This window comes from Prionailurus viverrinus, chromosome A3 (assembly GCF_022837055.1).
Source record: "Prionailurus viverrinus isolate Anna chromosome A3, UM_Priviv_1.0, whole genome shotgun sequence".
Lineage (NCBI taxonomy): Eukaryota > Metazoa > Chordata > Mammalia > Carnivora > Felidae > Prionailurus > Prionailurus viverrinus.
The window spans coordinates 94,587,475-94,731,653 of record NC_062563.1 but is presented as its reverse complement, the minus strand read 5'-3'; positions in this window follow the sequence as shown (position 1 = coordinate 94,731,653).

The window sequence follows — 144,179 nt, the reverse complement described above, 5'->3', positions numbered from 1 at the left end:
AGTCGCATGATAAATAGTTCTCTATCCCCTCACTCTCAATCTAAAGGTGTCCTCAGGTCTAAAATGAGTCTCTTGTAGACAGCAAATAGATGGGTCTTGTTTTTTTATCCATTCTGATACCCTATGTCTTTTGGTTGGCGCATTTAATCCATTTACATTCAGTGTTATTATAGAAAGATACGGGTTTAGAGTCATTGTGATGTCTGTATGTTTTATGCTTATAGTGATGTCTCTGGGACTTTGTCTCACAGGGTCCCCCTTAGGATCTCTTGTAGGGCTGGTTTAGTGGTGACAAATTCCTTCAGTTTTTGTTTGTTTGGGAAGACCTTTATCTCTCCTTCTATTCTAAATGACAGACTTGCTGGATAAAGGATTCTTGGCTGCATATTTTTTCTGTCTAGCACCCTGAAAATCTCGTGCCAATTCTTTCTGGCCTGCCAAGTTTCAAAAGAGAGATCAGTCACGAGTCTTATAGGTCTCCCTTTATATGTGAGGGCACGTTTACCCCTTGCTGCTTTCAGAATTTTCTCTTTATCCTTGTATTTTGCCAGTTTCACTATGATGTGTCGTGCAGAAGATCGATTCAAGTTACGTCTGAAGGGAGTTCTCTGTGCCTCTTGGATTTCAATGCCTTTTTCCTTCCCCAGTTCAGGGAAGTTCTCAGCTATGATTTCTTCAAGTACCCCTTCAGCACCTTTCCCTCTCTCTTCCTCCTCTGGGATACCAATTATGCGTATATTATTTCTTTTTAGTGTATCACTTAATTCTCTAATTTTCCCCTCATACTCCTGGATTTTTTTATCTCTCTTTTTCTCAGCTTCCTCTTTTTCCATAACTTTATCTTCTAGTTCACCTATTCTCTCCTCTGCCTCTTCAAGCCGAGCTGTGGTGGTTTCCATTTTGTTATGCATTTCGTTTAAAGCGTTTTTCAGCTCCTCGTGACTGTTCCTTAGTCCCTTGATCTCTGTAGCAAGAGATTCTCTGCTGTCCTGTATACTGTTTTCAAGCCCAGCGATTAATTTTATGACTATTATTCTAAATTCACTTTCTGTTATGTTATTTAAATCCTTTTTGATCAGCTCATTAGCTGTTGTTATTTCCTGGAGATTCTTCTGAGGGGAGTTCTTCCGCTTGGTCATTTTGGATAGTCCCTGGCGTGGTGAGGACCTGCAGGGCACTTCCCCTGTGCTGTGGTGTATAACTGGAGTTGGTGGGCGGGGCCGCAGTCAGACCTGATGTCTGCCCCCAGCCCACCGCTGGGGCCACAGTCAGACTGGTGTGTGCCTTCTCTTCCCCTCTCCTAGGGGTGGGATTCACTCTGGGGTGGTGTGGCTCGTCTGGGCTACTTGCACCCTGCCAGGCTTGTGATGCTGGGGATCTGGCGTATTAGCTGGGGTGGGTAGGCAAGGTGCTCGGGGGCAGGAGGGGCAGGCTTAGATCGCTTCTCCTTAGGTGATCCACTTCAGGAGGGGCCCTGTGGCAGCGGGAGGGAGTCAGATCCGCTGCCAGAGGTTTGGCTCCGCAGAAGCGCAGAGTTGGGTGTTTGCGCGGAGCAAGTTCCCTGGCAGGAACCGGTTCCCTTTGGGATTTCGGCTGGGGGATGGGCGGGGGAAATGGCGCTGGCGAGCACCTTTGTTCCCCACCAAACTGAGCTCTGTTGTTCAGGGGGCTCAGCAGCTCTCCCTCCCTTTGTCCTCCAGCCTTCCCGCTTTCTGAGCAGAGCTGTTAATTTATGACCTCCCAGACGCTAAGTCGCGCTTGCTGTCGGAACACAGTCCGCCCGGCCCCTCTGCTTTTGCAAGCCAGACTCGGGGGCTCTGCTTGGCCGGCGAGCCGCCCCTCCGCCCCGGCTCCCTCCCGCCAGTCCGTGGAGCGCGCACCGCCTCGTCGCCCTTCCTACCCTCTTCCGTGGGCCTCTCGTCTGCGTTTGGCTCTGGCGACTCCGTTCTGCTAATCCTCTGGCGGTTTTCTGGGTTATTTAGGCAGGTGTAGATGGAATCTAAGTGATCAGCAGGATGTGCGGTGAGCCCAGCGTCCTCCTAAGCCGCCATCTTGCCGCAACTCAATGTTTATTTATTTTTGAGAGAGAGAGCATGCGAGCGAGAGAGAGCACGAACAGGGGAGGGGCAGAGAGAGAGAGAGAGGAGGACACAGAATCCGAAGCAGCTCCAGGCTCTGAGCTGTCAGCACAGAGCCCAACGCGTGTCTCCAACTCATGAGCCATGAGATCATGACCTAAGCTGAAGTTGGATGCTTAACTTACTGAGCCATCCAGGTGCCCCAATGTTGGTATTCCTAAATGTTTGTTCCTTTCCTATCTCCACTCAAAGGTGTCTAACACCCACCAACACAACAAGATTGTGGTGGCCTGACATCTCCTCAGGCTGTTTTGCTGATTGAGGATGAGGTATGCATATTTGTCCTTGCACACATTAATTCTTCAATATTCTTCAGTTTTGTCTATATATTTAACTCATTTTCTGAATTGAATGTCTATTATATACCTGATTCTTTGTTAGACTGTGGGGTTGGAAAAGAGGACAAGCACGATTCCTGCCATGTTACAGTGGTAAATGTAGGGAGAAAAGAAGTACGCAAAGTGATATGAACACATAAAGGGGAAATTCAAAAAATTATGACTCTCTAGACCAGACATCTAGTTGGCATACTGAGAACATATGCCCAAGTATGATGAAAGAAACCTTATTATTGCTGGAAAACAGGAAAATATGCCATCTTACAAAGAAGGTTAAAAATTGAATAATTACTGAACAACAGAAAATAGGATAAAATTAGTAGATGCATCAAAGCAAAGCAAACACAAGCTCAAGAGGGTTGATAGAAGTAGCTGTTGGGTACCAAGTAAAAGGCCATTTATATGAATTAAGTTATTAAATCCTCAGTGAGGTAGATAAAAATTTTTTCATTCTAGTCTTACAGATGATGAAACTGGATCCCAGAGAGTTGATGTAACTTGCCTAAATTCAGACAGCTAAAAGTGGAGAAGATGCGCTCTGGCACTCAGGGGTTCGGCTCACAGCCCATGTCCCTAACCATGGCATTTTACGGAGTCCTGAGGTAAAATTTAAGCAGAAATCTAACCAATTATCTTGCATGGAAAAGCACAAATATGAAAATCAACGGATATAAAGAGCTGGAATATTTCCCCAACTTCTGCTTTGCCAATTGAGTAGGTATTCATGCTAGTCAGAAGATAAAATTCTGGAAGAGATGGATGGCTATTTTTCTTTTCTTTTTTCTTTTTCCAGATTAAGAAGAGGCTTGATTGTTTTAGCCCATATCATTTAGTTTTAAGTCCACAAAATTGAAATAATAGCAATAATAATATTTTAATGTTTGTAAACATTTTAGTGTAGTCAATTTATAGCTTTTATTACAATAAATGCCAATATCACCCAGAAATTAATTATAATAATTATTGTTACAGTGTTAATTAAAATGTTACAGGTATGAAAAAAGGTAGAGGAGGCCATTTAAGGAAGGGCCAATCATCACCATTTCCAGACTAGTTCATAGGAAGAGGAGATGCCACTCTCAAAGGATGAATTGTTCTATGATACCTTTAGTGAGTAGTCACAATGTTTTTGTGTCTCAAGTAAAGTATGCTCTATTCCATTGTACCACCTTTGTGTCCTATGTTGTGCTGGGGATACTGTAACTGTATTAAAAATGTGAAAAATGAATAAATTAATTATAGTGTATATTTACTTAAACTAAAAATAAGGAGAGACTAGAAAGCAGACTTCATGGTTTCTATTTTGATGTCTCTCTTTAGTTTCTTAAATAAAAGATGAAATATAGTACTTTTTTTTCTTTTTTATTATCAAAAAATATTTTTTAACATTTATTTATTATTGAGAGACAGAGGGAGACAGAGCATAAGCATGGGAGGGGCAGAGACAGAGAGGGAGACACAGAATCAAAAGCAGGCTCCAGGCTCAGAGCTGTCAACACAGAGCCCAATGCGGGGCTGGAACCCACAAACCATGAGATCGTGACCTGAGCGGAGGTTGGATGCCCAAGTGACTGAGCGACCCAGGTGTCCATTCTTTTTTTCTTTTTCAAGTCACCTTTACCATCACTAAATGAGTGAGGCTTTTAAATTATTAGTGAAACTTCTGTGCTACTTATTTAAACTTCTTTCAAGTTGTTGAAATTTACTAGTAATAATCATTAAAGACATTGAATCTTTTGAGGAGCTCAAAGATTCAAGGCTTTGATATCTATATGTATGTGTAGGTACACACACACTCAAACTTGTTTCTTCTTGACATTTTCAAATGTCTTTTGATATATTAAATACTATTATGCAAGTATAAGCAACCTTTTTCTTTTTCTAGAAATATACTTTAGAGAGCCTGAATGAAATTTTTGGTTGAAAATGCTTGGAATGAGGCAACTGTAATTAAGGTAGTTTGATACGAGCAGGAAGTATGCCAGATATTTCTTTTCTATTATTCTAATGCTCTATTTTTAAAATTTAAAAATTTGTTTCCTTTGCCAAAGAGATGGGAAACATACATTTTAAGAAGAAAACATGCAGACTATTACCAGTGAATTAATTTTGTTTCCTCAAACATTGTGAAGACAGTGTGATCCAATTTAAGCAACCTGAAGGAAAAACAGGTGGTATTCAGTTTTTTCAAATCCTTGAGGATTGCATATATAGACTGAAATTTTTGAAATACTATCTGAATAGTGATTAAATCATTGCTCTGTTTATACCTGGAGTTTTTATCTTTAATAGATATTCTACCATATTAAGATATTTCAGAAATCCTTTTTATTTCCAGAGCTTCTATAGAGACTATCACTTTTCTGTGACATATTAAAAGCAAATCAAAGACATATTATTTTAATATCATTTACCTTTGATTGAGGGAGTAAATATATTAAGCTCACTATTTTATGATCAGGAACTAAAGTATTTATGCAAATAGCTAACAAATATGACTCTTCATCTTAGGATTTATCGCAAAGGCTGTCAGTCCAAAGTCCCTTTCCCCCACTTAGTGATGGCCCATTACCTACTAGTAGAGCTGCCTGTAAAATGGAGGAGGGTGATACTCGTTAGGGGTCTATATTCTTTAAAACAGTCCATGTACAGCGAACAAGTGTACTTCTGTTAGGATAGAAACCCGTACAGGCATCTGGAGTAAGCCAAGGGAACAAGATTAATTGTAGAAAAACAATGATCACTTAGCACTTTTTGGAAAATAAAAAGCTGTGTTTAGTGCCAGTTTTTTTTTTTTTTAAGAAAATAATCTATATTTTAGACTTGGAGTCTCCTTGTAGTCTTAGCTCATAAAGCGTCAGGTATCATGAGTGGTCTTCTGGTCTACTCAATTCAGATTTGGTGTATGTTGAATTCTTTGCCACCCACAGCCTAGCTCTCCAACAGGCACAATCACAGAAGGACTCTTCCTACTTATTCCTCAATGCACCACTTGATTGGGTCGAAATGACCACCGTTACCAATTTAAACATGCTGACCTCATTCCTCCTCCTCCCCACCAAACATTTTGGTACAAAGACTGTGAACAGAATCCTATCGTTTATCTGCTACCTGCAATAAGTGGGAGGTATTTCTCCTTGGCAGAGTCTGTGGGTGGAGCCTTGCCTTAATTCTGACTGTAATAATGAGGTAGTGTCCCTCCCACTCCTCATCTCACAGTGGCCATGGAGACTGCATGATGAATCCCTAACAACCATCCCTACCCTGCACAAACAAGAGCAGAGATCTCCTCCCCTGCCACCTACTTTTTTCAGAGACCGTATGGGTGGAGCCCTGTCCTCTGGGTAGCAGACAAGTAGGGTGGACTAGATTAGCACTACAAAAGTTTTGTTCAAACTGACAATGGAACCATGGCATACAAAAACTGGCCAGGAAATGCAGTTTGATCATAAATAGGTTGGCTACCGTCTAAAGTAGAATATACAAATAGGAACAAAATTTCAAAATATAATTGCCAAAGCACGTAAGATAAAATTATTTGTCAAACCCCAAACCAGGAAAATCTTAAGTTGAATGAGAAAAGTTAATTAACAGACACCAACACTGAGAATAGCACATATGTTGAAACTTGGAACATGAAGAGTGAGGAGGAGGAGTAAAAAGGGTAAATGTATTGGTAAATAGAAGACTTTTCTTCTCCTCCCAAGTTTTTAAAATTATGCTTGACAGTTAAGAACAATAATCATAAAGCTGTCTGATGTGGTTCTCAATGTAGGTAGACAACCATGTTTTAAAAAACATAGTAAAGGGAGGTGGTTAAGTGACCTAAATTCTAAGACCTAAGCTACATCTTACTGGAGGCACAAAATACTCAAACTTCTAGGTGCTTTCCTTTTGTTGTCATCACTCACCATGTTTGTTCCCTATAGGTTTTTTTTTTTTTTCAGCAAAGTTTCTTTAACTACTCATTGGTCAATATTTCTTAATTGTCTTTAATTGATTCTAAAGTTTGTTTTTATGGGAAGATTTCTTATAAAGCCACCATTAACCTGAGTACTGCTTCTTTTTTCTTTATATGCATATTATTTCTACAGAAAAGTAAACAAACATTATTTTGGTGATTCAGAAATCTGAATTACTTTGATAAAATTTAAGCATATATCCATATCTTAAATTTCAGGATTTTTTTATAGTACCCTTTAACTAGAAGTCTTCTATAGTAATTGTATAATGGATTAAATCCAATCCTTCTAAAATTAATTGAGAATCACTACTTTAGAGATTTAAATTGAAAAATATGTTCTAACTTTCTAAATTTTTTTTCAACGTTTTTATTTATTTATTTTTGGGACAGAGAGAGACAGAGCATGAACGGGGGAGGGGCAGAGAGAGAGGGAGACACAGAATCGGAAACAGGCTCCAGGCTCTGAGCCATCAGCCCAGAGCCTGACGCGGGGCTTGAACTCACGGACTGCGAGATCGTGACCTGGCTGAAGTCGGACGCTTAACCGACTGTGCCACCCAGGCGCCCCTGTTCTAACTTTCTTAAAAAAAGGTGTTGGCAGCTAATGTGTATGTGCATCTCCCCTTAAAACTGCTTTCTTGATATTTGCATACTTTTCCTAGAGGAGAAGTAGCTGTGAAGAAACCACAAATTCTCCATATAAGCTAAGGAAGGTTCTGGTTTGGAAATGGCTCAGTATTATTCTGTTAAGAGAACACTTTCATAGTACATATCAGCAAATTATAGAATTCAATAACAACCTGATAACCACAATAGTGGGAAAAGACACCCAAAGACTTGGATTAGAATTAGAATGTCTAGATGAACATAAAAACCATCTGTAAATTAGAGATATATTTGGGGCAAATGAATCAAATATGCTATTGCTAAAGATAAATTACAGTTCATATCCTACCAAAACAAAATTGATTTAATTCAAAATTAGAAAAGAAAAACATAATAGTTTTGAGCAAACAAACCATTAAAACTTAAATAACACATGTGTGTAATTATTTTAAGTCTTTGGTAGCCATGCCCAAAGAACTCCTGAATTTCATTTTAGTTGGTAAGTGTGAGAATTCACACAGGTAAGGAAATTGCCAATTACCAACTGTCTGATTCACTTTCTGTAAAAGAGAAACCTTTGTATATTATGCAAACCCAATCATAGAGCAGTTTCCTAATAAATCCACAGTGGACAAGTAAAAACATAACTGAATCAATAAATACATGAATAAAAGTCCTGAAGCCTTCAATTCAACGGAGCAGAGCACCCTTGCAAGACAGAACCTCAGTATCCATGTTCTTTTACTATTTTCTTTATGAAAACAAGCCAATAAAAGAAAAAGAAATGTATTTAATTTTTATTAAAACAACAAAAACCAAATGCACACCAAACAAAAAGAACAAAACCACCAACAAGAAGCCACCTTGTGATATGAAGCAGTTTAGAAAAACATAGTTAGTAATAACTTTTATTTATTTCTTTACTTTCCACAGGGTAGCTGGTCAAATAAGGAATTAATTAAACTCAACTGGTTCATACTCCATTAAAACATTCCACTAATTTAAAAGTAACACCTATAAGTTGTGGATTATACATTTGAATTTGCTTTGTGCTTTTTTAGTCATTTTTCCCCATTTGGAGTATGCAGCTGGATTATATATGAAGACCATTTCCCTAATACTTAAATGTTTCTATTTACTTTGTATATATTTTTGCAAATATGAGTTTTAGTGATCACAGAATAAAGGTTTACACAAAAAATAAAAATATCCTTGTTGGGCATTCGTGATATTTAAAACTGACACTTTCAGAAAATTTCTGTGAATATCCTTTATATAAGTGTTTCAGAATTTTTGCCAAGTGTATACACCTGTGTCACCATCCCCCAAATGAAGAAACACATGCTACCAGTATCACAAGTAACCACTGTTCTCCCTTATTACTACATCCTTCTTTGTCAATAGGAAGCACTGTTCCAATTTCTGCCACCACAGAATAATTTTGCCTATTTTTGTATTTATTTAAATGGAATTACTTTGTGTCTAGATCCTTGGGTTCGATCCTATGTTTGGGATTCAGCCATATCGTCGTCGCCTATAGCAACAATTTTGTTTCTGCTGCTTGTAAAGTGTTACATATACAACATAGGAGCATACTTACTATCGGAGGAGGTCGTGGAGAGGACCCGACCGCCGGCTGACCCTGTGAATCAGACTCTGGCCGAGGGAGGCTCCTCACCTCCTGCCCTGTCCTTGGACTGTACCCTTCCGGCTACCGTTCCCGCCCCGGAGCCCTTTCACAGACCAAGCCTTAAAATAGTAATGTGTTGTTGAGACCGACCACCTGGACCCCCGGCTGACCGGAAGCTGGACCTCGGCAACTTAGAGGTTCCTCATTCTCTTCCCTCAGCTTGGAAAATACGTTCCGCCCTCGGTTCCCACCGCCGGAGCCGTTTTTAAGAACACAGGCGTGAGGGAGCAATGTGACTTTGAGACTATCTGCACTACTTAAACCCATCTTAAGGCCTTTAGATAAACTTCTGGGATTCTGGTGGGCGAATGTGAAGCCCTCCTCGACTTGCGGCCACCCAAGACAAACCCCACTGTAAGTTCCTTTCCTTATGAAGCCCGCCACCTCCCCGTCTGGAGGGGCCTGCTTCCTTCTTCAGCTTGTCCTTGCCCTCTGTGTACACAGCCAGTTTTGAATTTTACCCGGGAAGCTCCTGGGACTGTGAAACATCCCATACATATATAATGTATTTTTCTATTTTGTTAGCGTACGTTTTGGTTGTTTAGGAACAGAATTGCTTGGCCGTAAGACCAAAGCATACAAGGCTTTAATATAAATTCCCAAGGATTTTGCAAAGTGGTGAAATGGATTTATATTGCCACCCACAGTGCTTATTTCGTTTGGGTCATTTCCTTGCCAGTACTTTGTGTTATCTTTTTCTTTGTTTGATTTTTATTTATTTTTTAAAGTTTATTTATTTATTTTGAGAGAGAGAGGAGAGAGAGAGCACTAGCAGGGGAGGGGCAGAGAGAGAGAGAGAGAGGATCCCAAGCAAGCTTTGCCCTATCAGCGGGGAGCCAGTCATGGGGCTCATATCACTGAAAGGCAAGATCAAGACCTGAGCCTAAACCAAGAGTCTTAACCGAGCATCCAGGCACCCCTGTATTTTATTTAAATCATAGCCATTATATTGCATGTATAGTGTTATATCATGGTGGTTTTAATTTAAAATTCCTTGTGATTTGATGTTGAACATTTTTAATGTATATATTTAATATAGAATATATTATTTAACATATTTGAATATGTGATTTTGTAAAATGACTGTCCCAGTCTTTGCATATTTTCGTACTGGATTTTTTAATTTTTTAATTTATTGAAGTTTTAAATATAACATGCTTATGAATGCCTTGTCAGATACATATATTGTCCATATCTTCTTGCAATCTCTCTTACCCTTTCATTCATTCAATGTTATCTTCATTTTAATGAAGTCCAAAGCACCATTGAAAAAAAAACCTATATTTTGAAAGAACTGTAGAGTGAAGAGAGCCAGCAGATGCCAGATGATACAGATTAATGTCAGTAATAAGGCATATTAGCATCAGGTACCCCTAATGTGACTCACTGAATGGGAAACATCCTCCTTTGGTGTTTTTGAGAAAAATGTATTATACAAGTTCATTAGGAGAAAACATCAAATGAACTCAAATTGAGGGGCATTATGCAAAGTAATTTATCAATATTCTTCCAAAGTGTCAAAATCATGAAAGAAAAAGAAAGTGAAAAGCTGTTTAGGCTCACTTCATGATATAATTAGTACTTTTCCATTTGTATTTAATAACTATTTTGGAGGAGATATTTTAAGATGATACAAACATGCTGTGCTTTCACTCATCATTTTAGCATCTGTTACTAGATCTTGCCTGTAAAAATTGTTATCGTGGTCGTCTAAGGAGATTTTCTATTTCCCTGATTTCTTCTACATTTGTCATTTATTTGTGATTACTTCCATTTGAGACTCTGGTTAAAAATTATATGTCCTTCTTAAGCTCATGAATAGATTGCCCTTTGTTATCCTCAATAAACTCGATTGATCTTTCATATTTAGACTACCAGTGAAATGTTTACCTTTTTTGTATAGTGTGAGGTATGAGTCAGAATCATTTTTTTTTCCATATGGAAATTCAATGACCCAAGACTATTTATTTGGAAGCATTTCCCCCTTATATGGCAGTGCTAACTTTGTCATAAATTCAGTATAAATGTATGTGCAGGCTTATTTCCGTTCTCTGTTTTCTATTTATATATTGGTATTGAGGTTTTTCACATCTTTCATTATATTTATTGTTTTCTCTGTAATGATTTTTGATGCTATTGAAAATGGTATCACTGTTATGATTCTTCATTCTAATTATTTGTTGCTGGTATGCAGTAACAAATTTTTATTTTTATTTTATTTTTATTTTTTTTCATGGTGTGCTTTCTTTTTTTTAATTTTTTTAATTTTTTTTAATTTTTTCAATATATGAAATTTATTGTCAAATTGGTTTCCATACAACACCCAGTGCTCATCCCAAAAGGTGCCCTCCTCAATAGCCACCACCCATCCCCCATCAACCCTCAGTTTGTTCTCCGTTTTTAAGAGTCTCTTATGCTTTGGCTCTCTCCCACTCTAACTGCAGTCACAAATTTTTAAACTATACTGACCTTAAATCTAGCAATCTTCCTAATTCAATTTTAATAGGTTTCCTGTAGATTCTTCTACATTTTCTTCTTTTGTTTCCTTTGTATAATTATTATACATTTTATTTTTTCTTTCAGTATTGTTGTGTTAGAAATTCTAGTAATATATGACTAGAACTAGTGATATGAAATTTTCCTCATTCCAATTTTGAGAGGAAAGTTTTCGTTCACTGCTAAGTATGTTGTTTGCTGCAAAAATTTGGTTTTTGTAATTATATAACTTCTATAGCTTAAGTAATATGTCTTCTTTCCTTGTTTGCTAAGAGTTTTTTTTCCATAAATGAGCATTAAATTGTATAAAATCTGATTAGTGTTCATACATTGAAGTGTATCTTTTTTTCCCTTTTTTGAAAATTTGGAAAATTACATTGATTTTTAAAAATAGCTTATTTATTTTTGAGAGAGAGAGAGAGAGAGAAAGAGAGAGAGAGAGAGAGAGACAGAGAGAGAGAGAGAGAGAGAGAGAAAACAAGCGGGGAGGGGTAGGGAGATGAGGGGACAGAGGATCTGAAGTGGAGTCTGCACTGAGAGTAGTGAGCCCAAAGCAGGGCTCAAACCCATTAATCATGAGATCATGACCTGAGCTGAAGTCAGACGCTTAACGGACTGAGCCACCCAAGCACCCCTATGTTGATATTTTTTAAAATTTAAATTACTTTTATACTCTGGGATTAAATTTAATTTTGTTATCATGTATGTAATGCTTTATTATATTTTTTTAGTTGCTAACTTTTGTTACATATTTTGCATCTATGTTCATGAGTAAGATTGCTTATATAGTTGTTTTTTTTTTTCTTTTGGTGTTCTTTAAAGCTTTTGATAGTATACTTATATCATGTAGTTGGGAAATGTTTCCTATTTTTTCCACTCTCTAAAAAATATGTATAAGATTGGTATTATTTCATCCTTAAATGTTCAGAAAGATTCACCAGTTAAGCACATTTGATGTAAAGATTTTTCTTGTGGAAAATGTTTAGTTATAGATTTAATTTTTTAAGTTAAATATAAGACTAATGAGATTGTCTATTTCATTTTGAATCAATTGGGATAGGTTTAACTATAATGTCCCTAAAGTCCATCGTGGTCTTGTTTCTGTCATTCTTAATATCAATGTTACATATTCTTTATTTTAAATTAGACTGTATAAGGCTCTACATATTAGTCTTTCCTTAAAAAATGTTTGATTATTATATATGTGATTTCTACTGCAGTGTTTCATTGTTTTTTGTTCTTTTCTTTTGAAAAGTCAGGTGTCATCCTTATTGTTGCACAATTGAAGATACTATCTTTTTTTTTCCTGTAGCTTCACTAAGATTTTCTTCGTCCTATGTTTTTTAGTAGTGTTTCTATGATGTGCTTTGTGAGTTTTTAAAACTTATTTGTACTAGTTGGAGCTTATATTTGATGTCTTCATCAACTTCAAGAAAATCTTAGTCTTTTTCTTTTCAAATATGGCTCTGTTCAATTCTCTTTTCTCCTCCTGCATCTCCAATTTTACATAAGAACATAATTATATATAAAAGTGAAATGTGTATAATTTTATATGTAAAACTGATATATGTATAACATATATACATACCACTTGTGCTCTCTTGTTTCACTTTGCTTTCATCTATATTTTTCCTCATGCTTTAATTAGGATGTATCCTACAACATTATTTTTCAATTTGCTGAAACTTTTCTCAACAATGTCCGGTTGGCTGATGAACACACATGTTGAGTTCTTAAACTCAGTATTGTATTTTTAATTTATTTATTAAAAATGTTTTTAGTGTTTTATTTATTTTTGAGAGAGAGAGAGAGAGAGACAGAGCGAGTGAGGGTGTGAGTGGAGGAGGTGCAGAGAGAGAAGGAGAATGCGAAGTAGGCTCCAAGCTCTAAGCTGTCAGCGCAGAGCCCAAGGCGGGGCTCAAAATCATGACCTGAGCCGCAGTCAGACGCTTAACTGACTGAGCCACCCAGGTGCCCCTTTATTTAATTTTTTTTTTCATGTTTTATTTATTTTGCATTTTTTTCTTCCTAGAATTTCTTATTTCTTATCTTATTCAAAATTAATTCTAGGTCTTTAGTGAAATGTTCAATCTCATCATCTATTTTCTAGAATTTATAAACCATTTCATTCCAAAGCAATCCAGGGTATTAATGTATACAACTGACCATTATTACTCTGGTTGTCCATTGATATACTAGTAAATCATGCATAGCCATCACTCTGATTATGTGATTAAAAGCATTAAGCATTATTGTTGGTCATTTCCTAGGGCTAAACACATTTTGTACTTGACCTTTTGAGTAATTATAAAGTTTTAAAGAGAGGTGAAATGATTTAATGGGTTACTAAGTATATGAAAGTTGGGGTTCACCTACTTATTTTCCACTTTATGAAATCATAATTTGTTAAAATGAAGATAGAACTAGTGAAAAAATATTATAGTAGTAATAGCTATAAATTGCTTTTATGGGTTTTGTATCTTACTCAAGTGATTAAAGCATGTTAATTTCAGATTTTGTAGTTCTCCAAGTCATTTGGAACTGAGTGTATTATTGAGTGGAAATAAATATGACTTAGTCATTAAAATTAGACCAGCAGCATTGACCTCAGACCTGACAGAGAAATAAAATTATGTATAATTTTAGTGAAACCAGTCACAGATCTATTGTTCATTAAAAAAAAAATCTGCTTCTCTTCCCTGCTGCTACAAATGGTAGGGTTGAGCAGTTTGACTATAATTCATTTAGAAGAAGACAGAACTTTTTATTACATGATTAGAAACAAGAAGCACAGTCCTAGGAGATATGAAAGTGACTTTAAATTCATGCTGAAATAACTGATACCATTCCCATCTTCTCAATGCAGAGTGCTAACCACTCTATTATCATAAGACCCAATTCAAAAGCAGGTTTGAATCTACGTTATGTTACTGAGGAGAGTTTCATAGACTTCTCTTCATAATTTTTCTCTGATAGTTTCTCTACTTTAGTCTTAAATTCATTTTAGGGGTGCTTGGGTGGCTCAGTCAGTTAAGCTTTTGATTTTGGCTCAGGTCATGATCTCACAGTTTGTGAGATCGAGCCCTGCATCAGGCTCTGCATTGTCAGCACAAAGCCTACTTGGGAATTTCTCCCTCTCTCTCTCTCTCTCTGCCCCTCTCCCACATGTCCTCTCTCTCTCTCTCTCTCTCAAAATAAATAAATAAACTTAAGAAGAATCAGTTTAGATGTGTGTGCTCTGTTCTTGTGAAACAATATAAAGAAAATTAAAAATTGCTGTCTGAATGTTAGCTAAACACACAGGCAGTTTGAGATGAAGAAGATATTAGTCTTGACCTGGCTATATCAATTGTATTTATGTATTTATCACAGCTTGGCTTTAACCAAGAAAACAGTTTCATATCCTCTGTCCCTGTTGTTTGTACATATTTGTCTTAATGTTTAAGCAGCTATGATCATCTTTTTTCTAGTATATTCTGTTTTCCTGTGCTATACTTGCTGTTTATCTACATAAGTCTGCTGCATTTCCAGTTTGTCAAATAAGATTACCCAGTTAGATGGGGTGCCTAGGTGGCTCAGTAGGTTGGGCATCTGACTTCAGCTCAGGTCATGATCTCACAGTCTGAGTTTGAGCCCCGCATTGGGCTCTGTGCTGACAGCTCAGAGCCTGGAGCCTGCTTCAGATTCTGTGTCTCCCTCTCTCTCTGCCCCTACCCTGCTTATGCTCTGTCGCTCTCTGTCTCAAAAATAAATTAAAAAAAAAACATTAAAAAAAAAGATTACCCAGTTAGCTTGGAAGGACATACTCCAACAGCTAGGACTCTTTTAGTCATCAGTATGGAAATTGGTTGATTTTCAGGAATCCATCTGATGATCCTTGTTAATGATAAAATAAATGTAGGTGAGATGAATAATGTATATTTCATCATTTCATAGAAAATGTGACTATATTAAGTTGATGTAATTCTTTCAAATCTCATTTATTTGGTGCCTCCTAAATGCTTTTTACATATTTCAATACTTATGTGACATTTTCCTTAGGTTATTTCATAGGAAAAAATGAAGAGAAAATAGAATTTAAAAGCATTTTCTCATCTGCTTGAAAGATAACTTTAGCACATTATCAGGGAACTTTAAGGGTTTGGCTTTTTTTTTTTCTCTGAGAGGAATAAAAGAAAGATGTGGGCTGGAGGAAAAACAACTTTATCTTTTTTCATATTCTATTAGTAAAAAATATGAATCTTCCTTGTTACCATGTACTCTGAAACACCAATTTTAAGTGTCAGTTCTCTACTTGGACACACACATTTTTGGTAATTTTTCACATAGTATTCAATATATTTGCCATATTTTGGCTACTTAATTATTCCTTTCCTCCACCTGAAATAGATATTTATTCTTTCTCAGTTTATTAAATGTCTAGTTTCTGCTTAGGTTATGATCTCCTGGTTCAGGAGTTTGATCCCCACATGAGGCTCTCTGCTGTTAGCACAGATCCTGGTTCAGATCCTCTGTCTCCCCTTCCATGTCCTTCCACTGCTTGCTTGCTCTCTCTCTCTCTCTCAAAAATAAACATTTAAAAAATATAGTGCAAGATGTCCATATTTATATTTCTGTATATAGTGCAATAGTGTAGCCTCTTTTCCAGTAACTCATTTTTGTTTGTTGAATGGGCGTAAATGTAAATATATAATTTGAAATTGAAAAATGAAATATATAATTTGAAATTGGTTGTGTGGTGGATGCTGTGATGCTCCATCCAAACCACCCTTTGGAAATGAAATACTATATTTTTCAAGCTCCTGGACTCTTTAGCAGCAGCAAACCCTCATCTGTCAGATACCTACAAGAGTTGAGTTGAAGAGAGTTGCCTTATCCATGGTCAAGTCTACTTCCTGGGTAGCCAGCATCCAGAGAGGAGGGAGTATAAAGACCTGGCCCCATTTATCCAACTCAAGAAAATGTTGAAGGGATTTTCCTGCTTCACATCTCCTATTGGGTAGGATTGGCTAAGGAGGATTTCACTGAGGGAGCATTGCAGCTTAATTTCTCCCATGGCCTAATTTTGCTTCCTTCCGTACGCTTCCCTTCCACAGGTGTTGATCCCAGAACATTCTCTAATAAGCCTCCTGCTGGCTAATTTCTCTCTGAGTCGGCTTCCTGGGGAGCCCATCATGGTAAGTTGCCATTAACAGAATAAATACTAAGAACATTTCCAAATCTGTGTCTGAGCTACAACTCAGGTCATTAATTCAACAACACCTATTTAGTAAGAATACACTGCCTTTCATAAATGTAAGCTTTCCCTGTGTCTTTGTAGAATGGTTTCATTAGTTGATTTGATGGAGCTTGTTTTCTGATGTAAGTTAACAATGCAATTACTGGAGTTTATTCCTTCAGAATGTGAATTCTAGGATGCTGCAAATTGTTGAATATATCTCTACTCCTTATACTGACAAACGGGGAAGTTGTCCTGGCCCCTTTTAACTACCATGTTGCTAACAACACAGTGATTAATGAAAACTGAGAACAGATAATGGTGATGGTGGGAAAAAGAGTTCAGTGACATCCCACTGCCCATCCGCATGCAATTTCTCCTTTATATCTTCTCTTTGTCTTTCCTATTTTAAGTTGTAAGCATACACAGAGGGGGAAAAAAAGATTATTAGCCTAAATTCTATTTAGATTATGGTTTTGCTTAGATATTAATGATTATTGCATTCAATTTAACTGAAAATTGAAGGGTTTCACCTACTGAAATATGCAATAGAAAGGGGAAAGCTGCTTGGGAGAAAAAACACAGGTTATAATTTTTATTTCTGCTATCTTCTGACACTTTTAGTGGCTTATGCCAACTGGATGGTTTTACAAAGTAAAACTAAACAAATAAAAGTGAATGGGGATATATAGAGAAATACTTAAGTAGCCCTGTCAACAACAGACTGACAAAGTAATATAAATATTTGTCACGTTCTATAAGTATGTGGCACTCAATCAAAAGCCATTTAAACCTTGAAAGGACTAGAAACATAATATAATTGAACGGGACTATTTCAGTTTTACCTGTTTTCTTAGAATTTATTGTGTTGTAATTTTTTATTGCTTTTTTTTCTAGATGTGGATTTTTAACTTCTAAATTCACATTTAAGTATTAGCTTTTAAATGTTTCGTCAGAATTTGTGCCACTGGAATATACACAAAAAGGTTTAATAGTGTTTATATTTCTGTCCTGACTCATGTAATTTACACTGGAAGCTTCTTGGTAAATCGCTACTCTTTCATACCCTGATAAATAAATAGAAATTTGTCTACAATTTATTGACTGAAGTTAAATTATGTCTTTTAAGTATATATGCAATAATCTTAGAAAACTAACACTCGTATGAAATGCACAGGCAGATGGTGTCATCAAAGCTTCAGGTCTGTGGTACCATTTGTTAAGTTCTTTAAAAGTTTTAATGAAATGTGTTTACTCAAAATCAAAAAGGTAAACTCAGAAAATGCTGAGATTTTGTTGAGACAAAAGTAGTCTTATTTGAAGATTGATATTTTAGCTGGCCAGGTTGTGATAGTCCTATTTAATTTTATTTCTTTTTTTAATGCATGAAGTTTCAGGAAATATCTCAGAAAGAATTCTCTTGATAACTGCTACCAGATGATTAGACCAACATTATGCGATTGGGCCAAATGATTTCAGGCACATATGACTGAGAAATGGAAAATATCCCATTTAATATGCTTACACAATTTATTTAAGAACATCATCTATTTAGGGGCACCCAGGTGTCTCAGTTGGTTGAGCATCTGACTTTTGATTTCATCTCAGCTTAGGTCATGATTCCAGGGTTGTGGGATCAAGCCCCACATTGGGCTCTGTGCTGAGTGTGGAGCCTGCTTACGATTCTCCCTCTCTCTCTCTCTCCCTTCCTCCCTCCCTCTGCCTCTTCCCCCCACTCACTTACTCTCTCTTTCTCTGAAATAAAATAAAATAAATAAGTAAATAAATAAACCATCATGTATTTATTTATTAGGCCAATGACAGGCCACTATAAGACCCTTAGCCAGATTTGTATTCTAGCAGTCAGTTTATTTTCAAATACAAGTGTTTAGCTTCTCTAAAGCAAATAAGTGAGGGAAAGAAAAAGGCTTCTAGGACATTTCTCAGTGTGGTTTGTGTGGAATATCTGTATCAATGCTTCTGCTTCTGTGTAGCTGCTAAAAATGTTGGCTGTATAATATGCTGTGGTTTCTTTTTTTTTTTTTAATGTTTATTTATTTTTGAGACAGAGACAGAGCATGAACGGGGGAGGGTCAGAGAGAGGGAGACACAGAATCTGAAATAGGCTCCAGGCTCTGAGCTGTCAGCACAGAGCCTGACGCGGGGCTTGAACTCACGGACCGTGAGATCATGACCTGAGCTGAAGTTGGCCACTTAACCGACTGAGCCACCCAGGCGCCCCTGCTGTGGTTTCTAAATACCAACATGTAGCCTCCAAATGTAGTAGGAATAGTGGATGGGCAGAGAGTGCTGGGCATGGTGCCCCAGTGCCCAAATACTTATCACTGATGCCCCTATAGGGTGCAGATGATGATACCTTTCCCAATCCTAACATACAGGAAGCTACAACACCTGGAACAGGATAATTGGATGCTTTTTAATCCTATTTGTAACCATCAGATATTTGCAGTTTATCTGGTTTAGGTAGATTCTTAATAAGTTTTGCATTGAATGAATGGAATTCATTCTAGTCTCTGCTGGCCACTGACTCACTTAACAAGATACTTCTTCATTTCTCTGCACTTCATTTTCCTCATTTCTAGACTGAGATTGATAACAATACTTTTCCTTAGCGGTTTTTCTAAGGTGAGGTAAGATGATATATGAACTCCCTCTGGAAATGAACAACCTCCAAACAATTGTAAGAGTGAAAGATTAGAAATGTGTATGTATAAGTCTTCTTTTCTCATAAGTTCAGATATTAATATTTTAGAAATAAAAAGCAGTGCCAACTTTTTCATTGACATAGTATTAATCAATAAAGTAGGTAGTCTTGGAGAAATATTTTTATGGGACTCAATCTCCCTTTTTTTAAGTGTAGCTTATGAATACTAAATATTTTAACATCTTTTTCTCATGAAAAAAGGCATGTAAGCTGTGAAGTGGTCAGATGTCCTTTTACATATTGGATCTTGCTTGCATATCCACATTCAACTGCATTTATTTATGTGGTATTCATTCAAAGACTGTCAAATTCTAATCTCTTCACTGAGCTCAAAACTTACAGATATAATTTCCTACTTGAATCCTCACTAGAGTATCTTGTATAAATCCCAAACTAATGATGAAAACAAATATGCATATATATAAGTAAATAATAAATTATAATATTTTAATTTTGGTGTTCCTCCCTCATATACAAATGCCTTTACCTCCCTCATTCTATTTACTGAGTAGTTTTCTACTACTACCTCCATAGGGAGGTACCAGAGTTTGTTTTTCTATTTATCAGATAAAGGTCATTGGAGTTGCTTCTAGTTTTTAGTATATTGAAAAAAATACTGTAAGCATTTGCATGAACATTTTTGTGTGAACAATAGCCACCCTACCTCAAAGAAAAGAAGAGAAACAAAGGTGTTGAATGTCTTTTCTGGAGAGAGATTTGGAAAAGTTCATCAGTACCATGTACTGCACTGTCTGAATTTGGACCATGTGGTAACTTTTTATTTAAAAACAAAAAAACAAACAACCAAAAACTTATTCAATGGCCAATAACTTAGGTCAATACATGCCCTATGAAGTCTTTGTCTTCCTCTCCAATCTGATCACATTTCTCCCCTTATTTTCCATTCTCATCCCTCTATCTGTTCTTTAAATGTTAAAAAGACCTTTCAGACAAGGTTTTCATACTTTGGAAATATATTCTCCACTTCTTCTTCCCTTTAACGTGGCTCATTCTTAGACCCTTTCACATCTTGGCTTAGATATTACTACTCATAGCTAACTTTCCTTCCTTGACTCTTCAGGCCAGGTTAAGGTCTTTGGTCACATTGTCTTGGCAGCTGTGGCATTTCCTTTGCAACAGTGATGTGCTATTTAGGATACTTCCTGTTGTAAGTGGGAAAACCATCTCAATAAGAAAAAAAGATACTTTAGTGTCTCCTGTAATAGGCAAGTTCAAGTTTAGGGCCTGATTCGGGTATGGCTGCATTGAGAAACAAGTTTCCAGTATGACTCTCTTGAGTTTTGTTGTCTTTCTTGGATTTCACAGAGAAATCTCTAGCAGTCATCCTTCCAACTTCAAATCTAGTGGTAATAGAGAATACCTTTCTTCACGTGTGAACTAGTCTCCTTATGACTCATTCAGTCTAGTTATGCCATATTCTCACTTCAAAAGTAATTAGTGAAATTGGGGGGATGCAATGCTTTTGGAAGGCCCATCTAAAGGTATTGTTTGCATGAAGGTTCCCCAGCTCTTATTGGAACTGTCTCATGACAATGGACAGAAATTCCATCATTTGAGTTTGGCACATGGGTGTTTTTATAGCTGCTCTAGGGAGAGTAAGAGTAGGCTTAGAATACAAATATTGTTTAGAGACTGTCCTCACTAAGTTTAGTAGAAAATTTTCAATAATTGTGGTAGGAAAATGGTTGAAAAAAACAAATATAAAAATATGAATGCTTTATATCTTGGCAAGTATTTTTGAAGAATGAATCCACAATGGTAAATTGAAGGAAGCATATTGAGCCTACACCAGGGCTCCTATGTACCCACAAAGTCTGGAACACTAAAAGAAAACTTTTGTTAAAAATAAAATCAGGGGTGCCTGGGTGGCTCAGTTGGTTAAGCATCTGACTCTTGATTTCAGCTCAGGTCATGATCTCATGGTTTGTGAGTTGAGCTCCATGTTAGACTCTGCACTGTTAGTGTAGAGCCTGCTTGAGATTCCCTCTCTTCCTGTCTCTTTACTCCTTCCCTGCTGTCTCCCTCTCAAAATAAATAAGTAAACTTTAAAAAGAAAATCAAAATTTACATAACATATTCATTCCAGTGTGACTGAGTACACTCTTTTTTCTTTTAATGTTTATTTATTTATTTTGAGAAAGAGAGCTTTGAATGGTCAGAGAGAGAGGGAGAGAAAGGGAGATTCCCAAGTAGGCTCTGCATTATCAGCACAGAGCCCGATGAGGGGCTTGAACTCACGAACTGTAAGATCATGACCTGAGCCAAAACCAAGAGTCCGTTGCTTAACCAATTGAGACACTGGCACCCCTAACTGAATACATTCTTAATGCAGTTCAGTTATTCATTCCATTGTAAATAGCAAGTAGAAAAATCAATATTTCCAGAAAAAAATGACAAAGTCCAATGGTTGAATTCTTGAGAAAGTAATTTATAGATGTCCACCACAAAATTCAGTGTTGAGAAGTAAGATTTTTAGAAAAGCTTTCCCTTAAAACCTTTATGTACTTTATTAAATTCAAAATTGGTGACTGAAATGATGGTTTCACAGAAATTCTATGATAACTTTAAAAGAATTAAGTAAAAGCTCAACAATACATACAATTCTTAAAGCTGTAAGTATTTGTTACCTATCAATATCACAATTACAGATTAATAAAAGATAGTTTTCTTATGACTGCTAATTATGTACACATCATTGCCTGAGTAGCTACATGAAGACAACTGGCTTTGAGGAAGCATATTGAAGTGTTTCACATACCAAAACATATAGGAATTTATTAATTGGTCTGATAATGGTCTCAAAGAAATTTCAGTCTGGTTCCCTTATCCCTATCTTACTTGAAGTGGGTATATGATTTCCACTGTATGCTTGGGTACTTTAATGAGAAAAGTCAAGATGCCCAAAGAATTTGGTATGTCTTAAGCCATCACTGTGCATCAAATTGTTGCACAGTTGAGTTGCTGGTATGTGAGAAGTGAACATGTATGAAGGAGACTAGGAATTTGTGCCTAGAGATTTCTGTGGGTTTAGAATGGTTCATTTTTCTGGAGTCTCACTTCTTCCAAAATGTTGAGTTTGTCTGGCACAACTATGTATTTGGAGGAGTGAGTCTGTCTTGGTTATTAGTATGTATAGAGTGGTACCTTTGTTTGGACTTGTTTTGGTGTTGGCTGTACTACTGAAATTACCAGCACTTCCCATATCCTCCAAATTTCAAGCAAGGCCTGTTCTTCTAGCTGGTAATGAGACTCAAGGGAAATGTGGTGGTGGGTCTTGCTGGGACTTGGATTCTCAGTGCTCCAGCATGGTCCTTGGTGTAAATATTCAGCCCATTAGAAGCATCCCAGTCCCATGAATGGCAAGTGCAATGGCATCTGTCATAACTATACCCTCCCTGCCACAATTCTGTTGTACACATTCAATATTCCCTAAAGGAACACTGAGACCACTGTTAATTCTGCCCTAGACTCATCCTCTTATAGTACCTCTAATTGAGTCTGAAGGCTTCTAAACAGCTGTGATTTCAATAGCTGCCGTCCTGTCTTTATATCTTCAAAGAGTGAGGGCTTTTAGGAGGTTGAAAAACTGGCTTATCCAACCGGAGGCAGGCCCCAGCATTAGAGAGTTTGGGCTTCTACCCAGGCTTACCAATCAAAGCCTACCTAACCTCAAAACAGTTAACCTCTTTAAACTTTAAGGATAATTAATAATAGTAATAGTAATAATAACAATACCTAAGCAACAGGGTTATTGTAAAAATTCAATTAGTCCCAAATTCAGTTAGTTACAAAGCAGTTTCTGAAATACAGTAAGAATTAAAAAAAATGGTAGGGGCGCCTGGGTGGCCTAGTCAGTTAAGTGCCCGACTATTGGTTTCAGCTCAGGTCATGATCTCCTGGTTTCTTGAGTTTGACTCTGTGCTGGTAGCATGGAGACTGCTTGGGATTCTCTCTCCCTCTCTCTGCCCCTCCCCCACTTGTGCTATCTCTGTCTCTCTCAAATAAATAAATAAAACAAAAAACGGAATAAAAAATGGTAGTTCTTTCTCCTTAGTCATATTTCTCTAAGTTTCAGTTGTGTGTGATTTTCATGTCATCATTGGAAGCTTATGTGGTGATTGATTGGCTAAACTTTTGTGGTAGGCAGAATTCTAAGACGAGCCCCAAGATTCCTGCCTCTGGAATGAACATGCCTTAAATGTTATAAAAATATTTAATATTATATATAATAATGAATTATTATAAAATAATATATAATTTTTCAAGGCTAAGTGAACATGCTTGAGTAACCCTCTCTCCTTGTATGTGAGTGGGGTTTGTGAATATGACAGGATTTTACTTCTATGATGATGTTATCTTGTATGGATGGCGAAAGAGATTCTGCAGAAGTAATTAAACTCTAATCAGTTGACTTTGATTTAAGCAAAAAGGAGACTATCCTGAATGGGCATGATAACCAATAAACCAGGTAAAATCTTTAAAATGACCTCACAGAAGTCGAAGAGATTAGAGACACTCTCCTGATGTCTTAAAGGGAAGCAAAAAAGGAAGGCAAGGAAGGCAATGTCAGACAGCCTGTAGTTGCTGAATGCCTCAGTCCTATAGACACAGGGAACTAAACTCTCCCCAAAACTAGTGAGCTTAAAATAAACTCTGAGACTTAGATGAGATACCCTAATTTCAGCCTGTTTAGACCCAGGGTAGAGGATCCAGCTAATCTGTACCCAGATAGTTGGACCATAGAAACTGTGAGCTAATGATAAATATTGCTTTAAACCAGTAAGTTTGTGGTACTTTGTTAGGCAGCAGTAGAAAACTAATACAAGGGATTATATGAAAACCATGCTGAGACAAATTTTATGTGTATGTCCTGATAAAATTATTTTAATACAAATAATACCCAAACCCATTGATTTTAATTGGAAAAGCAAGTAAAAAGAAAGAAATTGTCCCATATATAATAAGAAAGTCCCAATATTGACTGCATTTCCTAAAAATATTAGGATTCAATTAACCACTGCAGTATTTGTAAAGTTGTTATTTCAGGAAGAGAAATTGCTTTGTTATGCAATATCAACATCGTAAGATAGTTCCTACTGCTTTTCCAGAGTCAAATATATGTTAAGAACTGATTTGCAGCTGTTATAAAGAAGGGAATTTACAAGCTTTTAGCTATTTTGCTATTACTTTATTGTTTAGGATATCATGGGGAAAAGGATATAAAATGGGAGTATTTTCATTCTGTTTATGATCCCCTTCTTATATGGAGAGAGAAGTCATCAGTGTGTCTGTTCTTATAGTTAAATCTTACAGGCTTTACTGAAAATCGAAGAGCAATAAAAGCAGATGGTAGTTTTACTTGAGAAATGTTTATCTTAGCTCCACTTCTCAGGTTGTGTAGACATATATGGACATAAAATAACCTAGGGCAGTACTGACTTGTCTCACTTCATTTAAATGGTGGCACTCCTGGGAACAAAGATGGTTGTGTATACTCTCAACATCATGATTTGCACCCATTTATTTAATTCCCATTCTGGTCAGATTTTTATTTAAATATCAAATAAGTATAAGTCTTCAGGAAACATTTGTATCATCACTAGAGGACAGTAAAATCAGCGTCCACAGAAGAAAAGAAAATCCTTCAGGATATAATAGCACAGAAGAAAGTGAGGGTTAGAGGGAAAGGTTGATTTTATTCTTAACTTGTTAAAAAAAATAAACATTACAAGGTATATGCAGATGGGATTTCCAAAATTTTATTATTTTAATGTAATCTTATGATTTTCCCCAAATTTTTATTATCAGTGAATCTAAGACTACAGAGATGATATTGCATAGGCTGGTCAGGCTGGTGAAAATCTCAATGCTGAGAATACTTTTAAGAAATAAAATGAAAGCCTGTTTGTGGAAATACAATTACCCTTGCTTGAGACAAATTTCTTTCTTTCTTTTTTTAGTTTATTCCTTTATTTTGAGAGAGAGAGAGAACACATGCACACACATGAGCAAGGGAAGGGCAGAGAGAGAATCCCAAGAAGGAATCCGTGCTGTCAGCACGGAGCCTGTTGTGGGGCTGGAAACCACCAACCATGAGATCATGGCCTGAGCCAAATGATGCTTAAATGCCTGAGCCACCCAGGTGCCTGAGACAGATTCCTAAATAAAGTGGCCTCACCATAACACGGTTATGGTGCGGGCATGGTGCCTGCTACAGAAACGAATTAAGTCCTGGATACATTCAGGTTATCCCAACACAGAAACATAATTAAAACAAAAAATAATATGTAAATAAAATATTAACAAATATATTCCAGCAGCCTAGTAGAAGATTAATTGAAAATGACCAGTTAAAGTATGTTCTCAGAATGCATGAATATTTATTTCCAAAGTACAGGTTTTCAACACAATATATTTCACTAGTGGCAAAATAGAAGCTAGTAAAACTGAGATACCTACCCATAGCGTTGTTACACTTTGTTTAAAGTCTTCACCTACAAAATAAACCAGGTATTGAGGAGAAATCTAACTGGACACATTGCCAGGGCTCTGAATTTTTGCCTTAGCTTTGGCATGGTAACCAAGTGGACAATGAAAATACACATGAAAAGTTCATTTTGGATGTTCATGTGAAAAATGTTAAGCTTTGGTGTAATTGTTTCAATTCCCTTTGAAAGATAAACACATAGTATCTGTTTATGAGTATTTAAAAAGACTTTTATGGAAAGCCTTGGTCCATACGATCCTGGTCTTTGTGACAAATCTCATAACATGTACTCCCATGGAAGAGTTGGCGTCTCCCAGAAGGCTGATAGGTCCTTGAGAAGCATGGCCTATATAATTTTTTTAATGTTTATTTTATTTTCTAGAGAGAGAGAGTTAGAGTGTGGGGGAAGGGCCAAGAGAGGGTGACAGAGGATCTCAGGTAGGCTCTGTGCTGACAGCCGAAAGCTCAATGTGGGGCTGAAACTCATGAACTGTGAGATCCTGACCAGAGCCGAAGTCAGATGCTTAACTGACTGAGCCACCCAGACAACCCTGACCTATTTCATTTTTAATTAAAAACAGCATAGTTGCAAAATTATGAACACTGTCATGAAAAGAAGGGAACAGGGATGTGATTCATGCCAGAGGCAATCAACAAATGTCCACCAAAAAATTATATTGGAGTTCTTACTTAATTTGATTTGCTGCAAATCTACAATCTACTTTCTTTACCTTGGTAATATTGACAAAAAATTCATCAATCATATTTTACAAGAAATCCTATTTTAATAACATAAAATGTATATTGAAAAAAGGTGAGGAAAATAAATTAACTAACTATTCAACTCAAGAATTTAAAATTAAAAAACATTCTAAGCCAGCTAAGGAAAACTAATGGGAAGGAAAAAGTTACGTTGAGACAAAACTTAAATAGCTTTAATAAGAACAGTGCAATACCAAATTGGCTCAACTACCAAAATTGAATAAAATTTATGAAAATAACTGGAAATTTTAAAATTATCAAACAATTTTAATTAAAAAGAGATAGCCAACACAGTTTTACAGGTTGGATCATTCAAACATTCAAGTAGTAGATAATTTCAAAATTATGTTTCCATTTTGGAAGAGAAAACATGATTGTCGATGTAAAATCCTACAACCAAACACAACTCCAAAATCTAGTGTCACAGTACCCAAAATTTATTGGCACTTGGTGTATAGGCACCTCTCTCCATGGGTATTGGTCTCAGATGGTGGTGGCTGGGACATCTGTGTTTTATTTCCATTATGATCAGCCTCCATCAGTCAGGGAATGTAAGCAGTGTCTTCCTATGAAGACTAAGTCACTTTTGGATAAAATGCTGTGTTTTCAGTTTCTGTTCTCCTCCCCTTCTTCTCCAACTTGTGTCTGCAAGGTTTTGAGGAGGGATCTTAGAGAAGTCTTGTGACCTTGAATCCACAAAGGAAGACTGGAGGTATTTGTATTAACCAGGTGTCCTCTGCAGACTTGCTGGACTCTGCTCTGGAATGTCTAATCTAGACTCCTCCTGGACTGGTCACTCCTGGAGGAAGACATAATAATATCTGGCTTAGGGGGAGCATGATGTGCTCTGGCAGCCCCTGGTGGCATCCCTAATCCTGGCCATTTACCTGTGTACTCGAAGTCTCCACACCTTATACATACCCTTCTTTTTAAGCTCACGACTCTTTTGGTCCAAGGGCTTTCTCAACACTTCTCCGCCGTCATTCTGGTTACTTGGACAATGCTGGGTTCCTTTCTCATGATTGCCAGTGCATGGGAATGCAGACTGGCTTCTGACTTCCCCATCTAGCTGCTTTTTACCGATGCTGCTGCATCGTTAACCTGGACCTTTGTGAAAAGTAAGGTCTGTGGTGCCTCCTCTAGAGGCCTGGAAAGGTGCCAGTAACCCTCAATGCTCTCAAGTTCCCCTAGATAGCTAATTATTTCTACCTCTGCCCCCATGTTTATTCTTCTGGGCAAGTTTAGAATGCAACTTATGTGCATCTGACCCTCTAATCTACCTAAATCTCCCTTCTTGAACTGTCTAGTGGAACCAGAAGTCTTAGGCTTTCCCCAAATCCTCTCAGTTTGGGGGAGGACCCACCTGATGCAATATTCCCCACTTATGTAATATTCTATGCTCATATAATCCAGAGATCTCACTTTTTATGCTTAAAGATATAATAATGGATTTCAGAAAATCCTTTTTCTCTGGACTGCTCTCTGCTTTTACAAATATGGTCTTGCTAAAGAGGTCATGCAAGTCAGCTTTATGATTCAAAGCTGATCAATGGCCTCTTTCTTTTAGGAAATAAGTAAAGATATCAGAACATATAGATTTTCTGTGAAGATTAAATGATAAAAAGCAGGCCAAGTCCTCAGCATAGTGCTCATCATATAGTGATCATTCAGTGCATGTTGGCTGCTATTATTGTTGTGGTAATTCCCCTGTCATCGAGGGGAAATTCCCAATCGTTTCTTAAAAATGAATTTCTCTGCTCAGACAATGCCTCTGAGCATTGTTTTGGATATGGGCTTCCTCAGCAAGGCTTTGCACAAACTTTTCTCTCATACCTTCCCTTTTTTCTTCTTTGTAAAATCTCTCTGGATTCCAGTGAATCTCTGTGCATGTTTCCTCTGCACACTCCCAATGGGGACTGACTCTCCTTTCATACCTTCCCTGCATTTCCCCCTGTGCTGATCTTTCCTGTATATTCTCTGCATAGTCTCACTGCATATTCCTCTCGCGTACTTTCCCTCCTGTCCAGCATTCTCCTAAACTGAACCAACAGAAGCAGTTAAATCCCTCTGTATTCTTTTGGATTTTTTTTTTCTCCTTCACTTGGTTTCAGCTTCACCTACAAGAGTTAAACCTTACTTCTAATATATGTTTCTAATTCTTTACCTCCTTTTGTGATCCTAGTATGCTTTCTGCCACATTTAAAGCTAAAAACATTTTTTTTTGGCTTAAGTTATCACATGGTCCCTCCATCTGCTTTCTCAGTGGTTTCCGTTACCAATGTGATTCCCCCACACAAAGAATTCTAGGTGACAGATTTCTTCTAATGTTCTTTGCCTTTGCATTTGAAACTATTCCCCTTGGAGATGACGAAAACTGGGAGGCACATGACCAACCTGAAGTTAAGCACCATAGGTTACCACTGAATCTTTTCTTTTGCATTTTAGACAATTCCAATAGGCTTACCCTCAGAAGTCATTGTTGATTAAAGTCACAAACTATGAAAAATGAAAATAATATTTTCTTCAAAAAGATCCAGGGAATCCAAATGAATCATTCCTATCAAATGAACCTACTCTCCAGTGTGAGGATGTGTACCTTTAACACAAAACTGAAATAACGATCATCAGGAGAGAGTTGCGTATTATGAGATGAGATTTTCCTCATGTAGGAAATAAGTGTTCATCATGATGATGATTTTGCTGAAGGACACTGGCTACTTTGCTTCTAATACAGAAGTGGCAGTACTCCTCAGGTGTATACAGCATGTGTACCTGAGCTAAGTGAAAACAGGAAAAACAAGGTATATTGTCTCAGAGCATCAGTTTGTTCTATGGTAAGTAATTTGAAATACCTTTTAAAAATTGATCAAACAAACCACATTATTATAAATTGAATAAAAATTAGACCATAAGGCAAAATATAAACAACTAAAGGGATTTTTTTCTTCCTTTTGGGGGACATTGGACTCCACTCTAACATCACTCAGAGGCTTGTATTCTCTTGCCCATCCTGCAAATTAAAGTGCTAAGTTTATGTAGCTGAGAATTTTTAGGACTCAGTGGATTTAAGCATATTAATAAGATAGAATTCAGAGACCTGATGCTGGACTTGTCTCCCATTAGTTAAAAGAAGGCTTAATATTTAGTAGATTTAGAGTAAATACACTTCATCAGCCAGAGAAAATTTAAACATCTTTTCTCTACTAGTTATTTGACATTATTTCTTTAAGTGGACTACTTCTGCAAAGGCCATATGTTTATTAAATACATTTTATATAATTTTCAATACTAAACTAATAACTTGATATTGCCATTCAATTCTGGGAGAATGTTTGTCTTTGGTCAGCAATAGCCATCAGGTGGACAAGGTTATATAGCTTACCACACAAAAAGAATGTTGCCTTTCCTGTTAAGTACAATCTAGTTAAGATATTTGAAATTATACATGGCTTATTTGGAATTTCAAAGGATGAGAAAAGGTTCCTAGATGATAACATCAAAGACCTTCCCTGGTGTCCTTTTATAGGTTGCCATGGTAATTTGCGGCAGGGCCCTAAACATAGAGGAATAGACCATATTTCTCATCTATCTTCTTAAAGAGATGCAAGTGAGACAATGTGTGGTTTCCATGTCATAGTTACTGTCTGATCAATAGAATCCTTCTAAATTCTGAGGATCGATTATACTGTCTTCTTTTATAATATTCAAGACCCTAAGGCTTATGATTAGTATGGCTGGGAGTAGGCAATGGGTCAAGTTGTTACTTATAATTTGCTGTAATATGGCATGACTAGACAAAAATATAATTGGAATAAAATTTGATGAAAAATAAATCTGTGGATATTAATAACATTAGATTTTGCTGTGGCTTAAAAATATGTATATGGTATCTGGTCCCAGTGAGTTTGGAAATTATTGGAGAAGAAATGGCTTCACCTAATGAAGTTGTTGGTGGTAGACAGGGTTCAAGAAATTCAAGTTAGATTTATGAGGAGTCAAGAAACTTCTAATTCTGTATTCTCTGACACTGTCACATATGCTCTTGATGCAAATATCTTAGTCTTGGTGAGGTGGGGAAACAGAGCATGAATGTTGGGAAGGTATAGTATGATAAAGTGCATATTTGGGTTTGTCTCTGGTTCTCTGTGCAGAGCTGCAAAAACACCAGGAATTTCCCGAGTGAAAAGTTTCCTTCTAATGCCAATGTGGTGACTCATGCTAGGTTCCTGAATAGTTTCTGGATGGGAGCTAGTTATCAGAAAGATCAAGCATGTGATTAGAATTGAGACTTTCAGCTTCCAGACCTCTGGGAGAGGGAGGAGACTAGAGATTTAGTTTATTCATGTGATTGATGATTTAATCAGCATTGACTACATAATGAAGCTTCGGTAAGAACTCTGGACACTGAAACGGATTGGAGCTTCCTAGTTTGTGAACATATTCATCTGGTTGATAAAGCCTGATTTGCCAAGGGGGTGACAGGTCCTAAATCCACAGGCAAATGCTACAGAAGCTCTGCGTTTGGAATGCTCTCAGATCTTGCCTTACGTATGCTATTTATTGTAAAACTATAATCTTAAGTATAGTACTTTCAGTGAGTTCTGTGAGTTGTTCTAGTTAATTATTAAGCTATGGGGATAGTAAGAACATTGAAATTTGTAGCTAGCTAGTCAGACACTAATTCCAGGTGGGTAGTTAGCATTGGAATTGTATTTTAGCATCCCCATTTGATGTTATATCAGTTGGAAACAGAATAGAAGAGAAGGGGTCCTGGTACTTTGATAAATGTCTTTTGAGTAAGGATACACAGAGATTATGTATTTGAATATAAATAAATATTTTCTACCCTTATTTTCTGGCAAAGCCACTTCCCAGTATAGTTAAGAAGGATATTTTAGAAGTCTTTCTTAATGCAAGGTAAGGACAACCTAGTAACTGATGTTTTCCTGAAAGCTGACAAATAAAGTCTACAGTAAAGAAGGCTGTGTTGCTGGGATGGAATTTGAAAGGGATCACTTGTGAATAGAAATAAAGCCTGAAAGATTAAATAAGACTTTTACTCTGAGATCAGTGAGACACCACCGTGTGACTTGAACAGGAAGCAAACATGTTTTAAAGGATTCCTTCAGGTGCTGTGTTGAAGCAAGGAAAAGAGGGAAGTGACAGCAGTGAGTATCAGTGACCAGTGAAGAAGCTGTTGCAATAATCTGGGTGGGAGATGACTGGACCAGGGGGTGGCCGTTGCTAAAGTTGCCAAAGGAAAAGGAAAAGGTCAAATGTCATACACAGGACTTTAATTGAATTGTTCATGTAACTGGAACCGATAATAAACTATGCAAATTACTATAGGAAAACATATAGACACACACATGAAAATCCCCATGCATTTGTAAGAGAATGCAACCTCATGTTTTAAAACACAAAGGACACAGTATTTGGAAAGAAAATGTTAGTTAATAGAATTAGACCAAACCTATTTCTCATTAATCAATGTAAACAGGACACATTGAAGATTAAAAGAAATTTAATCACCAAGTTCTAACACAGAGTCCAACATTGAGTTTATTAGAAAAGATATAAAATGAAAATGATGCAGAAATGTCACTCAGATTCTTAGAGTATATAAAAAAAATATATACCAGACAGTTGCTAACAAAAGGATAAAGGAATCTGTTATTATTAATATCCAGTATTTTGAAATCAAGTTAAAAAGAATCAATAAGGGGAAAAGATCAGCATTAAATTATAGGGAGTAAATATACAGTGAAGTTATAACCATTATATATGTATTTATATATCAAATAACACACAGGAAGGAAGAAAGCAAGAGAGTGAGGGAAGAAGAGAAGGAGGAGGAATGAGGGAAATACGAGAGGGAGGGAGGAAGGGCAGGGGCGAAACGTATACATATAAAAGTATGCAAAGTACAAATACAGGATGAGCAAAGAGAATTGTCATAAAATACAACAGACATAAAGAAATTAATCTCGGGGTGCCTGGGTGGCTCAGTCGGTTAAGTGTCAGACTTCGGCTCAGGTCACGATCTTGTGGTTCGTGAGTTCAAGCCCTGTGTTGTGCTCTATGCTGACAGCTCAGAGCCTGGAGCCTGTTTTCAGATTCTGTGTCTCCCTTTCTCTCTGCCCCTCCCCTGCTCATGCTGTGTCTCTGTCTCTCTCTCTCTGAAGAATAAACATTAACAAAAAAAGAGAAATTAATCTCACATCTTCCAGCTCTTCCTAATGAAATATCCCACATAATAATAAAATAGGGAATGTGATCATGTCATTTATACATTTGAACAAATGGACATATGAAAGTCTTTGCTTTCTTTTTGAGAAATAACACATACACTCTATAATCCTTCTATCTTCACAAATGATTACTCAATTAATTTGAATAATTTTTTAATTCAATTAGCCTTTAATTATAACTTTTTAAAATTATTGATTTAATGATAACTTTCTTTGAATAATATTAGATACTGATACCAACAGAGAGAAAGAGACAGAAGGAAAGAAAACTGAAAATCAAATATCTCTCATAAATGACTCCTGAATAAAAGGAAAAATAAGAAAGGGCCATTGTAAATCTCTAGACTATAATGTTAGGGAAAACACAACATATCAAAATTAATATATGACTAAAATGATGCTGGGAATAATTAATAGTCTTAAATGCTCGCACAAATAAGCACATCATGATCAGTCTCAAAAATTATTATACTAATTCTCACTTTTTACAATCAGCTCTAGTGAAAAAAAAATGGGGACAGAGTTCTTAACAATATTTCCAAAGTTGGTATCTGCCTTTATTTCTTTTAATTATTATTCTGTATTATGGGGCTGCATTATGTATTATTCTGTACGTATGGGGCTTTGGTTTGAGATGCTCCAAGCTTTACACTTTCTATTTTTCTACTGTTGCCCCAGGGAAGTTGTCCTACCTTTCTTCCCCCTCCTTTCCTTCTTTTCTTACAGATGGTAGAAGGGTGGGTTTTGTGTAGCTTCTTGGACACTTAGGTACTGTGAACTGCAGAATTCTCAAAGCCCAGCATAGGCCAGTGGGATAGCTAGAACTGGCTAAAAGGTAGAAAAGAGAGCTTTTATGATAAAAAAAATAAAGCTTATTTGGGAAATCATTAATTAGTTAGGATATAGAGATTTAAAGTTACGGGGTCTTATTATAAGTCATAAGCAGCCCTAATATGTAAAAACATTTAATAACCCCATCTGGGAATTAAATTTTGAATCTTCTCTCCTCTGAGTTCAGCTAGTTATAATAGCTACATTGATGAATAATGAACATTCTGTCCTCTTTTCTTTCCAGAATTACTTTTTGTGTATGTGTGTAGAGATTTTGAAATGTATTTGTATGAGGCCAAGTAGGAGCTCCTATGTGTGTGGTTATGGATGAAGAGAGGTGAAGAATAAATATTTTTTTTTCCTATCTAGGATGTAAAATTTAGGTAGTTATGGATTTTTGATATATGCTAGTGAGCATTAAGACATATGTGCTTGGTTTATTGGGGCTATAAAGGAATAAGACCAGGTCACAGAAAAGAGAGAATTACAAGCCTCTCACTTTGTCCCATTTCTTATGAGGATGACTTGAAACATGTTTTAATATAGAAGCCATAGCATCTTTGAGCAAATGACTCTCTTGGTATCAAGCATTAACCGGGTCATTGACTGACTCAGAATGTATGAACAATGCCAAAAATCAATATAATCTCCCACATGTCTGTAACTAACTGAGGATTCTGTTTTTTCCTGATATCCTGGAATCCTTTCCACCACAGCAAGATGAAAATTGGATACATTGCATTCTTCGTCTCATTCTCAAAGTGTTCTTTGATGAATATCTATTTCCAAGTGTATTATATGTTGTTTTGTAAGTAGAGATGCATATGTGGACATGATATCTTGATACATAATTCTGACTATGCTTTGGTGCCATTAACAAAAGGCAGGTGAATGAGAGCTAAGCACAGATTTGAGAGCTTGCCTCCACATAGGCCAACGTATGTTCTTCCTATGTAAATCTCCGTAAGACAATGTGATTTTGCTTCTGAGCATTCTTTAATAACAGAATGCTGTTAGGGTTTATTGGGAATAAGAACAAATACTTGAGATACTTATATTTGGGTCATTATTTATTGTACATTTTGCTGGAGGGTTTTTTTCCCTTTAAATAAATACATAAATTTTTACCTGTATATTTCTATCTGGATTTTTTTGTTGTTGAGATTAGAAAAATCTAGTTGCCTAGATATTATAAAAATATTCTAAATATTTAAACAAGGACAAACTGTTCTATTTGAGAGGAAAATAAATACCAGCTAATTTCCAATGCAAAATTTCCCTAAAGGTGAATAAGAGAAAGACTAACACCCAAAGAGTAAACTAGTCAAAGCATGTATGGTCAGAAGTATTTTTCCAGATGCCATCTCAAAGTATGTTTCAGTTTTTAATACACTATTCTATTGAATAATTGTAAAATTATCCACCAACAGAGCATGGTTAAATGAGTGTCGGGCATGGCTAAACGAGTATTAAAAATGTAATGTTATGGAGTTAATAAGTCAAGGATTTAGATCTCTTGTTCTCTCACTTTCTTGCTCTTAAATGCTCATAAAAATGATAGGTCATGTTCTAATGGTTGGGTTGGAGAATATTCATTTTTCACTAATACTTTTTTGTTTACTGACGTGTGTTATAAAGTTATTTTAATTTGCTAAAAAAACAATCTTTGAAATGAGCTTTATTAATCTCATTGCAAAAATTTCCAATTTCTATATTTATGCTTTTCATACCCTATCTGAGTTCAATAAAAATATTATAGCATTTACATTCAGTGTATTATTTTGTGTTTGTAAAAATTTGAGGTTCTCATTTACCTTACTCTTATTTACATAACTTAAGGTCACAAATGAAGGTTACCTTCATTTGGAATATAGATTACCAAAATAATTTTATAAATTGATTTGCTAATAAAGATTCTTTTAAGTAGAATACAAAAACATTATCTTTTTTTTTTTAATTTTTTAACATTTATTTATTATTAAGAGACAGAGAGACACAGAGTGTGAGCAGGGGAGGGGTAGAGAGAGGGGGAGACAAAGAATCTGAAGTAGGCTCTAGGCTCTGAGCTGTCTGCACAGAGCCCGACACAGGGTTTGAACTCACAGACTGAGAGATCATGACCTGAGCCGAAGTCAGTCGCCCAACCGAGAGCCACCCAGGTGCCCCCAAAAACATTTTCAATGGGCTGCATATTAAAACAAATACTGCTCTTAAACCTACAATGTTGAATTCTCCAAAAAAAAGCAACCCTCTGCCCCTCTCAAAACATTGCTTTTCTTTGTAACACAAAATTAACCAGAATCCAGTGACAGTGTTTAAGAGTAATTTTGTTGTTGTTGTTGCAGTTAACAGATATAGACACATTTTATATATGAATTCAAATGTTGATTTTTATACTCATACCAGAGATTGAACTCCCTGTTTTATAGCTCTCTCTGTAGGTCAGGAGTTTTCAATTTATTCATATTTCTAGTCCATGTTTATGACTTTCTGTATATGAGTAGAAATGATTTTTTTTCCAGAGGCTAGACATATTTACCATGATGACTTTCTGGGGATAAGAATCTTAAACCTCATTTTCTGCTGGGGATCATTTCAACTACACAGAGATCACCACAAGCCAAATTGTAGCATGTATATTATGAGAGAGCAGTCATTTTTGAACATTTGCAGCAGTTTGGAAGCTTTCATTTTCCAACGGCATGTACTTTTTAGAGTTTCATTTTAGCTATTAATTTTCTAAACCTTTGCCAATCTCTTTATTGTATTATTAGGAATACTTAAGTTGTTTGTTAGGTAGAAATTCGTTTTTTTGTGAATTTGTTTTGTATTTTCTTTGAAGATTCAAATCTTTAGATTTAGAGCCTATAATTTGTCTATTAAGAGACAATGGACACATGCATAGAGTAATGATCAATTGCCATGGAGATGAGCATATCACCATAGCAACTTGTATCCTGTATATGTATTGTGAAAAATGCTGAGGGGTAGGGAAGGAAGATATGTGCATGTGCGTATGTATTTTGAATTTTTAAAGGCTGAAAAAGAGTAATTTATCTTCCCCTAATTAACAAGTATCTTACCAATTCATTGAAGAAATAGATTCACAGTCATTTTGCCAATTCCGATGTTTTGCTCCATGTCTAACACATACTGATTCTGTGTATATGGTAAATTAGTTCAACTCTTGCTGATCCACTTATAATATACTGATATTTCTGTGATGCCTTGGTGGCTCAGTTGGTTAAGACTCTGACTCTTGATTTCGGCTCAGGTCATGATCTCAAGGTCATGAAATCCAGCCTGGTGTTGGGCTCTGTGCTGGGTGTGGAGCCTGCTTGACATTCTCTCTCTTTTCTCTCCCTCTGCTCTTCCCCTGTTTGTGTGCCATGCACACACACTCTCTCAATTAAAAAGAAAAAAAAATATATTTATATGTATATAGCTGTATATATATAGTTATATGTTTATATATATTTATATATATAGTTATGTGTATATACGTATATATATAGTTAAGTGTATATAGTTCTATATATAGTTATATATGGTTATATATATAGTTATATATAGTTTAGTTTTATATATATAGTTATATATAGTTAATACATATAGTCATATATAGTTATATATGTAGTTATATATATAGTTATATATAGTTGTGTATGGTTATATATAGTTATAAATATAGTTATATAGTTATATATAGATATATTTTTATATTTGTATATAGTTATATATATGTAGTATACATACATATATACATGTGTGTGTATATATATATATATATATATACACACACACACACACATACAGTCATACTGGTATTTCTGAATTCATAAATAGCATTTCAGTTGTTTGAAAAATAGGTTAGTTTAGTAATAAAAAATACTGTAGGGCATTCAGAACACTGTAGGACACAGAGAAGATGGTAGAGATTAAGCAATTAAGTTACTGACCTAAAACAGAGACAGTGATATAGATACAAGCCAAAAAAATCAAACTTTTCATTATATTTAATGTTTGTAGTTTATTGGTCAAAGAATTTTTTATATTAAGAAATATGAAAAGGGTAGGTTTATTATTGTTCACAATTAATGAGTGTCTCCCCTTCCCTGTCAGAGGGTTAATTATACATTCCTACCCACTTCTGTGTGACGTCATTGCAGAGAAATATACATTCCACCACTCTGACTTTGGGTTAGGTCCTTGAGCCTGTTTTAACTAATGAACTGTGAAGCATTCATCCACACTATGTGTGAGCAGGAGCTTTAAGAGGCATTGTCAATCTCTGCAAGTTCTTTTGCTCCTTTCCCCTTTACATAAAAATGACATGTCTCCAATGGAGGTTCCTTCTCAGCCTGAATTTTGGAAAGAGGAAAAATGGATCACACCAGCTGCACCTGATGCTTAGTTACATTGTGAAACATTGATGTAAGCTGCAGGCTTGTCTCTAACCTTTGCAGACTAGACAAATATATCAATTAAAATGCACTTTCATTTTTGGTTTTGGTCATTTATTCATCTTTCATCTCTTATCCATCCCCTGTTCTTTCTATTATTACTAATTTTTTTATTGTAGTAAGAATACAACAAGAGATCTATCCTCTTAATTTTTTTTAACGTTTATTTCTGAGGGAGTGGAGGAGCAGAGGAGGGGGAGAGAAAGAATCTCAAACAGGTTCCACACTGTCAGCGCAGAGCCTGACACGGGGCTTGAACTCACAAACTGTGAGATCATGACCTGAGCCAAAATCAAGAGTTGGACACTCAACCGACTGAGCCGCTCAGGCACACTATCCTCTTAAATTTTTAACTGTGCAGAATAGTAATGTTAATCATAGGCTGTACAGTTCTGTACAGAACATCTTTAAAATTTATTCAGCTGGATTAACTGGAGCTTTATATCCACTGAAGAGCAACTTCCTACTTCCCCCTTTCCCAACCCTTGGTAACCACTATTCTACAATCTGTTTCAGTGAATTTGTGTTTTTTAGGTTTCACATAAAAGTGGAGCCATGCAGTATTTCTTCTTCTATGACTGGCTAATTGTACTTTGCAAAAATATTGTCAAGGTTCATCCACACTGTTGCATATGGCAGGATTCCTTTTTTTTTTTTTTTAAGGCTGAATATTCCATTTCATGGACATACCACATTTTCTTTATCCATTTATCTTTCAGTAGATTCTTAGATTATTTCATTATCTTGGCTATTGTGAATAATACTGCAATGAACATGGGGCAGATGTATCTCTTTGAGATCCTGATTTGAATTCCTTTGAATATATACTAAAATTGGGATTGTTGGATCATTAAAAAAATTTTTTTTAACATTTATTCATTTTTGAGAGATAGAAACAGAGCGTGAGTGGGGGAAAGGCAGAGAGAGGGAGACATAGAATCCGAAGCAGGCTTCAGGCTCTGAGCTGTCAGCACAGAGCCTGATATGGGGCTTGAATTCACGAACCATGACATCATGACCTGAGCCGAAGTCGGATGCTTAACTGACTGGGCCACCCAGGTGCCTGCCTCTATTTTATTTTTGTTTAGAGTTATTGAGTTCTATTTTGTTTGTTGTGGTCACTGTTGCTCTTATTATCTCCATTTCATTATTTTTTATCTCATCTTTAATATCTTAATTTTTTTCTTTAATTTTAGATGAGTTTCAAAAAAACAGTAAAGATTTGAGTTTTGTTTTTGATCAAAATATATTTATCTTACTAATATTTTTTTTATTTATTAAAATACAGTATTTTGGGGGGCTCTTGGGTGGCCCAGTTGGTTAGGCTTCAGACTTTGAATTAGGTCATGATCTCACAGCTCGTGGGTTCGAGCCCCGTGTCAGTCTCTGTGCTGATAGCTCAGGGCCTGGAGCCTGCTTTGGATTCTGTGTCTCCTTCTCTCTGCCCTTCCCCAACTTGCACACGCACGCATGCTTGCTCTCTCTGTCTTGTAAAAATAAGTAAACATTAAAAAAATAAATAAAATACAGCATTTTTGTTTCATTTTTATTTAAATTCCAGTTACTTGACATATGGTGTACTATTAATTTCACTTACATATAACATCCAGTGCACATCAAATTTACTAAGAACTCTTAAAAGTGATTGTGTGTTGTGAGGTTTTATCTTTTTCTTTTTGGTTTCATTTATATGACTCTTTGCTGTTTCTTAAATTATACTGTGTTCATGGTTCTTTGCAATATATTTTGCCCTTTGAATAATATAAATTATCTAGTTTTATTTTTCAGTTAATTTTCTTGTCATTCTATGTAAGCTCCCAACACTCAAAGTATTATTCTCCATAGTACTTTTTGGTTTTAGAAAATAAGGTGATTGTTCTTTTATATTGATAACTTCAGAGCAATATCCACATAATCATATTCATAGTTTCCTGGTAATCTGTCGTTAATCATTTTTTTACATATGCCATTTTTCCATTGATTTATTTTATTTTATTTTATTTTATTTTATTTTATTTTTAAACATTTATTTATTTTTGAGACAGAGAGAGACAGAGCATGAACGGGGGAGGGTCAGAGAGAGAGGGAGACACAGAATCTGAAACAGGCTCCAGGCTCTGAGCTGTCAGCACAGAGCCCGACATGGGGCTCAAACTCACAGACCGCAAGATCATGACCTGAGCCGAAGTCGGTCTCTTAACCGACTGAGCCACCCAGGTGCCCCTCCATTGATTTATTTTAAAAGCAATGCTTCGATGAATATTTTTGGCATGGATATTTTTGTGAACTAATCTGAATATTTTTTTAATGAAAATCCCTGTAATTTTATGGGTTAAGCAGTATGAGCTATTTAAAGTCTTTGATACATATTGGTAGCTCACCCTCTGGAATGATTACATCAATATGTATATTGCCACCATTAGTCATGCACAAGCCTTTCTCCTCACATACCATTGCCCATCTGATGGGTACAAATTGTCTTAATGCTTAAACAGTGTTAACACTAATAGTTCTTTTGTCTGTATTGATAAAGACTTTCCACATAAAATTTCATTTGTACTGTCTAGAAAAAAAGGTATAAATCCAGTGATCTAGTCTAATCCTTTTATGTTAGAGATGAGGAAACCATATCCTTTAAAGTTAATGGTCATATACAAGGTCTCAAGGCACAGTGAGACAGTCAGAATCAGAGCAGTGGTGCCCTGATGTCTGAGATCAATTTTTAGGTGTTCCATTTGTCAGAATGTGGCTGGGAATACATGCTTGCTAGTTTCTGATAGAAAGGGATTTAGAGTGTTGTCAGTGTGGGAAAAGTATGACATGTGTTTAATTTTGGCCTTCCTTTTTTATTCTATAGAGGATAAAACATAGCCACTAAACAAATGGAAAGAAGTCAAGAAATTGGTGATTTCTCTATCAGTCTTGAGACTCTGTGCCCAGGGACTTGATGTTTAGGGAAACCATCTGCTCTGTATCTTTATTATTGCCTTAGTTAGATTGTCTATGTCTATGACTGTCTACTCTGTCCTGGAATTTGTATAGCTGCCATATTTAGCATATATACTTTTTAAAGATCCAAGGTTTTCACTTTTTTTCCTGTTGCCTTTTACTCATATTATTATGTATAAAGTGGTTCAACTGATTTTATCATGGTCATCTTTTACTTCTTTTGTTCAGACTCTTCAAATGTAACTCATATAGTATCTATTTTAATGTTATTTTACCTATGCTTTATCTCATCTAAATGATATTCTTACTTATGTTTATTTTATCCTGGTTTCTTATCATTTTTACAATATTACTTTTAATTCACATTATTACTTTAGTTTTATTCTGCCTCTTTTATACATGAATTATTTTATTTCAGTTTTATTTCATATTTTGTTACTCAGTATATTTTTAGCTTTCCATCTATTTTGTTTACTTGTAGGCTTTATCAATGGACAAGAGGAGGCAGAGATCTAGAGAGAACTTATATGAGAATAAGTTGGTTTCCATCAATCTTCATCCAGATACTATAAAATGACTCCACATTCTCCCTGCCTCTAATCCATATAGGCAACCCGCTATTTAATATTGTTGTTTCTGTAGATTGCCTGTTCTGTATATTTCGTATAAATGAAACCATATAACATGTGATTCTTTGTAACCAGCTTCTTTTACTTAGCACTGTGAGCTGTTTGCAAAGTGAATCCATATTATACTTCATTTTCTTTATTGTCAAATAATATTCCACTGCATAGATATATTACATTTTATTTATCCATTCAACAATTGATGGACAGTTGGATTGTTTTCACTTTTTAAATAATGCTGCTATGAACCTTCATGTACAAGATTTTATATGGATATATATTTTCATTTTTCTTAGACATTTACCTAGGGTTAAAATTGCCAGGTCATATGGTAACTCTATGTTCAAGTATTCAATGACTCCCAGAATGTTTTTCAAAGTATCTGCATTATTTTACATTTCCACCAGCAGTGTATGAGTGTTCTGATTTCTTTATGTCTTTGCTAACAATTGTTATTATTTGTCTACTTTTATTATAGCCTTCCTGATGGATGTAGAGTGGTATCTCATTGTGGTTTTGATATACATACTCTTTTTTTAAAAAAATGTTTATTTATTTTGAGAGAGAGAAAGAGAGAGAGAGCTAGCAGGAGAGGGTCAGAAGGAGAGAGAAAGAGAATCCTAAGCAGGCTCCACATTCAGTGCAGAGCCAGATGTGGGGTTCTGTCTAACGGCCATGAGATCATGACCTGAGCCAAAATCAAGAGTCAAATGCTTAACCACCTGAGCCACCCAGGTGCCTTGATTTACATAGTCTTGATGGCTAATGATTTTGAGCATCTTTTTAAGTTCTAGTTGGCTATCTCCATATCTTCCTTGGAGAACTGTGTGTCCAAATACTTTGCTCATTATTTAATTGGATTGTCTTTTATTATTGAACTTCTTTATATATTATGTATATGTGAGAGTGCAAAACATAATCCCTTATCAGATATATGGTTTGCGAATATTTTTCTGCTCTAAATGCTTTTATAATTACCTGTACTGGAACTCTTTGTGTTTGCAAGTAAGTTTACTTGCTTTTGGCCTCAAGAATATCCTTTAGTATTTCTTATAACATGGCTCTGCTAATATCAGATTCTCTCAGTTTTTCTTTATCTGGGAAAAATTTCTTTTGCCTTTATATTTGAAACAGTTTTATCCATGGCCTCCATTGTGTCTGATGAGAAGTCAACTGTTGGTCTATATGGGTTTCTTTGCATGTAGCAGTTCTTATCACTGCTTATTTTAAGCTATTCTCTTTGCCTTTGCCTTTCAATCTTTTTATCATGATGTGTATAGATGTGGACCCTTTTCCTTTTATCTTAGTTGGAGTTCATTGAGCTTGGATTTGTAGATTAACATTTTGTTTTTCCTCAAATTAAGGAAGTTTTTAGCCATTAACTCTTTGAATTTCCTGTGTATGTTTCTTTCTCTACCCTCTGTATAATACTTTCATATGCTCATGTTGGTATGTCCCTCATGGTGACATATGGCAACCCTTGTTTGGAAACTGAGGGGAGAAGGAATCCTTTATTTCTCATTACACCCACTCAGATTTGAACTTCTGTCAACCTGAGCTGGGGGGATTGGAGGAAATAAGTGGGTTGTAACTCAAATGTCACAGGTTCTGGCTATTATTACGGAGTTTTGGTAGATTTTCTTGAGTATATGTTTATTTGCTGTATGCCCTAATAAGGATCTCTAGAGACGCTAAATGATTATATTTTTTATAGCTTGTAACAGTTTCACTTGTTTTGCTGGTATTGAGTCTATGGAGCTCTTCATGGTACCACCCCAGAAGCTTGTTTCACATTCTAACACTTTGAGTAATGATGAGTTTACATTTAGTGATGAATTTGCATCAGTGGATCAGGACTGTTGAATCATATGCCCATGAACCAAAACTTTATCCATGCCCTCACCAAGGGCTCATGAACAACTACTATATGCCAGGTACTCTTTTAAGGGATGTAGTAGACCAAAAGACCAAAAAACTTGCTTCCATGTAGTTTATATTCTAGGTAATTTTTGTGATATATATATTTATTCTGTTTTTCATGCTATCGTAAAACACTTTCATCATTTCAGTGAGCTCCATAAAGATTGCCATTGTTTCGTCATTATTTGTATAATGGAATTCAAAATTACCTTCCATCTCGAGGCTCTCTGCACTCAAATCCCAAGTTGCCTTTCTAGATAAACTTCCCACTTCTCCCTTTATGAAGCCTTCCTAATAATCTCTTTTTTAAATTTAATTTACCTTTCTTAATCATAACCTGGGTAATCTCATTTGGTCATGTTCATATGCACACACTCTTTTCAGGAACACAGTTATCCACATTTATCTTAATTCTTGATTCTTTTTATCTTGCAAAAAGCAGCTTACATAATTTACCTGTAGTCCTCAGGAACTACATCCGCCTCCAGAGAGATTATCTCTGTCTTGTATTTTCATCAAGAACTTCACAGAATCACTCCTTTGATACTTCTCTAGAGCTTTCTCATATTATTAGTCATTCCATTTTCATATCCATATGTCAACAACTAAATTTAAGATTCTTGAAGACAGCATTCTTATTTATTTTTTATCCTCCAATACAAAAAGGTGAGTGTTTTGGAGGTACAGTGTACATGATAATGAAAAGTGGTGATACAAATGTGTAAGACATAAATTAATTACTTTCAAATTTTTAATTTTTATTTATTTTGATATTTTCACTTGCTAGTTTATAATCAATAGGTAACTGAGTTTTTGTTTAATATTTAAGTCAGAGAAGAAATTAAATTCATAGATTATTTAAAATCACTTTTTGTGGTATTGATTTGTGTGATCATTTTAAAAGTTTGTTGTCTAATTCCCAAGATATCACTGGTATCTGAAATTCCTCCAATCTTGATATTTACCCAAATATTTACATACTTTTTCTTACCTTCTACTCAGGAAATAGGGAGGAAAAATACATTGCCAAAAACAAATCTCCATGGGTTACAGTTTTGCATAAGTTCTAAACAAGGCAACAATATTCTCTGATTCTGAAATGAGGATGTAAAAAATTAGAAACAATTTTGATTTGAACCAGAAGGCAAAAAATCATTTTGGAGATATATTTTTGGAAAGAACCATGTTGGAGTTTTGGTAACTCAGGCATTTATGGAGACAATAAAAATATAGAGTATCTAAGAAAACTGAGGATAGATGTTAAATAGATCCTTCCCACTTTCCCCCTTCCCCTAAAATAATCTGATATTAGTATTTGGATTGATGTTTATAAAGTCAGTTTTATTTAAAGTAACTTTTTGCTGAATTAAATCTTTGTTAATCTATTTTATATATGCTCTACCAATATTAAATGACATTTTGAAATATCAGTAAGATGCAGGCTTCAGGCAAATTTAATTTTAATCTTTAATTCAGAAAAAATATTTTTTAACACACTAAGTCATGATTGTTTTTTATTTTGATTTTCTTGAGCCATTAATAAAAAGACATAGGTAGATACAGATAGAGGTATACAGATACAGATAGATATTTTTGGAAGTAACAGGGTCCTTTGGAAAATACTCTCCACCTCTTGACCTTGAAGAGACATTTACTGCAACTCAACTCTGTCAGAACATTGAACTGTTGACAGAACTATTTCAGAACAAGAGTCTTCAGGACATAGTCCGTGCCCCAACAGGCTAAGGTCACATGTATAGGAAAGAAGAGACATTAACATTACCAATTCTAAAAAGGATGGCATCCAAGTATGAGAAGAGCAGCCTAGCTCACCTGCAGATGTCACATTTCTTACAGAGAAATAGACCTCTAGGCTGACAATGATATTCTCAACATCATTAGTGCATGGAATGGAAGAAAGAACCAGCTGTGCCATGATCAGTGCTTGTGGAGGTGAGGGTCAAACTGAAACTCCTTAAGTGAATTTACATTGTCAACCAATGAAATGACAAACTTTGACACTCATTCACGCATATCTGTAGCATGTACAACAGGCTAGCTAAGGTAGTGTACTTCCAAATTTGTTCTAGATATTTGGCATTTCCTCAGATAACTTCAGGCTTAAACAAGGTAAAAGAGAAACCTTGCATCGGATGTAGATTCCTTTCTACCCTTCAAAATTAATAAAATACACAATGTAATAATAGATAAAAATAGGATATATGTATGTATGCATGTATTTCTAGCTAAAATGTCTGAAAATTAACTCTCCAAGTTTTAATCTCTTTTAGTTCCCAATGACAGGCAAACTGTAATCTTCTAAAATTAGGGCAAACAAAAATGTTAATAGAAATAAAAAAGATGGAGTTCTTAAAAGTGGAGAAACCAACATGGTCATTTAAATAATTTTCCATATAACAGACTTAAGATATATAAGAATGTGTTAGATATTATCTTATTGTTTTAACTGATGTTTATATCTCAGTCTTGCATTACCACAAATTTACCATAACACCCGTTTATTATTTCACAGTTCTGTAGGTCAGAAATCCAGGCAGGCTTTACTGGGTTCCCTGCTTGTAATCTCACAAAGCCTAAAGTCAAGATCTTGGCTGACTGCGCTGCTGTCTGGAGCCTCTGGGGAATAATTAGCTTCCAAGGTCATTTGGGTATTGTAAGAATTCAGGTCTTTAATGTTGGTTTGAGTTTCAAGTTTCTTTTTTTTTTCTTTTTTTTTTTTAACATTTATTTATTTTTGAGACAGAGACAGAGCATGAATGGGGGAGGGTCAGAGAGAGGGAGACACAGAATTCGAAACAAGCTCCAGGCTCTGAGCAGTCAGCACAGAGCCCGACACGGGGCTCAAACTCACAGACAGTGAGATCATGACCTGAGCCGAAGTCGGATGCCTAACCAACTGAGCACCCAGGCGCCCCTGAGTTTCAAGTTTCTTTGATGGCTGTCACCTGGGACTGCTCTTTGTTCTTAGTACTGCTCATATTCCTTCTCATGTACTTCCTCCATTTTGAAAGAAGGCAATAGCCCATAGAACCCTTCTCATGCTTTGAATCTCTCTCCCTTGAGAAAATTCTCTGCCCTTAAAGGGCTCTTGTGATTAGATTGGGCCCACCTGATAATCTTTCTCTGCTCACAAATATGCTACATGGTCCCATAGGACTTCACTTATAAACACAAGTTGTAAGGTAAAATTATTGAATTTAATTTTTTTTATTGTTTGTTTATTTTTGAGAGAGAGAGGGACAGAGCACAAGTGGGGTAGGGGCAGAGAGAGAGGGAGACATGGAATCTGTAGCAGGCTCCGGGCTCTGAGCTGTCAGCAGAGCCTGATGCCAGGACTCAAACTCACAAATCGTGAGATCATGACCTGAGCTGAGGTCAGATGCTTAACCCACTGTGCCACCCACATACCCCTAAAGTTTTGAACTTAAAAAGGTGAAAGCATAACATTAAATCAAGCACAAAGCCCTTTTGACCGTGGGGCTCTGTGGAACTGCACACGTATACAGACCCATGAAACTGGCTTGGATAGAAGAAACAGAATAATGCTCTCTAAATTTATGTAAGAATATAGAAACTGTGTATTTGGGGTGACCAAAAAATTATAGAATACTGAATTATAAATTTCAAACCATCCAACAAAAGAAGGGTAAATGAAACTGTTTCAAAATAATTATAAAGCACTATGGACTGAAATGATTTATTCCATGTTCATGGTATTATCTCTAGAGAGGTTCAAGGTCAGAGTTGTGACTCAGGCAGTAAAAGGTGAATTTAAAATTTGTCATATTTTATTTCTTTAATAGAAAAATCTGAACAAAAATGAGAAATAAAGTAATTATTAATGTAAATTAGTACTTGCATAGAAATAGTAGTCTTTGTAACTGTGTATAGATGCATGTGTATAAAAAATCAAAACTAATTCTCATCTCTAGTGATGCCCATTGAAAAAGAAACAAGAAAGATCTCAAATATGGACTGCTATACCAAAATTAAAATGAACATTATAATTGATTATTCTTTAATACATAAATTCATGTTATTGAGATCTAGAAATACTGCAACTGTGGCAAATTAATCCTAAAAGTATTTGCATAATGCAAAAAATGTAATATTAATTGAACCCCCATTTTCAGCATTTTTATTTTAATAGCCCCAATATGGTATATGATATCCTTCATGATTATGGGAAATTAAAAAAAAATTTAGTGTTTATTTATTTTTGAGAGACAGAGAGAGACACAGAGTGTGAGGAGGGGAGTGGCAGGGAGAGAGGGAGACACTGAATATGAAGCAGGCTCCAGGCTCTGAGTTGTCAGCACAGAGCCCGATGTGGGTCTCGAACTCACAAAGTGCCCAGATCATGACTTGAGCTGAAATCTGACGCTTAACTGACTGAGCAACCCAGGTGCCCTGATTGTAGCAAAGTTTTGATAACATTTAGCAATTATATAGGGCTGAAATGAAAATCCTGGCAGGATAGAAAAAGCTTTTCTCAGCTTTACTGAGATATAGTTAACATATAACACTGTAAGTTCAAGATGTACCGTGTAATGATTTGATGCAGATATATTGCAAAATAATTACTACAGTAGGGTTAGTTAACCTCAATTACTTCATATAATTATCATTTCATTTTTTATGGTGGGAACATTTCAGATTTACTCTATTAGCCACTTTTAAGTATATAATACAGTTTTATCAGCTATAACCACCAAACTGTGTGTTAGATCCCCAGAACTTATTTATCTTTTACTGCAGGTTTTACCCTTTGAACAATATCTCCCTATTTTCCCCACTCCACCTCTCCTGGAAACTACCATTCTACTGTTGGTTTCTATGATTTTGGCTTTTTAGATTCCATATATCAGTGAGTTCATACTATTTGTCTTTCTCTGTATGACTTATTTCACTTAGCACAGTGCCCACCCACAAGGTCCATTCAAGATACCACAAATAGCAAGATTTTCTTATTTCTCATGGCTTTATAGTATCCCATTGTGTGGATATACTAGATTTTATTTACCCATTCATTCATAGACAACACTTAGGTTAACTATATTTTGGCTATTTGAATAATGCTGCAGTGGGACATGAGAGTGCAGATAGCTCTTCAGGATACTGATTTCATTTCCTTTGGATATACTTTCAGAAGTTGGATTGCTGGATCATATAGTAGTTCTATTTTTACTTTTTTGAGAAACCTTCATACTGTTTCCCATAGTGGCTGCACCAATTAACATTATTGGTAAATAGTGCACAGAAGTTACCTTTTCTCTACATCCTTGCCTACACTTGTTATTTCTTTTTGATAACCAACCGTTCTAACAGGTGTGAAGTGATTATCTCATTGTGGCTTTGATGTGCATTTCCTTGAAGTTTATTGATTCTAAACATCTTTTCAGGCACCTGTTGCCTATTTGTATTCTTTGAGGGGGAGAAAGGTCATTCCTCTGCCCATTTTTTAATTGCACTGGTTTGTTTTTTTGCTGTTGAGTAGTGTGAGTTCTTTATATGTTTTGGATATTAGCCTCTTATCAAATATATGGTTTGCATATATCTTCTCCTATACTATAGGTTGCATTTTCATTGTGGTGATGATTTCTTTTGATGTGCAGAAACATTTAAGTTTGAGGTACTCTCAGTTATTAATTTTTGCTTTTGGTGCCATACCCAAGAAATCATTGCCAAGACCATTGTCAATGTCAATATATATATATATTTTTTTTTTCTAGGAATTTTACAACTTCAGTTCTTAATGTTTGTCTTTAATCCATTTTGAGTTATTTTTTTGTGAGTGGTATAAGATAGGGATCCAGTTTCATTCTTTTGCATGTGATTGTACATTTTCCCCAGTGTTACTTACTAAAGAGATCATCCTTTTTATATCGGAGAAATACATCATTGGAACTTTTATAGGGATAGCATTGAATCTGTAGATGGCTTTTTATAGTACAGACATTTTCATAATATTGATTTTTTTGGTCTTTGCACACTGGATATCTTTCCCCTTATTTGTGTCTTCAATTTCTTCGTCAAAGTCGTAGAGATCTTTTTAAGTATAGAGATCTTTCACCTACTCAGTTAAATTTCTTTCTAACTATTTTCTTGGGGTTGATGATATTGTGGATGGGATTGTTTTCTTTTTCAGATTGTTCACTGTTACTATGCAGGAATGCAACTGATTTCTATATTTGATTTTGGAAATCTAAGATTTTCTTTTTTTCTTTTATTTTTTTATAAGTGTCTTATGTAAGAATATGCCATCTGCAAACAAAGAGAATTTTCCTTTCTCCTTTTTAAAAAAAAGTTTTAACATTATTATTGAGAGACAGAGACAGAACATGAGCAGGAGAGGGGCAGAGAGAGGGGGAGACACAGAATCTGAAGCAGGCTCCAGGCTCTGAGCTGTCAGCACAGAACCTGACACGGGGCGCAAACTCACTGCAAGATCATGATCTGAGCTGAAGTCGGATGCTTAACCAACTAAGCCAACCAGGAACCCCTCCTTTCTCCTTTTTAATTTGGATGCTTTTTTTTCTTTCTTTTTCTTGTCTGATTGCTCTGCCTAGGTCTTCCAATACTTATGTTGAAGAGGAGTGGTAAGGGTGAGCATTCTTATTTTGTTTTTGATCCTAGAGTAAAAGCTTCAAACTTGTAGCCAATGGATATCATGCTAGTTGTGGGCTTGTCATATATGGCCTTTATTATGTTGAAGTACAGTGCTTCTATATTGTTGAGAGTTTTTATCCTGAAAGGATGTTTATTTTTTTTTTTCAAATTCTTTTTCTGCATCTATTGAGATGATCACAAGAATTTTGTCTTTCATTCTGTGGATGTGCATATCACATGTTGAACCATGCTTACATCCCACGGATGAATTTTACTTGATCATGGTGTATGTATCTTCCAATGTGCAGTTGTGTTAGGTTTGCTAATATTCTTTTGAGAACTTTTACATCTGTATTCATTAGGATATTGGCCTATAATTTCGTAGTATAGTCCTTGTCTGGTCCTGGTATCAAAGTAATGCTGACCTCATAAATCGAGTTTGGAAGTGTGCCCTCCTCTTCAGTATTTTGGAAGAGTTTGAGAAGAATTTGTGTTACTTCTTTAAATGTTTGATAGAATTAGCCAGGGAAATCATGTGTTCCTGGACTTTTATTTTTGGGAAGTTTTTGATTATGGATTCAATTTCTGTTCTGATTTTCTATTTTTTCATGATTTGGTCTTGCTAGGCTGCCTGTTTCTAGAATTCATCCATTTCTTCTGTGTTATCCAATTTATTGGCTTATACTTTTTCAAAGTAGTCTCATGGTCATTTGTATTTCTGTCGTATTAGTTGTAATGTCTCCTCTTTCATTGCTGATGTTATTTGATTTCTCTTTTTTATTTGTTAGTATAGCTAATGGTTTGTTAATTTTGTTTCTCTTTTAAAAAAACAGCTCATCTTTTGTTGACATTTTTTATTATTTTTATTTCACTTATTTCTTCCGTGATCTTTGTTATTTTCCTTCTGCTACCTTTGAGCTTAGTTTATTCTTTTTCTAGTCCTTTGGGTTGTAATGTTAGATTCCTTATTTATTTACCATTTTCATTTGTTTTAATATCTTTTTTGATTTCCCTTTTGATATTTTCTTTGATCCATTGTTTTTTCAAGAATGTTGTTTAATTTTCACTATTTGTGAATTTTCCTAATTTTTCTCCTGTTCAAATTCTAGTTTCATATCACTGTGTTCAGAAAAGATAATTGGTATGATTTCAACTTCCTTGAATTTGTTGAGACTTGTATTGTGACCCATCACTGTCAGGAGTATGCACAGAGAGGGCTGGCCACAGAGAGGGCATGTAAGTGGGTGAGACACACGGGGCACTGGGGGTATCCATATGCTAGTTGGGGGTCCACAGGTGAGGCATCCCTAGAGGCTCCTGAGTGGGTTTCTTGATGGAGTCCACAACATAGTTACTAGGATCCACATCCCTTTAATGCTTCCAAGAGTCCATGTGGGGCTCTCCCAGATTCTTTCCATTTCCCAGTCATGAAGCTCATGACTCAGCGTTCTGGGTGGGGTAAAGAGAAATACTCCTCTTTGGAATATCCCACACAGCTGGGGAGGTCAGGCACTCACATTCTCTCACTTTCCTCTGTGGGAGAAATCTCAGGCGAAGGTCTCACTTGGCACTGAACTGTGCTGCCTTGGGTAAAGCATGATGTGGATAAAGTTAAACTTCCTCTTACCCTCTTCAGTGTATCCAAACTCATATATATTTTTTTCTTTTTTTTTTTTTTTCTTTTTTCCTCTCATGGTGTGCTGGAATTTCTCTGCTGGAAACCTGTACTTCCACAAAAGCTGTCTTGTCCGTGGGTGATTGTTTAAGACAGTGTTTTCCAGGGGCTCACAGACTGCAGCTGGGAGGACCTGGAGCTGGTTAATGAGATGCTGAGGGCTCATAGTGGGGACCAAGTTCCTTATGCTTATTACCTGGTACGCAGGTGGGCAAGACTCCTCCTTGGTGTATGTTCCTGGATACCACAGCTCCCACAAAGACACTTTTGTCTGTGGATGGGTGCCAAATTATTTTTGGAGAGGTATGATGAGGGACATCTTCTTCAGCCATGTTGCTGATGTACTTCCAGGGAGATTTTCTTAATTTGCAACTGCTGTTTACTTAAATAATATTGTGTATGAGGGCAGACTTTAGGAATAGAAGATAATGGTGCCTACTATCACCGCTGTGACTTAACATATGTTCAGTTCTGTCTAATTCTGGAAAAAAAGAAAAGGAAATAAGAAATGTCAGAATTGAAAAAGAAAGAAAAACTGCCATTTTTGTCTTTAATATGCTCATCTCCTAGAAAAAGTAATAGAACCAGTAAATCATTAGCACTTATAAAAGTATTTAGTGAAGTTTCAGTTAAAATATTTTTACATAAATTGATTACTATAACAACAATAAAAAACAGAATTAAAAATAAAGATTTTTTTTGTAATAGCAACAAAACCTATAAAGCCTATTACACTTTGGCTTATAATGGATCAGAAAGGAAAGAGAGAGAGAGGGAGGGAGGGAAAAAGGAAGGGAGGGAGGAACAGAGGACATCAGTGGAGAAAGGTGAATAATTCAGTAGATCATTTTCCAAAAATGGCCTCAACTATATCTTCTATCCCATGTGTTCTTCTGCGTTGTGACCTGTGACTATGTAATTAAAAGAGAGAAAACCTAAAGCTCTTTCAAGCATATGAAGAGATGTTCAAACTCAGTAATTAAAGACAAATTAAAGTAATAATGAAGTATCACACTGTACCTGTCCAATTGGCATTGAGTGCAAAGTTGCATAGCTCCATTTGGTGGGGGAGAGGGCACGGAGAAGCTCTCTGTTCATGGTGGGAGGCAGGCATATCCAGTGAATATGGCAGCCCAGAGTCAGATTAACCATATGGAAACTCTTTTTTATTGGATAATTCTACCCCCACACAAGGATTGAAAAGGAAACAAGTATAAAGATGTTTGTTGCAGTTTTGTTTGTGGAAGTGGGCATTTGGAGGCAATGGGTAGAATATCATTAGGGCTTGCTTAAGCAGAATGTGGAGGACATACTCTATAGAACATTAAACAGCAGTTGGGTGCATGGCAATGTAAACAGACCTAAAAACAGTGAATTTTTTTTAAGAAACTGAATAGGATGTTAGGCAAATATCATTCATGTAGAATAAAAATACATGCCTGCAAAGCTCTAATGTACATTTTACAGAAGGCAATTTTATTTTATTTTATTATTTTTTTTTTTAATTCTATGAAATTTATTGACAAATTGGTTTCCATACGACACCCAGTGCTCATCCCAAAAGGTCAGAAGGCAATTTTAAAATTAATTATATTAAATATATTAGAATGTTTGCACGGGGAAATTGAAGTAGAAAATGGGGATATTGATCAGAAATAAACAAAACAAGACTGAACCATGATAAAATTTAGATATAAGGTGAGAGGGTGAATTAACAATCTATTGCTTATGAGATTAACAACAAATTTATGTATTTCTCTCAAGGCTAAGCAAATATTAATTAGCAAAGAAGATAAACACTCAATTCTTTCTGACTATAAAATTTATTTATTTAACTGCTAAGTTGTGCCTCATTTTCTTGTTGTGATCACTAACTCAGGGGGATAATAGATTTGTGCTTTGAGATTGCAGGCCTGAAGTGACCCAGCACTGTTTCAAGATATTGGCCAAGGTAAAGCTTCACAGACTTCCCAAAGCTACCCAGACCAGGCCCTGTTTCTTAGGTGTTTTTGTCCTCTACATCTAGCAATTGCATTTGGCCCAGCACTAGAGCAGAGTGGAACCCATTGTTCTTGTTCACTCATTTATATCATCTCTCACACCATTTTTGAGGATGAGGACATCCCTAGCATACTAGGAAAATGGATTCTAGTCACCTTCATAGAATGCTAAAATTGGAAGAAACATCAATGAATACCAAAAAAGAGCCAAAGCTTTTCAAATTGTAGCTCTGCAGATAGAGGATTCAGTAACCCTCCAGCCCCACCTTTACAGAGATCAGTTTCTTATATTATACCTACTGGATTACATATACAGTTTTGCTAAAAGATGTCTGTTTCTACAAATATATTAGGGCATTTACTTTGTGCTAGAAACTGTGTAAGTAGACATAACCCTTTCTATTTTGAGAGAACATTTAAAAAATTATGTACTATCCCTCTTCCTCTCTTCTTTTACCTATCATTCACTGAGTGTCTTATAATGTACATGGCTCTTTATTAAGTGGTAGCAACACATTTTTTAATACTATGCAGATGCTTGGCCATCAAGACTGAGAAAAACACACAAATTACTATGATTAATCTTTTGAGCATGTCTGGTTACAGAGGTGCAAATATGGAGTCAGGGGCTGTGGATTTTCACGTCAGGGTCCTGACACCATTCAATTCTTTGTAATAATAAACATACCAACGTTCTCATAAGTTCTCTAACAAAATGATCAGAACTTTAAGCAATAAAAGAATAAAAAAATAGAGATTAGATAGGTAGGTAGGTAGGTGAATAGGAAGAGAGGTGTCAGGGGAGACAGAGAAAAAAATCATTGTTAAATGCCTATTTCATTTCAGTTACCATGTCAAAGTTCATGCTGTTATCTTTTTTTTTCTTTCATACATGAGCAAATCTTTAAGACTCTAGGGGGCTCCATAATTTGGCTATTGTTGATAGCGCTGCTGTAAACATTGGGCATTAAGGAGGGCACTTGTTGAGGTGAGCCCTGGGTGTTATCTGTAAGTGATGAATCACTAAATTCTATGCCTGAAATCAGTACCATAATATATGTTAACTGTCTTGAATTTAAATAAAAAAAAAGACTCTAGGGGGTTCAGCAACATTCTGAGAGTTAAAAACACATGAGTGGAAGAGCAGTGTTCTCCACAGCTACTTACAGCATTTCTCATGGGCCAGCAGCAATAGCAGCATCTGGGAGATTGTTACAAATGAGAATTTCAGGCCTTACTCCTAACCTCCTGCATCAGAATCTGTGGGATTGGGTCCAGAAAACTGCGTTTTAACAAAATTTCCGTATGATGTTTATGCACACAAAATTTTGAAATTCTCTTCTCTAAAACTATACTGATTTTCTTCTTATGTGGTCTCTCCAGTATGTTAAAAAAACATTCTACAAGCCGCCTTTGTGTTCTTTCTAGAATAATTTAAACATTTCTGACCTGTAAAGCGTTATGAGGACACGACAGACCAACGAAGACTAGAAATATCTCATATGATATTATTTTTTCATTGATTTTTCTAAAGATGAAAAAAGTACTGCTTGAATAACTTACTTTATTATGCAGGGAAGTCCAATGCATGTTTGTATTAGAAAGCATAGGAAATTATATCTTTTAAATGATTGTCATTTAAGGAGAAATATCCTGAATCCACTTAAGCCAAAGTTGGGATTGAAAATTCAGTATGTTTCTTATATGAACTGATGTGGTTGCCCACCTCTCATTAGTCCATTAGTTCCAGGATTAATTGTGCCTTCAAGTTCTCTGTTAAGTAGTGAATGTTTAATGTTCAGCTGCATGTGAAGTACAATTCCATCTGCAGCAGTTGCCAGTGTAATATTAGTCTTCTTGTTCATGAATTTCTCTTTAGCTATGGTCATATTTTTAGTGTGATACATTGGATTTTCATATGCTCATGTAAGATACTGAAATCTTTAACAGCTGATTATTGAGAATTTGCTATAAGTAATTGCTGGTCACATCACACATTGGCTTTAACATAGTGAGGCTGAGCTACTAGCAAATTTGGGAGGCTAAGATTTTTAAAGACCTTCTCAAAGTAAATATAGAGAAACAAAAGCATTGTAATTTGAATGGACACTAGTCCACTATGAACACTAATCTACTGACTTATACTCCATTCAAGTTGACCCAGTACACAAATCATTACTATGTTTTAATTATGCTGAGATGTTATAGTCATTGAAGTTTTAATGAGTGATGGTCTATATAACATCCTTCACAATTTCAAGATTGTAATGCCAAAAATTTATTTTATACTTCCAGATATCAAAGTCAAGTTCCTTGAAAAAATATAGTCACAGAGTCCATTTAATAGCCTATGAATATTCTATAATAATATATCTGATCCCATTTTGTCAAAACTTCTGCTTGATTGATATTGTGTATGTATATCTATCATCTATCTATTTACCTACCTACCTGTCAGATTTCTGTCATAATCCCAATATATATATATATGTCACAAAATATACACGTATATGTTGTTTTCCTATCTTGTTTTATTTTTCTTTAAACAGAAAAAAATTGTATTTAAAGTTTTTGAACTTGACTTCTTACGTAATAATAAATATTAAAATGTTTCCAGCTTAATGAAGTATGATTGACAAATAAAAGTAGTGTATTTGTTGTTCTGTACCATGATTGTTTTATGTGCACAATGTGATGATTTAATATATGTATACATTGTGAAATAATTACCACAATCAAACTAATTAACACATCCATCACCTCACATAGTTACCATTTTTTTAATGGCAGTAACACTTAAGGTCTCCTCTCTAAGCAAATTTCTAGCATACAATGCAGTATTATTAAGTTAGGCACCATGGTATACATTCGATTCCCAGAATTTATTCATGTTATTACTGAAAGTTTGTATCCTTTGAATAGCATCTCCCCATTCGCCTCCTTTCTCAATCTCCCAACTATAGTTTTATTGTCTGGTACTATGGGTTCAACTTTTTAGATTCTGCATGTAAATTGAGATTGTGCATTATTTGTCTTTCTGAGTTAGGCCTTATTTAATTTGGCACAATGAAGAATCTTCTATATCAATACATTTAGGTTGTCTTATGGGATAAAGCAGGAATTATGTTTTAATTTTTATTTCTGATTAATTATAGAGATTAGAATTTAAAAAGTAGAATTGGTAATAGTCTGTCCACTTTCTTTTCTTTTTTTTTTTTTAATTTTTTTTTTCTTTTCAACGTTTATTTATTTTTGGGACAGAGAGAGACAGAGCATGAACGGGGGAGGGGCAGAGAGAGAGGGAGACACAGAATCGGAAACAGGCTCTGGGCTCCGAGGCATCAGCCCAGAGCCTGATGCGGGGCTCGAACTCACGGACCGTGAGATCGTGACCTGGCTGAAGTCGGACGCTTAACCGACTGCGCCACCCAGGCGCCCCTCTTTTCTTTTTTTTAAAAATTAAATGCAGTTAAGTTTTTCTCCCCTTTAAAAATGTTTAGGATTAACTTATGTTTAGGGTTTACATAGTGTATAGAATTTCATTCAAAGATATAGTGATTTGAAAGATACTATTTAAATAGTGAATATGACTTAAGTAGAAGATGTTATGACATTATAATTCTCTCTCTGTGGTATAGTAGGTGAGTACATTGTAATTAAAGCTCTCCCTTTGCCATTGTATTAGTAGGTGAAATATAAACCTCTACTTCTGATCACTAAAAAAGAAAAAGACTAATGGGAAATTGTTTATTTGTGTGAAATGGGTAACATTTGGAAATAAGTCACTTTCTGTATTCTGATAAGCTTATGTAGCACATTTGACATTAACATTATCATAAACTCTTTAACTTGTTATATCCTGAACCCCATACCTGTTTCTTCAGCTTTCCCCACAGTCCTGAGTGTAAAACCCCCAGATCCATGCTAGGGTTCAGAGGGAGCCATTGACAAGTATCTGGTATCAGTCTATTTAATTGAAGAGGAAAGTGGCCAGATCTGGGAAAATATTTTGTGTTAGGACCAACTATGCATGTAGAGAGGAGGACTAAGGAAGATTGATTTGTGCCATATCTGTATTTTCCCTTTTGTGCACATCGATAAATGGGCCTCTTGTGGTGCTCAGTGTAAGTATTTAATTTGATGGAGCAATGTGGATCATCTAGGATAGTGGTCAGCAAACTTTCCATTAAAGTCTGGAGAGTAGACATTTTAGGCCTGCCAGGCAGTCTCTTTGGCAACTACTCAGCTCTGCATTGTGGCATGAAAACAGCTACAGACAGTACATAAATGAATGGGCACGGCTGCATTCCAATGCAACTTTGCTTATGGACACAGAGATTTTAATTTCATATAATTTTCGATTGCCATGAAATATTATTCTCTTTTGATATTTTTTATTATTTAAAAATGTAGAAACTATTCTCAGCTCATGGACCATACAAAAGTTTAAATGTATGAAGTTTAAGTATATAAATTTAAATATATAAACTTTAGTTTCAGTAAGTTTAAATATATAAAATGTTTGGCTTTAGTCCAAGGACTATATTCTGAAAGAAACACATTCTTTAAAAGAGTTTATGGCTTAGGAATACCTGGGTGGCTCAGTTGGTTAAGCGTCCGACTCTTGATTCCTGCTCAGGTCATGATCTCACAGTTGTGAGTTCGAGCCTCACAACTTGGGATTCTCTCTTCCCCCCCACCCCTCTACCCCTCCCGCACTTGTACTGTCTCTCTTTCTGAAAATAAATAAATTAAAAAAAAGAATTTATGGCTTAGATTGAAAGAAAGTGACACATATCTGATAGGTACCTTAGGTAAGATATAGGTAGGTATATTATGTCACACACAAAACAATATTTTTTCGTGAAACATTTACTGATATGGACTTTGGAGGAAAAATGCAAGATAAAATCACAAGCCCTCAAGTATTTCACAATTTGATCTGAATATCAGAAATAAATAGGAATGTCAGAGCAAATGTGATGATACATATGGTAAAAGATGCACAAATTATTTTCAAATATAAGAAAGACAGATTATGGGTTAATTTTGACTGATTGTAAGGCAATGCTTTATAGAGATGGTAGCATATGAATTTTAACAAATGCATAGAACTTCAAAATTTAAAAAAGTATTTTAGTCAGATCAAATAAGAGAAACAAAAGCATTGAAATTTTTGAAATGTATAGATACTACAACTGGAATAAGGAGATTGTTGTTTTCAGTCTTGAGAATTGAAGATGATGCAGTATAAAATAATCTGAAATGAGTCATTGACATTTGTGAATGAAAAATTAAATATAGACATAAGTCATTAGTGGGTGCATCAAAAATAAATTAGAAGGATTGTGATATTTAAGAAAGACCTAAATAGAAAAATATTAAATCAGTCTTGGCAAGAGATAGGTGCTTATAGTAGGACAATGTCAGGAGAAATGGATAGGTTAGCTTAAAGAAATGTTTTGGAGATATTGTTTATTCCATAGACAGAGGCAAATAAATGGCAACTAAATCAGCTTTCAGCCTTAGTGACAGGAGGTATTAACACCGTTAATGGCAGGTGTTTCAACTTTGCAGGTCAATGCACTTTACGATGCTATCTCATTTAAAATCTAATGGATGCAGCAGACTAAGCAAATTAAGTGTCAATATTTCCTTTATCTTGTAAGAAAATTTAAGTTCAGTTAAATAAAATATTGGATGCAAGGTACAATATTGGCAGATAAATACAAATAGTGTGTATGAATCTAACTCCACTATCTTTTTCCATCATTTGAATGTTCCCTAACAATATAAGCTTTAGGTCCATTCAGCCTAGCAGGTTAAAGAGAGTTCCTGAAAGTTAAAAATGTGAAAAATCTGAGATATAGATTTTAATGCATGCTATCACAGAAGTAGTAGCAGAAGTAGGGAGAATGAATGAAATTTCCCCTGGGCAGAAAGTCTAAAGTTATAAGAATACTAAAAACTTGAATAGTTTTTTTCAGTGTTTGTGGTGTGAAGTAAAAATGAAGTGAAAATGTAGAGTGATGAGTGCCAAGGCAGTTGCCTGGTTATTGGCTTGGGGCACGGCATGATAAAATCCCTGATGAACACTGTATTATCCAAGTAGCATTTATGTGATCAGGTGAGATAGGCACAAGCCAAGCGGGAGACTAAGAAGAAACAACCACAAGCAAAAACAACTTAAAGTAATTTTCTGTAGCTGTAGGGAACTGGAGAGGGCAGAAGCAGACCAGTTAGCCTTACATGCTACCATCAGCAATAGGGGAAGCTCTCAAAGACAGCTGTATGTCTCAGATAATACTACAAATATCTTTATTTTATCATATCTAATATAGCAGTTTTTGTAAACTAGTAAGACAAAAACAGCTGCTAATTAAATGCTAACAATATTTTTTTCCCATGGAATTTTATTTTATACTTAATGAAAGAGGTCTTTTGATAAACCTTGATTTATATATCTTTTGCATGCACATATAAGTAGAAAGCATAAACACAGTAAATGTAAGATATCATTAAAATGATTTCCCATTCATAGTCTGATCTGCTGAATCACTTTGTAACTTAGAATCATCTGTGGAAATAGCATCCTGTATGCTATTAAGAAAGTTCATGATGCAGCATTTCATTGAAAAAAAATTGAGAGTATGTGACACACTCTCAAATGGTGCAGGAATAGATAGATTATGATAGATGGACGATTAATAGATAATAGAATGACAAAACAATTGTGGCATAGAGTTAACAATAAATGAATCTGGGTGCAGGGGTTTGCGAGTTCTTTGACATTACTAACCCCTTTTGTATATATTTGAAACTACACATTTTGAATAATGCAATGAACTCAGATTTAGTAGGATTTGGGAGGTAGTATGGATCCTGAATTTCATCAGATCCTCTAAACAATGTAGAAAGTAATGAGGAAAGATAACAAAAGAACACATGGATCTCATCTCCAACACAATAATTAGCAAGATATGTCTACAATCAAAATATGTGTGGTTGTTGCCAAGCCAGCAACGACTGAACAGTTGTGAATTACCACTATATGGACTGAGTGGGAGGATTAAAAATGGGGGGAAGGAAGAACTGATCTGGGCTATGAGAAGTAGAGCCCAGAAATCACCAACAAATACTCAGTTCCCAAAGGTGAGAAAATAAATAAATAAATAAAATGGAGGAGACGATGTGTGGATCTGAGAACACTGGTAAAGTTGAAAGGAAATTTTTATTGTTTCTAACTGTAGATGACCAATGAAGCACAATTACTCATAATTCACAAAGGTATAAAAAGAGTTGTATGATTTTAATTACTTGGGGATCCATAAATATCTAAAAAAATATACTTCCTTCTAGAAATTCAAGATCTCATACTGAGGAGTCACTTCAGGAAGACTTAATCTCTGTTGGTCAGGGCAAGAAATCTGAGGTCAACGGAGAGTGTAAAGGACAGGAAAGAGGAATGTGTTAAATGATAACAACAAGAAATAGATATGTAATGAATATATATCAGTTAATGAGTATGTTTGAAATATGTCATATTAAAATTTTTTTAAATAAGGAAGTAAAGTCCTCCATTCTCTGGAAATTCAGCATCCAATACCTTTTCAAGACAGATTAGATTTAGATGCTATGAAAAATTGTTGGAAGAATGGGAGAATGAATTAAAAAGTTGAAGACAAAAAAAGATGCTATGACAAAAGTTCATGCAGCTTTGTAGAAGAATGAAGAAATGAAAATTGTGGTAATTTAAATATTCAGTAGTTTTAAAAGATCCTAAGGAGACGCTTAGTGAATGGATGAGAAAACTGAAGAATTTTGGTATTGAATGCAAGCAAACAGAAAGAAAATATGAAAGAGAAGCAAATGATATAAAGGGTAAAAGGAAAATGTTTAAAATCAATTTAATATAAATTCTAGAAGAGACAAGATGGGGGTTACTCAAACAATGTCTAGAAATTTTCAAAATTGGCGAAAGATATGCATCTTCAGATTCAAGTAGCATTATTATGCATAATTAGGATAAATTCATAGCTAGTCACAGTATCATGAAACAAACACCAAAGACAAGGGAAGCCAAGAAATACAATTTGCTTTTAAAGAAATAGCAACTATTCTGACAACTGTATACTCACTGCAACTTAAGAACAAGATACTGAACAGTATCTTCAAGGGAATGGCAAAAATTACTCCAAAACTAAAATTATGCAATTACCCAAGGAATCCATTAAGAATTAAGAAAATTAAGAGGCACCTGGGTGGCTCAATCAGTTAAGGTCATGATTTCATGGATGGTGGGTTCAAGCCCCACATTGGGCTCTGCGCTGATGGTCCAGAGCCTGCTTGGGATTCTCTCTCCCTCTCTTCCCCTCCCCCACTCACTCTGTCTCTCTCTCTCTCTCTCAAAATAAATGAACTTAAAAAAATTAAGAAAAAAATAATAACAGATAAGAATAAAACAAACATTAGAGTTTAGTATCAATTCTTTAGTATCAGATTCTTAATAAAGGAACAATGTTTCATTCAACTTAAGATTTAATTAATTTCAATATTGTATTTTATGTTCATTATGAAGGAGAAAAGCTGCCTATTAAACTGTGACATATAAACATTTTCAAAATTAATTATGATTTAAATATTAAACAGGTGTATCTGGGCTAAATAAAATACAGTATTCTAAGTAAAAGAAAAAATCTCTCTGAAGGATGATTTGAGATATAAGAAAGAATGGTGCCTATTTGTTTCCTTTTTTTTTTATGTTTATTTTTGAGAGAGAGAGAGAGAGAGTGTGTGCGAGAGAGAGCACGAATGGGGACAGGGAAGAGAGAAGAGACACAGATCCAAAGCAGGCTCTAGGCTCTGAGCTGTCAGCATAGAACCTGATGCAGGGGCTCAAACTCACACACCTTGAGATCATGACCTGAACCCAAGTCGGACGTTTAACTGACTGAGCCACTCAGGGACCCCAGACTGGTGCTTATTTCAAAAATAAAATGTCAGTTATGTATAACCTATTATTCCATATTTGATTTTATATATGCATGTAAATACATATATAAACATCTGCACACTTAAAGAGGGCATATAAAAACATATACATGTATATACAGTTACATGGGGAGATAGATAAGTGAATATATGAAACAGGACAAAAATATCATATGTCTCTACATAACATTCAAAAAATTTTTCATATTTAAAATTTTAGAATAGATTCAGACTTACAGAAATATTGGGAAGATAGAGTTTTCATGTATCTCACACCCAGTAGTCCCTACTGTCATTATCTTACATCAGTATAGTATGTTTGTTATAAATAAGAATATAAATAAAACCAATATTGATACATGATTATTAACCCAACTCTGATTTTAATCCATATTTTCTAAGATTTTACCTAATGTTCTCTCCCTCCCTCCCTCCCTCCCTCCCTTCCTCCCTCCCTTTCTTTTTATTTATTTATTTATTTATTTATTTATTTATTTATTAATTATATGAAATTTATTGTCAAATTAGTTTCCATTTTTTTTAAGTTTATGTATATATTTATTTTTAGAGAGAGAGAGAGAGCCAGGGAGTGCTGGTGGAGGAAGGGTCAGAGAGAGTGCTAGAGAGAGAGAATCCCAAGCAGGGAGTGCAGAGCCTTATGCGGGGCTCAAACCCTGAGCCAATGTTAAGAGTCAAGACACTTAATCCACTGAGCCACCCAGGCACCCCTCTTCTGTCTTTTGTTGTTGTTGTTCCAGGATCCTATCAAGTAATACACATTATATTTAGTTTTTAGTCTTTAGTCCTTTTTGTTTTTCTTAGACTTTCCTTGATTTGGTAATCTGGACATGTTGGGGTTATTACTGAGGATGACAATATTATACACAATGCTTGGCTAGCTAAAATGTAACATGGAGATTTTGGGTGGGCTGCAGTTAAGCTTGGGAAGGGCATGGGTCTCTTGGAATGCTGTAGGCCCATTTAACCACCCTCACTGTGGAATGAGGGGCCAGGCACCCCTCCCAGGTGTTTCTGCAGTCCTTGGGGTACTCCATTGGAGTACTCCATTGGGTACTCCATACTCTATACATTGTATGCAAAGTTTAGCAAAATAATAGGACACAGAGACCCTTGTTGTATATCTCTGATTTGATTAATCTCTTGTGATTGTTCACCCTTAAGTCATGTGCCCTTTGTTTTTGCATGACTGAAATGTTATAGCCCTCTGTACACAACAAGGCAACTGAGATTTGTGATTGGTCTGAACTGCAATAAATAAGAATACACGTGAGGCAAATGAAGTCTTTGTCAGTGAACTTTGACCCCCATGTCTTCTTGTCTCTTTCTTACCCAAGTGTGGAGTAATTTTTCATCTGTTGGCCCAGGGTTTGAGGAATACTGGTCAGGTAGTTTTGTACAGTATCCCCTAATATGAGTTTGTCTGTTTTTTTTTTTTTAAGAGAAAACCACAGAAGTGAAATGCAATTCTTATATCATATCCTGAGTACATACTGTCAACATGACTCATCACTGTTGATGTTGATCTTGATTACCTAATTTAGTTATTCTTTGTCAGATTTATCTGTAACATTATGAAATTCTTCCTGCTCCCCTTCATACTGTACTCTTTGGAAGGAAGTCACTGTGTGAAGCTCAAACTCCTTAAGTGGGAGGTTTGTCTGTCTCCTCCAGGGCAGATTATCTTCATAAATTGCACAGAGATCTTTGGGATGAAATTGTGCTTATTCTCTCCTATCTGTTTATTTATGCAGTCATTTATGTTATCAGTATGGATTCCTGGGTGTTAATTTTATAATCTAGATTATAATAAACTTACTATTTATTATTATTTGTTGCCAAAATTTTCCAGCTTTGGACTTTGAGAACTCTTTCAGTTGACTCTTGTTTCTTCGACACAGCCCCTTTTGTTTGTTTTGCACTTCCTTTTTTTTGTTGGCAATATAAGATGCTCCAGCCTCATCTTGTATATTTTCTTTACCAACCTTAGAAGCATTTGTTTCTCTGAGGTATCCTACTTCTCTTTAACGGAAAATAGCATTAGAAACTAAGATCTAGGCAATGGGTATGCTCATTGTTTGGGGGAATCTATTATAATGTATATATACATTTATCCAATATAATATTTTCTTTTTTTTACTCTTAAATGCTTTCTCTTAATTAACTTCAAAATTCAGTTCATAATCAGACTTCTTTTTCTTCTACCTCGTGGTACATAGGCTGAATAAAAAGTGTATATTTATATTGATCGTATTGAATGTTTGTCCATTTGTGAGTATGGAGTTTTTTTCTCTACTTGAAAGTTGCTTTCAATGTACGTATGCTGAATGCTCCATCAGAATCAAAGTCTAGAGGAAAATTATTTCTTTACTTGGATATTCCTACAGTGTAGTATAAATTTGGACTCACCACCTGCATGTGGTAAGTAAGGATATGGCTTTTTTAAGAACATGTTTATTTATTTATTTATTTTTGAGAGGAAGGAGAAAGAGAGCATGAGCAGGGAAGGGGTAGAGAGACAGGGAGAGAAAGAATCCCAAGCCGACTCTGTGCTGTCAGCACAGAACCCTACATGAAGCTCCACCTTACCAACTGTGAGATCATGAACCAGAACCAAGAGTCAGATGCTTAACTAACTGAGCCACCTAGGTGCCCCACCCCAGTTTTTGTTTTTTTTATAGCAGATCTAGCCACCATTTTTTTCTTACTCTCATCTCTGAACCACTGAATTGGCTCTGCATATCTACTTCCTTGACTTTAATTTTCCCTCTCATTATTTCGTCTCTAAATTTACCTTTGTTTGGTTTAAGAACAAATATATTCTTTTTAATATTTCTCCCCAACCCCTGCACAATGTATAATTTGTAATAAGGAGAGTTTAAGTTACTTTGCTTGCTCTGTTTTTAGAACCAGAAATCTCTATTCTAATAATTTATAGATTCTCATTGTAATTCAGTAAACTGATATTGCAGCTAATGAGAATGATAGAGAATAAGGGGAAAATTCCATTTGAATTTAAAAAATATGGAAATGTAAAGTACTTTGTGAATTACTTAAAAATTCTAAAAATCAGACTGAATAATATGCACTTTTTTTCTCCACAATAAACTATCCAAGGTATCTAATTGTTATTTTATGGATTTGTTGAGGATGTCTTTAGTTCTTTATCTAGATACACACACAAAAAAGTAGTGAAATGCACATCTCACAGAATGCAATTCCGTTATCAATTATAAATAAGATTAGCAAATAATTTTCAAATCCAGTTTTTTTAAAGTGAAAGGACAATATAAATGATTAAAATTTTAGATATATATGATGTTTTAAAATGTTTTATATGTGTGTATGTATGAATATAATGTGTATGTCCAAATATGTATATACATGTATATTTGGTTATTGACTGAAAATATTTTATTATATTTGTAGACCAATAAAATATTTCTTACAAAATATTTTCAATATTTTATTTTAATTTTTCCCCAAAATATGCATGATGAGGTTGAAATGAAATAGCTTTTACTATTATTTCCACCATACTTGGTAACTTGAAGAAATTATATCACCTTACCAACTGTGTCGTCACTCTGTTTTCCTAAGTACCGTGTAGACTGGCCTTGAAAAAGAGGTCTTAGAGACACACAGAAAGTATTTGAAAATAAATAAAAAGCTATTCTTTTTAATTTAACTATGCATTGAAGTATGCTTTCTTACCATTTTAAGAACAGTTATATTTTATCAAAGAAGAGAACTTTAGAATGAAATGTATGTTGGCTTTTACTTTTAACTTTATGGCTTAACCCTTATATATGGGAAATAATTTATTTTTAATAGTATTTGACTTTTTGTAAAAGGGATATTCATTTTTAATGGTGAATGTTTATAATTAAAAAAAATCCCCATTCAGTCTGATGACATCTTCAGGTTGGTGCAGTTTTAATAGTACTTTCCTTAAGAATCACTCAGTAACCGGATCTACCTCATGATGGAGAGATAATTGCCTTGGTTCCATAGTGGAAGCAAATCACATCTATTTTTTTTAACATATGATGTTTCAATTCATTTGAAATAAAAAAAGTATCCCGTATGGCCTTTAAGAAACTTTAACTTTTTGTGAGATATTATTGTCAATATCCAAAATGCTAACCAGAAGCCAATAAATCATATGATGGGTTTTAGGGGTAAATCAGTTAATCTTTCATTCCAAGTGAAAATGTTTTTCACATATATAATTTTTTTTATTTTACTTTTTGGAATTATTTTGTTTTAAATATATTTTTAGCAAGAAATATTATACACATAAACACACAAAAATATTTTTTTCTTAACCCAATATCTGAATTTAATAAGTTTAGGGTATTTTAATCCATTTATAAAATTGTGATAAATTATATTTTGAATTTTACACCTCTCCTTTCATAGATTAATTAAAATGTCTTGCTATATATTTGTTATACATTTTAACATAATATTACTTTCATATTATTTCTTATGTTAATGGGTTAAAACAATACACTTATCTTAATTGATGCCAACAGTATTTGATCAATTTAAATGGACGTTTCTGCCCAAACAAATGGGAATTGAATTAATCAGCATCTAAATAATAGATATCATTAGGAGTCAAAACCAGCAAATATTTATTGAAAGACTTTTAAAAGGAAAACTTTTACACTAAATTGAAGAAAACAAAGGAATTATACTTTAAAATATTACTATATATATACATATATACGTGTGTGTGTGTGTGTGTGTATATATATATATATATATATATATATATATATATATATATGAATCATTTGGAAAGATCTACCTAAAACTAGAAAATAATTAAAAAACAAATAGATTATTGTTAAAGAGCAAGTGATTACAAATGTGCAGGAGGATGGACAAACATTCCCTGTCTGGAGAGACCAGGGCAGCCAGTAGTGGAGAGAATGTTGAAGCATTCCCTCATAAGCCCTCTTTGGAGGCCAGTGAGCTGGAGATCCAGCTGGACCAGACCAAAAATGAGCTCTATCTCTACTTCCTAGAGTAGGTTTAAGAAATATTTACCTATAACAGAGTTTTTTAGAAGTGCATCAATATTCATAAACATTTAATAAAAAATTTTAAATCATATATAATTATTTTAAACTGTGTTTGAAAAATTAAACACACTCAAATATTTTTAATACCAAGTTATGTAGCAAAGACTTCAAATTTATTATAAAATTTCCTGACTTGTTAACTTGGGTTGCCTTGAATTTGTTATAATTTGTCTGCCACTATCATGACATTTGTTCTGATTCTTATTCATTAGATATTTATTATAAATGTTGTAGATCTCTACAGAAATTTTTCTAAAAATAATTTCTATTTATCTTCATTCATAGAAAATAATGCAAGTATGATAAACATATAGCCCATATATGCAAAACTCAAATCAAAGCATTCTGGGGTTTGGGGGATATTTGTTTGTTAATTGTGCTTTCCAGGTTCCAGAATACTATTCTGTAAATATTTGTGCTGAAGAAATAATTGTTAAAAAAAAAGAATGAAAATTTGGGCAAGGCTCAGTTTCTCCAGCTATTACGATATCTTCTTCTTCTAGTATAATAGGGGTACGATAAATGGATTTATAATGTATTGAAGTATGATACTACCAAAATATACATGTCTTAAGGGCTTGTCATAACATTTGGTGCTTCTGGCATAACTTTTATATTTCTAAATGGTGTGATTTTCCTGGTGTACTAAATTATTAGATAGAAATTTGGAGAGGGATGACTTAGTATAAAATTTAAAAAGAAATTGAAAAATGGAAACTGGATGTTTGAAGTACAGCTTAATCAAGCTCAAGATAAAATGACAAGTCATTTTATTTCTTCATCTAGTTTAGATCTCTCTGATAATGCCATTCAAAATTAAAAACAACATTATCAAAACTTCTCACACAAAAAGATAAGAAAGTAAAGATTATTAGAGCATAATAATAGCTAATTGGTCTTCATTTTTATGAATATGTTTCCAATTTATTACAGTGCTTCAATTAAATTTAGAATTTAAGCTTAGAGTCAGAAGTGGAAAAGAGGAATAAATGCAGAAACAAAACTTCAATAGGAGTTAGAGAATTTATGAGATTTTTAGATTTTGAGTTTTTCCATTTCTTTTTTTTTTTATTTTTTTTTTTCAACGTTTATTTATTTTTGGGACAGAGAGAGACAGAGCATGAACGGGGGAAGGGCAGAGAGAGAGGGAGACACAGAATCGGAAACAGGCTCCAGGCTCTGAGCCATCAGCCCAGAGCCCGACGCGGGGCTCGAACTCACGGACCACGAGATCGTGACCTGGCTGAAGTCGGACGCTTAACCGACTGTGCCACCCAGGCGCCCCGAGTTTTTCCATTTCTGTTATGTTGGTCTTTTTCCCAGAAGTGGTGTGATGGGTCTGTAGGAGTAGCACTTGAGGGGTGATCATAGGCAAATGCAATCAACTCTGTGCCTGGGCTTAGTGAGTATTGGAGCTTCATTGGTAGAGGGGTTCATTGCAATTTCCCATGGATAGAGGAAGCTTAGCTTGCTTTATAGGTATACACCAGGGAATATAGAAGAACATGGGAAGGCAGACTGACCCAAGTAAAGTGCATTATTTGTTTAAATTTTATTTTATATTGGTTTTGATTTGAGAGAGAGAGAGAGAGAGAGCACGCGAGCATGAATGGGGAAGAGGGGTAGAAAGAGAGAGAGAGAGAGAGGGAGAAAGAATCCTAAACAGGCTCCACTCTCAGTGTGGAGCCTGATGGGGGGGGCTTGATCCCACGATTGGGATCATGACCAGAGCTGAAATCAAGAGTTCAGCTCTCAACCAACTGAGTCACCCAGGCACCCCCAGGGTAAAGTGAATTCTATTGAGTTATGGTGTTGTGAGAGAAGATTTAAAAAAAAAATTAATGTTTATTTTATTTTTGACAGAGAGAGACAGAGCATGAGTGGGGGAGGGCAGAGAGAGAGGGAGACACAGAATCCAAAGCAGGTTCCAGGCTCCAGGCTCTGAGCTGTCAGCACAGAGCCCAAGGCAGGGCTCCTCGAACTCACAGGCCGCGAGATCATGACCTGAGCCGAAGTCGGAGGCTCAACCCACTGATCCACCCAGGCGCCCTGAAGATTTTTTTTTAATTAAAATAATTTTACTCAAGGAAATTCAATATGTTTTTTTAAAAGAAATACTATATTCATCATATGGTAATCGGAAATTTCCAAGTATAAAAGGAAAAAATTTAATTGTTCTAAAAGTGCTCTACATAGTTTAAATGTATTTCAACTTACCTACACAGAGAATGTGCTCTCTTTCAGACAACTTTATATGATATCAGAGACAAACCTGACACACCCAATTAAAATATTGATTTTTAAATCAACTGTATTAGTAAGCACTTTTCTCGGTTTATAATTGGTGCCTCGAGAACTTGTTGTATTTTTATATGACTTATAATGGCAGTCTTGTATTCCATGGCGGCAATTATGTTTCTTAATACCAAGTTTCCCCTTTTAAATTTTTAACAAAATCACCATCAAAGACACTAATGGATTATTATCTTCTCTTTTCAGACTAGTTCTAGGACTTTAATAGCTTCCACTCCTTTGACTATTATTATTTTTTTCTCACTGACAAGGAAGATAATCAAACAATTATTTGTGAAGACATCTCTCTCTCTCTCTCTCCCTCTCTCTCTCTCTTTTAGCTTCCTATTTAGAATGTCCTCTAAATTTAGATAAAGGAGAGTCTCCCAATTTGAATTGGTTCTCAATATTAATTTATTTCTCTCTTCCCCTCCTTTTATTATTGCTCCCATTCCCTAACTTCAAGAATTCTTTATAAATATTTTCATTCTAAATGCTTTAAAAATTCAAGTGTAAAGAGTGGTACTTCTGGGACAAGACATTTGGCTCCCTTGGATTGCTAAATTTTACTTTGAAATAACTCAGTCAATATAAAAAGGAGTCTATATCATCACTGGAAACTAGAAAAGTTTCTTCTAGCTGTTTGAAATTTAAAGGAGTATTTTCCAAAAGAAAAGACACAGGGTGAATTGGGAAAAATGGAGCATAAACCAAATATATTTCAGTGGATACCTAAGGGAATTCCACTAGGATAATAAGTGAAATCCTCCCATCTTCTCTCACAGTGCTCTCTAGAATGCTACCCACTTGCATTCTATCAGAGCAGAAACCAGAGAGGACAGGGTACAGTGAGCTCAGTGGGGAGAAGTAAATTTTACTACCGTCAGAACTTCCAACCTACTTCGCAGACTGTGGCAAGTGGTGACCCTGGAATCTGCACACAGTTTGTTATCCACGCCCACCCCCACTCCCATGGGACTTTCCTTTTAATCTGTCATTGTCCTCTGTCCCCTTTGTCATACAAAACAGGGCTTCTTCTTCTGCTTCAGCTCACACTTAGTATGGATCAAGTCCTCTGTCCTGTGGTCTAAGAGCATATTGCATCTCCCCTTGGCAACATTGTTGAGAGTTATTCTGTTTGTTGGCATAATTATTTGGTAAATGTCTGTCTCTTGCACTAGAATGAAGTTCATGAAGGTAGGGTTTTCATGTGCTTTTGCTCACCGTTTTGTAGCCAACATAGGCTGAGTATTTAATAGACGATCAATAAATATATGCTGAAGGAAGAAAAGATAGAGATAGACTTTGAGATAACAGAGGATAAGTACACTGTAACAAACAACTTGGAACTGAGAATTATTGACCACTGTAATTCCTTGCCACAGGCAATTTTTTCATTGTGTTATTCTTAGACTGCGGATTTTTGCAAGCTCATTCATCCTTTCTTCCCACAGCTACCTTAGGTTTTAGTCTGCCAAATCTTCTTCCTTGTGGAGTAAATAATCGGTATTTATTTTGCTTTTTGTTTGTTTATTTTTTGCTTTTGGATCTTCTTATTGTGACATGGCTGTTAGGTGAGAAGTGTTTCTCATTTACACTCATGATTATCACAAACCTATTTCCTAAATTTAGTTCTCTATTACCCTGATATAAATAATGTTGACAAAATGTAAAATCAGAGCAATAAATAGTTTTTGTAAACAGAATATATATACATTTAAAACCACTTATATATGTATAGATATAAATATATTTAAAATATATTTTATAGGGCTGCCTGGGTGTCTCACCTAGTTAGGCGTCTGACTCTTGATTTTGGCTCAGGTCATGATCTCGAGGTTCATGGTTTTGAGCCCCACCTTGGGCTCTGTGCTGATAGCGCATAGATCCTGCTTGAGATTCTCTCTCCCTTTCTCTCTGTCATGCCCCTATGCTCTCTCAAAATAAATAAAAAACATTAAAAATAAAATAAAATATATATGTATGAAATTAAGAGCAGTTATCTCTGAATGGTGAATATTTTATTGTTATGGATACCTACAGTGTTTTTTTTAACTTTTTTAAAAATGTTTTTTTTTAGTTTTGAGAGACAGAAAGAGACAGAGTGTGAGTGGGGGAGAGGCAGAGAGATAGGGAAGCACAGAATCTGAAACAAGCTCCAGGCTCTGAGCTGTCAGCACAGAGCCAGACGTGGGGCTCAAACTCATGGACCACAAGATCATGACCTGAGCCAAGGTCAGATGCTTAACCGACTGAGCCACCCAGGCGTCCCCTGGATATCTACAGTTTTTTAAAATTCCTATGATGTGATACTTAGGTAATAAAGTTACATTAAAAAAAGGTTTTTAGAAAACTAAATTTTGATAATGATCTCTTTTTCCTCTTATTTTTTGATTTTTTTTTTTCGCCAAAGTGATCCAAGTATATCTAGTTTGGTACAGATTTTTTTTTTTTCAATGTTTATTTATTTTTGGGACAGAGAGAGACAGAACATGAACGGGGGAGGGTCAGAGAGAGAGGGAGACACAGAATCCGAAACAGGCTCCAGGCTCCAAGCCATCAGCCCAGAGCCCGACGCGGGGCTCGAACTCACGGACCGCGAGATCGTGACCTGGCTGAAGTCGGACGCTCAACCGACTGCGCCACCCAGGCGCCCCAGGTACAGATTTTTAAACATGACCTCACATTATGTGAATTTTGAGTTGTTAATAGATAAATCAAACATTAAAGGAGATAAGACAGGATGTTTTTCCATCCTTAGATTAGTCTATTTACTAATGAAACTATTCTATAAGCTCATACTAACTGGAACCTCCATACGTCTGTCTTATCTAAAATAGGGAGGTCTTTTTCCACATAGATCCTCTATGGGGCAGTGGATTGTTCATGCTTTACTGTGTCATTCATTGAATCTGCGCTAGATCTTCTTTCTATAGCCCTGGTATTGACTAGATATTTCTAACTTAATGCCTAACTAGATTTTTCTAACCTTCTACGAGGGATGGGGGTGGTGAGAGGGGGTTTGCCTGTCTGCTTCAAAGATAGATTGCAATGAATAAAAATACCATGAGGTGAAAGCCAATGTCTAAAGTAGGGGTTATAAGTAACTAATTTTTTCCAACCTAGTAAAATAAAATTTTATTAAATGAATTTTTGTTAATGAATTTTTATAAAAACAAAACGTCAAACACCAAATTCAGAAGTGTACCTTTGGCTGCATTTGTGCGAGGAATATGCAATTGGTAACATATTGGTAATATTTTATTTCTTAATCCATGTAGAATGGCCATATTGTGCTTTGTTAGATTATTCTTTCAATCTTTTTATATACCTGGAGTGTCTTTAATAATTTAAATTTTAAATAAAAATCTAACTAGTTAAGCACTTTGGTGACACTCTAAATGCATCAAAAGACATAATGAGAAAAACTAGTATTTTCCATAAGAATTTAAAATAATTGTTTATATTTTAACTAAAAAATAAATGAGAATCAGAATAATATTTGTGCCATATAAGGAAAAATGATTAATATTCATGATTTTATTTTGATTTTATTTAAAATTTTATTTGTATTTAAATTATGCTCACCTGTTTTTTAAATTGGTGATACATTCATGTGGTACAAAACTCAAAAAGTACAAAAGGAATAGTTATCTTAAAAAATTATATAGTACATAACTGATTTATGGAACTTGCTGATAATGAATGGAGAAAAAAATGAATAAACAATTTGCAAAAGAAGGTATAATGGTTGATATGCTCATGAAACTGACATGCATATTAGGTTTAAATAGGTCAACCTTTTGTCCTCTCTGGTGAGTTTAGAAATATGACATAATGAATTACAAAAATTAGAATAAATGCTTGTTATTCAGTTTAGTATTTAATGTTCAGCATTATGAATTCAGGAAGTGCCTGAAGTTTTATTTAGCCTGGAGCAAAGACTCATAGTTGTGTCCCTATCTAGTCCTCTTTGACTCTTGTTACATCTTCTGCCCCAAAAGAGAAATACTCATATCTTACATTGCTTCTTTGCTTTTCATTATTTGTTTGCAAGGTCTTTCAAGGTTTCTGGTCCTTTCCATTTTAATATTCCTAGAATTTGAAAACTTATGTGAACATTCCTCTGTTACTGCAGAAGCTATTCTGGTTATTGCTTGAGGTTTTTTCCTTGTCCTTCAGATTCTTGAATATTAGTGCACTGTATCTTTCTTTGTTGAAGTTGGTTTCTTCATTCTTCCTTTTTCAAAATGTTCTCCTTTGCTCATATTTCTCTCGGTGCACTAAGAGACTCCTTCCCCTACTGCACGAGCAGACAGAGGCATGAGGAGAGCACAGTGGGTAAAAATGTGAATGCTGGGGCCATTTTGCTGCGATGAGCTCCATCTATGTTTCCATTTCTTCATACATAAAAAGCATATAAATTGACACATATCTCATCATATGGTTTTGAGGATTAAATTGGTTTGCCCATTTAAGAGTTAACTAGTAATAAGAATAGTAATAGAAATTATAATGGTATTTCATACTGGTGTAATAAGCTCTTTAGCCCTCGATTCTAATTCTCCTCCCGGTCACCTTGTATAAACTGGTTATATGCTGCAAGGATTAACTACTCACTGAACAGATCTCAGAGGCAGAATGGGGCTTCCATTGATTTCAAATCATTTCTATTCACATTGCAGTCAAAGGAAATATTGTTTCCTTATTTTAAAAACGAAAACAAATGGCCTTTGCTAAAAACAAAACTTAGGAATTATACAGTTATATTTTATTGTGGTTGATGATTTTTTTTGGAATGTTAATAACTTAAGAGATGTTTGCACACATAATATGGTGAAGATTTTGATTCATACAGGATATCTCAAAGTTTTATAAAGTTTGGGAGGATCAACTATTAACATTTTTCATAACTACTATTTTATGGAACATTTTTTGGCACATGTTTCTTCAGCTCACATACTATTAAGCCTATTTCTTAATTTTGTAAAAAGTTCAGAAAATATATTGAGGGAATAGGAACATACATGCAGCTAGTGCATTTAAAGTCAAATGAAACAATAAGATTTAGAATATAGGAAAGTTAAATATACACACACATGCACACACATGATTTTATTCTCTATTATGAACAACAAATATATTCTTATATTTTGTATGTTAGTATATAAAAAATAATCAAACTTAGTATTTGTATTACGACTACCTTTATAAGTCCTAATATTTAGCATGTGGAACAACATTGCTTATGTTTTGAAAAAAAAAAAAAAAAGATAAACTATGTCTGCCTTTTTCCTTAAGGCATCTTATAAGATCAAGATGTTTTATTTCCATTTCCCCCCATTTTCTAATTCTTTGTGCTCAAATTACTTTTCTCATTAAAAGCAAATTAAATCATAATTCCTTCCAGGCAAAAACACATATACACATAAAAAAGCATGATTTGCATTACAATTAGAATTCTTCCCACATTAGTCAAAGAAAATGAGAGTAAAAGGATTTGCACACTGGATAATATTTGAAATCATAATTCAAAATATAAATCAATGTACCCAGAGAGTATTAAACATTCATTTTAAATATCAGCCCAAACTGTCAGGTAATTAAGCTACCGTTTTATTATATGGCATGATGATAGAGACCTTTGCATTCTTTGCTTTTCTGAATGTCTTGACAACATGTTTACTGGAAGTAACTGCCAGCAGAAGAAAAGTTTAAAAAAAAAAGTCTGTTAAAAAACTCTTTCAACTTCATCAATAATGTTTCAAACAATAATTTTCAAAGTAGTTTAATATTAAATTTATTGTATATGCGATGCTGTATAGTTTTGAAAATATTTTTATGAGCATTAATTGAATTGATCATCCCAGGGCCCATGCTCATAGCAATGTGACCATAGTTATTTGTAGGAAGATGAGTAAACAGATAACAATCAAATATTAACAGATATAATAAGTTAGATAAGTGATAAACTATTTAATGACAAAAATGCAAAAAAAAAGTGTAGTGAAAATGAAGCTCAATAATTCTGAGACCAAACTGTTTACCATGAGTCATTTTTAAATGCATCATCTGAAGTTCATTTCATTTTAGTCTTAATGTACTGGTAGATAGGAAAGGAATAGGGAGTTTTGAATGTGAAGCTAATTTAATTTTTTTACTGGGCTAACATGTAGAGGATACTTACACATTCTGAGCCCATTTTTAATGTGTATTTCAGATTAAATTTTTTTAATGTTTATTTATTTTTGAGAGAGAGAGAGACAGCACATGAGCAGGGAGGGTGAGAGAGGGAGACACAGAAACTGAAGCATGTTCCAGGCTCTGAGCTGTTGGCACAGAGCCTGACACAGGGTTTGAACTCACAAACACTGAGATCATGACCTGAGTTGAAGTCAGATGCTTAACCAACTGAGCCACCCAGGCACCCCATGTTTCAGATTTTAAATGATAAAAATCTAACTTGAATCAGTTTTCAAATACATTTAAAAACATATTTAAAATTTTAAATAGAGAGTGAATAGGGGAGAGGGGCTGAGGGGGGAGAGAGACAGAGAGAGATAGAGCAAGAGAGACAGAGAGAGAGAGAGAGACAGAGACAGAGGGGCAGAGAGGCAGAGAGGCAGAGAGACAGAGAGAGAATCTCAAGCAGCCTCCAGGCTCAGTGTGGGGCTCAATACCTTGACACTGGGATCATGGCCTGATCCAAAATCAAGAGTTGGATGCTCAATTGACTGAGTCACGCAGGGACCCCTCAAATACATTATTTAGAAGGAGGTAAGATTTATTGGATTTTGACATTTGGAAGGACATGGAATGCTAATTTAAAATATGGCTGGATTTGGACTTTGAGGACTCATCTACCCCCGGGTCTTTCTCTCTGCTCTTGATTTGTTCTTCCATAGAAAATCAACTTCATTCCTAGAAGGGCTCTTCTATATAAGAAATATAATCATAACTAGTACTTTATCTCTTATAATAAAAAATAATTTAAAAAAATGGGATACTCAAGCTCTGCCAGTGATCCATGGAAGATCACAAGAACACTCTGCTTGCCCCTGCTTTGCTTTGACTATCTTTGAAGTAATCATTAGGCGTGGCTGCAGGTATTCTGATTGGCCAGCTTGAGCCAAATCTCTTCTTCATGTGGTTGAGCAGCAGCATCTCTGTATGATTACTGGCTCCTTAAATTATGATAGTGGAAGAGGATGAATCACATCAGACCCATTGCTTGACAAATATTACACTAATACCACATTCTCCTCCTGACTGGGAGCATCTATCTACACACTTTTTTTTTCCTACGTATACATATATATACAAAAACTCTGCCTCCTGTATCCTGTTATACTATGTATTCTCATCAAAAGAAGCTATTTTCATCAAAAGAAAATATCTTCAAGATTTTCAAGTTCCTCAGCTCAGTTTCAAATATAGGCTGTCTTGGGGATGTCAGTTCTTGTCAATCTTTCTTGGCAAGTAACTGGTAAGAGATAAATATCATCAACCCTGATATACCCAGTGCAATGAACAAAGTAAAACAAAAGAAAACAAAACAAAAACAAAAACAAAACCCCTATTTAAATATTAGATATAAAACACATATTTAGTAGAGATAGGAAGAAAAACTTTGGTGGGCATGTATTTTGATTTGCAAACTTGGGTTTTCAAGATATATCACATTCTTTATTTTCTATGAATCAAATGAATTTTTATTTCAAGCCTCCATCACCCCAGATGGTAAGAAATCTTCCTATAGTCAGAGTTATGCCTCTTACTTATAGGTATGGGATGCATAGAGTGCCAAGATAGTGGAGGTGAGATGGGGAAGAACTGGTTGTAGGGGTAGAGACTCCCATTGATGATTATGGAGACGTACAATGTTCTTTGCCTTTCCCCCAAAATATTACAAATTTGTGTTCTAACCACTCTTTACCCCCCAAATGGAGATTCTGCTAATGTCTTTTTACATGCAGTGCAAACTCAGATTTTGATGGTAATTCTCCCAGGATACCAAAATCATAGGTAGCTGGATCTGTACACAGATTACTTTGTAAAACAAAAGGTGAGAAATTTCTCATTTTTGGAGAAACTTTCTCTACCTTTTTTTTTGTGACACATATGTCTGAGAACTTTACTTTGTTATTGTATTTTTAAAGGACTATTTTGAGATTATAGGCTAATTTTCAAAGTAATACCAGAGGAATATGCAAACCACACTGTTTCCTATAATTATTTTGACAAAGAAAAAATTAGTAATTACTCAGCTAAGATACTTATGGATTTTGGAACATTTACCTTAGCTTTACATTTCTTTCATTACTGCCCAATAATTCTGAACCCAGTCTAATCTTAGAATTTTGCAACATTAAAACCATAAACTATCTTCATTAGGACAGAGGTCAGACTCTACAGTGTAGCCAGAAGAGGAGTTAAGTCAGCAAGCAGAAGTATTAGTTTAATATGAATGTGTTGCAAACCCTAGATCTTTCTTTAGAGTACTCTTTGATTCAGACATTGTAGAAGGTCATATGAATTATAAGGTGATACTGCTTCTGAAAACAACCAACTAGAAATTAGATTCTATATTCTTACATTTGTTATCCAAATTTTTTATAGGCAGAAACTTAATAATGTTAGTGGGAAGGGTTGTGTTTAACCCAATATGAACAGTCAAATAGTTATGTCTGTCAAAAGCATCCTTTGTCATACCTTTATTCATCATTTTTTTTATGTTGAAGTCCTTGATGAACACCTGCTGTTTGGAGAAATAAAGTGACTTTCTTCTCCATTCCTCTAAAACATGTGCTGCTTTATTATGACAATTGAAGGGAATTTTTCAACTGTCAAGGGAATTTGTGTAGGTATTTAATAAAAATACATGTTAGCTTTTTGGCAGAATCAAGGAATGGGAAATACCTGGGGAGGATTTGTCATGTGTGATTTATGGTTTCTTGAGTGTGTTTTGTTGATGATAATGGGAATTACACATAATTAAATTAGTCTTGGGAAATGAGAAATTAAAGGAAGACAGATTCACTTCTGTCATACTTTTCAAAAATTTTCATAGCTAGGGTACAACTTGAGTCTCCAAGAGGAGCAGATGGAATTTCTGTGTATCTCAGACTATTTGATAATAAGCCATTTAAAAAATGTCTTTTAATGCTTTTATTTATTTTTGAGAGAGACAGAGACAGAGACAGAGGCAGAGCATGAGTTGGGCAGGGGCAGAGAGAGAAAGAGAGAGGGAGACACAGAATCCAAAGCAGGCTCCAGGCTCTTAGCTGTCAGCACAGAGCCCCATGCAGGGCTCGAACTGGCTAGCCATGAGATCATGATCTGAGCTAATGTCAGACACTTAACCAACTGAGCCACCCAGGAGCCCCATATAATGAGCCATTTTTGATTGCATACTCCATTGAACAATCTTGGGAAATTTCAGTATAGATTTGCATTATATTGCAGTTGTAAGTATTCTTGCAAATTATCTGACTGACCACATTTGTTTTATAGATGAGGAAACTGAGGCCCAGAAAGAGCTCCAAACTTTCCTAAATTCTACTTAATGGTAGATAGAATAAAGAACTCATATTCATATTCCAGGTCAGAGATTTTTTTCCTAATACATTATGCTCAGTTTTAGAAATTGACTTCAGTGCCTTAAAATATTCAATTATTGGCTGAGAGTGAATTTAATAAATATTAGCTTTAGTATCCAAGTAAGGATAACAAATGAAGCAAAATATCGAAGATTCTATTGTCAATCATTACAGCCTGTCTATAGACTAGAGAAAGGTGACCTTTACATTCTCAAACCTTGGAATAATTTCAGCAAGACTTGTAACAGGTGAGAAAAGCCTAGAGTACACTTCCTATAATGGTCATGCTCACTTGAGAAATAAAGAATGGAACTTTAGCAGAACTCCAATAACAACATCAAGCAGCAGAGAAAAGGTGCTAAGAGGTACACAAAGAAGCAATTTAAAGGGAGCTGATTTCCCTAGACTGTGAATGATGTATCATCAACTAAAGCATTCATTGTTGTGAAGCAGGGAGAATTCCTGCTGTAGCTAATTCTTAATGAGGGTTGACTTACCAATTTGTAGTTTCTGTACTGGGTAAATAAACTCTTTATAATTTATGTCTTTGTCCTGGAAAGAATTTGCAAGAAATTTGGAATACAGAACCCTAAATCCTATGCCCCTGTGGCCACTGATCTATGTGATGTCACCAAGAAATAGCACTGAAGAAAGGTTAGACATTTCAGTATTTTTATGAAGGTGAACAAAGACAAGAGAAAGAACGTGAATTGATTTTCTTTTCTTCTCTAATGCAATGTGTGGTCAGGCCCAGAGTCTACCAGAGATATTTCTGTAATCTCTTGCTTCTGCCGATGATTTCATGGTACATCTTCCAATAAATCCACCTGGTGTCAATTCAATGGGAAATTGAGTCTCTCAAGGACATTTTGGAATCTCTTTGATTTTCCTCAGAAACCTCTGAGATGCATCAAGATTCGATATTACTTCAATTCACTTTTAAGGCATCTATACACTAGGTCAATAAGCCAGTCACTTTATTCTTTTTTTCAATTTCCAACCATACCTACAAAACACATTAACATGGCATGCTGTATGTGGATTTACTACAGTATCAGTGAGAAAAATTCCCCAAATTTGCTATCATCCTTTATAAAGGAAGTCTCTTGAATCCCACAGAAAATAGCCCTTTCTTCAAGTAAATCTGTCATTCATTTTCTCAAAGAGAAATTATTTTGTATTAAAAAAACAAACAAACAACTTCCCTTGTTCTTGCTTTTTCCTTCTCTCTTTCTCTTGCTTTTTCCTTCTCTCTCTCATTATGTTTCCTGAAAGGTCCTTATCTGGATCTTTCAACAAAGGGAACTAATGGAACTTTTTTAGCATATTTATTTCTCTAAACCAAAGCATCCTAGAGATCATGACTTATCAAGTTCTAGAATATCAACACATTGTTAGTCCCACAGAACCTCAACTTATAAGCAAATTCTTAGCATCAAATATGTGACTGTCTTATGCTGTGACATGTAAATATTACAGCCATTGATGCTCTACTAAAACTTATACAATAGCATCATCCTCAAAGCATAGTTATGCCATGAGAGTCAATACTTTGTATAGTATACACAAACAATGCTCCTAGCCTAGACGTGGTGTTGAGGAGAAAAAAAGAGAAAAAAAAGATAAAGTTTGTATTTTCAGGCAGTATATGCAAATTCTCCAAAGTCCCACTAATGAACATATTCTTCAAGATGTTAATTGCGACATTAAAATTTTCTTATACTAGGCAAATTTTGTAATACTTACAAAATTTCTTTCTCTCTGAAATCAAATCTTGCACAATTTAGAAATTTGTAAAATGTCAGCAATAGTCTGATCTTTCTTGAGTCCACCTTCTTCATTTTTGTTTAAATCTTTAGATATACATTTTCACGTCTACTTTGGGGAGACCATCTTCCATTAATGAACTAAAAGGATCTCTGTCACTCAGACCTTTTCAGACCTTGCTTTTTTCTTGGATCCAGCATTACTAATGAAAAGTCTGATATCGATCAGATTTTCCTTTCATGTTATTTTTTTCTTTATGTACTTTTATGATTTTCTCTTTAACCTTACTATTTTTGTTATTACAAAGTTGCTCTTTCTCTTTCTCTCTCTCTTCCTTCCTTTCTCTTTCCTTCTTTCTCTCTTTCTTTCTTTCATGTATATGTATCCCATCATCTCTGGCACATTTGTTTGATTTATCTCTTTAATAATTTCCTCCCCTTTGTTTTCTCTGCAGTCTCTTTCTAGAACACCTAATAGTTTATTATTAGACTTTGTATTATGTTTCTTTACATCTTCTCTCTTTTATTTAAGATTTTTATCTCTTACTCTTCTGTTCCTTACTTTCAGACTTTTCTGAATTTAATTTTCAGCAGTTTATTGATTTCAATAATGGAAATCATATTTTAACTTATAACAATACATCTTTTTTTTTTTAATTCCTTTCAGCTCTCATTCTGGTTGTGTTTAAGAGATGTTCAGTTCGAGCCCCATGTCAGGCTCTGTGCTGACAGCTCAGAGTCTGGAGCCTGGTTTGGATTCTGTGTCTCCCTCTCTCTCTGCCCCTCCCCTGCTCACACTCTGTCTGTCTGTCTCTCTCTCAAAAGTAAATAAACATTGAAAAAAAAAAAAGATGTGCTAATATCTTTAGTCTTCTTTTATTCACCAATAAGAAAGGTTTATCTTTTCCACCTTTGGCTAATTTTTCTCTTTATTTAGACATTTGTTTGCCATGATTTTGGCTTTTCAGAAATAGATGATAATTCATTGTTTCCATTCATTCTTTAAAATGTGGAAACAAGGGGCGCCTGGGTGGCGCAGTCGGTTAAGCGTCCGACTTCAGCTAGGTCACGATATTGCAGTCCGTGAGTTTGAGCCCCGCATCAGGCTCTGGGCTGATGGCTCAGAGCCTGGAGCCTGTTTCTGATTCTGTGTCTCCCTCTCTCTCTGCCCGTCCCCCGTTCATGCTCTGTCTCTCTCTGTCCCAAAAATAAATAAACATAGAAAAAAAAATTAAAAAAAAAAAATGTGGAAACAAGAAATCTGCCTTATATTTTAGCTGGAATTTTCATTTCTGTAGGCAAAAATCTTGTGGTTTTTTTTTTTCTGCCTGAAAGTCTATATTTTCATCTGCTATATATCTCATTTTAAAACTGTTTCTTGTATTATTTTTATCTAAATTGGATTTTAGGTTTCTTATTTTTTCCTCTGTATTTGTAGCTCTCTCTCTTTATGCCTTTGGTATAGACATGCTTGGCTTTTGTATTTTACATAGCCCCATGGTGTTTTCTTGCCATCTCACTGTGGTTAGTGTGTTTAATTATATCACAAACTTGAATTTATTCTGCTATGGAGTAAATGGATTTTATCTCTTGACCTCCTTGTGAGCCTCACCACAGTGAATAGGTATTGTAGAATCTTATCTTTCTATCACCTGAGTTAATATGAGTAGAGAATGGAGAATTTCAGCTGTGAATGGTAGACCTGAACTATGATCTTCCCCTTGAATTTTTACGGAGTCTCTTAAAACAGAACTCATTCCATCTTGGTGGGAAATACTCTAGAGGATACAATCTTTCTTTGAACTGTTCTCAGAAGCAGTTTGTTTTTCACAACTGTACTTGTTATTACTTGAAATCTGTTCCCATTTGTGCTTTTATTAGAGAATAAATAAGAAATTTTCTTTTTTGGGGGCAGAGTGGTTTGACCATACTAAAACATCATTAACAAAAAAGGTATAAATGGTGTTATAAACAAGTAAGGCAAAAATTCTTTTTGTGTTCCACTTTTGCCACTTTTCACACATATACCAATTTTCTAGTAAATCTTAATTTATAGTTTTGCCATTAGCTCTGTTAATTAATTTATTATCAAAGTTATTCCTGGGTAATATAGTCTTTCTGCTTTTCCTTTATATCTTTGCTCCTATATCTTTAGTTTTTATTTCCTTTCTTTGAAGAGCTACTGAAGGTGGAAAAAATGGACTTTTACCCTCATGGAAAAAAAACTTTCCATGATTTTTTCCAGATTTAGATATTTACCTGTTTTCCATTACCAGCTATAGCAACCATATGAAGAGGCCCTGGTTTTTACTTCTGGTTCTCTGTATATGGAGGACTGAGGAAGCATTGGACCAACACACTTATTTCAGCACTCTAAGACTAAGGTTTTCAACCCATTTAGAGGAAATACTAGCGTTATCTACTTCATGGGGTTGTCATTATGATTACATAGTTCATGTACTGCAGTATAATGCCTTATCATTTAAAAATTTGAGGCCAATGTGATTTTTAAAATTTACTCATTTTTGGTAGTGAGTACCTAAGGATTTGCTGTATTCCTATATTTATATTTAAAAATTTTTTTTAACATTTATTTTTGAGACACAGAGAGCATGAACAGGGGAGGGTCAGAGAGAGAGGGAGACACAGAATCTAAAACAGGCTCCAGGCTCTGAGCTGTCAGCACAGAGCCGGATGCAGGGCTCGAACCCACGGACTGCGAGATCATGACCTTAGCCGAAGTTGGACACTTAACTGACTGAGCCACCCAGGCACCCCCCTATATTTACATTTTTAAACTAAAACAAAAGAGATACATCAAAATATCTGATTAAAGGGTTTAAAATGATATTCAGTATTTACATCTTAATATTTTTCTGGGTTGCATTTATTATATTTTAATCAGAAAATGTAAAAAAATAGTACTGATTGCCTGTCTTTATTGTTCAGTAATATGTAATCATATACTTCAGCTCAGTTGCATAGTACACCCCTTTTGAATTTATGTATGATCAAAACAGAGAGAATGTACCTGTTTTTAAACAAAAGTTACCTGAATCAGTTTTCAAATCAAAAGCATTTTCCTAAAAAGCTAGTATCAAATATTTTAAGACGTAGACAAAAAGAATGTGAATTAAGAGCATATCTCTTTTAAGGATAAAAAAAGAAAATCCAAAGTGAAATTATTTCCAGTGAAATGCTAGATTTCACTCCATAACTAAAGTTCTACTACCCACAGGTTTCATAACATTTACTCAGATTATTCTGGAGATAGCTGAAATGGGGGAGGCCTTAGATTAATTTCCCTCACTCAGTATCATTAGTATGTTTTATAAGCATGTTTCTTCCCAGCTGTGTATGAAATTTAATCAGTATTTCTTGTGTTATATACAAAGGAAATAGAACAATATATTACAAAATGAATCTTTAAGTGAGAAAGAGTAAGGAAAAATTGTAATCTTTACCGGTTCTGCCAAGTTCATACAGGAAAATCTTAGACATTAGATAAAACTTTAGAGCTAAAGGCTCCTGATCTTCTAGTTCTCCTTATAAATCTCGCTAACTTTAACTGAATATCCTACTAGTACAAAGCTCTGTGCTATGCTGCATGACATAAAGGTTAACATATGTTACCCTCCCCTCACCTTTTCAGGAAGATTTTTATTATCCCCATGTAACAAAGGAAAATGAAGAAGTTTGGGTACTCAATCAAACTACCCGAGGAATTATAGTGCAGAAGTTTAAAGTGGAGAATGTCACCTCAAACCGTATTCTGTGATCCCAAGGTTAGTGTTGGTTTTATTATACCTTGATACTTCTAATTTTGTAATTCATGCTGAAGAGAGATGAGTGACTTGCCCAATGTGTATTTTAAAAAGGGCAGGTGAGATTAAAATAGGCACTTTCTCATTCCCAGGCCAAGTTTATTTCATTGTATGTCAAACAACCGAACAGCCTAGATCACAACGGAGGCAGGAGAATTGTAAAGGAGACTGGCATTGAAAATTAACTATAGGAAATCATATCATACCTCTCTATGCCTTGAAATTAGGTAAAGTTTAAATGCTCGGTCACAAAGCCAAACATTTTCAGTTCTATACATTTTAGCCAGCCTGTTTGTGGTATTTTACTGCAACTATAATAGGAACTGTAACAGATGGGATGAAAAGTTGATAACCAAGGATGGCAGATCCAGTTATCCCTAAGGAAATGTGATTTAAAAAGCATCTTGATAAAGACAGGAAGACTAACTGAGCTAAAACAGCTGCAACTGCAAAGTAAAGTAACAACTCAGATGTACCCTTTTTTGGATGTGCATTCTCTTGACAGTGTAACTGTCCACAGAAGGGATAGAAGGAAGTGTGTGTGTGTGTGTGTGTGTGTGCACGCGTGTGTGTCCTCTTTAGAGGTGGGAGAAACAATAATAATGACAGTGATAATAATATTAATAATAATAATAAATATGTATACATATATATATGTACACACACATATACATATATTCATTATGCAGATTTTAGGCAAAGTTTGCACAAAGGAGATCAGCAGCGACCTCTCTTCCAAAGAAACTGAATAGTAAGTCTTTTTCATTGTTATTCCTTCTTCAAGTCTCCCAACCTTACAGAAAACATATTGGCTAACTTTATTGTGAGCATATGGTTAAAGAGTGCCTCTTCATGAGGATGAATTAATTTATGTCTGCACCTGTTAAGAGCAGCTAGAGAATCTTCTGCTTAACAAAAAAAGTTGGCTAGACTAATAACAATGGAAACTAATGTTCAACATTGTTTGATAAAGCAAAACTATTATTAATAGATATTAATCAGAACCTTCAAACAGAAGGAAACTTTTAGCTACCTAAATATTGTTAATAAAAAACAAAAAAAAACACAAAAGACACTCTTTTCTTCATTGCCAACTGTTCGCAGAATAAAATGGCCAAATACTGACAAGGAAATTTGCCAGACTTCAAGGTCTGACTGTACCAGAGACATATCTATATCACTTTAAGATGTCCTCCATAAACAGATAGTAGAGGATCATTTTTCCCCCATATGTTATTTTACACGCCAGTATACCTGACCTTAGATCAGGCACGCTGTATCAGAAATTTGAGAGAAAAGGTCAAACTTGCATAGTAATCTCGTCAGCAAACTGCCCATAGGGGATATTGAAGGTATGTTTTCATTAAAATTCCAGATCCCTTATACATTAACTTGCTACTCAAATTTGTCTTCTGATTAGAAAACCCAATAAAAGGTAGAATGGTATTTTAATAGATAATTATGGATGGAAATAGTTCTATATCAATGAATCTTAGCTGAGTCAACAGTTTTCAGAAAATTTATGTTCAAAAAATATGTGAAATGGAATGGGAGGCATAAAATGAATAGACAATATAAGAAAATGCTTTGCCTACGCATTACCCAGGAGACAAGATGTCTTGAAAAAGTTTTATATCTGTCTGTATAATATAGAAAATGCAAAGGATATTTTACTCCCTACTCTTTGCATCTCTTCAGTGTCACTCCCAAGTCAACACTTCAAATCTCTCTGTGGAATTACACTATGGAATTTTTATATTTGCTGTTACCTTTGCTGGAATTATTTAAAAAGTTAGAAGAAGTTGCTCTGTATTGTAAAAGTAAAGAACATTGTAATTGAGAGCAATATTCTAAACTTTTCCTACCTTTTGATGCTGTAGATGGATTCAGAGGTAGTGATTGAAAATGATATTCACCTATATCCCTAACAAAGTGTGGTGATGACATTTTCAGAATTCGTTTACTTTTAGAACTATTACTTTGGGGCGACTGGGTGGCTCAGTCGGTTTAGTGTCCGACTTCAGCTCAGGTTATGATCTCATGCTCTGTGAGTTCGAGTCCCGTGTCGGGCTCTGTGCTGACAGCTCAGAGCCTACAGCCTGCTTCAGATTCTGTCTCTCCCCCCCCCTCCCTGCCCCTCCCATGCTCATGCTCTGTCTCTGTCTGTCTCTCAATAATAAATAAAAAACTTAAAAAAAAAGAAAAGAACTATTCAAACTAACCCCCCTCAAAAAAAAAATCACAAAAAACAAGTGAACAAAACTAAAGTTGTAGGCTTCAGTTAATAGAACCTTTGTTTCTTCACACAAATCTATGCTTTTTAAAATTTTGTTTTTCACAAAAGTTATATTTGCCAATTCTTTTCTAGGTTAACTTGTACACTGAAACTTCCTTGGGATATTGTTTTTAGTTGATATATATTTTTTTAATTTATTGGAAAGTAAGAAATACATATATTCTGTCTTATTGCTTATTTTGGAAACCTCTGAATTCTATAAAATTGAGAATGTTTATTATATACATTAAATATAATATATACCTGAAAATATGCTATCAAAACTTATGTTTGATGTATGAAATAAAACTGATGCTCTGTATTTACTGAAAAAGTAATAATCATAAAACATTATACAAATCATTAGAGGTGGAAGAAACAAGTAATAATGATGACAGTGATAATAATGTTAATAATAATAATAATTACAGTTGTTATGCTTGTCAGTAAAACTGGAAATCTGAACTTATTTCCTCTTTAAAAATTCCCCCTAAAAGCCAAAGGGAATATATTGAAAAAGTAAAGTCACTTGCTGAAACCAGGTAAACCTGACTGATTAATAAACATCAAGGCTTTTCTACAATATATTCTGCAGGAATTATGGGTTAAAGTAAAAATGAATGCTCCCATTGTATTTGACATGTAAAGAAAAGAAAGAATAGCAAATGAGGTTAAGTAGAAGGAAACCCATTAAAGCAGAAGGGTTGTAGGCTCAGGTACTTGATCAGGAAGCAAGAAGGTATATGGTATGTATGCAAAGGGTCAAATTCAAACAAAAGGGCTCTCATAGTATTTGGATCTTCATGACAACAGTGGTACCATTGGGAAAGAGGTTTTTGCGTTCATGACCATCATGCTGTTATTATCAAAGTCGAAAATTTGATGGAGTTATAACAGAAACCTCCTAGTGCTGCCAAGGTAACAGGTTACTTACAGTGAGAAGAAAAGTTTGCAAAACATAAAGTTGCTGGTTAAAAAGATGGCATTTCAAGAAAGCAGGAAAGTGGTCACCCAAGGACTTAGGTGCAGCAAGCACACTGTTCTTTGTCCTAACACAATGGCAGGTTTTAGTTTATATCAGAGCATACCCAAGATCTTCTTCAAGATGTTTTCTGACAATTGGCAGGGATGGAGAGTCCTCCTAAATTTTAAGTAAGGAAGGTAAGACACTTTGCTCCTCAATAGGAGAGAGTGACACCTATACTAAAAGTTATCAAATGACAAAGATATTCTTGATGTCTTATTTCCATGAATAAGATTCAAGCCTTTACAGATCTTCAATGTTATACCCTCTTTGTACTTAAGAACAAATACTGTAACTTCCTTTATTTTCAAATATAAATCTGACCTCTTCTGAAATGCATAGTTGACCCTTTCAATATATGTTATCAGTGTACCTTTCAAGTAGACTCTTTAAAGTTTGATAACTTGTGACTGTAAGGTCTATTTCCCACCTACCCTGAAGATCTATTCATTTCTGTAGCGGTGGTTTTTATCACACTCAATAACTTATTAAACTAAAATAACTAAAGATATAAAATCTCCATTCTTCATCTGAGCTGAAATATTTTAATAAGAATGCTCAGAGACCGACAGAACCCATAACAACTCATAATTCTGACAATTATATTCATGTCCTTAGAATAAGCAAAGAGAAAAATAGCATTAGAGATATGAATATGAATATACTAAGCAGTTAAATATGTGTGGAATAATTTGAAAAGTTAGAACAAATATATCTCCATAAAGCATTCTGCAAAGTACAAGCTAAATCTTTTGAAAATACTTAACTTCTGTTTGCAATTGAAATCTTGAGAATTTTTATACTACATATGATACCAATTTAAAATAATTATGATGTAGTATAAGTGATTATCAGAATAGAAACTATAAAAAAATCGACTCATAAAACTTAAGACATATTGGAAAAATTTTCCAAGAAATCGTATGAGATAATTCAAACATTAAAAATAAATCTGACAATAGCCAAAGGCAGAACTGGAAATAGATAAGGAACCTGAACTATAGGTACAGATGCTAATAGTTAGATATAAAACTTGTAAGAACTAAAGAATGAGAAAACTAAGTTGATGAAGAAGGCAAAAGTGTAAGAGAAGGAACTGATTCTGAACTAAAACATAGTTTTAGGGTAGGAAGTAGGAGAATTTTCATACCCGTATGTATACTTGAGAAAAAAAATATTGTGCAGGTAGGCACATACTGAGAAAATCTTGAATGTTTTAGCACAGAATGAAAAATAAGGTAAACAGGCACTAAAATAGATGAAACATATTATCTAACCCCTTTCTTTCCATCCCCCCAAACTGCTAAGTAATCTGGTGGACAATAGACGTGTCCACAATATTAAGTATTTTGAGGAAATCGTTTTAATCCATTTGGGCTGCCATAGCAAAATACCACAGACAGGTTCTGATCCAAGCTGGTAACATAGGAGTCTTCTGAAAACCCATCTTACCTTAGACAAGTTGAATCTACAGCTATTCACATGGCAACTATATTTGAAAGAAATATAGAAACTAGCTGAGCAACTCCTACATTTCAGGCAAATGAGAATATACTCACATAACCCACTTTGAAATGCCTAGGAATGGCTGAGCAACTCTTGTCATAAACCTTACCCCCAGCATGGAGCCATACAATCTGGAGAGAACTCCTAACTCCCAGCTTTTCCTTGAGGATTGAAGTGTTTAGACTAACATCCAGTATGCCAACTTTAAGACTGAGAATGGGCTACCCAGAGCACCCAGCTCTGAAAGCCAACGGGGTTTATGTCAGTGAGAATCACAAGATGATAGCAAACACAGAAGTAGTGTTAAAGGGCTCCTGAGAACTACTCCCCCAGGTCTAGCACAGAGCGAGCAGACAAAAAACCTCTAGTTCCCAGTCTTATCCTAGTAGAGACTTATTTGCATACTTTAAAAGCTACTGCCTGAGGATCAGGCTTCTCAGTATCAAGGGTCTGACTGTGATCCACCCTGGAGACCTGGGAAGCCAGCAGACACCACCTCCACCTTCTCACCAAAGCTCTCCAGAAATCACCAGTAACTCTTGTGAAGGAGCTTATGTATATGTCTGGTGCCCCATCATTTAGGCCTGCCAACCAGGGCCCAAGCTCCTGGAGTGCCTGTTTTTTTTGATAGCCAAGGGGGCTTGAATTCATGTATAACATAGGACTGTAGCAAACAAAGAAGCAGCCCCCTTGCCACAGCTATACACCTGGGTCCAACACAGAGAGAGCATACAAAAAAAGCGCTTCTCCCAATTTCTCCTTGGAAGAACCCTAAGTGCATACTTTTACAGATGCTGTCTGGAGATCTGGCATCCATCCAACCAGGTTCCATGTAGGTGCTGAATGTGATCCTCCTCTCTAGGATACTGATGGTCTTGGCACATCCTCAATTATTGGGAGACACTAAAAGAAAAGAAGGCAGCTGGGACAAGCACAAAAGTTTGCAACACAAGCGCCAAGAGTGGAAGAGATGGTTTTTATCTAATGCACAGAAACAAACACAGAGAATCAAGGAAAATGAGGAAACAGAAATATGTTCCAAACAAAAGAACAAGATCAAATTACAGAAACAGATCTTAATGAAGTGGAGAGAAATGATTTACCTGATAAACAGTTCAAAATAATGGTCATGAAGATGCTTTTTGAGGTCAGGAGAACAATACATTAACAACAAAGCAGGAATTTCAACAAAGAAATAGAAAATATAGGAAAGGACCATACTGAAATCACAAAGCTAAAGAATATAATAACTGAAATGAAAAATTCAATAGAGGGGTTCAACAAAGAACTAGAACTGGTGGAAGAAAAGATCAACAAATTCAAATTCAGGAAAGTGGAATTCACCCAATTACAGAAACAACAATAAAAGACAATTTAATAGAGTGAAGATAGCTTGAGGAACTTAAAGGATACATCAAGCAGATCAATATACACATTATAGAACTCCCAGAAGAAGAGAAGAGAAAGGGACAGAAAGTTTATTCAAAGATATAAAGGCTGAAATTTCCTCACCTGGGAAAAGAAATAGACTGCCAGATCCAGGAAGCCCAGACTATTCCAAATATGATGAATCCAACTGGACCCACACCAAAACACATTATCATTTAAGCTGTCAAAAGTTAGGATGAGGAGGCAATCTTAAGAGCTGCAAGAAAAAAACAACTTGCTATCCACAACGGAGCCCTCATAAGTCTATCCCCAGATTTTCCAGCAGAAACTGCAGGCCAGAGGGAGTGGCAGGTTGTATTCACAGTGCTGAAAGAATGAAAGAAAAAAAACCTGCCAAGCAAGAATACTTTACCCAATAAAGACGTTCTTCAGAACTGTAAGAGAAATAAGGAGTTTCCCAGACAAAACTGAAGATGTTCATCACCACTAGACCAGCCTTACAAGAAATGTTAAAGGTAATTCCTCAACCTGAAACAAAAGGATACTAATTAGTCATAGGAAAGCATACAAGAGTAAAAATATATATTCTAATGTCATAATAACGGTGGGTAAATAACTTATAAATCTAGTATGAAGGTTAAAAGTGAAAAGTATTAAAAATAACTATAACTACAATAATTTGTCAGTACATACAGAAGGTTAAAGTATGTATACTGTGACATTAAAAACAAAATGGGGGGGAGAGTAAAAATGTACATTAGTATGTGTTCAAAATTAAGTTCTCATCATTTTAAAATACATATTTTTTAAATATGAAATTTATTGTCAAATTGGTTTCCATACAACACCCAGTGTTCATCCCAACAGGTGCCCTCCTCAATGCCTATCACCCACCCTCCACTCCCTCCCACACCCCATTAACCCTCAGTTTGTTCTCAGTTTTTAAGAGTCTCTTATGGTTTGGCTCCCTCCCTCTCTAACCTCTTTTTGTTTTTTTTTTTCCTTCCCCTCCCCCATGGTCTTAGGTTAAGTTTCTGAGGATCCACATAGGAGTGAAAACATATGGTATCTGTATTTCTCTGTATGACTTATTTCACTTAGCATAACACTCTCCAGTTCCATCCACGTTGCTACAGAAGGCCAGATTTCATTCTTTCTCAGTGCCATGTAGTATTCCACTGTGTATATAAACCACAATTTCTTTATCCATTCATCAGTTGATGGACGTTTAGGCTCTTTCCATAATTTGGCTATTGTTGAGAGTGCTGCTATAAACATTGGGGTACAAGTGCCCCTATGCATCAGCACTCCTGTATTTACTTGCATAAATTCCTAGCAGTGCTATTGCTGGGTCATAGGGTAGATCTATTTTCAATTTTTTGAGGAACCTCCACACTGTTTTCCAGAGTGATTGCACCAGTTTGCATTCTCACCAACAGTGCAAGAGGGTTCCCGTTTCTGCAGATCCTCTCCAGTATCTATAGTCTCCTGATTTGTTCATTTTGGCCACTCTGACTGGCATGAGGTGGTATCTGAGTGTGGTTTTGATTTGTATTTCCCTGATGAGGAGCAACGTTGAGCATCTTTTCATGTGCCTGTTGGCCATCGGGATGTCTTCTTTAGAAAAGTGTCTACTCATGTTTTTTTGCCCATTTCTTCACTGGATTATTTGTTTTTTGGGGTGTGGGGTTTGGTTAGTTCTTTATACATTTTGGATACTAGCCCTTTGTCTGATATGTCATTTGCAAATATCTTTTCCCATTCTGTTGGTTGCCTTTTAGTTTTGTTGATCGTTTCCTTGGCAGTGCAGAAGATTTTTATCTTCATGAGGTCCCAATAGTTCATTTTTGCTTTTAACTCCCTTGCCTTTGGGGATGTGTCAAGTAAGAAATTGCTATGGCTGAGGTCAGAGAGGTTGTTTCCTGCTCTGTAGAAACTCTAGGGTTTTGATGGTTTCCTGTCTCACATTCAGGTCCTTTACCCATTTTGAGTTTATTTTTGTGAATGGTGTAAGCAAGTGGTCTAGTTTCATTCTTTTGCATGTTGCTGTCCAGTTATCCCAGCACCATTTGTTAAAGAGATTGCCTTTTTCCCCATTGGATATTCTTTCCTGCTTTGTCAAAGATTAGTTGGTCATATGTTTGTGGGTCTAGTTCTGGGGTTTCTATTCTAGTCCATTGGTCTATGTGTCTGTTTTTTTGCCAAACCATGCTGTCTTGATGATTACAGCTTTGTAGTAGAGGCTAAAAGTCTGGGATTGTGATGCCTCCTGCTTTGGTCTTCTTCTTCAAAATTACTTTGGCTATTATGGGCCTTTTGTGGCTCCATACAAATTTTAGGATTGCTTGTCCTAGCTTTGAGAAGAATGCTGGTGTAATTTTGATTGGGATTGCATTGATTGTGTAGATTGCTTTGGGTAGTATTGATATTTTGACAACATTTATTCTTTCAATTCATGAGCCTGGAACGTTTTACCATTTCTTTGTATCTTCTTCAATTTCCTTCATAAGCTTTCTATAGTTTTCAGCATACAGATCTTTTACATCTTTGGTTAGGTTTATTCCTAGGTATTTTATGCTTCTTGGTGCAGTTGTGAATGGGATCAGTTTCTTTATTTGTCTTTCTGTTGCTTCATTGTTAGTGTATAAGAATGCAACTGATTTCCATACATTGATTTTGTATCCTGCAACTTTGCTGAATTCTTGTATCAGTTCTAGAAGCCTTTTGGTGGAGTCTATCGGATTTTCCATGTATAATATCATGTCATCTGCAAAAAGTGAAAGCTTGACTTCATCTTTGCCAATTTTGATGCCTTTGATTTCCTTTTGTTGTCTGATTGCTGATGCTAGCACTTCCAACACTATGTTAAACAATAGCGGTGAGAGTGGACATCCCTGTCGTGTTCCTGATCTCAGGGGGAAAGCTCTCAGGTTTCCCCCATTGAGGATGATCTTAGCTGTGGGCTTTTCATAAATGGCTTTTATGATGTTTAAGTATGTTCCTTCTATCCCGACTTTCTTCGAAGGTTTTTATTACAAAAGAATGCTGAATTTTGTCAAATCCTTTTTCTGCATCGATTGACAGGATCATATGGTTCTTTTCTTTTCTTTTATTAATGTGATGTATCACATTGATTGATTTGCAAATGTTGAATCAACCCTGCAGCCCAGGAATTAATCCCACTTGATCATGGTGTATAATTCTTTTTATATGGTGTTGAATTCGATTTGCTATTATCTTGTTGAGAATTTTTACATCCATATTCATCAGGGATATTGGCCTGTCGTTCTCTTTTTTTGCTGGGTCTCTGTCTGGTTTAGGAATCAAAGTAATGCTGGCTTCATAGAATGAATCTGGAAGTTTTCCTTCCCTTTCTATTTTTTGGAACAGCTTGAGAAGGATAGGTATTATTTCTGTGTTAAATGTCTGGTAGAATTCTCCAGGGAACCCATCTGGTCCTGGACTCTTATTTGTTGGGAGATTTTTGATAACTGATTCAATTTCCTCGCTGGTTATGGGTCTGTTCAAGTTTTCTATTTCTTCCTGTTTGAGTTTTGGAAGTATGTGGGTGCTTAGGAATTTGTCCATTTCTTCCAGGTTGTCCAGTTTGTTGGCATATAATTTTTCATAGTATTCCCTGATAATTGCTTGTATTTCTCAGGGATGGTTGTAATAATTCCATTTTCATTCATGATTTTATCTATTTGGGTCATCCTTCTTTTCTTTTTGAGAAGCCTGGCTATAGGTATCAATTTTGTTTATTTTTCCAAAAAGCCAACTCTTGGTTTCATTGATCTGCTCTACAGTTTTTTTAGATTCTATATTGTTTATTTCTGCTCTGATCTTTTTTATTTCTCCTGCTGGGTTTGGGGTGTCTTTGCTGTTCTGCTTCTATTTCCTTTAGGTGTGCTGTTAGATTTTGTATTTGGGATTTTTCTTGTTTCTTGAGATAGGCCTGGATTGCAATGTCTTTTCCTCTCAGGACTGCCTTCGCTGCATCCCAAAGCATTTGGATTGTTGTATTTTCATTTACATTTGTTCCCATATATTTTTTAATTTCTTCTGTAATTGCCTGGTTGACCCACTCATTCTTTAGTAGGGTGTTCTTTAACCTTCATGCTCTTGGAGGTTTTTCAGACTTTTTCCTGTGGTTGATTTCAAGTTTCATAGCATTGTGGTCTGAAAGTATGTATGGTATGATCTCAATTCTTGTAAACTTATGAAGGGCTGTTTTGTGACCCAGTATATGATCTATCTTGGAGAATGTTCCATGTGCACTCAAGAAGAAAGTATATTCTGTTGCTTTGGGATGCAGAGTTCTAAATATATCTGTCAAGTCCATCTGATCCAATGTATCATTCAGGGCCCTGGTTTCTTTATTGATCCTGTGTCTAGATGATCTATCCATTGTTGTAAGTGCAGTATTAAAGTCCCTTGCAATTACCACATTCTTATCAATAAGGTGCTTATGTTTGTGATTCATTGTTTTATATATTTGGGGGCTCCCGTATTCGGCGCATAGACATTTATAATTGTTAGCTCTTCTTGATGGATAGACCCTGTAATTATTATATAATGCCCTTCTTCATCTCTTGTTACAGCCTTTAATTTAAAGTCTAGTTTGTCTGATATAAGTATGGCTACTCCAGCTTTATTTTGACTTCCAGTAGCATGATAGTTTAAAGTATTTTTATAAATATAAGATGCCTTATGTAAGCTTGATGATAACTATAAAGCAAAAACATATAGTAGATACACTGATTATAAAGAGAAAAGTAATGTAGCATACCAGAAAATCATCAGATCACAAGGAAAGAAAGAAAAAAAGGAAAGAACAAAGGAATTACAAAACAGCAAGTAAACAGTCAACAAATGGTAATAGTAAGTCCATACCTATAACTAAATAATTTAAATGTAAAAGGACTACATTATCCAATCAAAAGTCATTGAGTGGCTGAATGGTTAAAAAAACAAGGCCAACTATATACTGCCATAGGATTCACACTTCAGCTTTAAGGAAACACACAAACTAAAATACGAAGGGATAGAAAAACCTATTTCATATAAATGGAAACTAAAAGAGAGAAGGAATAGCTATACTTCTATCATACAAGAGTATAAATAAGAGGCCAAAAGGTCATTAAATAATGAAAAAGGCAGATATACCATTTAAAAATATTTATGCACCCAAGATGGAGCAAGTAAATATATAAAGCATATATTATTTCACATGAAGTGTTAAAGCAACAGCAGTATTTAAAAAGGGGACTTCAATAGCCTATTCTCAACAATGGAAAGATCATCTAGACAGAAAATCAGTAAGCAACATTTGGCTTAAAGTACTCAATATACCAGATGCACTTAACACACATTTACAGATAGTTCTGTCCAGTAGCAACAGAATACACATTCTTCTCAAGTGCACATGAGTGTTCTCTGGATATATTACATGCTAGGCCACAAAACATGTTTAATAAATTTAAAAAGATAGAAATCATATTGAGCACCTTCTTCAACCACAATGACATGTATTAAACTAAAAATTAATTGTAAGAGCAAAACTAGAAAACTCACAAAATGGGAAGATAAAATATCATGCTACTGATCAACCAGGTAGTCATTGAAGAAATCAATAGGGAAATCAAAAAATATTTGTAACAAAGAAATTAGAAATATAACATACCAAAACATATGGAATGCAGCAAAAGCAGTCCTAAAAGGGAAGTTCACACCAATGAACTACATTAAAAGAAAAGACCTCAAATAAACAATATAACTACACCCCAGAAACTACAAAAAGAAAAACAACATAAGCTGAAAGTTAGCAGGATGGACAAAAAAATCAGAATGGAAATAAATGGAATAGTGACTAAAAAAGACAATAGAAAAGATGGGTGAAACTGAGAGCTATTTTTATTGAAAAGATGAATAAAATTGACAAACTTTTAGGGAGTCTTAACTAAAAATTAAACTGAAATGTACGAAAATAAAAATAGAAGAGACATTCCAACTGATACCACACAAATACAAAGAATCATGGGACTACTGTGAACAATTATGTGTCAACAAATTTTATGGCCTAGAAGAAATGGATAAGTTCCTAAATATATATCCTAAAAACACTGAATCATGAAGAAATAGAAATCCAGGAAAGACCCAATAGTGGTAAAGAGATTGAATCACTAGTCAAAAAACTCCTGACAAAAATACAAGACTGGATGACTTCACTGTGAATTCTACCAAATATTTAAAAAAGAATTCATGCCCAACCATTCTTAAACTCTTCCAAAAGATATAAGAGGAAGGAAGATTTGTGAACTGATTAAAAAAATGTTTATTTGAGAGAAAAAGAAACAGCGAGTAGGAGCAGGAGAAGGGGAGAGAGAGTGGCAGAGAGAGAATCCCAAACAGGTTCCATGATGTCAGCGTAGAGCCAACACAGGGCTCCATCTCATGAACCTTGAGATCATGACTGGAACTGAAATCGAGAGTCGGATGCTTAACCGATTGAGTCACCAAGGTGCCCTTAAATTCATTTTACCTTGATACAAAAAACAGATTTAAGAACATTGCAAGAAGAGAAAATTATATGCCAATATCCCTGATGAACATGGATGAAAAATACTTAACAAAATATTAACAAACTGAATTAAACAGTGCATTAAAAGATTATTCATCACAGTATTAGAATTAATAGCCAGAGCACTTGAGGAAGAAAAAGAAATAAAATGCATCCAAACTGGAAATGAAGAAGTAAAACAGTCCCAACTTGCCGGTGATATAATATTATATATAAAAAACCCTAAAGACCCCACCAAAAAAATTAGAATAAACATATTCAGTAAAGTTGCAAGATAAAAAATCATCATACAACTATCAGTTGCATTTCTATACACTAAGAATAGACTATCAGAAAAAAAATTAAGAAAACAATCCTATTTACAATCGCAGAAAATGTAATCAAATACTTAGGAATAAATTTAATCTAGGAGGTAAAAGACCTGTACACTGAAAACTATAAGACATTGATAAAAGAAATTTAAAAGACACAAACAAAAAAATTAAAAGACATAAATGGAAAAATACTTCATACTTATAAATTAGAAGAGTTAATATTTTTGAAATTTCCATAGTACCCCAAGCGATCTATAGATTCAATGCAATCCCAATCAAAATTCCAATGGCTAAAAATAAATACAAAATTAAAAACATTTTTTTTTCAAAAGGGGCACGTGCGTGGCTCAGTTGGTTGAGCGAATGACCTTGGCTCAGGTCATGATCTCACAGTTCGTGTTCGTGGATTGGAGCCCTGCATCAGGCTCGCTACTGTCAGCCCAGAGCCCACCTGAGATCCTCTCCCTCTCTCTCTGCTGCTCCCCTTCTGTCTCTCCCTCCCTCTCTGTCTCTCTCTCTCTTGCTCAAAAATAAACAAATGTTAAAAAAAATAGAACCAACATTTGGGCCAACAGTTCCATTTCTGGGTATATATACAAAGGAAATGAAAATAGAATGTCAGAAGGATACCTACACTTCCATGTTCACTGCAGCATTATTCACAGTAGCCAAGATATGAAAACAGCATAAGTGTCCATCAACTGATGAGTGGAAAAAGAAAGTTTGGTATATCCACACAACGCGATATTATTTAGCCCTGAGAAAGTAGGAAATCATGCCATTTTAAAAAACGTTGATGAAACTCGAGGGATTAATTATGCTGGGTGAAAAAAGCCAAACAGACAAAGACAAATATCACATGGTATCACTTATATGTGGAATGTAAAAACACCAGAAAACAAAACCAAGTCGGACCCATAGAAACAAAGTAGGAAAGTAACTACCAGGAACTGAGAGTTTGGGGAAATAGGGATATTTTGGTAAAAGATTATAGACTTTCATGTATAAGATGCGTAAGTTCTAAGGATCTAATATATAGCATGATGACTATAGTTGATAACACTGTACTGTATAGTTGAGATCTAGTAAGGGAGCAGAACTTAAATATTTATCATAAAAAGATAAATATTTGATACAACAGATGTATTAATTAACTACATGGTAGGAATCCTTTGGCAACATATACATATATCAAATCATCATGGTACATATTTTAATTAAAAAAAATTTTTTATTAAGTTTATTTATTTTTGACAGAGACAGAGTGCAAGCATGAGCTGGGGAGGGGCACAGAGAGAGAGAGACACAGAATCTGAAAGCAGGCTCCAGGCTCCAAGCTGTCAGCACAGAGCCTGACCCAGGGCTCAAACTCACTAACCATGATATCATGACCTGGGTCGAAGTTGGAATCTTAACCGACTGAGCCACCCAGGCGTCCTGATACATACTTTAAATATCTTAAAATTTCAATTTTAATTATACCTCAATAAAGCTGGGGGAAAAAACATGACAAACTGGGTGTCTTACTAACAGAAATTAATTCCTCAATGTTGTGGAGACTAGAAGTTCAAGTTCAGGGTGCCAGCATGTAGGGAGCTTTGTGGTGTCTCTTTTATCAATACACTAATTCAACATAAAAGTTTTGGGTGGACACATTCACATAAAGCAATGATGAAACAGGATCAAGATTTGTTGTTCCAGAATAGAAGTTTGGAACATAAACATAGTAATAGTTTATATAAAAAAGTAAAAGAGAAATATTCCTCCGATATAGATTTTCTTTTTAAAAATAAAATCTGCTTGCATTACAGCAGACTTATGAATAAGTGAACAAAAGTCAATCATTTATCATAAAGGCAACACATTTATTCTCCACTCATATAATAACATCCAGCATCTCAAGCCCTCTTTACACATCAACCTTATCACAGTTCTCTGTCTTTGTTGGAGAGTAATAGAATAGTAATTTTTATAGTGATATGGTTATACCACCTGTTTGCATTTCAAAAATTATTTTTTTCTACTTTTGAACCTTAAGTAAATGCAATCATAAACTATTCTTGTGTTTATAAGATTAATATATGTTGTGTTGAATATAGTTTATGTATTGTATCTCAATATTCCAAATGACACAATTTATCCATTTTCATAAGGACAACTGACTTTCTCTTTAGAGCTGTTGTGAGTAACATACTTTTATAACTACCTCTGGTGAGCACAAGCACACATTTCTGTAGGATAGATAACAAGTGTAGTGTATGTAACAGGATATATTATTCTCAATTTCATTAGATGATTTTTAATTCCCTAATTATTAAAAGAGTTGGGCACCTTTTTCATATTTGTCCTAGCCACTTAGATTTCTGCATTTTGTTAAGAGCCTGTTCAACTCTTTTTTGCATTTTTTCATTGGATTGTGGTTATTTTACTTAAGGAATTATAATCGTTGATGTTATTAAATCTATTCTAAATAAAACCCTTTATCAATTTCATGTATTATATTTTCTCACTCTATGGTTTGGCAGTTTTCTTTATTACCAGAGTTTTTGATCAACAGAAGTTTTTGTGTGTAAAAAATTAAAATACTTAATTTTATATTAGGAGATTTATCAATATTTCCCTCTAAAGGAGTACATTTTTTGTCTTTTAAACTTTTTTATTGCCAAATTTCAAGAAGATATTTTCATATTTGTGTATATAATTAAACTGGAATAAATTTTAATTTATGGTATAAAGCATACTTTTAAATTCATCCTTTTCCATGTGTATACCCAATTGTCCAATAACACTTGTTGAAAACATTGTCTTTTCTCCATTGGTTCAATGCCATCTTATTTGTTAATTAATATCCCTATGTGAATGTATTTATTTGAAGGCTTTCTTTTCTGTTCATTTGGTTTTTATCTAAGCTTTCAAACTTACCACATTCTTTCAATAATTTTAGTATTACAAGTCTTCAAATCTATATATTTTAATCTTCAAGAATGCCTTGGATATTCTTAGCCCATTATATTTTAGATTCAATCTGCCATCTTTAATGGAAGTTAGCCTTTTGTGTTTGAATTTTTTTGTGGTGGTACAGAATGACAAGCGTCAGAGCTAAGACTTCAGTTTCTTGTTTGTTTCTTTGCTTTTGTTTTGTTTTGTTTTGTTTTGACTGTGTCACTATCCTTAGAAATAGAGTTTGGTGTAGTTATTGAATATTGTATTTCATTGCATTATTTATAAATGCAAATGGTCAATTAAAACTAAATAATCATAAAAATGGATTTAATAGGCCAAATCTATATACTTATTTATCCATCCATCCATATAAGTTGTGCAATTTATATGCATTGTATGCATATATACAATATATGAAATCATAGTTATATTACATTATATCCTCATATCTATACCTACCTATACATAAATGTATACTATATAAATATGCATTGTATAATGTATGCATGGTAGATAGATACATAGATGGACATATTTACATGTAAATATTTAGATATGTCAAAAATAATGACTTATTACACGTTTGAAATATCATATAGACTTAAAGTCATTAAATGATATTCAGGGATGACTACAATAAAAAATACAGATAATAGCAAGTGTTGGTGAGGATGTAGAGGATGTAACCCTTGTGACTGTCAGCGTGAATATAAAATTGTACAGCTACGACAGAAAACAGTATGGCAGCTCCATAAAAAGTTAAACATAGAATTGCTATTTAGTCCAGCAATTCCACTTTTGGGCATATACACCAAAGAACTGAATGTAGGGTCTTAAAGAGTTATTTGTAGATCCATGCTCAGAGCTGAATTATTCACAATAGTCAAAAGTTAGAAGCAATCCAAGTGTTCATTCATGGATGAATGGATAAGTAAAATGTGGTAAATACATGCAATGGAATATTACTCGATTTTGAAAAGGAGGGAAATTCTGACACATGCTGCAACACGCATAAACCTTGAGGACAGTATTCCAAGTTAATTAAGCCAGTCAAAAAAGACAAATATTTTATGATTCCACTCCTTTCAGGTACCTAGAGTAGTCAAATTCATAGAAACAGAAAGCAGAATAGTGGCTGGGGGAGGGAGGAATGGGAATCCTTGTTTAATGGGTATCAAGTTTTAGTTTTGCAAGAAGACTTGTTATACAACAAGTCTTTCTGAAGACTTGTTATACAACAATGTGAGTATACTTAACACTACTGAACTACACATTTAAAAATAGTTAAGATGGTATTTTTGTTATACATCTTTTACAATAATTAAAAAAAATTAAATGATCCAATTATGAATGGAAAATATAAAATAATGTTTAGATTGTATAAAACAGACTGCATAATTTGTCAAATTTTGTACATTCGTTATAGTGAGAATGCACTTCTGGCTCAATTCCAGATGTCCATATGATTAGAGAATTGAGGGTATCCTACACCATAGATGGTCCACGTGTCACCAGAACCTCTTTGCCCTCAGAGATCTAACTAAATATAATCAGTTTGCATCCACACTCATAACTTTTGCAAATTACCAATATCTTTTGTTTTGTCTTACTAGTTTATGGTGTCATGGTGAGCCATTTTGTTTGACTAAAATATTGATCCAAGAACAAAATATGTCACATTCTCAAATTCTTCAAAATACCCATTCCACAAATGTCTTTGAGTAGACTGACATTCTCAAGATTTGTTAGAGAGGGGAATCATGGCAACACAAAGGACTCTTAGAGGTTTTTAAGGCATAGCTCTTTTTAAAATGTCCACCAGCAGCTCCAGACTACCTGGTAGCATTTTCCTTTCAATCCACTCTGAGCTCTATTTTGTTGTACCATTTTTTTCTACTCTTTCTCTTTGCTCTTCTTTTTTTGTCTACAGTTTTAGGATCATAAGAGCAAAATTCTTCTCTGTCTTGTGCAGGGTATATTTATTTTACCATTCTGAAACCACATGTTAGGTGAAAGAGTTGGGTGAATTTTGCATGAGGGGCTCACTTTTTAAGCCAAGCAATTCCTATAGCACTTTTTCAAGCAAAGGCAGTGTTATTCCTCAGAGGAATCTGATAAATAGAATTATTTCCACATAGTTATTGTAAAAGAAAATTATTCTAAATAAAAAATTAGTAAATGCCATTCAGCTATCTAGGAGAAGAACCCATAATCCCATTGGGATGTTGCAGAAATGCACAGTCATTAAAAATATAAGGACAGGTGCGCCTGGGTGGCGCAGTCGGTTAAGCGTCCGACTTCAGCCAGGTCACGATCTCGCGGCCCGTGAGTTTGAGCCCCGCGTCAGGCTCTGGGCTGATGGCTCAGAGCCTGGAGCCTGTTTCTGATTCTGTGTCTCCCTCTCTCTCTGCCCCTCCCCCGTTCATGCTCTGTCTCTCTCTGTCCCAAAAATAAATAAATGTTGAAAAAAAAATTAAAAAAAAAAATATAAGGACATATGGATATGAGGGTGATCTGGCTATGACATCTGTCACCCCATTGATCACCAAGGTTGATCTGGCTGATCTGACTGGCTAAGTGCGTGTCTCCTTCCTCCCTCACCACTCCATGTGCCTCCCTCCTGAAGCTGCATGCTTGGTTGAAAAGAATGACCTACATAGAGGAGCATCAGTCTTTGGTCAAGCCTGTAGGAGTAGCTGCACTCCCCTGCTAGCACCTCCAAACAAGCTCTCAAGGTCATGTGTAGGCGAAGGTAGGGTAGTAAAGCTTCCAAGACTCCAGACACATCCAAATGAGGTGCTGTTGTGGCAGTCTGTCTTTATTTAAAACAAAACAAAATTAAATCAAATTAAATTAAATTAAATGGCATGCAACACTGTATTTAAAAAAATGTAAAATGTAAAATTGAAAATTTTTGAACACTTAAAAAGATTAAAGGAAAACATTTTAATAGATCTGAAAATGGCATGAAATAAAAAATTAGTAGAAAATTACTACCGTTCCTTAGTATAAAAGATAGGGCTTCACATCCTATCAAAATGATTTTTTTTAATCCTACTCAAATTAATAGCAGTATTTTGCTTTATTTGAAAAATTGGGCTTTTTTTCTGTTAAATAGAAACAAAACTGGAATAGCCACTACCACTGCTATTATTTAAATTTTTTGGGTCCTTCCAATTTATTTTAACAACTGAGCCATTAATAGTTATGAATATCTGAATGAAGGAGGCAACTTACTATTTTTGAGTGATTGCGTATCTATTAAAAATAAGAGAAAGGGCAAACATCTGGTTTATTGTCTAGTAGTAAAGAAATGTTATTAATTTTTGTGCATAAAATCAGATTTCCACGAATCCAATGTCACAATTTTTTTAAGTTTCTAAAATCTTTATTCCTTTTAGAATAAAATATCTAACATTAATTAAATGTTTAGTATGTTAGAGATTATGCTGAACATTTTACAAAAAATATTTTATAAGTAGATATTTCTATCCACATTTTACACATAAAATGTTTTTCAGATATTTTAAGAAAATTACTCATGTTTACATAGTTTTCTAGTCAGATTTCAAACATTCCAACTTCAAAATTTTTCCTTTTTAATAATTCTTCCCCTTTCACCAAGTCCAAATGGATAAATAAAATTATTTCTGCCACAGATAAATTTAGAGCCTTAAGTATATTAAATGCTAGTAAAAATAAGGATACATTTAAAAGTATCCTTAATTTATTGAAAATATGACTCATTTATAATTTTCACATTTACCTCAATTCTATTTCGTAGCACAGGTGAGATCCTTATTTTAATGTGCGATATTAAAGAAGTAATGTGAAATGTCATCCCAAAGAAAAACTGCTTGTTTTTATCTAGTTAGAAATTTGGAATTCTCAGGAATTTAAACATATAGATAAACCTGGAGGCAAAATATTTTCTAAAGTTGTCCTTCAACACTGAAGTTGTTAAGGACAACTAAAGTTGTCAGAGCCTCTGATGCCTAATTTGAGTCACTAACGTCAAATGTCCACCATCCTGATGTGAACATTTCAGTAAGCCTTCTTCTAATCATTGTCTTTGTGAAAGTATTTTCAATTTCCATGTAGAACAGAAAGTGCAAATAGTAGAATTGGCCCCAAGAAACCTTAAGGGCTTAGACAGGAAACTGAAATTTTCAAGTTTTAACTTTGATAGTAGTTCCAACCATTTGCTTTAGAAATAATATTTTAGGCCTAAATTATTTCAGTTAAATGGATGGCAAAATCCTCAGGGCTAACTCTAATCCTTTGCATAGATCAGTGTGATGTTACAATAAGATCGTGGTCTGATTCTTATCCTTAGGGCTTCCAGCCACATGTGTTATCCATTATAGGTCCAAGGCTTTTAATTGCAGAGCACAAAGACAATTACAGTCTGAAACAAAAGATGAGAAAGTTTTATATACAATCCAGATTCTGATACTGCTTATTTGCTGCATCTGCTAGGCAAGGACATTATTCTGTTTAACTCCAAAATAATTCTCTTCTTCAAGACACTCTTTTTTTATTTCCCACTTTCAAGATGCATGACTTTGTTTTTTTAAACAGCGTGAGCATTTATTTTTTTTAAATGTCACATTGAAGATTCTAAAATTGCATACATTTTAGGTGCATATATATATATATATATATGTATACATACACACGTATATATATGTATATATATGTGTGTGTGTATATATATATACACACATATGTATATATGTATATGTATATATATATTTTCCAGGAATAGAATTTAGTGATTCATTACTTACATATAACGCCCAGTGCTCATCCCAACAAGTGGCCTCCTTAATGTCTCTTGCCCATTTATCTTATCCCCCTGACCCAACATCCCTCCAGCAACCCTCAGTTTGTTCTGTGTATTTAAGAGACTCTTACGGTTTGTCTACCTTTCTGTTTTTTAAAAAAAAAAATTTAATGCTTATTTATTTTTGAGAGAGAGTGACAGAGTATGAGTGGGGGAGGGTCAGAGAGAGAGGGAGACACAGAATCTGAAGCAGGCTCTAGGCTCTGAGCTGTCAGCACAGAACCCGATGCGGGGCTCGAATTCACCAACTGCGAGATTGTGACCTGAGCCAAAGTTGGATGCCTAACTGACTGAGCCACCCAGATGTCCCTCTCTCTCTCTGTTTTTCTATTATTTTTGCTTCCCTTCCCTGAACAGATGTTCCTCTGTTTTGTATCTTGAATTCTGCATATGAGTGAAATCATATTATATTTGTCTTTATCTGACTGACTGACTTTGCTTAACATAGTGGAACTCTAGTTCCACCCACGTTGTTGCAAATGGAAAGATTTCATTCTTTTTTAATCACTGAGTAACTTTCCATTGATTAATATATACCACGTCTTTATCCATTCATCTGTCAATGGATATTTGGGTTCTTTCCATACTTTGGCTCTTGCCGATAGTGCTGCTATAAACATTGGGGTGTACGTGCCCCTTCGAAACAGCATTCCTGTATCCTGTGTATAAATACCTAGTAGTGCAATTGCTGGGTTGTAGGGTAGTTCTATTTTTAATTTTTTGAGGAGCCTCCATAGTGTCTTCCAGAGTGGCTGCACCAGTTTGCATTCCCATCAGCAGTGCAAAAGGGTTCCTCTTACTCCCCATCCACACCAACATCTGTTGTTGCCTGAGTTGTTAATTTTAGCCATTCTGACATTCAGAACACTCTTTCAGTTGAGCTTGGATGTATTTTGCCTTCTTTTTTCTATTTTTATTCCTTTTTCAGTGTTCACTGAAAAAGGGAATCCCAACATTGGTTCTAGTGATAGCTCTTCTGTGGTGGACCAAAGATCTCTTTCATGGGTTTTTCTGTCTAGTGCAAACCAATTTGCATAGCCGTCAGTATATTGTATACTTTGGATTCAATAATGTGAATAATTCTACACTCCTAAGATATTTGTTGATTTACCTGCTGATGCATTGTTTCTAAAATATTACCATGTAGCCTAATCTCAGCTATCTGAAATAATTCATAAAACCAGAACTCATTGTCCTAATGTTATTTTTAGCTATCTAAGCAGTAACTGTTTCCTAACTTTCTCTTGCTATCATGGGTTAACTGGAATATTATTATATCATTTTTAAATGTTTATTTATTTATTTTGAGAGAGAAAGAGTGAGAGAGCCAGAGAGACAGCAGGGGAGAGGCAGAAAGAGAGGGAGAGAGAGAGAATCCCAAGCAGGCTGTGCACTGCCAGTGCGAGCCTGACACGGGGCTTAATCTCATGAACTGTGAGATCATGACCTGAGCCCAAATCAAGTCAGACACTTAACTGAGCCACCCATGTGCTCCCTTATTATATTAATTTTATAATATTTTACACAGCAAAAGAAAACTTTTCTATGAAATGACTGATTCTCAACCTACTTGCCCAGTTAGTTCTAAATCATTTGGTGTTCCAGAAGGAGTCTTTGAAGAATCTGGGTTTCAAAGGTCTCAGACCTTCTACAACCTGCCTGTGAGGAGGTAAGAGAGTGTTGAGTGAAGGTAGTCACCTACAGGTACAAGAATTGCCATTAGTCATGTTTATATGGTCAACACCCATATCAAGAAAAGCAGGTCAGGCAACCATGGGTTGATACTGAGCCCTTCTGTTGGCATTGGCCCAATTCCCTCCTTGCCCTGATATCTTTTTTCATGAGTGTATGCCCTAGCATCCCTACTCTCCCTCTTTTCCACCTGCTTCCACAAAATTACTTGTAATGTTTTGAAATTTAAATGATATCTAAGTCGAGAGATGTTTGCTTGTTCCCCACCCCCCCGCCCCGCCCCATTTGTTCTCCTTGTTCTAATATGGCCCCTTCATGCTAATAATTTGTGTTCTTCCTGTCTTGGAAATTCTCTTTGATTTTTTACTTGATAATTTCTATCGATTTTCTTTGCTCTTTCTCTGTTACTGTCTTAGTTTCTTTGAGCTGCTATATAAAAAGACCACAGATTGGGTAGTTTATATACAGCAAAAATTTACATCTGGAGACTAGGAAATCCAAGGTAAGGTGCTAACATGATTGGGTTCTGGTGAGAACCCTCTTTCCACTTCACGGACAGTGTCCTTATGTGGTGGAAGGGGCAGGTTCATTGTCTGTGATATCTTTTTTGAGGTCACTAATCTCATTTATGAGAGCCCCTCCTTCATGACCTAAGTGCCTCCCAAGGTTTTACCTCTTACTACTGTCACTGTCACTTTATGGGTTAGGTTTCAACATATGAATTTGGAGAAACACAAACATTCAGTTTTTAGCAATCACCTATAACTCCCTAGAATAATCTAGGTCTGACCTTTTTTCTCAGGTATTTTGGATTTAAATTTTGGGAGATATTTTCAAAAGACTCATTTAACTTTTCTTTTTATTAGTCATGTAAACAATTTCCAATGCTATTTCTTTTCTCATTTGTGTAACTTTTCATTCTAATATATTCCATGAAAGTGATAATATCTCCAATATCTCAGAATGCATTAATTGTTTATGATCAGTCTTTATTTTGCCATTCTTATGTGTGTGCACTTGTATCTTATTTTTTAATATGTACATGAGATTTTTTATAAAAAATTCTAGAGCAGTTTTAAATTTACAGAATTATTGCAAATATTAAGAATTTCCGTATACCTATAACCTGTTTCCCTGTTATTGATATATTACAACAATGTAGTATATTTATCACAATTAATGAATCTCTTGTGATACATTATTATTAGGTAAAGTCCATATATTATTCCTACACCCACAGTATTTTTCTCATATTTTTTTTTTCTCTTCTAAAATCCCATCCAGGAATCCTTGCTTCAGCAGCACTTATACTAAAATTCCATCCAGGATATCAAACTACATTTAGTATTCATGTCATCTTGCCATCGTATGCTCCTCTATCTATATTTGCTTCCTAGGACCGCTGTAATAAATTACCACAAACTGGCCACTTAAAAACAAGAGAAATTTATTTTACCATCATTTTGGAGGCTAGAAGTATGAAATCAAGGTGTTGGCAGAACCACACTCTCTCTAAAGCTTTAGGAGAGAATCTGTCTCATGCCTCCTTCTTAGTTTTGTTGCTGCAAGCAATCCTTGGCTTTCCTTAGCCGATAGATGTAACACTCCAATCTCTGCCTCCGCTTAGGTTACATGGCCTTCTCCCTTATGTGTCTTTGTCTGTTCTTCTCTAATGAGGACACCAGTCATATTGGAGTTTTCTCTAGTGTAGTAAATTGGAGGCTTAGGTAATATCTTTCATAACATTCTTCTCTTTCAGAATATGACTTTAATGCTCTAAGTTTCCCTCTAAGTACTGTGTTCTTTACATCCCACAAATTGTGATAAGTTCTCTTTTTGTTTTTATTCCTTTCAGAATAGTTTGGAATTTCTCTTGAGACTTTTCTTTGACTCGTGCTATTTAGAAACCTGTTGTTGGATCTCCAAATATTTGTGCATTTTCTAGCTATCCATTATTATTGATTTCTAGTTTAATTCTCTTGTGGTCTGAGAACATACTGTTTGATAGCTATTCTTCTAAATTTCTTAAAGTGTGTATTATGTCCCAGAATGTGGTCTTTTTTTGAATGCTTCAAAAGAATATGTTTTCTATTACTGTTGGACAGAGTAGTCTATAGATATAGACTACTTGTGAGCTTCAAAAGAATATGTTTCCTATTGTTGTAGGATGTAGTAGTCTATAGATATAAATTATGTACAGTAGTTTAAAGTGCTGTTCATGTCAAGTATATTCTACTGATTTGTCAGTTACTGAAAGAGGACCATTGAAGTTTCAACTGTACTAGTGGATTTGTCTGTTTCTCCTATGTTTTATCAATTTTTACTTCACCTATTTTGACACTCCTTTTAGGTATATACACGTTTAGAATTAAAATACTTTCTTGGAGAATTGATTCTTTCTTTCATCATTAGGTAATATCAATATCCCTGATGATCTTCCTGATTTGGATTCTGCTATATCTGAAATTTTCATACGTAATACAGCTTTTGGATTTATGTATCTTTCTCCATTCTTTACTTTTCAACTTTATGAGTGCTAACATTTAAAGTAGGTTTGTACACAACATATAGTTGGGTCTCTCTTATTTTGTTTTCCTAGTCTGACAATATCTAACTTTTAATTGATATATTTATATGATTTACATTTAAAATGGTTATTGACATAATTGAATTAATATCTATCATGTTTCTCTTTTCTATTAATTTATTTCTTTTGTTTTCCTTATTTTATATCTTCTGTGCTGTTGAGTGTTTTATTTGATCCCACTATAACTGCTCCCTTAATATATCAATTATACTTATTTCTAAAAATTTTGTTAATGATTTTCTTTTGCAATACACATTTTTAACTAATCTAGTTTATCTTTAAATTACACTATATCACTTTCTAAGTAGTATAAGTAAGTATATAGATAATTCTCAATTTCTCCTACACATATCTTCAGTCATCACTATCATTCATTTCACTTATTCATATGCTGTAATCATCCAGTGCATTGATACTATTACCTCAAACAAACAGTTCTCTTTAGGTTAATTAAAAATAATAAAAATTTAAAAAAAATTTCATTTATTCTTTCTCCCACACTCTTCCTTTCTTTATGTAGATCTAAGTTTTTAGTCTATATTATTTTCCTTCCACTTAAAAAGTCTTTTAAGAGTTCTCACAGGGCAGAAAAAATGTAAGTTGGGAGTAAGAGTTTTACATGTTGTGAGTTTTTTTTTTACAGAAGTGAGTACATTAATTTGTAAGCAGATCATTTGCAGATTCTCTTTCTTTAAGAGCTTGTTTCTTTAATTTATCTTGGTGTTTCTCTTTCTTGGCATATGCTTTTCCTGTGTAACCTTGTATATTTATATATCTGGTTTAATTTAAGAAAGAATGACTGGTTGGTCACTTTTTGTATTCAGTTGCATTTTCTCTGCTACTATGATATAAGTTTGTTTCACCAAAAAGTTTTGTCCACAAATTAGAATACTTTACTGGGGCTCCATGGAAAGGCATGGTGGCTCACGAGCTTTCATTGAATGAGAAGGTGGCCTTATACTGACACCCCTCAAGTGCTAATTATACTGATTCCCCAATGAAAAGATAATTATTCTAGAAGTGTCAATACCGTGCCAACAGTATTATTTTGTGAAGGTAGTTAATTTTATTTATTTAAAGAAAGCTGTCTGTTATGTGCCTAGGTGATAAATGACACTGTAATAAAGTCCTGTTGGCAGACTTTCAGTTAATGGAATTGTTTTCATAACCTCTTCTCACTTCACACTCCTGTATTCAGTCCAAGTCTCTCTGAAGTTTCCCCTTATCGAGCTTTTTCTTTTCTGCTAGTATTCAGTACTTAAAAATATTCTGGTTTGAATAATCTGCTAACAAGCTTCTATTCCTTTTCCAGCTTTTGGGAATGTGCTTATCTTTCCATATGATCTTGTATCTCTACTTTAAGCTTCCCCAAATCTCTCTCTTCTATTTCCGCCCCACCCCATTTGATTTGCTTTTAGAGATTTGCCCACATTTTTATTCCTTTACTCTAATATTTGAAGAGAATCAAGTTGAATAGGTGCAAAAGGACTCCATGCCTTATATCTGAATATTCTTGTATTTTTTGATGGAAATTTAAGTGACATTCTTTGGCCGTTCTGTATCATGTAATGCAGTCCTGCTGTGTAGTCACAACAAAAATTACCAGGGCACAAAGCTGGATTTGGAAGAACATAATGGGTTTTGCTAGGGCATTGCCTCCTTGAGATATAGTTTCGTGTCTTCAAAAATATTAGCATTGAATTACATATTCTGTTTCCTATTAAATTATTATTGTTGATGTACATTTATTTGTAGCTGCAAACTGAATAATAAATTATAGATTTGCATGCACACATACATTACCTTTCTTCCTAGATTAAAAGTTCTTGAGGTATTGGATCACATACTCCTCATATTTGCAAACCACAGAAGTAAAAGCTTTAATATTAAAAAAAATTCTAATGCAGATAACATTTCCAATGGCAGTGAGCAAAACTGAAGAATTGAAAATAGCCTCTTTAAATCTCCACTCATGTGGTCTATTAATATTAAGTTCTTAACAAAATGTCTTCTGAACAAAGATTAGTGTGTTTAGCATACAAAGAAATAAGTTATTTTAATTCCAAAAGTTCTTATTCTCCTGCTATCAGGGTTTAAGCAACAATGGTGCCCTTCCTTTCACAACCCCTGCCCTCTTGTACTACCATCTCTCACATTGCCTGTGCTGCCTTTATGCAGACTAATGTACTCGACAGTGGATATGATAATCATGATTCCTCTTGGCTCTCAAATTGCTGCTTCCCACAGTTATGTATACATATAAACAAAATTATAGAAGTGTGATCGGCTTTTAGGCATCTTTTAAGCACATCTGATATGCTCGAGAAAAAGCTTTTATTCCTCCTTCTGCTCTGTCCTAAACACAAGAGCTGGCTTTCCGGTTCATTTCTCCAAGTTCTGTGACACCAGAATTATTTTAGCAACTTCTTTACATTTAAACATTTATTAGAGGAACTGGAACTCACCTTTTTAGATTGATGATCCACTAAGTATAAAGGGACAAGGATAAGTAATATCACAAACTGAAATATTATGTGTAGTTCTGAAAGATGAAAAGTTAGATCATTCTCTTATTTACTTACTCAAAAGAACTTGTCTTAGTTAAATTATTTTATATGAATGAAGGAAGAATATAAACACAGTTTTGTCTGATTATCCTTCTTTCTTGGCAAAATTATCAGAAACAACTTTCATTTAAAAAGTTTTATGTTCTAGACAGAAGGTAGGACTTCTGGGAAAGATGACAGAGTAGGAGGATCTTAAACTCACTTCATCCCATGGCTGGAACTAGATAACACCCACATCAGTTTAAATAACCCAGAAAACAACCCAAAGGCTGGCAGAACAGACTCTCCATAGCTAAATGTAGAGAAGAGGCCACACTGAAAATGATAGGGAGGACAGAAACATGGTTGGGAAACAAGAAAACCTGTAAGATTGTCCATGGGAGGAAGGGCTACTACAAGCATGGAGAATGGAGAGGAGCATACCACACATTGGGCACCCCAGGCATGAGGGACTTGTTCTGGGAAGACAAGTCTCTATAACATTTGGCTTTGAGAACTGGAGGTACTTAAATTCTCAAAATCTTGTAATCAGTGAGGCTTAACAACTAAAACTTTAAAAATCAGTGGCTCTACTTTGGGAGAGTAGAGGGTGAGAGGAAACTTAGTCCCCACCCTTAAAGACATAGCACAATAAACTGCCCCACTGAGATATAGCATTAGAGCAGCAGTTTGAAAAATGCCTAGGATATACAAAAGGGAGATTTGTTTCTCCTTGTGTAATCTCAGAGGTGTGCTGGAGGTGTAAGGATCTTTAGGAGACTTCTCTAAGAGCAAAAGAGTTTCTAGGTACCACATCTCTCCCTTACCCGTAGCCTAGATACAGAGACACTTTTGGGAACCAGCACAGCATAAACACTTTTACCTACATTGCTGACAGCATGATCCACCACTACACTTTTCTGTGGACTAGCCCCCTCCAACCCGACCTCGACATAACTACATCCAAAATGGGGCCACAAGTGTGACATTGTGCAAACAACCCTGACAGGGGCCAGTACCAATCCAAAGTGACTTCTGCCCTAGGGAGAGGGAAAGATAACCATGCACAGCAGTTTGACTGCAGCTCCAGCTGTGGTCTTGGACAGACATCTGGTTTGACTGCAGGCCCCACCCACAATTAAAGCGATGGGAAAACACAGGAAGAACACTGCAGTTTGGTACAACCAAAGCTCTGGAATATTCCAGGTCTGACCCCACTCTAGCCCAAGGTGGCCCAAGACTGACCCATTAATAACACAGGACTAAACCCTGCCCATACCAGACAAAGAAAGCCATTGCAAATGCCTGGACTGAAGGCTCAACCACAACAGTAGTGTACATGCAACACACAAGCAGAAACCCCTGAAGTACCAGGCTTTGGTGAATAGGGTACATTGCGTTTCAGGACACCACATTATTTCTTCTTAGGACTACTACTTTTAAGAGTAGGAGATATAACTGACTTTTCCAACATGGAAACAAACCCAGAGAATTAGTCAAATGAGGACATGAAAGAATATATCCCAAATAAAAAAACAGGACAAAATCACAGCAGGTGAATTAGATGAAAGGGAGATAAGTAATATGCCTGATAGAGATTTAAAGTAATGCTCATAAAGATACTCACTGGACTTGAGAAAAGGGTGGAGGACCTCAGTGAGACCCTCAACAATGAGGTAGGAAAAATAAAAAAGAATCAGTCACAGATGAACTCAATAACTGAAATTAAAAATATACTAGTGGAATAAATAGTAGACTAGAGGAAGGAGAGGAATGAATTAGTAGCATGGAGAATAGAGTAATGGAAAGCAATCAAGCTGAAAGGAGAAAGAAAGAGATTAATAAAGAATGAAAATAGATTAAGGGAACTGAGTGACACCATTAAGCATAATAAAATTTGCATAATAGGGATCTCGGAAGGAGAAGAGAGAGAAAAGGGAGCAGAAAATTTATTTTAAGGAAGAGTAGCTGAAAACCTCCCAATTCTGGGGAACGAAGCAGATATCTAGATCCAGGAGGCACAGAGAACCCCCAACAAGATCAACTCAGGGAGGTCTACACCAAGACACATAGTAATTAATATGGCAAAAAGTAGTGTTAAAGAGAGATTTTTAAAAGCAGCAAGAGAAAATACTTACATTCAAGGGAAATTGCATAAGGCTATCACCTGATTTTTCAGCAGACACTTTGCAGGCCAGAAGGGAGTGGCATGATATATTCAAAGAGTGAGAGGAAAAACCTGGAGCCAAGAATACTCTATCCAGTAATGCTGTCATTCAGAATAGAAGAGACAAAATTTCCTAGACAAACAAAAGTTAGAGGAATTCATCACTACCAAACTGTCCTTACAAAAAATGTTAAAGGGGACTCAGTGTGTAAGAAGGAAAGACCATCAGCAAGGGTAAGAAAAGTAGGTAGCACAAAAGCAGTAAAACTAAGTATTCTATAAAACGTAGTCAAGGGATTCACACAAAAAATAAAAGGGTGTAAAGTATGACATCATATACCTAAAATAGTGGGAGGGGAGGAAAAAAATTTAGTGCTTTTAGAATGAATTTGAACTTAAGCAAATATAACATATCAATGAATTAATATAGACTGTTATATGCACAAGATAGTATATATAATCCTAACAGTAACCACAAATAAAAAAATAGTCGTATGCATGCATAAATAGGGAAAAGTAATCCAAGTATATCACTACAGAAAGCCAGCACACCAATAGAAGACAGCAAGAAAAGAAAGGAACAAAGAAAACTAAAAAAACAAAACAAATATAAAACAAGTAAGAAAATTGCAATAAGTACATACTCATCAGTATGTAGTTTGAACAGAAATGGACATAGGGTTACAGAATAGATAAGAAGAAGACCCGTCTATATGTTGCCTACAAGAGACTCATTTCAGACCCAAAGACACATGCAAATTGCAAGTGAAGAGAAGGCGTGTAAAAACATTTATCATGCAAATGGTAGTGAAAGGAAAGCTGAGGTAGCGACACCTATATTGGAAAAAAATAGACTTTAAAACAAAGACCACAGCAAAAGACAAAAACACTACATAATAATAAAGGGAAAAATCCAACAAGAAGATATAACAATTGTAAATATTTATGCACCCATTATGGAAGCACCTGAATAGAGAAAGCACCAATTGACAAACTTAAAAGAAGTAATAAATGCAATACGATAATAGTAGGGGACTTTTAACTCTCCATTTACATCAATGGATAGATTATCCAAACAGAAAATCAACAAGGAAACAGTGGCTTTGAATGACACATTGGACCAGATGAATCTAACAGATATGTTCAGAACACTCCATCCCAAAAAAAGCAGAATACACATTCTTTTCAAGTGCATATGAAACATTTTCCAGAATAGATCACAAGTTAGGCCACAAAACAAGTCTCAACAATGTGCATCATTTCTGACCACAATATTATGAAACTAGAAATCAATCACAAGAAAAAAAATTGGAAAGAACACAAATACATGGATGTTAAATAGCATGCTATGAAATAATGAATGAGTAAAGCAAGAAATCAAGGAGGAAATAAAAAATACATGGAGACAAATGAAAACGGGTGCAGAAAAAGCTGTTTAAGAGAATAGTTTATAGCCATGCAGGCCTACCTCAAGAAGCAAGAAAATTTTCAAATAAACAACCTAGCCTTATACCTTATACCTAAAGGAGTTAGAAAAAGAAGAAACAACATCCCAAACCAGTAGAAGGAAATATAATAATAAGGCAGAAATAAATGAAATGGAAACAGCAACAACAACAACAACAAAATAGAATAGCAACAAAATATGAAACATTGATGAAACCAGGAAATGGTTATTTGAGAAGCTCAACAAAATTGATAAACCATTAGTGAGGCTCATCAAAAAAAAAAAAAGAGAGGGAGAAAGCAAGAGAGAGAGCAAGAGCAAGAGCGAGAGAGCAAAAGGACTCAAATACACAAAATCAGAAATGAAAGAGTAGAAATAACAAGACACCTCAGAAATACAAAGGATTGTAAGATAATGTTATGAAAATTATATGCCAACCCCTATGTTTACTGCAACATTATTTACAATAGCCAAACTATAGAAACCATCCAAGTGTCCCTCAGTAGATGAATGGGGTAAAGAAGAGGTGGTATATATATATATATATATAATGGAATATTACTCAGCCATAAAAAATAATAAAATCTTGTCATTTGCAATAGCATGGATAGATCTGACTAAAGGGTATAATGCTAAGTGAAATAAGTCAGAGGAACACCAATACTGTATTATTTAACTCATAGGTGGAATTTAAGAAACAAAACAAATGATCAAAGAAAAGAGACAAAAAAACAGATTTAAATATATGGAGCAAACTGGTGGTTATTGGAGGGGAGGTGGGTGTGGAAATGGGTGAAATATATAGGTGAAGGGGTTAAGAATATGCTCATCACGATGAGCACTGTGTAATGTATAGAATTGTAGAATCACTATACTGTACCCCTAAAACTAATATAACACTGTATGTTAATTATGCTGGAATTAAAAAAAAACTTAAAAAGTTTCTTATTCTATACTTATTCAAAACAGTGATAAATCAGACATAATTTTTAAATTTCTTTTTATAAGAAAATTTCTTTTTAATGCTGGACTCCTAAAAAATAATTACAAACACACACACACACACACACACACACACACACACACACACACACACTTTCTTTTTTTTTCTTTTGTTTGCATGGGTGTGTGTCCAGAATTACTAAATCATAGGGTTATGTGTGTATTTATTTCACTAAGCACTGCTTGACCAATCAGTACCTAATATCAACCTCAAACTATATTGATTGAACTATTTATTCTATTAATAGTTTTATCATGGGTAGCATTCTATACTTTGAGCCTATTTTGTTAAGTATATATGTTCATGATCTTTTTGATTTATTGTTACTTATACCAGTAGGTAATTTGTATCTTTATTCCTTATAATATTTTTCATCTCACAGTTATATTTCTTCTCTTAAAACTACTACATTTTTCTCCTTGTTGTTGTTAATATTTGTCTTGTATTTTTGTATGGGTGTTTTTATTCATTTACTTAAATATGTCTCTTAGATATCATAATGTCAAATCTTTAAAAAATCTAATTTGTAGGATGCCTGGCTCAGTCGGTTAAGTACCCTACCCTTGATTTCAGCTCAGGCCATTATCTCACGGTTCATGGGCTTGAGCCTTGCATTGGGCTCCATGCTGTTAGCATGGAGCCTGCTTGGGATTCTCTCTCTCCCTCTCTCTCCCCTACCCCGCTCACACACGTGCACATACTCTCTTTCAAAATAAATAATAAACTTAAACCAAATTTGAGAAACTGTTATTTTATTCACTTATTATAGTTACTGTTATATTAGATTACATTTCTGCCATCATACCTGGTGTTTATGATTTACTATGTTTACATTCCAGTATGGAACAAGGACATAAGAAAATTGACTCATAGTGATAAGGAGCTAAGGCATTGGTGGAAGACCTAAAAAAACAAAACATTTTTGTATGTGTAAAAAGGCTTTTCCTTTTTTAGGTTTTTTTTTTCTTTCCCTTTTTTCTCTTGTGGCTTCCACATCTTAGAACTCACTGCCTATATGATCAGAATGATGGTAAAACATAGGCCACATTTTGGATGAGGATAGTACCAGTGTGGGCCTCTGGTTTTAATGAAAGGGGACTTCCAGATTATATGTTTCCCAGTCCAGTTCTTCAGAAGGAAGCCATTCAAAGGTTAAAGCCAAATAACTGCAGTTTTTGGTGGTCTCCCTAAAACATACTATTCTCAGGAATATGGTGTAAAGGCATTTTACTGTTGTTGTATAACAAATTACTGCAAATTATGTAGCTTAAAACAAGTTTCATTTATTATTTCACAGTCCCATGAGTAATGATTCTAGACACAGCTAATCTGAATCTTCTGCTTAGGGTGTCCCAAGGCCACAATCAAAGTTTTCATTTAGTTGCTTTCTCATCTGGAGACTTGACTAAGGGGACCTCATTTTAAGCCTATTCAGGTTGTTGGGCAGAATTCTTTCTTGGCAGTTGTCTGACTGGGGGATCCAGCATTTTCTTCTGTCTGGAGAGCACACTCAGATCCTAGAGGCCACCCCCAGTTCTTAGAGGGTTCTATTCATTCCTTATAATGAGGACTTTCTTAAAGCATATTTCCGTGAGCTGGCAAGAAGAGTTTCTTTTCAGTCAGCTTAGACAGGAGCTTATAAAGCATAATGTGATCAGACAAGTGGTATCTGAGGACCATATAGCATTCCTAATCATGAAGATGACTTTCCATCACCTTTGCCATATTCAGTTGGTTAGAAGCAAGTTACAGATCCCACCCACACTCAATGGGAGGAATTATACAGGGTGTGAACATAGAATTATCAAAGGGTCTGTCTACCACAACCTGGTGGGGTTGCCTTTATCAATGTTGTATCCTGACCATCTGTGTCTTTCCATCAGGACTATAACATTTGCTGAGTATCATCAATTTGCAACCAGTGTATGCATAAAACATTATAATTTATGGGAATGAAATCTCCCAGAGCAAGATAAATCATTTTCGACAAAATTACACCTAGAGTTTCCAAAATAAGTAAAAATTTTTTTAAAAGCTTCAGGTTTAAAATTAGGACAGGATCATGTGGTTACAATCAGCTGTAGGCAGAAACTCCACACTGAATACAGATCTGCACATGTAGTACATTTTTTCCCCAAGCAGGAACCCTGTTTGGCAGGGAATTGAATAATTTTAGTGACCAAGGCAATCTCAATTAGAGGATTTACAGTTTACATCGGGAAGCATTTGAATTGATGAGTGATGTATTGTTTACTAGTCAGATATGGTTGATTTTTTATTCTTTTGCATAGTGAAAGCTAGGAAGCTGGAATGGCACCAAGCCTTCAATATGCTCATATATATGTAGGATCCAAAATATGCTTTCAAACAAAATGTATTTGAGAAAGGTTGACATTTAATAAATAAACAGATAAAAGAAGTGGCAAAAATAATATGTATACCCTTTACATTGAGATGAAGAAAAAAATTGGAATTATCACAAAGCTAAACATCAGGGAAGAAGTTTGAAGACCTGTTTTTGGAACACTTTACCTCAAAGAATTAGATTTGTCAGGAGGCAAAAGGAAAATCACAGTTAGCAGGTTTTTTTTTTAAGTCTTCAGAATTGGGTATGTGAACAAAAAGTAAAGTTCACACTTTGAAAAAGAACATCAGAAACTCCGGAAGATATATAGGATCAACTTAAAAACAAATTTTGATCTTGTGGTCAAGACAAAAATTCTGGAATAGAAAGAGAAAAGAGGATCCAACAAATTCTTTTAACCTACATGTGGTAGAAGAAGAAAGGAACCAAGTTAAGAAAGAGGTAGAAATTTTAAAACACAGATAAACTTTCATAAAGAAGGTAGATATACACCATGCAGAAATGAATTGTAACAAAGTTTCTGCTTCTGTATGAAAGAGTGTGGGCATAGGGGTGTTTATAGTACTTTCATTTTGAGACACTTTTTATCAAGGCTTTGGATATTCATGTTCACAATTGTACACCAGAGCCCACGTTAGTCATAGGTTTCCTTACAGCTTTAGGGTGAACAGCAATTGCATCCTAAATTCAGTAATTTATTGTTGTGAGTTCCAGTTAGGAAAAATTGGGAACTAAAAGTGTTAAAATTATTCTGATATATCAGATCTAAAGACTGAAAGAATTAAGAACTGAGACATAATTGCAAAAGTAGTAGTGAATGAAGAAGAAAACTACTCAGATTTCTTCTAAAAAAAATTAAAGAGGATGATTGTTTGAAATAAGCTGTAGATGGCTACTGTGGGGAATGCAAGGCTTTGGACTCTGGGGAGTAGATTGTGGAAAATGTGTCTTCTTGCAAGAGAGACAGGGAGAGACAGGGAATGAGACAAAGAGAAGCTCTGGGCAGAAAGTTCGGCTTAATCTTGAAAGTAAATAAAATGTAAAGATGAACATGTAAAAAAGTAAAATGTAAATGTAAAACAATAGAAGGAGAAATTAAGCAGTTTTCATATTTAGGGTAATATGGAAAATGTTGGGAACTGACCTCATCGTCACAAATGCCTACATTCTGTCAAAGAAAGGCAATCTATATCAATGGTAAATTTCTCCGCTAGTCATGGAAAAGATAGTGTCACATCTTTAGATATTTGATGATAGATGACTCCAGATTGGGCATTTAAGTTAAAAAACAATTGGGTGTACAAGAAAAGCTAAACCTATTAAGACCTCTTTCTTCTTTTCCTCCCTCTTTGCTTCCCTTGCTTCTTCCTCCATTTCTTCTTCTCTGTTTCACCTTCTTTTCTTCTTTTTGTTCTTCTTCATTGTAGAGCCCATTTTCCCAAATAACATTCAAGTTATATCATTAATGGACACAATGTAGGTCTGATGGCAACATGTACTAATTCTAATTCATGTATTTCACTAAAGACAGGCTATTTTGCATGTATTGTAAACAATTGAATTTTTTCACTTGTCACTGAATTTTTCAAATATAATATTTTTTATTAATTTCATTAAATAAATTTCAAGTGATAATTCTTGGAATCTATGATGGGACTTTCATGAGTATTGAGTATGAGTATTATTAATGGTGTAGGAACACTGATTTTGAACTCTTGAGTGGGAGTAAGTGTGGTTAAATGGTTAATGCAAGTCAGTGGTGGTTTTTCTAATAGTGTTGTAGGAGACTATGAAAAGTAGTCTTTTTAGTATTTTTAGTATTTACTTGCATATTTTTAGTATTTACTTGCATATTTTAATATGAGGCATTTTTATAGGGAAAGTAACATCATGGCCTCTGTGGGAAGAGGTTTACTAGAAGTAAAATGAAATAGAAAAATGAAATAAAAAATGGGCATTAGGCCTAATTGACAATTTAAGCATTGTCATGTTTGAGGGGTTAATGCATGCTCCTGAGTAGGTAGGGGTTTAGCTGAAGAAGCTGATGTTTATATCCTTGATGAGCAGATAATGGCCCATAACTGAAGATGGAACTTTATTCTAATACTGTATGGGATTTTTCCTTATTGTTCTACTCAGTTTTGAGTGTTTTAATTGAATTTTCTACTTCTCATTAGGGAATCTTTAAACAAAAACAAAGATTTGAAAAAAAAAAAACTGGGCTGAACCAGCCAATATTTCTCTTAGTCCCTACTAGATCTTATCATTGTGTATTCCCACTAATTTCAGAGGTTGATTACCTCCCAGTTAGTTTTTAAATAGAACAAAGACATCCATCATTGTTTTGACCTTTTTTAAAAAAAAACTCTACTCTTTTGCATAATAAACTGTGGCAAAAAAATCTGTTCCTGGTCGTTGCCAACAACAATGAATTAAAATATGATCATATAGGGATTTTTTTTCTGTCAACACTTGGAAATAAACCTTGCACACATGTAATTAGGTTGATTACCTATTGTATACCCACTTCTTTTTTCTTTTAAATAGGATTTTTCAACTTTTACACTCTTGATATTTAGGATTGGATATTTCTTTCATTGTAGACGTCTGCCCTGTGCACTGTAGAATGTTTAACAGCATTCCTGGCTTCTGCTCTAGGTGAAAACAGCACTTCTTCCAGTTATGACAACCAAAAATGTCTCCAGAGATTGCAAATATTCCCCAAGGGACAATATCACCCTCCTTCGTATTATGGACCTCTGCCTTAAATGACCATGTAAGTATCAGTTCTAAACTCACAACACATTTGAAATACTAATGGAAGGTAAGAGTTTCATAAAAGAAATAATTATTTGGTTTAGAATTAAAATGATTGGAATCTGTGTATTTAAATTACTTCTCAAATTCCTTTTGAAATAAGGAATAAAGAATACAGAAAAATCCATCTCAGCTCTGGAAAACAAGGAATATCATTGTCCATTAGAATCTTTTACAGATATTTTGTTCATTGTTTTTGCTTTTTAACTGAGCTCCCCTCGATACTGAAGGTAGATTAAACAAATTTTTGACTTACTCTATGTGATAGCTCTGAGTTGAAAGTGAAAGTGATACTCAGTAGAATTTCACCAACATCATACAGCATAAAGGACCAGGAAATGGAAGATACCATGGGCCAGTTGGTGGCCATAAAAAGACAAATATTGATATTGTGAGGGGTTTCAAGATACGCAACAATCCAGCCTTTCAATAATTGACTCTTAGTTTATATTTGATGTAAAAAAGCAGGCAAGTAAGTAGAGATTTTATCATATGGCATCTAAATTTGAGCAGTGTACTACGTTGGGAGATACTTTGCATCATCACACACACACACAAAGAAAAAAAAAGTGCGCAATAATGAAATTACCTGAGTGTTAATGGATCTTATACTACTCTCCCGTAAACAATCTGACTTCTTTCCTTGTAAAGTAATTTATTGGAACTAATCATATTAATTCTATGTTTTTCCCTTACTCTTTATATGAGATTGGTATCCTTAAACATAGGTGGAAGAATACCATACGGGATTTATATTAGTTATCGCAATATACTTAGATCCGATATCGCAAAAACTTAGATCCTCGTGGAAGGAAATTCAAAAAGAGAAAATCACCAAAGAAAACTAAATCTAATTCAGTCATTCAAACTAATCTGAAGGATTGGAAAAAAATATTCCCTTGTGAAATTGACTCACTGTGAGAAAGAAGTCCAAAAGCTGTGTAATAAATTTTAAAACTTCTGATTTGAGTTTGCTAATGAAATTTGAGATGACATGTTATCTCTGAAATGGGATAATCTGAGATCAGAAAAGATTGTGTTTTTGGTTAAATGAATGGCTTCAGTATCAGAAGGCATAATAAAGAAAACAGCACATTGTGTCCTAAACAGAAATCCCTATCAGTGAATTATAGCATATTATAGGAAAATCTGGGATAGTGTTTCCCATTTATCTCCATTCTCATCTGCCTCCCTTCCAGAGCACGGACAATTTGTGGGTAAGTAAGCATACGTTGATAGACTACAATCCATCTTTTTCTCTTTGGTTACTTAAGTTCTTAGGAAGTGGTACTAAGAGCTTAATTTCAGGATATAAGTTTTCACAAACTGTTTGCATTTTATAGTTTTATACTGAGCACCTACTGCATGTCAGACATTTTACTAGAAGATGATAGAGTAATCGATATAGCATAGAGTCTTTGTTCTTGTGGAGCTTACACATCATTGGGAGCAACAGAAAGTAAAAAAACAACAACAAATAAATGTAGTCTATTTGTATCAATGTGTAAAGCTGAATAATTTTCCCTTTGCCCCTGAAAAAATGTCTGTGTGCTAATCCCTGGAACCTGTGACTATGTTACCATAAACCATAAAACACCTTGATTTTGGTCCAGTGATACTTATTTCAGAATTCTGACATCTAAAACTGTAAGATAATTAATATATGTTGTTCTAAGCCACTTGTTATAGTGATTGTTATAGTGATAATAGGAAACCAATGCTCTCAGATTTAAATGCTGTTAGGAAAAATTAGGCATAGTAAGGAATAGAGAGTGGTAGCTATTTTAAATCAAATAGGCAAGAAAGAACTTCCTGATCAGGTATTATTTGTACACAGGCATGAATGAAGTGAGGAAATACAAGTGTAGCTAGAACTGTGTTCCAGACCAAGGAAGCAGAAAGTCTCTGAGGCCAAAGCATGGATGGTTGCATTCTGAAAAACGCAGAAGTGTGCCAGTGTCACTACAGTGTAGTGACAATCAAGGAATCTAGGAGCTGTAGTGGGAAAAGTGAGAGATCCTGATTGCTCAGATAATCCGTGGGCCATAATAAACTCTTGGATTTATTTTATGTGTGATAAGAAAATACTTGGATGTTTTGAGAAGACCAATGTGGATTATAGAAAGATTGATATTTAAGCTTCTCTGTAAATAAGAAACCATTGATTCCGAGAAGCCTGGTGCAGTTGTCTAGACGGGAAGTATAGAAACATGGTTGCTGCCCATATAAAAGAACTTTTATTGATGCATTTGAACATACCATAATGTAACAAAGTAGACTTAAGCCTGACATTAATAAAGACAATGTTTAATTTAGTAAATATATTAGAGTGAAAAGTAAAATTCTGTCTTGCATATTTCTGTAGTGTTTGAAAATTTATCTCCCACATAGACCAGAAAGTTTATCACTACATTAGTTTTAATAAGACTTGATACAAAAACAGAAACAAAAGAGAAAAAATCTAATATAAACACCAATATTGTGTACAATAATCCTAGTTATGTCATGAAATATTTCTAAGACGGAATTGAAAGATACATAAAAATATATAATTAAATTGTTTACTGAAATTTTGGAATGTCGTATCCTCTGAAAAATACATTATTTTTCTTTTGATAATTTATTTTTAAAAATAATATAGAGGCCTCATTCAAGATGAATATATGAGAAAAATATTTTGTCATATCCTACCTATAACTCTATCATCTATATATCTATCTGTCTATCTATCTATCTATCTATCTATCTATCTATCTATCATCACCTTTCATCTATAGAGTGCTCCTCAGGAGAGGGTAACAAATTGTAAATGAAGGTAATTGTGCGGTAGGTAGAAAGGCATAAACCCTTACCCATGGACCACAGAATATGGGGAGTCTGATGTGTATTAGACACAAACCGAAGCACTAACCTGTTTTGCACCAACAAGGGTAATTATGCTAAAGAGTAAAATTTTATCCCGGTTATGTTATAGCTCCTAATACAAACCCAGAACAGAAAATATTCATCATCTAGGTAAAGCTCCTCCTGCAGAAGCTATTTTGTTGCTTCTCCAGTCCTTATGTCATCCAGGACTTCCAGATTTATAATAACATCATGACTACAGTGGTATCTCATAGGTGTCTGAAACTTAAAACTTGGTGTCATCAAAGAATATCTTGATTTCCATCACAAACATACTCTTTTTCAGGTCTTCAGCAATTCAGCAAATGTCTCCAGTATGCCCCCAGTTGTTTAATTTAAAAAAGAGAAAAAGTAATTATTTTCTTTTAAATTGAGGTATAATTTGCTTTCTATAACATACATATCAAAATAATGCTTAATGTATTTTGCATATGTATATATTCATGGATTCACATTCTACATAATGATAGCCCAGTGCACTTTCCCATCAAGAAAACCTCTCACCTCAGAGAAGTCACTATTCAAGCCAATTATGACTTGATATAGATTTGTTCTGCCTGCTCTCAAATTTTCAGTAAATGGAATCATACCATATGCACTGCTTTTTATCAGGCTTCTTTCCCTTAACATAATGTTTTTGAGTCTTATCCATGGTTTTACCTGTATAATACATATTTCATTCTGCCTTATTACTGTGGACTATTCCATCATGAGAATAAAATAGTTTGCTATTATACTTTTGTTGACTTTTAATTTGTTTCCAGTTTGTCCTGTTATGAATTAAGTGTCCATAAACACTACTTTTTAAGTTCATTTATTTATTCTGAGAGAAAGAGAGCAGGAGAGGAGCAGAGAGAGGGGGAGAGAATCCCAAGCAAGCTCTGCACTGTTAGCCTCTCATGAACCATGAGATCATGACCTGAGCCAAAATCCTGAGTCGGATGCTTAACTGACTGAACCACCCAGGCACCCCATAAACATTGTTTTATACCTTTGAGAGAGATGTCAGATCTCATTTCTTCTGGTCATATAACTAGGATTGAAATGGCTGGGTCATACCACATTACATTTAGTATTCATGTCTTTTTAGTCAACTCTTGGATGAAACTATTTTTTAGGCTTTTCTTATTTTTGATGATCTTGAGAATGTGTGGATTATGGGTCAGTATTTTCTAGAATGTTTCTTTATTGATACTTGCTTACTAATTATCTCATTACTAGAATAGTAGACTGCAAGTATATGGTTTGGAAAGGAAGATCACATAGTTAAAGTGCCATTCTCATCACATAGTATCAAGCACATGTATTATCAACATGACTAATCACTGTTGATGTTAACCTTGATTGCCTGGTTGAGGTGGTGTTTATCAGGTTTCTCCACTGTAAATAGACTCTCCTTCATTTTTCCCATATCATTCTCATTGGAAGGAATTCACTGTGCTCAGGCTGTACTTAAGGAAGGAGATTTCTTTATTCTTCTCATTTACTTATTTATTCAGTCATTGATTGATATCAATATGGACTCATGAATATTTATTTTATATTTTTGTGTACAATGCAACACTAAATATTTTGTTGCTCAAATTGTTCCAGCTTTGGAACAGCTCCTAATGGAGCTCTTTCATTTGTTTCTGGTATCCCATTTAATACCCTATCGGGGTTTGTGTGTGTGTGTGTGTGTGTGTGTGTGTGTGTGTGTGTGTGTTTAGTACTTTATTTTCTGGTATTATAATATGCATAGGCTGGTGTTGTGTATTTCCTGCTAAAGTCTCAGACAGTCCTTTCTGCAAGGAGTCTTGGTTCCATTTATTGGTATTAGTGGTATGAGAAACCAATATTTAGGTATTCTATGTTTTTACTGCTCCTAGGGTGTTCTTAGTACCAGGCCTTATCAACTAATAGAGCAAAGAGATGTATGCATATCCCATGTATATACAATGACCATGACAAACGTTTCTACATGTAATCACCTGTATCTCTATTAACTAAATATGAATTCATACTGATGTCATTAACTCTAATCTGTTACTATATAGACCATTCTAGCTTTCCCCCCTTGCTTGTGTATGAAGTATGTTGTTTCTTCTTTCCATCATGCATTTACTTTATATTTATATTCCTGTATACATATATAGTGGTCTCAGAATTGATAACTCATACCTCCATGGGGAACAACTTATAAATCAGAGTATAAACCTTATGTACAGGCTATTTTGTTTATATTCTTACAGATTCCACTAACCTTAAAAATTATTTAAGGTTGCCGTAACAAGTGTTGCTTGCCTCAACACTCCTAGTGAGTTTGTTTCATACATTTGTAATAGTTCTATTCCTTTGTCACATCTGAATTCTATTCTGGGAGTCCCTAGCTCCTAAATAACTTTCTTTTTAAATTGTATACATTAAGATCCACTCTTTGTACTGTAAAGTTCTAGGAATTGTAAAGTCCCTTATGGGATAAGCAGTATAGTTTCACTGCCCTAAAAGCTCCCCTGAATTTTAGCTATTCAACACTGTCTCACCTGCAAAGACCCAGAAACCTCTTATGTGTATGCTGTCTATGTAACTGCTTTTTCCAAATTGTCACAAAATTGGAATAATAACAATATGTGGCTTTCTCAGACTGTCCGTTTTACTTAGTATACATTTGAGGTTCATCTGTATTTTTTGGAAGCTTGATAGCTTATTTTTTTTTATCACTGAGTAGTATTCCATGGTATAGATGTACCACAGTTTGTTTATCCATTCACCTATTAAAGAACATTTCAGTTGCTCTCAGTGTTTGGTGATAATGAATAAAGATGATATAAACATTCACATGCATGCTTTGGGTGGCCATCATTTTCAAAATCAGTTGGAGCATAACTGCTGAATAATATGGTAAGGCTATGTTTAGCTTTGCAAGAAAAACTACTAAATTCTCTTCCAAAGTGGCTATAACTTTTCCATTTCCACAAAATAAGGGTGAGAATTCCTGTTGTTTCATGTCCTTGTCAGCAATTTGTATCCTCAGGTTTTAGGATTTTAGCCATTTTTATAAGTGTACAATGCTATATAATTTTTTTAACATTTATTTATTTGTGAGAGTCAGGGAGAGACAGAGCGTGAGCAGGGGAGGGGCAAAAAGAGAGGGAGACACAGAATCAGAAGCAGGCTCCAGGCTCCAGACTTCAGCACAGAGCCCAATATGGGGCCTGAACCCATGAACCGTGAGTTCATGACCTGAGCCGAAGTCGGATGCTCAGCCGACTGAGCCACCCAGGTGCCCCTGCTGTATCATTTTGTATCACTTTGCAGTTCTCTAATGACAAATGATGTGAAGAATCTTTTCATAAGCTTATGTGTCATCTGTATAATTTCTGTTCATATATTTGCTTATTATTTATTTATTTTAAAGTTTATTTATTTTGAGAGAGAGAGAGAGAGAAAGAGAGAGAGAGAGAAAGCACAAGCAAGGAAGAGGAATAGAGAGAAAGAGAGAGAGAGTACCAAGTAGGCTCAGCACTGTCAGTGCAGAGACCAATGCAGGGCTTGATCTCACAAACAGTGAGATCATGACCTGAGCAGAAATCAAGAGTTGGACACTTAACCGAATAAGCCACCCTGGTGCTCTGATATTTGCTTATTTTTAATTGAGGTGTTTTTCATATTGGTGAATTTTAAGATTTCTTTATATAATTTGCATATAAGTCCTTTTTTCAAATATGTGTTACGCAAATATTTTTCTATGGTCTCAATTTTTTTTTGATTCTCTTATTAGTACCTATTGCATGGTATAAAATTTATTTATAATAAAGTAGAATTATCATTTTATTCTTTTATGGATTGTGCTATTTGTCTTGTGTTTAAAAATTCTTTGCCAAATCTAGCTTTACATAGATTTTTTTTCCAGAAGTTTTATTGCACACAATGTGGTCTATCTTGGTAACTGTTCCATGTAGACCTGCAAAGAATTTTTCTTTTTTTTTGCTGTTTGTGGGTGGAATATTTTATTCAAGTATTAGACAAATTGATTGTTTAAATCATGGTTATATAAATGAGCCATTTCAGTTTGAATACTTTCTTCAAGCTAAAGTATTTTTTCCTTGACCACGTGTAGCCTATCAATGGATGAGCCTATCAATGGAATTCTTCATTTGTTATAATTTTTGTGTTTTCTAACATTTCGTTTTGATTGTTTCCTAAAATTTCCATCTTTCTGCCTATATTATCATTCTTTTATCCCATGTTGTCTCTGTTTTCTATTAGAGTTTTTAACATATGGATCACAGTTCTTTTAAATCCATGTTTTATAATGCTAACATCTATATTATATTTGAGTCAATTTCTGATGCCTGCTGATATCTTCTGACTCTTCTTGTCTTCTTGTCTTACATGTTTTTGTAAGACAGGCTACATTGGGTGATAGGATCTGAAGTAAGCAAGTAATTGTTATTTGGATTTATATTCCTCTGGATGATAGTTGTATTTTGTTTAATGTTTGCTGCATGAATATTTGCTAAAGGCTTCAAATTAATTAGTGTTCTTCTTTTTGTTTGCAATTTAGATTTTGGCTTCTGTAAGTGCTCCCCTTCAGAGAGGGTCAGCCTCCTTCAACCTTGTAATCTGTAATCCACTACTTCTATTGTACTGGGGCCCTTTTGGGTGGTGGTAAAGTGTGAGGGAGAGGAACTGTTGTATAATATTATGATTAAAACCTAGTCTTTTTATAGACCTGTGTCTGGGATGCAGCCTTCACAAGTGTTTCTCCATTGGAATAACCTCTTCTCACCTTAGATGAGATAGGAGGTCAGAGAAGTCCTGAGTGGAAGTAAAGCTCCTTTACATGTTGAGATGGGGCTGTGGTAAAGTCTTTTCTCTTGAAACATAGTTCTTTGGTATGGGAAATGTCCTGGGTATGATTTCACAATGACTATATTCCTCTCCTCCTGACAGAATATTGAGCCTACCTTTCATCCTGAAAACTTGGAAGGGGTCCCTAGAGGTAAACCTCACCAGTGTGTGGTAGCCTCCTATGCCTGTGACCCCCCAGGAGTTTTTTACTGCCACAGTTCCTCTAAATTACCACTTAATTTTTCCTACCAGCTCTCAGTTGTGTATCTCTGTGGGTACTTTCTTTTCCAGATTTATGCAACCTCATTTCTCTGATAGATACCAAAAAATTCAATAATTTTTATTTTGTTCATCTTTTTCTTATTGTAAGAACAAGACTGAGAATCTCCACGGTTTTTATATTTCCAGGCTTATTCGTTTCATTTCTCTGATGTTAATGATGTTGAGCACATTTCACATGGTTAGCCATTTGGCTGTGTGTGTGTTTGCTTGTGTTTGAGTGTGTGCATGCAAAGAAAAAATATTATTCAAAGGAAGAGAGATGACATTTGCAATACATATTGATGAAAAAGGACTTGTATCCAGAATAAAGAAACTCTACAAGCCAGTTTAAAAGAAAGGCAATTAAATGAAAAAGATACTATTGATATCAAGACTTAGTGACCATATACACAAAGATCTACTAAGTCTATCCACTTATCTTACTCTGTACTTTTATCATCATAATCCAACATGCCATAATCTTTTATTTGAACACTGTAGTTTCATCCAAATTTAGTTTTTTCTTCCAAACTCATTCCTCCAGTTTCAATCTTCCCAAGTCAGAGTGATTTTAAAAGCATGAATATCACTTAATTTCCCAGCTTAAAACTCTCCAGTGGGTTGTAATTGCAAATAAGATAATATGCAAAGTTCCTATCATAGTCTCTCAACCCAGGATGGTGTCACTTACCACTTCAGTTTCTTACACTGTCTCCTCATGAATTGTGCTCTATTAATTCTGGCCTTCGTTTTGTTTCTTTTTTTTTTTTTTTAATTTTTTTTTTTAACATTTATTTATTTTTGAGACAGAGAGAGACAGAGCATGAATGGGGGAGGGGCAGAGAGAGAGGGAGACACAGAATCGGAAACAGGCTCCAGGCTCTGAGCCATCAGCCCAGAGCCTGACGCGGGGCTCGAACTCACGGACCGCGAGATCGTGACCTGGCTGAAGTCGGACGCCCAACCGACTGCGCCACCCAGGCGCCCCAGTTTTGTTTCTTATACATACTGAGAATATGCCCCACTTTACATTATTCTCTCTGCCTGAAATAATTTTTATGTTGTGAGCTCTTTTTATCACTTAGGTTTCAGCTTACATGTCATTTACTAAGAGAGATTTTTTCTTAGCACCTAATTTAACATAATCTTCCATATCAATTCAAATGTTTATAGCTCTAAGTAAGAGAATTTTTTATTCAAGTGGCTTAAATCATAAGAATGATATATAACTTCACTTAATAGCAAGTCCTCAGTTAGGATTGGCTCTGAGTATAATTTCTAAAATGACTCAATGATGTCATCATAGACTCCACTTTTCCATCTTTCCGCTAAATAGTTTTTATGGCTTCAGCTCAGTGAGCACTGAAAGGGGGAGGGCAGGCAAAGGCAGCTGAACAGGCAACTAATGATGCCAACCAACTGCAGTTCCTTCTCTTATAATCATTTTCTTTGATGGCCTCTTGTTCTACTTTTCAGCCTAGGAATTTACCATTTGATATCTTCTTGTTTGTTATTAAGGGGAATGGCATAATGATAAAAATTACAGACTCTAGTTTCTTTGTTTAAATTGAATTCCTTATTCCACTTCTCAGCTGTTTGACTTAGGAAATTTACTCAACCCCTCTGTGCCTCAGTTTTTCATAATAAGAATCATTATAATAGTATCTATATCAAAGCATCATTGTAAAGCTTAAATGAGTTAATGTATGCAAAATGCTCAAAACAGTGCACGGTAGATATCATATGCTTTATGAAGGCCTACTATTTTTTCAATATATTTTGCTGTGGGTTTTTTTTGGCTTTTCCTTCTCCATTTACACACACACATGCCAGAAAGTAAGTTCCAACAGAACAAAGATTTTATACAACTCTGCAGAAAAGACAATTCAGCATGCCTGAAGCTACTAGTCTTAGAAAGGCCACTTGCAAGGTAGGCCCTACTCTGATGTTTGGAAACCTGGGTTGCAGGAGGGTTCCCACAATTCCCTAACTGGTAAGAATGGCTCACTCACCCTAAACTGTACAAACAATATAGTTTATGTCAAACACCTGTTTCCTTAAGGGAGTCTGAAATGTTCATACATGTTAGGCAGAGATTGCCTATGTGAGCTGCATCTAATAAAAACCTTTGTTACTGAATCTCTAATGAGTTTCCCTGGGAGAAAGCATTTTGTGTTGTTGTCACAGCTTGTTACTGTAGGAATTTAGTGTGTTCCAAGTGACTCCACTATAAGAGGACTTTCTCTGTATCTTGAGTCTGGTTTCCTTTGACTTCACCCTGTGTACCTCTTCCCTTTGATGAAATTGCTTTGTTTTCTTCTGTTATGATAAATCATAGCCATGAGTACAACTACATATTAAATATTATGAGCCCTCTTAGTGAATCCCCAGCCCTAGGGGGATTCATCTTGGTGACCCTGGCACAGACTTGTTTTCCAAAATCTAGAATTATGTCTTACAGTAAAGTTTACAAAATAATAAATGAATAATTATAATTTTATATGATCCCACAGGTTTAGGAAAAGACAAACTTTAGCAGAAAATCTCCTTTCCACCAAAGAGATGATGTTCTTTGATGGCTCTTTGCTTACCTTAATTTATCATAAATAACTCAAATGTCAGAATAATGGGCCATGAGGAAATTGTGGGAAGGAACAAACTGTGACTCCATGAACAGTATCATTATGTCGACCAGCTATTTTGGCCAATGCTTTAATCATCATCTTAAAATTGGTGTGGAATATAAATTCCGGAATGCCGTGATGAAAGGCTACCAGTAAAAATATAATAGGTATTATGGTTACATCTGAGACATTTCCACCTCAGGTGGTTAGCCTGAGGTAAGGAGAGTGAGATAAGTAAGTTAAATAGGATGCCTTAGTTCATTTTGAATGCATGGAGTGTAGGAAAAGAAACATCCTATATATTATTCACATGTAAAAAGCAGGGGTTCTAGGAAGACACATTGGAACACTATCAGTGTTCCATGCTGGACTCTTGCACTGAACTTAAACACTTTCAAGAGCAACCCACAAAATACTGTTTTGTATACTTTTTTTCTTTTCTTTCTACTTCTATTCCTTAACATAATGCTTGGCAGATAGTACGTGCTCACTAGAAGAGAGTTTAGAATTGTGTCTACCATCTGGTAGGTAAGGGCTCTCGACAGGGATTTCCAGGGGAAACAGAAGTATTTTGGGGTCCTTAATTTAACACTGTCTTTCTATTTTACTTTGTATTCCAAGTACCTACTATAGTGTCTTGGACAGGTAAGGAAACCAGTAAATATTTTTTGAAATAGTTTTAAGTTATCTAGTTTGGAAAATGTAGATTCAGCCATGCCATACTGGAAAGATTATTAGGCTGGGGCCAGAAGATGTCAATTCAAGTCCTGACACATTTAGATGATATTAACAAGTCATTTATTCTGCAACTTTTCTTTTTTATTTGTAAATTGAAACTAATCATAGAGCATTTATAAGGATTAAATGAAATAGTATAACTTAGGAAAGCAATTTTATAAGCACTTTAGAAGGGCTAGGCAGTATTATTAAAATCTAAGGGTGTGTTAAGAAATGAAAAAGTAATATTTTATCACATTATGCAAGACCTGGAGTGTCAGAGTTTATTTATTTATATAATAGTGATAGATTTTTAGCAGTAGATTGGAATGATTTTTTGTGTATGTGTGATTAAAATTAAAGAGATTTTGATTTTCTGTGGCCAAAAACTATTAAAGTAAAGAGAGCCTAGAAAAAAGTAGCAAGTTTATTGCCGAAATTTAAATAAGAAATAAGCATTGCATATGATTACAGACTGGAAATGTAAAGAAAATGATGAGCTGAGAATTTTAAGAAGTCTATATTTCTTCCTAATTCCTATTAATTTAGCCTTTCATTTCCAACTAAATAATATCCTGCTTATTAATTTATAACCCACATTGCCTAGCATAAATTTTAATTCTTCATATAATTTTTAATTTAAAATTTGTGTATCTCTTCTATATTTCAAAATTCCTGGAAATAGTAACTATTTGATTCTATTCCATTTGTTTCTTTGAGTAATCTACAGTCTTTGGAATGAACTTTTCAGAGAGTCACATTCAGCCAAGAATTGTTGAAGGAAAGAAGAATTGAATAAATGGATAATTGAATCACTGATATTTTAAATATTACCTCAGAAACTAACATATAACACCCAAATTCTAGTACTTCAGAAATTAATACTGTATTATAAAGTGCAGCATTTTTAGTTTTAGGTAAACGTTAACTTATTTTTTTTAGGAAAAACATACTTAAAGGTTTTGAGAAAAGAAAGTGCCCAATGATTTTTTTAATGGTATTGAAAAAATTTTTTTAACATTAAAAAATTTTTTAATGTTTATTTATTTTTGAGAGAGGGAGAGACAGAGCGTGAGCAAGGGAGGGGCAGAGATAGAGGGAGACACAGAATCTGAAGCAGGCTCCAGGTTCTGAGCTGTCGGCCCAGAGCCTGATGCGGGGCTTGAACTCAGGAATCACAAGATCATGACCTGAGCTGATGGGAAGCTTAACTAACTGAGCCAACCAGGCATCCCTAAAGGCATTTTTTAAGGTCATTCATTTGAGTTGTGATGGTTTCTCCCTATTTAAATGTTGCTGTTTTTTCTGCATATTCAACTGTTTGAGGAAACAAGACTGAAAGTCAAATATGGTAACATTCTCTTTCACTTAATTCAAAAAGCCTCTGGAAAGTAATGAGATTTATTCTTTGAATTACTTTATAATTGTTCTTTAACTACACTGTGATATTTGATAATGTCAGAATGATTTTGCTTGAGGGAGAGTGATTTTAGCCCTTGAAGAAAATTAATTACCTTTTCCTAAATAAAGAGCATTTTATATATTTTATGTGAACTAAGGAAATATTTTTAAGGTTAATTAATCTGTCTTCTGACAATTACAGAGGAACTTTGGAGAAAAAAATTGCTTATGCATTCAGGTCAGTTTTCTTATGCTAATACACTGACACAGAAAGAAAGTATCAGATTTATTCAATCATACTTGAGGAAAAAGAATTTCATTTATTCTCAGATATGAGATGTAGGAACAGTGTGACTTCAGCTGTATTGTATGATCCAATTTGCTTTTTTTAAAACCTTATACCAGGAATTGTGCTAGTCAATTTAACAAATGCATCGTTTACTCTAGTAAATAATAAATCTGTTTTTTCTTGATGTTTTCATTTGTTTATGCTCTCCTTTATATTAGATTAAACTCTCCAAGACTTTGTAGATAAACATATGGAGAAATATGTATATGTATCTATAGAAATATAGGTGATTAGTAATCCATAGGAAAAGATGGAGATGTGTAACACCAACCTATTAATGGTGGTTGCCTGTTGAGGAAAGGAATGAGTGCAGGAGGTAAAGTAAATATATATGGGCTTCTGTTATTTCGTATTTTTCCTCTTATATCTTTCTTATGTTATTGCTATTCATGCTATTAGAGTAATTGAGGATTTGTATATATTTTATATTCATTATTCATATACAATTTTAGAACAGTAAAAATAAGAAAACCCTTTTTTCCCTAACCCCTCTATGATAAAGTAATTAGTAAGTACATAAATAATTGCAGAAGAGTCAAATACATAATTCTGGAATTTACAATATAGTCATTACATTCATGAAGTACTATGATGAATTATATAATCTAAATCACTTAAAAATGTTCACCTTTGTTTCAAAAAATAATTATTCAGTATTTTCACGTATGCTTGGTACTTGGAACACTGCAGTCAACAGAAAAGATCAAGTGCTAAATGATAGAACTTCCTTTTTAGTGGAGGAGGATATTACAGAGACACATATATATGAACAAATCATGAGCAAGATAATTGCAGGCAGAAATAGATTTTATGAAAGAAATAAAACAGGGTGGTGAGAGGGATAGAGACAGTTGACAGCTTGAGATCAGAGGATAAGGGGAGTGCTTTGGGAAGAATGAAACTCGCATAAGACTTGAATGATAAGATGAAATAAATGTAAAGAGCTAGAAGGCCGAGCATTCCAGGCTGCAAAAATAACCAAGTGCATGTGTTGTGAGACATATTTCCACGATAGAGGTGTAAATAAAGCACAAATCATTTTGACTCTTCCAGAAGAAGATTGAGAGTGTGGAGTATAAGGAAGCGAGGGAGAAGTTATAAGAAAGAGAAGAGATTGAAGTAAGAAAAATTCATGTAAAACTTTGAAATGCATGATAAAAAGTTTATATTTTATTCTGGTCACAATAAAAAAAAAGGAGATTTTAAACTAAGACAGTGACATGAGTGGTTTACATTAAACAATTATTTGGGACTTTCCAGAGAAGAGAGTATACCTGGAAATTGTGGACATAGGCCATTTAGGAGGCCATTGTTATTATCCAGATGAAAGATAATAGTGGTAACTGAGGACACAAAATTGGATAGATTTGAGACATTAGATTTAATCAAGTGAAATTGTCATTTTTGAACTTCAAAACAGTTAAAAAAAACCTATCAATACTTTTATTAGACTGATATTTTGATGACCTGGCAAAAGCAATTAGGGAAGGTAGATAGTTGGTAAAAGGTATCAAGGGAAGTAATGAAAACAAGAACTACCTCTGCACACATACCTTATTACACTTAAACTGAAATAAGCTAATTCTTGTCTCACAATTTTTTATGACCTCGTTATTTACTGAATCAAAACACACACAAAAAAATCACATTTATAATTTTATGACATTTTAAAATAGCAGTAACGTTACTTACTACCTTATCTGAAAGTTTGGAAGACCTTTTGATGGTGTTTGTGGGGAGAATTTACAGTTTTGCTATGTACCATGATTGTAAAGAAACTCTTTGATATCTATGTAAATACAGAAACAAATTTTTCAAGTTTTTGTGATCAATCACTGATGTTTTTTTTTTTTTTAATTTTTTTTTTCAACATTTATTTATTTTTGGGACAGAGAGAGACAGAGCATGAACAGGGGAAGGGCAGAGAGAGAGGGAGACACAGAATCGGAAACAGGCTCCAGGCTCTGAGCCATCAGCCCAGAGCCTGACGCGGGGCTCAAACTCACGGGCCGCGAGATCGTGACCTGGCTGAAGTCGGACGCTTAACCGACTGCGCCACCCAGGCGCCCCAATCACTGATGTTTTATAATCAATCACTTTTTGGTTGATAATTTCATTTCAGACCTTCCATCTTTGTTCAAGAAGATTTGAGTTTTCTCTTTTGGGATTATAAAATGGGAGTCATACTCATCCTTTTGTGTATTCTATTCATGACTTACACATATTACTTATATATACACATACAAATAGCTGCATTTGTAAAAGAAAAGAATCTGTCACAGGAATATTTTCTATGTGCAACAACTGCTAATGTTGTGTGTCAAAAAGACGTTCATGACCTTTATGAGAACATTCTAAAACTTTTAAAAAGAAATTTAAAAAGACTATTTTGTGGATAGAAAATCTCAATATAATAAAAATACATACATATGTATTTGTATGTATTTGATATATAACTGTTAGCATTGTAGACTAATGGGGAAAATAAATTATTCAAGAAATAATTCTGCCAAAATTAGTTATACATATAAAGTAATATGGAATTAGATCAATAATTCCTTCCTTATATCATATACAAAATAGGTCACATATGTATTAAAGGCATATTATGAAAAGTTATTTTATAACTTTTTGAGGTCTTTTGAGAAGACCTCAAAAATAAACCAAAAATGAAGACTGAAAAATTATACTAACATTAACATTTATTTTCAATAAAATCAATTGTTACAATATAAAAAATAAGGCATTTTGTGGAATAAAATTTTGGCGGTAGATCGATAGCTAGAAAGATGGACAGATAAATAAGTTGATATGCCTGAAAAGATACATTCCAGGATATATAAAAACTTGTGGAAATCAGTAAGTAAAAGACAGTTCATAGAACAAACCTTAATGGCTAACAAATACATGTGAATAAGATTCAACTTCAATTGTATCTAGGCATGTAAATTTTGATCAAAATTTAATGAAAAGTATTTAAAGTATGACAATAGCATATAATGTTTTGAGAACAATGGAAACTTTCAAAAACTGATGCAGTATAATTGGTTCAATGGTTTTAGAAAGCAGTTCATAAACATACAATTAAAGTGAAGACATAGGTCCCCTATGAAATAGCAATTCCATTCCTGGGTGTATAACCAGTGATATATTGCTAAATCATTAACAACCTAGCTCTCTTGCAGGGATGGGGGTGTACAATTGGTAATATTTGGTAATTTCTTTGTTGTAAATACACCACGGCCTATTTCGAGCTACCAAAGTAGCATCACTGAATGTGGAATTTGGGAAAGGCACATCTATTGTCTCTTCCAAGATGGTGTCAGATAGCTCCAACACACTGCTAGGTTATATAATATAACCTAGAAAAATTCCCATGTGTCTATAGGGAGACACACCTGAGAATCCATGACAACATTGTTAGTTTAGTAAAACTGTAGCATATTCATACAATGAAATGCTATACAGGAGCAAAAACAAAGAAACCTAAACTAGTGTATCAACAAGGATGATTCTTATACACATAATATTTTATAAAATAAGCAAGGACTATAAAAGTACATAGAACATAAAAGAAAGTATAAAAATTTTAAAACACATTTCAATATTATATATTGCTTTGAGGTATCCATATATATTAGGTGTATCAAAAAATATATGTGAACAGTTCATCAAATTTACTATAGTATAGTATGTATTACTCAGAGATACAAAGGAAGTTATGCATTTGGTGTTTCCAGGCCAAGTAGAGATTTATAAGGTGAGGTCTACATAGATTAGATTGTATTATTTTATGTATTTTTCCATGGCAAATATATATATATATATATATATATATATATATATATGATATATATCATATACATACACACACTTATCTAGGTATATAGATTTATACACATATACATAGTTACAAACACATTAGATAGCCTCTTTCTCTTCCTCTGTTGCATATATCTATAAAATAACAAAACAAATTCAGTACTATGTTTATCTGTAAAAGTACTAGAATTCTTCTTGTTTAATGTTGTTCTGAAAATGCTAGCCATTATATATCAAGAAGGTATAGGAATAAGGTGTGTCAATTGTTGATATATGAGAAGATATAAAATTACTGTTTATAACTAATATGATTCTGAAGCTGAGGTTCCCCCCCAAATAAAGAATATTTGAAGGCTGCTGCTGACGATATGACAGTCTCTTTAAATGTAATCAGAATAAAATTCTAGTCGAAGTATTAGAATTGTTTAATTGCTATTTATTGAAAATTGTTGAAGTTCTCCTGGAAGAATAAAATGTTTGAGATAGCCAGGAGATACATATTTTTTTGGAGGAAATACTAGCTCTTTCAGATAGTTACATTTCTTAGCATGCTTCAGTTAACGAAACTTCGGTTAATAGTGCATTATTGTCACAGAAATAAACACATTAATCAAAAAGAAGTATGTAGATGGGTTTTATGATAAAGCTGGTATTTCAAATCATTAAAGGAGAAAAGATGAATTGTTCATTAAATTGTTTTGGGAAAGATATGAATCAGATCTCAATCTCATGCTTTATTTTAAATTAAATTCCATATAGAAGAAACCTTATGTTTAGGAATGAAAGTACAGAACCTATGGTCACATCGTCCTATGGATTCAGCCTGAGATTCTCACAATTACTCTTTGCATTCATTCCCAACAATTACTCTTTGCGTTCATTCTAAGCATATAGCAATCATGAATTGGTTGCAGTACCAGCAATTAAAAACATATAGACAGGGTGCCTGGGTGGATAAGTTGGTAAAGTGTCCAACTCTTGATCTCGGCTCAGGTCATGATCTCATGGCTCATGAGATCCAGCCCTCCATTGGGATTTTCTCTCCCTCTCTCTCTGCCCCTCACCTACTCATGCATGCACATGTTTGCTCTCTTTCTCTTTCTCTCTCTTTCTCTCAAAATAAATAAAATAAACTTAAAAAATTAAAAACATATAGAAAACTCTGTGGATCTGTGCCCCCACCAAAAAAAAAAAAAAAGTTACAGTTAAATTTGAAGTTATAAGGCAAACTGAATTAGAGTTATGTAGATAGCACGCAGAGTCCTACTTCTCTGTGGAGTCCCTTGTAGAGAGGATAAGAGCCAAACTCGATATAAACTTGGGAATTGGCTGAAGCTCTGTGCTCAGGGACAGGAGATGAGGGGGGTTTAAAAAAGAAATGTGTTCTCTGCCAAGTACTATAGATAGCTATTGCCAAGCACCTGTTGGGGTAGCATGAAGCAGAAAACTATTCAGTTAGGTCCTGGATGAATAAGACTATGGGCTTAGGTATCTCCTGAAGGTTGAGCCCTTAAATCACTAATCTGAGATCTCTTTATGAATTGATAAACATAAAGGATCATATGAGAGGAACTCAAAATTATAGTGGTAATAAGAAGGAATCTTAACCTATTCAAGATAAGTTAGCAAACACCTTTCCAAACACATGTGAAAAATTAATCTCATGACAGTAGTTTAAAAAAATCATTAAGTTAGAGAATTCTTACCCCAACAAATGGGAATAAGAGAGGAACCTAAAGAGGACTTTATAATGATTATGTTTCAAATTCATTTAATATATAAATGACAGAATTGCAGTTAAAAACAAGATCAATAGGATATTATGAAAAACATATGTGAAAAGCAATAATAAAAAGGGTAGTGTTTGTGCTTCAAGATAGGACAAAAAGAAAGAGATGAAAATATCAAAGAAAAGTAAAATAGCATGAAAAACAGAGTGAAAAATTAATAAAAGAAATGGTAGAGAAGAAGCGGTTTCAGATTAATGGCTGAAATATTTGCTGGATTTAAGAAAGATGTACACCCAGTTGGAAAATGCACAAAATGAAAACCATTTTAAATACAAATGTATTATCAGAAACATGATGGAGATGTATGATATCACAAATAAAGAAAAAAAAGCATCAGAGAAAAAAGACTGCAAACCCTGAAATCTAAACCTATATCCAGTAGCATTCAGGAGAGGAATGTCTATACATTGGAAATTACTGTCCAGAGACACTCAGAAATGACTCCAGATGGGGTCAGCAAGAATGGCAAGAATGAGAAAAGAACCGAGGAGAAAATAGTGGGAAGAAAGGAGCAACAAGGAGCTAGATAATTGCAAAAATAATAGGTTATTAAATCCAATTTTGTAATGAATCTGAGAGTTATTATTTTTCTTGCTATAAAAATAAAATTTATATTCTAGCTCTTAATAACATGAAAGACTGAATAGTTATGAAAGGAGAGATTCTTAAAGAAGATTCTTCAGGAAATTGGTATGTTAATTTGTTTCTTCTGGCAAGAGGAAAGAGATGCTGAGTAAAATTAGAATGCTTGAAAAAATGTAAGTAAGCATTTTCAGAATTTATTATTAAATTGTAATAGACAGTAAATGCATTCTTTAATTTGTTAGCAGATAATATGAAAAAGAATAACTATTAATCCTATACATATATATACATATATATGTATATGGAATAAACAGAAAAGCCATTGATATTAGAAGCCTAATAGTAGAGCCTGAAATATATCAAAATCATAACAATTGTGGAGCTATAAACTTGTTCAATTAAAATAAATATCAAATGATAATTTAAAATGTATGCCTGAACATTTGAAAGGATAACACTATAAGTTACAATTTTTACAACAACCAATAAAAATCAAAATATTGAATTAGTAGTAATCAAAACTACCCCAATCAAAAACAACTGGCCTAGATTATTTAAGGAAGTTTTACCATAAATTCTAGAAAGTTAATGACTCTTATTTGAATTGTTTCTGAGTATCAAAAAAGGGAAACTACCTATTTTAGTTTATAAAAATAGTGTAATATGATGTAAAAAAACTGAATGAGGACAGTTAAAAGGAAAATTAAAAGAAATGTTCAAATATAAATGTTAGACCTTCCCCTAACATTTTCAGAGCTCTGAGCCAGAGTACAAATGGAAGTGTAGACAGAATGATTGATTGATAGATAGATAGATAGATAGATAGATAGATAGATATTTGAAAACTATGAAAGAAACTTAAACCTAAAGTAATATGTAGTCTTTGTTCCTTCCTTGAAAAACATACCTATATAAGGATCTGAATGTAGCCATATTGAAATTTAGAATTCAGTGACTCATTCAAGTTCCAGATACAGATATGTTATCTCAGGGAGAGCTAGATCTTATTACCTGGCTCATTACCTTGTTTTTCTACCACTATTTCTATACTACACTGTAAGTGGCTTCTTGTATACTATTGGCTCTCGGTTTTGGCTCTGTTCATGAACTTACGGTTCTTGAGTTCAAGCCCTCTGTCGGGCTCCATGCTGACAGTGTAGAGCCTGCTTGGGATTCTCTTTCTCTCTGCCTCTCCCCTGTGCTTGCTCGCTCTGTCTCTCTCTCCCTGTCTCAAAATAAGTAAATAAACTTAAAAAATTAAAATTAAAATAAAGCATAAATAAGCAATATAGGAAATCGTTGATAAAGTTGATGATTGTGAGAATAAGAATTTCTGTTTTTTGAAAGAAACCGTTAGAGGATTAAAAGATACGTAGTAAGTCTCCAAAATTTACTTATCTTACATAACTGAAATGTAGTGCCTTTTGACTATAACCTTCCCATTTTCTCCTTCCCTCAACTCCTGGCAACCACTAATCTATTCTCTGCTTCTGTAAGTTTGACTATTCAGATTTCACATAGCAGTGAGATCATACTGTATTTTTCTTGTCTGGCTCACTTCACTTTGCATAATGTCCTTAGGTCTATTATTCATGTTGTCACAAATGGCATAATTTCTTTCCTTTTTAATCCTTGTGACTTAATGGAAATTTCCTTCCCATTGTATTTGCATGTGTGTATAATATTTATACATGACAATAGAAAAAAGGATTACAGGCTCTGTATCCAAAATATAAGAATTCCCATGAAAAAAAAATTAAATTGAATAATTGGCAGGAGTAATAAAATTTGTATCAGTAATATTAAAGGATATTAAACTATAATAATGCAGTAAAATATACTGTATTCCTACTCCATTCATAAAAATTTAAATGTTGAAAACATGAAGTGTTAGCAAGGAAGCAATGAAAAGGAAAAATCTTACACATCGCTGGGTGAAGTATAAATTTGTAAATTTGTTTTACAACTTTTTACAAATTATTTTACAAACTTTTGGAAAATTATTTGGTGTTATTTAAT